We start from the raw sequence: 144,179 nt of genomic DNA, 5'->3' as shown, positions 1-144,179 counted from the left end.
CCAAGTCCATTTTATTCTCAGCCTTTTGGGTTTTCTCCCCATCTGAAAAAAAAAATCTGCACAATATTTCTACGATCAAAGTGCATGGCCATGCATTGCCCAACATTGTATATCATTTGCCACTTTCTTTCCCATTCTCCTAATTCAAGTCCTTGTCCAGCCTAACTGTTTCCTCAACACTACTGGCCACTAATCTTTGTATCATATGCAAACTTGGAAACAAAGCCATCTACTCTAGGACAAGAGGGTATAACTTCAGGATAGAAGGACTTCCTTTTAGAACTGAGATGCGGAGAAATTACTTTAGTCAGTGTGTGGAAAATCTGTTGAATTTGTTGCCACAAGTGGCTGTGGAGGCCAAGTCATATTTAAGGCAGAGATAGATAGGTTCTTCATTAGCCAGGACATCAAAGGGTATGGGGTGAAAGCAGGGGAGTGGGGATGACTGGAAAAATTGGATCTGCCCATGACTGAATGGTGGAGCAGACTCGATTGGCCGAATGGCCTACTTCTGCTCCAACATCTTATGGTCTGTTCCATCAGCTAAATCTTGATATACAGCATAAAATGAAGGTGTCCTAACACTGACCCCTGTGGAACACGAGTCACTGGCAGCTAATCAGAAAAGGATCCCTTTACTCTCATTCGCTGTTTCCTACCAATCAGCCAATGTTCTAACCATGCCTGTAACTTTTCTGTAATACCATGGCCTCTTAACCTGGTTACCACCTTCATGTGTGGCACCTGGACAAAGGCCTTCCGAGATTCCAAATATACTACATCCACTGCATCCCCTTTATCTATCCTGCTTGTAATCTCCTCAAAGAATCCCAACAGGTTTGTCAGGCAGGATATTCCCTTAACGAAGCCATGCTGACTTGCCCTGTCTTGTCTAGTGTCACCAAGTATTCCATAACCTCATACTTAACAATTGACTCCAATTTCTTCCCAAGCACAGAGGTGAGGCTAACTGGTCAATAATTTCCTTTCTGCTGTCTTCCTCCTTACTTAAAGGGCTAAGTGACATTTGCCATTTTCCAGCCCTCTGGCACCATGCCAGGGTCCAGTGATTTTTGAAAGATCATTTCAAATGCCTCCACAATGTCTACTGCAACCTCTTTCAGAACACTAGGGTGCAGTTCATCTGGTCCGGGTGACTTATGTACCTTTAGGTCTTTCAGCTTTTTGAGCAACTTCTCCCTTGTAACAGTAACTGGACTCACTTCTCTCCCTCGCAATCTTCACCACCGGGCCCAATGCTAGTGTCTTCCATGGTGAAGATTGGTGCAAAATATTTGGTTCATCTGCCATCTCTTTATCCTGTGTTATTATATATCCAGCCTCATTTTCTAGCGGTCCTATATCCAGTCTCATCTCTGTTTTTTTTTACAATACTTGAAAAACAATTTGATATTGTTTGCTAACTTGTTTTACAAAGACCGGTGTGTAAAAAGGGCCTGAAGGATCATTGGAGACCTGAGTCACCCCAACCACAAACTGTACCAGTTGCTACCATCCGGGATACGGTACCGCAGCATAAAAGCCAGGAGCAACAGGCTTGGGGACAGCTTCTTCAACCAGGCCATCAGACTGATTAACTCGTGCTGTATTTCTATGTTATATTGACCAGCATGTTATACATATAATTCATCATAAATTACTATAATTTGCGCATTGCACATTTAGATGGAGACGTAATGTAAAGATTTTTAATCCTCGTGTATATGAAGGATGTAAGTAATCAAGTCAATTAAATTCAAATCAATTTCTTGTTTATTTTTTCCCACCCAATCATCCTTTCAGTTCCTCTCTGTAGATATTTAAAAGCTTCCCAATCCACTGTCTTCCTACTAATTTTTGTTTTGTTGTATACCCTCTCTTTTGCCTTTACATTAACTTGTCTTCCCTTGTCAGCCACGGTTTTAAAATTTTGCCATTTGAGTATTTATTTATTTTTGGAATACATCTATCCTTCACCTTTCTCACTTTCCCAGAAACTGACACCATTTCTGCTCTGCTCTCATCCCTGCCAGCAACTCCTTCCAATTTGCTTTGGCCAACTCCTCTCTCAGACCACTGTAATTTCTTTTACTCCTCTGAAATACTACAATGTCAGGCTTTACTGTCTCCTTATCAAATTTCAAGTTGAACTCAGTCATGTTGTGAGCACTGCCTCCTAAGGTTTCTTTTAACTGCTGACCTCTGGTTCAATACATAACACCCAATCCAGTAGAGCTGTTCCCCGAGTAGGCTTAACAACAAACTGCTCTAGAAAGCCATCACATTGCATTCAACAAACTCCCTCTCTTGAGATCCTTTACCAACCTGATTTTCCCAATTGAACTGCATGTTGAAATCTCCCATGATTATCATAACATTGTCCTTTTCATCAGCCTTTTCTATTTCCAGTTGTAATCTGTGGGCCACAACCCACTGAGGCCTGTATATGACTGGTGTCAGTGTCATTTTTACTTTTGCAGTCCCTTACCTCAACCCACAAGGATTCAACATCTTCTAATCCTATGTCACATCCAGCTGCTGATTTACCAGCAGAGCCACACCACCCCATCAGCCTTCCTTCCTTCCTAAACCACCGATACATTGTGTAACCTTGAACATTCAGCTCCCAACTACAACCATCCCTCAGCCACGTTTCCGTGATGGCCACAACATCATACCTGACAATCTGTAATCGAGCAACAAGATCATCCACCTTATTTCTCATACTTCATGCATTGAGATATAACACTTTATGTACCGTATCTGCTACCCTTTTTAATTCTGCATCCGTAATGCACTGATACTCACCCTGCTGGCTGCAATTTTCTCCTCTCATCTGTCCGCCATATCTGACAGTCTGACTGTACGCTATCTTTGCATTTTACCATCAGTCCTCTCTCTTCACTCCAGTTCCCGACCTCCCCCCCCCCCACCAAATTAGTTCAGACCCTCCTCAACAGCTCTATCAAACCTCTCTGTGAGAATATTGTTCTCGCTCGTGTCGAGGTGCGACCCATCCCTTTTGAGCAGGTCATTCCTCCACCAGAACAGATCCCAATGATCCAAGAACCTGAATCCCTGTCCCCAGCACCATCTTCTCAGCCATGTTTATCTGCCAAATTATCCTGTTTCTACCCTCACCAGCACGTGGCACTGGCAGCAATCCAGAAATTACAACCCTGGGGGTGCTGCTTCTGAGGTTTCTACCAACCTCTCCAAATTCTATTTTCAGGACCTCTTTGCTTTTACTTCCTATGTCATTGTCACAAATTTACCAAGATATCTGGCTCTTTTCCCTGCCTCTCTAAAATACTGCGGACACAATTAGAGGCATCCCTGACCCTGGCACCCAGGACGCAACAAACCATTCGAGTGTCCCGTTCACATCAATAGATTCTCCTGTCTGTTCCCCTGATGATTCAGTCCCCGATCACGACCACTCCCCTCTTCTGCCTCTAACAACGGTGAGAGATGCTGATCCGGAAGGGGGAAGATCTGTGTCAGTTATTTTCCTGACAATCCCTGTCACCACACTGATACCTGCTTTTATTCCCTACAATATTATCATCAGTATTAAATTCCCAGTTCCTCTGGTAGATCCTAACTCATGTCCTGGTGTGTTAGTGCATTTGCCTGGGATTGGAACACAGTGGTTCATTTGACAGTCCCGTGTATTGGTTGTATTGTGACCCTGTGCTGATGTGTTCAGGGGTCTGACATCTCCAGCTGATCATTTGACAGTGATGCCTCCCAGTCGGTGGGGTTGATGTGGAATAAACTGCAGCTCCCCTTCAGCCCAGTATTACAGAAAATCTTTGCCTCAAATTGGAACTAAATTAACAAGGAGAAATTAATCTTTGTAAGTTTTACCTCGATTAATAGCATCAAGCGTTTCTCTCAGCACTGTTTTCAACAAGTAGAGGTGATCGAATTTTTCGACCGGTAGCGTCTCGTCTGTCACTGCCAATTCCTGGACATCGTCATTAATCCTGTAAATATTATACTGCCGGTTATAAATTGATATTCTGAACTATTTTACAAATCCATTCAGGGTTTCAGTAAAGAGCCTGTACTACCTTCTGTTCCGACAATCTTCCTCCTGAAATAAATAAAACACAAATCCGATTAGACTTGGACTTACTGTCCACATCCTGAATTTCATCCAAATCATTACAAGGTGTTGAAAATTCCCACTCCCGCAATCACTCACACACACGGACAATACAGAACCACGGGGTAACATACAACGAAAGTTTCTGAATGTCAGACCGTTACTGAGAGGATGAAACTTATAGGGAAGACAGGACAGGCTGTGCATTATCATCTGGATATGACGTCAGGCTGATAGGATGGAGGAATTTAAGATCAGTGATGTATGTGATGGTGTGCGGGTGGAGGAAGTACCTCTATTTATGGGGAGACTTGTGAGGGGATGTAATTCCAGATGGATTTTAACAAATTCCACAGGAAATTTAGTGAAGAGGATGTGGAACTCAGTGCCACAGGAGTGGATGAAATGGAACAGCAGAGACTGACTGTAATGGGGAGGCTGGATAAACACGTGAGGGACCAGAGATTTCGGGCACTGTTGCTGGTTGTGGTGAATAGGTGGCAGGAGGATTGTGAAGCAGGGAAATTGATAGAAGATGGACCTAATGGCCTGTTTATGATAGAGAATGGGATATAATCCCATGTGAAATATATCCAAAAATTAAAGAGACAGTGAAAGTTTCCGTAATCTGATGGAAAGCGGATATGGAGGATAAGTCTAATGTGTGGGTCACATTCTTTTTTCTCACTGACTGACAGAGAGACCCTCATACCCACCGCACCAGACACACTCACAGCCTGTGACTGGAACTGGGTGTTAATGGGAGTTTAAGAGGATATTTAAGGCGGTAATTAAGGAAACAGTCAGCAGCTCTGTGTTATGATTGGAGTAAATAATTTCAGAGAGATTTGCATTCTGTCCTGGGATGTATAGAAGTTGTGGAAGTCCAGTTTTGGGACAATAGACAATAGGTGCAGGAGTATGCCATTCGGCCCTCCTAGCCAGCACTGCCATTCACTGTGATCATGGCTGATCATACACAATCAGTACCCTGTACCTGCCCTCTCACCATATCCCTTGACCCCGCTATCTATAAGAGTTCGATATAACTCTTTCTTGAAAGCATCCAGAGGCTTGGTCTCCACTGCCTTCTGGGGCAGAGCATTCCACATATCCACCACTCTCTGGGTGAAAAGGTTTTTCTGCATCACTGTTCTAAATGGCCTACCCCTTATTCTTAAAAGATGTCATCTAGTTCTGGACTCACCCATCAGTAGGAACATGCTTCCTGCCTCCAGCGTGTCCAATTCCTTAATAATCTTATTATTATGGGACAACAACAACCCTGAATAGATGCATCAATTGTCTGGTGAGAAACAGTTTACTGCCATTTGTAAATGCTGTGTGTAGGAGCAATGCATCTGTTTTCTATCTGCATTGTATTCTGTGTTACGTGTTTATTATGTTAACTCGTCACGTGAGTGGGGACGTGGTAAAAGCGAAGGGAAAAGGTTACGTATCTGTACTTTGTTCTGGGCAGTTTTGAGCTGGAGACGGGCGGATGTCATTCTGTTCTTGACCGCTGTGTTGCAGCTTACTTTACAATGAATTACCCTGAAGTTTCATCGCTTCAAGATTGTATTTTGCTAATGAAGGACTGAAAGCGTATCATGGACATTTTGAAATGTCATCATTGGATTGATTGATCATGCAAATATAACAGCTTGTGTGAGGTCACCAGCAGCGACAATTGATTTGTTAGAATTGGCCGCTGTGCTGTGTTTATTTCAAATATACCACTGTTCATTTAGTGCCTTTTGACAGGAACAAATTGAAATATAATCCCTCACCTTGAGAAATATCACACTGTCTTTTTGATCCATCTGTTCCTTTAACTTAGTGATTTCCTCCTGAATAAACCTTATATTCTCTTGAAAAGCTAGAAGATTTTTCTCCATTGGGTTGAGAATCCTCTTCTCTTCTTCCCTGAGATCCCTGAGTAAGCTCTGCTCTTTCTCAGTGATAATCTGGCGCAGTTCAGCAAACTGGGATGTGATGTGGGTCTGAAGACTGTGTGACTGTTCCTGTCGAAGGAAAGGTGAAGATTAATACACTGCACTGCTGTGTTATGTTTCCTTTTGTCATTAAGTTCGGTCTATTAGAGTCCATGCTACTTCTGAGCGCATTCCTGTCAACACCATTCCCTCACGTTTTCCTGAAACCTATTCTCACTTATTGACCCATAAACTCCCATCTAATTCACGCACACCCTCCCGACCTTTACAGGGTTAACGGTAATTAGCCATTCATCTGGCAAGTCCTTGGGATGTGTCAGAGTCTCTCGTGGTCACAGGGAGAACATGCAAACTCCACACTGACAGCGGCAGAGGTCAGGATCGAACCCAGGTCACTGGAGCTGTGATACTCGGCTATTCTGCATTAAATGGAGCAAAGCTCGACAGTAATATCAGAAATTCCGCTCAGGAAGCCTCACCCGAACTCCGGAAATCTTCTCTTTCTGTTGCTGCTCCTTTTCCTGGAAGTCTGATTTCTTTTTTGTGAGAGAGTCTAAGGAAGATTTTAGCTGATCCTGGAAGTCAGACAGCGAAGGAAATAGAAACAAAGATGCATCAAAAGAAACAGGTGATCAAACCCGATTATCACACAAAATGCCGGAGGAACTCAGTGAGTCAGGCAGCATCTATTCAGGGGAAATAAACAGTCGGTGTTTCGGGATGAGACCCTTTATTAGGACTGGGAAGGAATTGGACAGAAGCCAGAATAAAAAGGTTGGGGATGAGAACCAGCTGACAGGTGAGACAACGTGAGAAGGAATGTGGGGGAGGGTGATGAAGTGAGAAGCTGAGAGGGGACAGGTGGAAGAGGTAAAGGGCTGGAGAAGAAGGAATCTAATTCGAGAGGGCAATCGACCATGGATGAAACGGGAGGAACTGGGCTGTTTGCGGCCCTGAATGGTGACGAGGGAGGAGGTTAGGTGTCAGGTGTAGCACTTGTCCCGCTTGCAGGTGTCGGCGCCAGGAGGGAGATCAGTGGGGAGGAGCGAGTGGATCAGGGCGATACAGTACGTGGAGCGCGATCCGTATAGAGAGCGGAGAGTTCGGGGTGCGGAGGTGGGGTGTGGGACGGAGAGATGCTAGAATCCCGTTGGAGATGGCGAAAGTTGCAGAGAATCATGTGTTGGTTACGGAGGCTCGTGTGATGCTATGTAGTACAAAGGAAATGTGTTAAGTGTTTAATTAACGTTAGTTTTTACCTTATAGTTTTTAACAGCTTCTTTAATCGGCCTGAGGCGGTGCTGTCTGTGTTCCTCCGCCACTGCACAGATCACACAGATCAGTGTCTTGTCCGTTTCACAAAACAGCTTCAGTTCTTCCTCATGTTCCTCGCAGTGACGTTTACTTTCCTTCCCTTTCGGATTCAGGTGTAGATTTCGAAATTTTTCAGCCAGATTTGCTAAGGCCCGACTGGCCCTGAGCGTGCGGTCAGCAAACTCCTCTCTACATTCCGGGCAGGAGTTTCTCTCCTCCCTTTCCCAACACCGTGTGATACAAGAGCGACAGAAGTTGTGTCCGCACTCCAGTATAACCGGATCGGTGAAGAAATCCAGGCAGACGGGACAAATTGCCTCCTCGCTCAAACTCTCGACCTGTCCTTTCGAAGCCATTTTAACTCCCAGCACTTCCTGATTCAGAATGCTTTCACTTTCGGGGAGCTGCTGATCCGCTGCAGTACCGCGATTGTCCACTACGCGCGCTGCAGACTCGGGGAATCAAACAACACACACACAATGCTGGTGGAACACAGCAGGCCAGACAGCATCTGTAAGGAGAAGCACTGTTAACGTTTCGGGCCGAGCCCATTCGTCAGGTCAGTTGGTGTGTTATACTGCGTCCGGTGCTCCCGTTGTGGCCTTTTATATATTGGTGAGACCCGACGCAGACTGAGAGACCGTTTCGCTGAACACCTACGCTCTGTACGCCAGAGAAAGCAGGATCTCCCAGTGGCCACACATTTTAATTCCACGTCCCATTCCCATTCTGATATGTCTATCCAAGGACCTTCTCCTGCGCCATGTGTTCCCACCACCCCCCCCCCCCCCCCCCGGGGTGGTTCACTACTACAATAACTGTGAGGCTTCCTCAGCCAACCCGGCCACTCCCTGTCCAGTGTAGAGGATGTGTCAGTATTCCTGTACGACTGGGCTTCGCAAGCTTTTTTTTTATGCCAAGGACCAATACCAGTAACCGTGGACCCAAGGTTGGGAACCGCTGCTCTCCGGACATCCGGATTTGATGGCAGGCCAACGAGTTTCGAGCGTCTTTCCCCGAGTTCCCCGGCAGCACTCGCTGTCCGTTTTCCTGCGCGTCCTGGGAACAGCCCGAGGATCAGTGAAACTTCTGTCACGCAGCTGCTGTGGCACAGGCCCTTGCATCTTTCTCCACAGATCTTCGCCAGCCCACAGTCCGCAAAGAGGTGAGTGACCGTCTCGTCGCCACAGCAGTAATCTCGGGGCAGCGCGCTGTGGGAGTGATCTCCGGGCATGCAGCAAGGATCAGACTGGGAGGGCCCCTCTCGTCTCCACTGCTGTAATCTCGGGGCAGCGCGCTGTGGGAGTGATCTCCGGGCATGCAGCAAGGATCAGACTGGGAGGGCCCCTCTCGTCTCCACTGCTGTAATCTCGGGGCAGCGCGCTGTGGGAGTGATCTCCGGGCATGCAGCAAGGATCAGACTGGGAGGGGCCCTCTCGCCTCCACTGCAGTAATCCCGGGACAGCGCGCTGTGGGAGTGATCTCCGGGCATGCAGCAAGGATCAGACTGGGCGGGCCCCTCTCGTCTCCACTGCAGTAATCTCGGGGCAGTGCGCTGTGGGAGTGATCTCCGGGCATGCAGCAACTATCAGACTGGGAGGGACCCTCTCGCCGCCAGACAGGTGAGGTCTTGCTGCCTGTTGGTGAGATCTGGTGATGAGGCATTCTGCCAGATGGTCTGGACTCTCTGCTCAGGGAACCACTCCACTGTGTCCATCCAGTCCTTCTCCTGCAGTGACTGCAGGACATTCCGTGCTGACCACTGTCTGGTGTTCCTGTGGTCAAAGCTGCTGGTCTGAAAGAACTGTCACCAATTTCATTAACACAAGGTTCACATGGAGAAGCTTCCTGACTGAGACAGACAGAGTCTCACAGGGTATTTACAGGGTAGGGGCAGGAATGATGTTTCCCCTGGCTGGGCAGTGGAACCAGGGGTCACTGACTCAAAATCCGAGATCACCTCAGCAGGACTGAGATGAGGAGAAATTTCCCCAACAAGGTGCGTGAATATCTGGAATTTTCTCCACAAGATTTCTAAATTAAACGGACATATTTAGGGGCTCGGCGATGTTGGGAACGTTGCAGGAAGGTGGCGCTGAGGTCAAAGATCAGCCATGTTCTGAGTGAGGAGCAGAACAGCGCAACGGGCCGAATGGCAACGCCTGCTCCTGTTCCTTATTTGCGCCTTGTTCTCCCTTGGCCTTCAGTCTGTCTGATTGCACAGGGGAGCGCTGAGAGCACCGGAGATCCATCAGCAGCCGCTGCGGTTATTTCATGCTCTTGTTATTTATCTCTGTTTCTCCATATTTGCATTTGCACAGTTTGTTACCTTCAGCACTCTGGCTGATCTTTCACTGCCTGCTTCTGTTATGGTTACTATTCTATACTTTTTCTATGTATGTCCGCAGGAAAATGCTTCTCGGGGTTGTATGTGGTGACTTATCTGTACTCTGATAATAAAAATTGGTAATGCTTGGAATAAATATAAAAAATTGGGTAATACTATCATATTGATAGTATTATTTCAACCCGCCATTGACAGAGATAATGGGGACCTCCTGGTAACAAGTTGCTTGATTTGTTCAATTAGAAGTAAAAAATTAACTTTAAATAAACTCTTATGTTTCTTGGTAATTTTTATACCCAAATAAGTAAAATGATCTGTGACAGCTTTAAATGGTAAGTGTTTATAAATTGGAACTTGCACATTTAATGGAAATAATTCACTGTTATTAAAATTCAGTTTGTAGCCCGAAAAGCTACTAAACTGAGCAAGCAAGGATGAAATAGCTGGAATAGATCTCTCAGGGTCAGATATGTATAGTAACAAATCATCAGCATATAATGATAACTTATAAGTCCCTTACCCACGGGTAATACCAAAAATATTAGGTGATTCACGAATGGCAACGGCTAAAGGTTCCAAGCAATGTCAAATAATAGAGGACTTAAAGGGCAGCCTTGCCTCGTACCACGATAGAACAGAAAAAAAGGAGATCTTTGATCATTGGTAAGAACCGAAGCCAAAGGTTTATAATACATTAATTTAATCCATGATATAAATTTCAAGCTGAAATTAAAATTCTGAAACGTATTAAATAAATATAGCCATTCAACTCTATTGAACAATTTTTCAGCATCTAAGGAAATGACATTCTGGTATTTCAGATGAAGTATAAATTACATTAATTAATTTTCTAATGTTAAAAGATGAATAACAGTTTTAAATACATCGTTCAGAGATAATTTGAGGTAATACATTTTCTAATCTAGTGGCCAAAATGTTGGTAAAAATCTTAGAATCCGTATTCAGCAAGGATATTGGCCGATAGGATGCACATTCAGTGGGGTCTTTATCTTTTTTAAGAATTGGAGAAATTGAGGCATCATAAAAAGTATGTGGTTATTTACCTACAGTTAACGCATTTTTAAAAATTTTACAAAGCCAAGGGGCGAGAATAGAAGAAAAGGGTTTAAAAAAATCAGCAGTATAACCGTCCGGACCAGGGGCTTAACCTGAATTCTTTGAAAAAGGGAGAGGGTTCTCCTTTCCAGACCCTGCCCGGGGACTTGTGCCACTCCTCAGGGTTATATATGGAACCTCTCAGACAGGGACAGGGAGTGGGTTCCCCTTTCCAGACTCTGCCCGGGGACTTGTGCCACTCCTCAGGGTTATATATGGGACCTCTCGGGCAGGGACAGGGAGTGGGTTCCCCTTTCCAGATCCTGCCCGGGGACTTGTGCCACTCCTCAGGGTTATATATGGAACCTCTCGGACAGGGACAGGGAGTGGGTTCCCCTTTCCAGACCCTGCCCGGGGACTTGTGCCACTCCTCAGGGTTATATATGGAACCTCTCGGGCAGGGACAGGGAGTGGGTTCCCCTTTCCAGACCCTGCCCGGGGACTTGTGCCACTCCTCAAGGTTATATATGGAACCTCTCGGACAGGGACAGGGAGTGGGTTCCCCTTTCCAGACCCTGCCCGAGAACTTGCCTGCACTCCTCAGGGTTATATATGGAACCTCTCGGACAGGGACAGTGAGTGGGTTCCCCTTTCCAGACCATGCCCGGGGCCTTGTGGCACTCCTCAGGGTTATATATGGAACCTCTCGGACAGGGACAGGGAGTGGGTTCCCCTTGCCAGACCCTGCCCGGGGACTTGTGCCACTCCTCAGGGTTATATATGGAACCTCTCGGGCAGGGACAGGGAGTGGGTTCCCCTTTCCAGACCCTGCCCGGGGACTTGTGCCACTCCTCAGGGCTATATATGGAACCTCTCGGACAGGGACAGGGAGTGGGTTCCCCTTTCCAGACCCTGCCCGGGGACTTGCCTGCACTCCTCAGGGTTATATATGGAACCTCTCGGGCCGGGACAGGGAGTGGGTTCCCCTTTCCAGACTCTGCCCGGGGACTTGTGCCACTCCTCAGGGTTATATATGGAACGTCTCGGACAGGGAGCGGAAGTGGGTTCCCCTTTCCAGACCCTGACCGGGGACTTGCCTGCACTCCTCAGGGTTATATACGGAACCTCTCGGGACGGGACAGGGAGTGGGTTCCCCTTTGCAGCCTCTGCCCGGGGACTTGTGGCACTCCTCTCGGTTATATATGGGACCTCTCGGGCAGGGACAGGGAGTGGGTTCCCCTTTCCAGATCCTGCCCGGGGACTTGTGCCACTCCTCAGGGTTATATATGGAACCTCTCGGACAGGGACAGGGAGTGGGTTCCCCTTTCCAGACCCTGCCCGGGGACTTGTGCCACTCCTCAGGGTTATATATGGAACCTCTCGGGCAGGGACAGGGAGTGGGTTCCCCTTTCCAGACCCTGCCCGGGGACTTGTGCCACTCCTCAGGGTTATATATGGAACCTCTCGGACAGGGACAGGGAGTGGGTTCCCCTTTCCAGACCCTGCCCGAGAACTTGCCTGCACTCCTCAGGGTTATATATGGAACCTCTCGGACAGGGACAGTGAGTGGGTTCCCCTTTCCAGACCATGCCCGGGGCCTTGTGGCACTCCTCAGGGTTATATATGGAACCTCTCGGACAGGGACAGGGAGTGGGTTCCCCTTGCCAGACCCTGCCCGGGGACTTGTGCCACTCCTCAGGGTTATATATCGAACCTCTCGGACAGGGACAGGGAGTGGGTTCCCCTTTCCAGACCCTGCCCGGGAACTTGTGCCACTCCTCAGGGTTATATATGGGACCTCTCGGACAGGGACAGGGAGTGGGTTCCCCTTTCCAGACTCTGCCCGGGGACTTGTGGCACTCCTCACGGTTATATATGGGACCTCTCGGAGAGGGATAGGGAGTGGGTTCCCCTTTCCAGACTCTGCCCGGGGACTTGTGGCACTCCTCACGGTTATAAATGGGACCTCTCGGACAGGGATAGGGAGTGGGTTCCCCTTTCCAGACCCTGCCCGTGGACTTGTGCCACTCCTCAGGGTTATATATGGAGCCTCTCGGGCAGGGGCAGGGAGTGGGTTCCCCTTTCCAGACCCTGCCCGGGGACTTGTGCCACTCCTCAGGGTTATATATGGAACCTCTCGGACAGGGACAGGGAGTGGGTTCCCCTTTCCAGACCCTGCCCGGGGACTTGCCTGCACTCCTCAGGGTTATATATGGAGCCTCTCGGGCAGGGACAGGGAGTGGGTTCCCCTTTCCAGACCCTGCCCCGGGACTTGTGCCACTCCTCAGGGTTATTTATGGAACTTCTCGGGGAGGGACAGAGTGTGGGTTCCCCTTTCCAGACCCTGCCCAGGGACTTGTGCCACTCCTCAGGGTTATATATGGAACCTCTCGGACAGGGACTGGGAGTGGGTTCCCCTTTGCAGACCCTGCCTGAGGACTTGTGCCACTCCTCAGGGTTATATATGGAACCTCTTGGGCAGGGACAGGGAGTGGGTTTCCCTTTCCAGACCCTGCCCGAGGACTTGCCTGCACTCCTCATGGTTATATATGGAACCTCTCGGACAGGGACAGGGAGTGGGGTCCCCTTTCCAGACCATGCCCGGGGACTTGTGCCACTCCTCAGGGTTATATATGGAACCTCTCGGACAGGGACAGGGAGTGGGTTCCCCTTTGCAGACCCTGCCCGGGGACTTGCCTGCACTCCTCAGGGTTATATATGGAACCTCTCGGATAGGGACAGTGAGTGGGTTCCCCTTTCCAGACCCTGCCCGGTGACTTGTGCCACTCCTCAGGGTTATATATGGAACTTCTCGGACAGGGACAGGGAGTGGGTTCCCCTTTCCTAGGCAGACGTCCGAAGGTGACCGGGAGCCACCAGAGGGGCTGATGTAATACAAGCCATGGCACGGTGGGTCACTGAGGTAAGGGAACCCATTTGAATGTCAGCCCGACTGCACGCGGATTTTGGTGAATTTACCCGATAACTACAGAAAAAACGAGAATCCCTTGCTTACTTTATAGCTCGTTTTAAGGATACGTGAGAGCCCAATGCCGGCAAACCCCTGGACAGATCAGTATGTCCAGCTCGCAGTGCAGACTTTTCTAAACTGTCTCAGAACCAAGCCTGCCCACTCCTTTAAGTTAACTAATCTCAATTCTCTGTGTCAGACCTGGCCCCAGGTTACACAAATTCTGATGAATAGGGAGTGCAATTGACTCTTTAAAGGGACTGGGGAAAAGCGAGAGTGTGTACAGAGAACCGGTAGTGAGGAGATGGAGTTCGGGTCCTGACGAAGAACCCAGAACGGGTGACAGGATCGTGCGGACGGTGCAGATGAAGAGGGACACTTGGCAAAGGACAGAAACGGGGTTTGTAGAAAGAGGGGACATTGGGCCAGAGATTGTCGCACTGCAATCACAGACAAGAATAATAAGGGGCAGGAAGAGAGCCAGGATCACAGTAATACTCGACAGAGTACCACATTTACTCTCCACAATCTCATTGGTCCCGGATAGTGCAGGCCAGAGGGGACGGATCACAGTGATACTCGGCAGAGTACCACATTTACTGTCCACTATCCCTTTGGTCCCGGATAGGGCAGGCCAGAGGGGACGGATTACAGTGATACTAGACAGAGTACCACAGTTACTCTCCACATTCCCTTTGGTCCCGGATAGGGCAGGCCAGAGGGGACGGATCACAGTGATACTCGACAGAGTACCACATTTACTCTCCACAATCCCTTTGGTCCAGGATAGGGCAGGCCAGAGGGGACGGATCACAGTGATACTCGACAGAGTACCACATTTACTCTCCACAATCCCTTTGGTCCCGGATAGGGCAGGCCAGAGGGGACGGATCACAGTGATACTCGACAGAGTCCCACATTTACACAATACCTTTGGTCCCGGATAGGGCAGGCCAGAGGGGACGGATCACAGTGATACTCGACAGAGTACCACATTTACACAATACCTTTGGTCCCGGATAGGGCAGGCAAGAGGGGACGGATCACAGTGATACTCGACAGAGTACCACAGTTACTCTCCACATTCCCTTTGGTCACGGATAGGGCAGGCCAGAGGGGACGGATCACAGTGATACCCGACAGAGTACCACATTGGCTCTCTACAATCCCTTTGGTCTCGGATAGGGCAGGCCAGAGGGGACGGATCACAGTGATACTCGACAGAGTACCACATTAGCTCTCCGCAATCACTTTGGTCCCGGATAGGGCAGGCAAGAGGGGACGGATCACAGTGATACTCGACAGAGTACCACATTTGCTCTCAACAATCCCTTTGGTCTCGGATAGGGCAGGCCAGAGGGGACGGATCACAGTGATACTCGACAGAGTACCACATTTGCTCTCCACAATCCCTTTGGTCCCGGATAGATCAGGCCAGAGGGGACGGTGATACAGGCGGCTGTGATCAGGCTCACCACGCAGGAAGTCTCTTTTCTCACTGCTGCAATCAGGTAGAAGGTACAAGAGCCTCAGGACTCGTCCCACCATGGTCAGGAACAGCGACTATCCCTCAACCATCAAGCTGTGGAACAACACAGGATAACTGCACTCACTTGCTGTCCATAGAGATGCTCCCACAACAAATCATCGTACTGGGACTGTCTCAAAATTAGTGAAATAAGAGGTGGTTTGACTGAGACAGATCGCATTCTTGTCTCAGAATTAGAGAAATACAATCTCACAGGATATTTACAGCGGAAGGTCTGGAATGAAGTTTCCCATAAGGTGTGGAACCAGCGCTCACAGACTCAAAATCCGAGGACAATTCAGCAGGACTGAGATGAGCAGAAATTTCCTCACCCAGAGTGCAGTGAATCATTGCAATTATCTCCACAAGGTTTCTAAATTGAATAGACATATCCTGGGGCACAGCGGTGATGGGAAGTTGCAGGAAAGTTGTGCTGAGGTCAAAAGTCAAGCATGTTCTGAGTGAAGGGCAGAAGAGGCGCAAGGGGCCTGTCAGATTGAACAGGGAGCGCTGAGTGCACCGGACATCTATCGACAGTCGCTGCGGTTATTTCATGTTCTCGTTATTTATTTGCAGTGGCGAATAATTACAAGATTATTTGCAATTGTCTTCTGCACTCTGGTTGATCTTTCAGTGATCCAGATATAGTTACCATTCTGTCGCTTTGCTCTGTATGTTTGTAGGAGTTGTATGTGGCGTCTTATATGTACTCTGTTCGTTTTTGGAATAGTCACTTGAGGAATCTGAGGTGGAGGAGTATTTGGGGCTTATTTAAAATTATACATAGATATTATCCAACCAATGTTTATTTGACAAGGGTTAATTCTGATATTGAAACTAACTGTTCTTTTTGTGGTTTATATCCAGAGGATTTATTTTATCTGTTTTGGGATTGTGAATATGTTAAAACATTTTGGGTTGATGTTTGTCAATTTATAGATCAATATATTAACGTGGATTTAACTTCTTGTTTTGAAATTGTCTTATTTGGTTTTACTAATAATACCAAATCTCATAGGGATCATTTCTTTATCGTAAATATTTTGTTAATTTACAGCAAATTTTATATCCATAAATGCAATCACAGTAATAAGAAACCTTCATTTATATTTTTACATCAGACTTCAAACTATACGTTTATACTCTGAAAACTTCCCATAATCAGAAAGCTGAAAAGACTGTACAAATCTGTCAAGGTTTTGGGTTATCTTTGTAAATGTTCCTGTTTTGTGACTCCCCTTAGATACAGTTCCTTCTGTCCAACAATATTTACAGTGGATTTCCTTGTTCATTTGTATATTTAAAGTTAATAGTTATATATCTGTTGCTGCTTTTGTGTGATTCCCTGGCTTTGTCAGCGTATGTTTGTGTTCAATAAAAATAAAAAAAATAAAAAAAATAATAAGTTTTACTTTGAACTTTGAGCGGGAACTTGCTTTGATTCTGAGAACAAAGTGTGACTGACATCTTCGGCTCCCGGCAGCAGTCCGCCCTCGGATACACTCACAGCCAATCAGAGAACACTACTGGGAGAAATTTACCTCCATTGGCTGAGGGGAATCAGTGGGCGGGTCGCAGAGCGGACTGAAGTTTGAAATCGGGAACGAGTGGACCCGGTGAGAGACCCGAGATTGGGAGCAGCTCCCCGGGTAAAGGCTGCAACAGCGGCCGGAGTTTTGAATCCTTCCGATGGCGGAGGTGAAGAGACGGGCGGAGATTCCGTGAGATGTTTCAGCCACACAGAGGGTGCCCGGTCTTTCCCCGCCGTGGATCGGGGCCTATTGTCCGGAATTTCCTCCCAGTCCTGTCTCCTGCTGCTGGGATACGGGAGCTGGCCCGCAGCGGCTGCCGATGGAACTCCGGTGCTGTGAGCGCTCCCCTGTGCAAAAGGACAGGCTGAAGGTCAAGGGAGAACCAGGCGCAAAGGTAAACTTGGACTTTAGAAAAAGGAAACAGGTGCAGGCCATTCGGCCCTTTGTGTCTGTTCTGCCTTTCACTCAGAACATGCCTGATCTTTGACCTCAGCGCAACTTTCCCGCAACGTTCCCAGCATCGCAGAGCCCCAAAATTTGTCTTTCGAATTTAGAAACCTTGTGGAGAAAATTCCAAAGATTCGCTGCTCTCTGGGTGAGGAAATTTCTCCTCATCTCAGTCGTGCTGAGGTGAACTCGGATTCTGTGACCCCGGTTCCTCACCACAGCCAAAGAAAACATCATTCCTGCCTCTACCCTGTCAATACCCTTTGACACTGTGACTGTTTCAGTAAGACGGCCTTTTATTTCTCTTATTTTGAGACAGGCCCGGTCAGTATAATCTCTCCGAGGACACTACCTCACCTCCTAAATCAATCTGGGAAATCTCTTCATTCCCTTCATCCCACAGGCTGACTCCGGGAGGGAGACCAGACCTGTGCACAGTGTTCCATGTACGCTCTCACCAGGTCCCCATATACCTTCAGAGGAGATCTTTATTCTTCTATTCAAACCTTCCTTCCCATTCAATGCTCTTCATTTAATATCGAACTCAAACAGTGAACAGACACAACACAGCCTCCACCATGAATTTAAAGGACAGGTGTTGCAACAGTTTGAGCTTCATACCGGTGCCACGGAGCAAGCAGGGTGTCACAAAGGGAGCAATGTGGGAGTGTTGTATGTCTGAGCCCAGCTGTGTGTGTTTCTGTGTCAGAATCAGGTTTAATATCACCCGCACATGTGGTGAAATTTGTTCCTTTGTGTCTGCATTACATTACAATATTTAGTAATAAAAACTACAGATTACAATTAGTATGTGTAATTATATTTAAAATGTAGTGCAAAAAGAGAAGGAAAATACTGAGGGGGTGTTCATGGGTTCATTGTCTATGCAGATATCTGATGGTGGGGAAGAAGCTGTTCCTGAACCAGTGAGTGTGTCTCCAGGGTCCTGTGCATCCTCCTTGATGGTAGCAATGAGAAGAGGTCATGTCCTGGGTGATGGAGATCCTTAATGAGTGATGCCACCTTTTTGTGGCATCATCTTTTGAATGTGTCCTGGAAGCTGTGGAGTCCAGTGCCCATGAAGGAGTTGGCTGAGTTTACAACTTTCTGCAGCATTTTCCGATCCTGTGCAGTGGCCTCTCCACACCAGGCAGTGATGCAACCAGTTAGAATGCTCTCCACAGAACATCTGTAGAGATTTGCAAGTGTCTTTAGTGACAGACCGATACCCCTCAATCTCCGAATGAAATATAGCCGATGTTGTGCCTTCATTGTAACTGCATCAATATGTTGGGCCCAGGATAGTTCCTCAGAGATGTTGACAGGCAGGGAATGGAAACTGCTCACCCTTTTCAGTTCTGATCCCACGATGAGGACTGGTGTGTGTTCCCTCGACTTCCCCTTCCTGAATCCGCAATCAATCCTTTGTCTTCATGATGTTGAGTGCAAGGTTGTTGCTGCGACACCACTCAACTTGCTGATCTATCTCACTCCTGTACTCCTCCTCGTCACCATCTGAAATTCCACCAACAATAGTTGTGTCATCAGCAAGTTTATAGATGAGCCTAGACACACAGACGTGGGTGTAGAGAGAGTAGAGCAGTGGGCTGAGCACGCATCGTTGAGGTGTGCTGGTGTTGATTGTCAGCAAGGAGGAGATGTTATTTCTGATCCACACAGACTGTGGTCTCCTGGTGAGGATCCAGTTGCAGAAGGAGGTACAGAGGCCCAGGTTTTGGAGCTTGTTGATTACAATTGAGGGTCTGATTGTATTGAACTCTGAGCTGTCATCAGCAGCCTGACTTGTGTATTGTTATTGTCCAGGTGATCTAAGGCTGAGTGGAGAGCCAGTGAGATTGCATCGGCTGTAGATATATTGTGGCGATCGGCAAATTGCAACGGGTCCAGGTCCATGCACAGACAGGAGTTGATTCTATTCATGACCAACCCCTCAAAGCACTTCATCACCATAGATGTGAGCGCCACTAGGACTGGCTCATGGACCTCCTGTTTCCTCCCTCTCGAGTTAATAATTAGCTCTTTTCTCTTGCTGACATTGAATGAGAATTTGTTTAAGACCACAAGTTACAGGGGCTTAATTCGGCCATTTGGCTCATGGAGTTCGCACCGAAATTTCATCATGGCTGATTCATTATCCCTCTCAGCCCCAATCTCCTGCCTTCTCCCCTTATCCCTTCATGCCCTGATCATCCAAGGATCTATCAACCTCTGCCTTAAATATTAATAATGACGGCCTCCACCACTGGCTGTGGCATGGAATTCCACAGATTCACTCATCCCTGGCTTAAGAAATTCTTCCTCATCGCCATTCCAAAAGGACAGTCCCACATCCTTTGCCTTGGCCTTCCAACATGCGATAATTTTCAAGTAGTTCACTCTCGTTCTTCTGAATCCCAGTGTATCCCGGCCCAGAGCCATCAGAAGCCCTTCAAATGACAAGCTCTCAAATCCTAGAATCATTTTCGTGAACTTCATTTGAACTTTCTTCAGTTTCAACACATCCTCTCTAAGATAAAGGACTCAAAATGCTCCCATTCCTCCAAGTGGGGCCTCGCTAGTGAGTTACAAAACCTCAGAATTATATCCTTGCTTTTATATTCTAGTTCTCCTGAAATTAAATGCTGACATCACATTTCCCTTCCCCACGATAGACACAGACTGCAAGTTGGCTTTGGGGAATCCTGCATAATTAATTCAAATCCCTTTAATCCTCAAATGGTTGTGTCTTCATTTGGGGAAAATTCCAACGCGTTCATGTCTTCTACCAAAGTCATGACCATACATTTCCTAACATTGTATTTCATCTGTCACTTCTTCGCCCATTCTCTTAATCTGTCTAAGTACTTCTGTGGCCTCTCTATTTGCTCAAAACTATCTGTCCCTCCACCTATTTTCGTATTGGCTGCAAACTTTGCTCAAAACAGTCAATTCATCAAAATTATTGACATAACACAAATCCCTGTGGATCATCACTAGTCACCGGCAACCAAGCAGTAAAGTTTCCCTTTATTCCCACTGTTTGTCTCTTGCCAATCAGCCACTGCTTTATCGATGCCAGCATATTCCCTGTAATACCATGGGCTAAGTAGCAGCTTCTGTGGCTCCTTGTCAAAGGTTTCCTGAAAATCCAGATACACAGTATCAACCGATTCTCCTTTGTCAATGCTGATTGTTATTTCTTCAAAGAATTCCAACAGATTTGCCAGATCTAAGATTGTCCCGTGAGACGAAACGAGCAGCTCACTTGTGCAGCGGACCAGCAGTCCTCGAAGTTCTTGTAGTCTTGTAATATAAAACACATTAAGCAGAGAGAGAAAAACAAAACACCTTTAGTTTGCCCCAAGAGGACGCAGCGTCCAAAAGCTTTGCAAACTTAATGATGGCTCCAAGGCCTGGACTTGCAGAGTTCAGAGGAATGAAACATATCAATCATTGAAAGCACAGAAAACACAGTGGAGAGCTGGAGAGGGAGATGTGAGAGTTGTTTGTGTGTGCATGTGTGTGTGGTGCATGCGGTTGTGTCTCCTTTTGTGTCTGTGCGTGTGTTTCTGTCTCTATGTGTCGTCTCTGCGTGCTAGTATGCGTTTGAGTGTCTGTGTGTGTATTTGTGTCAGTGTGCGAGTTTGTTTCTATTATTGTGTGTCAGTGTGCATGTGCTGTATATGTGTTTGTGCGTGCACGTGTGTGTATCTCCAGGTATGTGTGTCTGTGCTTCCAGTGAGTCTCAGGGCCTGTGTGCACATTTATGTCAATGTGAGCCTCACTGCGCGAGCATGTGTGGTTTGGTGTGTGAGTGTGTTTTTGTGAGAGAGTGTATGAGTGTGTGTCTGTGAATGTGTGTGTGTGTGTGTGTGTGTGTGAGTGTGTGTGTGTGTGTGTGTGTGTGTGTGTGTGTGTGTGTGTGTGTGTGTGAGTGCGTGTCTCACTCTTCCTCTGGATGGATGTCTGTGAGTTTTTGAGCCTTTGCTCACATTTGAAATTAAACTTATTCTGACAGTACAGATACGTAACCACATACAGACATGATATTCATTTTCTTGCTGGCATCCACAGTAGAACAGAGAAATACAATAGAATCGATAAAAAAAACTCCACACGAAGACTGACAAACTGATCATTTTGAGACGATGAGTTGCGGAGGACTAGAAAATGTGTCCACACATGTGGGACCTGCTTCCCCAGGGCAGCACCGAGAAGAGAGCGTGGTCTGAGTGGGTGGGGATGGTTATCATTGATGCTGCTTTCCTGTGGCCGCGCTCCTTGTAGATGTGCTGAATTTCTCTTTGCTGGGCTGGGAGTGTCCAACACTTTCTGTAGATCTTTCCGTTCTTGGCAACTGGTTTCTGTCGTGGGCTGTGATGCAACCAGTCAGGATATTGTCTATCATGCATTTACTGAAGTTTGACAAAGTTTTGGACAACAAGCTGAATTTGTGCAACTTCTCAAGCAGTGGAAGTGCTGTGCCTTCTTTGTGACAGCACTTATGTGTCAGCTCTCTGAACTGGTAGCACCAAGGCATTTAAAGTCACCGGCCCTGTGGAAGAACATTTGAAATATAAAGTCTGAAGAGCTGTGTGTTGTTAAAGTTTTGTGGCCTTGTGGATTGTTCCCAGATATAAACACAAGCTGGTTTCCCTGTAACTCAGAGGGTGGGGAGTGGAGAGAGGGGGAGGGGGCAGAGAGGGTTAAGAGTTGTGTGCTGTTAAAGCTTTGTGACATTGTCCATGGCCTGTATTTATCCAATTCAGTTGCAAGCCTGCAAAACTAAGATTATTGTGCCGGCCACATCCCCTCAGTAGAGTGATAATACAGCTGTACAGATGAGATAAGTGTAGACGGGTGGGAATGAACGTTTTGAACTGACTCCTCTGTTCTGACAAGGTCACACACACTTGTCCGCTGCTGGATTCAAACACGAGCTGATTTCCCTATAACTCAGAGGGTGGAGAGTGGGGGGAGAGTGGGGGGAGTGTGGGGGAGAGATGTAGAGAGAAGGTGAGGGTGGCAGAGAGAGAAGGGGATGGAGGGGGAAGGAAGGGTTAACAGTTGTGTGCTGTTAAAGCTTTGTGACTTGACAGCCTGTATTTATCCAGTTCAGTTGCAAGCCTGCAGAACTAAGATCACTGTGCTGACCACCACCCCTCAGTAGGGCGATAATACAGCTGTACAGATGAGATAAGTGCAGACGGTTGGGAAAGAACATTCTGAACTAACACCTCTGTTCTGCTAAGGACACACACACTTGTCTGCTGCTGGATCCAAACACAAGCTGATTTCCCTCTCACCCAGTTCCACAAATGTGGAATCTCAATGATCTTGTGGTAAAATAAATGGTTTTCCACAATGACTGTGTGTTTCCTTTTTTATTGCCGCATCGGATCCGGAGTAACAATTATTGTCTTTTCCTTTCCGGTTGTGTACGGAAAATGGCATCAAAGGCAGGTGCGCTGAGAAACAGACTTGCAGCAGCGTCACAGACACATGGCAAAGCCGCGGTCACAACAACATCAACACAAGTTATTCAAACATTTTACAGGAAGGAGCTCAAATAGAACAAAAATATTTAGAGCACAGTGGTCAGAGTGTTCACAGTACAACATCGCACTCATAGTGTTCAAAACTAAAGTGTCCAGTTCCAGATAAAATGGAAAACCAGCTTCCTGTCCGTAAAAATGAATGCAACTGATTGTCACAGACAGGAGAAAATCTGCAGATGCTGGAAATCCAAGCAACACGCACAGAATGCTGGAGGAACTCAGCAGACCAGGCAGTATCGATGGAAAAGAATGCAATCGACGTTTCGGGCCGAGGCCATTCACAAAACTTGACTTTAGACCATCCAATAGATTTAACACTTCTGATATCAGTCTCACCGGCCTATAATTGCCTGGCTGAGAACAGAAGGTGGTGAATGTGTTGAATTCGTTGCCACAAGTGGATGTGCTGACAGGTGAGGGAGTGTAAATATGGCGGAGGCTGATAGGTTCTCGATCACTTAGGGCGTGAATTGTTCCGGTAGGAGGCAGAAGAATGGATTCGGGAGGGAATTTGTCAGCCATGATGAAATGGCGGGGCATACTCGATGGAACGAATGGCCTGATTCTGTTCCTATGTCTTGTGGTTTAAACACTTATTTACCTCCCCCCACTTTCCGGTTTCTGCCGAGATCGCTCCCTTCATTTCTCCTTTTCCACTGTTGTCCCTCCTGGCACTGATCCCTGAAAGTGAGAGAAATACTACACCTGCCCATTCATCTCCTCCCTTACTCCATTCATCGCCCAAAGAGGTTCTTCCAGGTGAGACAACGCTTCCTCTATTGCATCCGCTGCTCCTGATGCAGCCTTCTGTATATTGGTGAGACCCGGTGTAAACTGGGGGGATCGTTTTGTCCAGCACTTCCTTTTCAGCTGCCAAAAGTGGAACCTCCCTGTGCCCAAACAATTTTATTCCTATCCTCATTCCCGTTCCAACATGTCGGTCCATGGCTTCCTCTTATGTCATGATGAAGCCCCCCCCCCCCCCCTCCGGCTGGAAAAACAACACCTTATATTTTCTTTATATAACCTCCAACCAGATGGCATGAGTAGCGATTTCTCCTTCCAGTCAACTTTATCCTTCCCCCTCCCTTCATCTTCTTTCCCCCAATCTGGCTCTTACCTCTTCTTCTCACCTGCATATCACTCCTCCTTCCCTTTCTCCCACGGTCTATCCTCTCCTCTCCAATCAGATCCCTTTCTTTCCAGCCCTTTACCGTTCCTACACAACAGACATCACGATTCACCTTACATCTATCCTCCTCCTTCTGCCCCGCCTTTTTATTCTGGCCTTTCCCCTTCCATTCCAGTCCTGAAGAAGTGTCTCAACTCGAAACGTCAGCTGCTGATTTATTTCATAGACGGCTGCCTAACCCGCTGAGTTCCTCCAGCAATTTCTGTGTGTAACTTTCCCTCCTGGTGGTATCTGCCGGAATGGCAGGTCCCTGATGGACAACACTTCTACCTGGTGAGTCCAGCAACAAAGACAGGTCTGCTGTAGACAACACTTAAACGTGGTGGTGTCCTGCCGCAATGACAGTTACGCTGTGAACAACACTCCCACCTGGTGGTGTCCCGCCGCAATGACAGTTCCGCTGTGAACAACGCTCCCACCTGCTGGTGTCCAGCCGCAATGATCTCTCCACGATGGATAACACCCAACAGTTGACAGACGACAGTCAACGTTTCGTAAAATGTCACTTCATCGGACCGGAAAGGACGGGGATAGATGCTAGAATGGTAAATTGAAGAAAGTGGCAGAAGTACAAACTGGCATTTGGTAGATGAGGGACAAGGTTGGTGGGAGGTGATGGAACTGAACTCAAGAGGCTGGGAGATGAGAGCTGGAAAAGTTAAAGAGCGGCAGAAGAACGAATCTAATGGAGGAGTAGAGTGGAACACTGACGAAAGGAAGGATGTGTGGAACCAGAGAAAGGTGATGGGTAGACGAGAAGAGACGGGGTGACAGGGTAACTAGTAGCACACACAAAATTGCTGAAGGAACTCAGCAGGCTGTGCAGCGTCTTTGGAAGGGAGCATAGTCGACGTTTCTGGCCGGGATCCTTCAGCAGGACTGAGGAATAAAATGAGGAGTCAGGCTTAGAGGTTGTGGGGATGAGAGGAAGAAACACAAGGTGATAAGTGCAACCGGAAGGAGTGTGTAGGGGTGAAGTAAAGAAAGCAATGGAAGAAGGAAAAAGAGGATGGAATACGAGAGGGAGACGATACCCATCTGTCCTCTATTAGATTCCCCTTTTCCAGTCCTGCACCTCTTTCACCAATCAACTTCCCGATAAATATTTAACTGCGATCTTTATTCCAGGCTAGCTGAACCTCATGGGAATAATCCTGGCTGCATAATGGTGTATACCTCTATGAAGACTCCCATCATCGTCCGATGTTCCAGGGAATAAAGTCATAACTTATTCAACCTTTCCCGGCAACTCAGGTCTGCACGTCCCAGGAATCATATTATAAATTTTCTCTGTACTCTTACAATTTTATTCATGCATTTCCTGTAGGCAGGTAACAGAAACTACCCATAATCCTCCAAATGAAGCGACAACAACCTCTTATACAACTGTAACCCCCTGGGTCGCCTCAGGCTCACTCTCGTTTAGGGGGAGCAGCCTTCGGTCCCGCCAAACTGGGTAATCACCTGGATGCTGTGTGATGTCCCATCCTCGCCCAAAAACAGACAGTACACGATATGCGATTAAATGAGTACAGTTTATAAAGGTTATAACTAAGTGATTAATAGCGATACAGTACATATGAAGGGAAAAAAAATAAAGAAAAGGCGCCAAACTTATCAAAGTCCAAACAACTTCGTTGGAGCTCAATTACCGAAGTCTTCTGGCCACCATTCGATCCCCTCCGAACTCCTCGACTCGCAGCTTAGGACCATCCGAAGTGGTCAACTCCTCTCCTCGGAGTACCTCCTGGCCTTGGACCCCAACTTGGGGTCCGTTCCTCGCCCAGCTTACAGCATCGCGTCCTCTCTCTCTCAACCCCTCGCGCCGATCTGCCCAAAAGCCCGCCAACAATAGCTTACAGACTCAGAAGAGAGAACAACATTAATCCCAATTGGTTAACAAATGAATATAATTCTCATTATCAGTAAATTTTAACCCAAACAAGCTTCCAGCACTCTCTCGTAACAAAGAAGCATTCCTACTTCTAACAAAACGAAGAAGTCATTTTGATTACATACACAGTAACCAAGAAAAAGAAGAAATCCCCTTTACACAACTTAATCATAGCCCCCATCTCCTGTACTCAGCACCTTGATTTATGGTCCAAAGTACCAAAAGCTTTCTACACCACCCAATCTACTTGTGAAACCACTTTCAGGTAATTATGAATCTGTGTTCCCAGATCCCTCTGTTCTACCGACTGCTCACCGTGTCTTCACGCACACCGAACCGCTGATACCTTCACTTACAGATTAGATTATCCAAGTGAGAATAATTTCAATCTCTTCACAAAATGGCGCCTGAACCATAAAAATGCAAGAACAGAGGTTAAAGTTCAAATTGTATGTACAAAGGAAACGACCTTGAGATCCGTCAGAGCTACAAAGTAGCAGACATGCACATTGGATTATCCCAGAGCAATAAGCCTTTTAAATAGACCACAAAGCGGCTGCCTCCACCTGAGAAAGTAACTGAACGTTCAAAGTGCATTATTATTACAGTATCTAAAAATGCAACAACTGAGAGTCGTCACACCTCCAAATCCCGAGAACTCGGAAATACGTGCGCACCCCCAAGCCCATGATCATGCTCCAAAACCACCGATTCCCCAAAATCCGTGTGCACACCTAACTCCGGCAACATTCCCAATTCCACACCCACACCCAGATACGTGAGCACTCCGAAATCCACATGCAAACCCATACTGGACAATAGACAATAGGTGCAGGAGTAGACCATTCGGCCATTCGAGCCTGCACCGCCATTTTGAGATCATGGCTGATCATCTACTATCAATACCCGGTTCCTGCCTTGTACCCATATCCCTTGATTCCCCTATCCATAAGATGCCTATCTAGCTCCTTCTTGAAAGCATCCAGAGAATTGGCCTCCACTGCCTACCGAGGCAGTGCATTTCAAACCCCCACAACTCTCTGAGAGAAGAAGATTTTCCTTAACTCTGTCCTAAATGACCTACCCCTTATTCTCAAACCATGCCCTCTGGTACTGGACTCACCCAGAATCTGGAACATATTTCCTGCCTCTATCTTGTCCAATCCCTTAATAATCTTATATGTTGCAATCAGATCCCCTCTCAATCTCCTTAATTCCAGCGTGTACAAGTCCAGTCTCTCTAACTTCTCTGCGTAAGACAGTCCTGACATCCCAGGAATTAACTCCCCCCTAGATCTGCGCACAGCCCCAAGTCCGTGTGCACCCCCGAGTCAGCATATGCCAGGGAATCCCCGTGCACCCCAATGTTTGCTGAAAGAACTGCAATTTCTACGCACATCCCCAAATCCCCGTGCACCCTCATATTCCACAAACCACTCCAAAATCAGCGCACGTCCTCAAATCTCTGTGTAACCCCAAAACCGTGCTCATTACCGAAACTGTCGACGCCCCTACGTCCACATTAGATATTCCCAGAGCAAGATTAATTTCAAGTAGATCAAAAACAGTTGATACCAACACAAAACCAAGAACAGAGTTCAAACATCAATATGCATTTATTATTAAAGTTTAAATGAAACAGCCTTGAGAGTCGACACACCGACGCCGCCGAATCAGTGTGCACCGGCAAAACAACCGACATTCCAAATTCCATGTGCATTCACACTGTAGCTGTAACTCAAACTACCTGCGTCTCAATGTCACCAAGACCAAGGAGATGGTGGTGGACTTTAGGAGACCTAGGACTCACATGGAGCCAGTGATCATTAATGGAGAGTGTGTGGAGCAGGTTAAGACCTACAAGTATCTGGGAGTACAGTTGGACGAGAAGCTAGACTGGACTGCCAACACAGATGCCTTGTGCAGGAAGGCACAGAGTCGACTGTACTTCCTTAGAAGGTTGGCGTCATTCAATGTCTGCAGTGAGATGCTGAAGATGTTCTATAGGTCAGTTGTTGAGAGCGCCCTCTTCTTTGTGGTGGCGTGTTGGGGAGGAAGCATTAAGAAGAAGGACGCCTCACGTCTTAATAAGCTGATAAGGAAGGCGGGCTCTGTCGTGGGCAAAGTACTGGAGAGTTTAACATCGGTAGCTGAGCGAAGGGCGCTGAGTAGGCTACGGTCAATTATGGAAAACCCTGAACATCCTCTACATAGCACCATCCAGAGACAGAGAAGCAGTTTCAGCGACAGGTTACTGTCGATGCAATGCTCCTCAGACAGGATGAAGAGGTCAATACTCCCCAATGCCATTAGGCTTTACAATTCAACTGCCAGGACTTAAGAACTTTTTAAAGCTATTATTAATGCTTTTTGAGCTAGTGATTTAGATGCATATCATATTATTACTGAGTTAAGTATTGTATTGTATGTAATGAGTTTTTGCTACAACAAGTGTACGGGACATTGGAAAAAAATGCTGAATTTCCCCATGGGGATGAATAAAGTATCTATCTATCTATCTATCTATCTATCTGACAAACCCCTAAATCTGTTCACATCCATGTGCACCACCAAATCCGTGTGCACCCCAAATCCGTGTGCACCCCAAATCCGTGTGCAACCCAAATCCGTGTGCACTGCATCCCAAATCCGTGTGCACCCCAAATCCGTGTGCAACCCAAATCCGTGGGCACCCCAAATCCGTGTGCACCCCAGTATCACCGAAAAAAAAACCGATATAGACACATATCCCAAATCGGTATGCACCCGCACATATGTGCGCACCCCGAATCTGTGCATAAGCCCACACAGGTGACTCTCCCAGAGCAGGAATCAGTATAAAAATCGCTGTCCCCTCCTTGAAAAATATAAATCTATGAGTGCACCTTCAACTGAACTTTGCTCTTGCTATTTCCTTAAGGTGGAGGCAGCAATTTTGTGAATTATTTGAAATGATTTTTTTCTGGGATAACGAAATGTGTATGTAGGGGTGTCAGCGCGATTGCGGGTGCACACAGATTTGTGGATGTATGCAGATTTACTGTTGTGCCATCGAATATGGGGATGATCACAAATATGGGTTTGCACACTGTTTTGTGGGAGTCGGTGGATCTGGGTTAGTGACGAATCACAAGATTGATTCTGAAACTTCCCGGGCGTCTCAGGGCTCATTATCCCTCACTGGCAGTCTCCCAACTCAGCGCCGAGTAACCCGCCTTTCTCCAGTCTCGTAAGACCAGGGTTTGCACACCCCGGTCCCGCCAAATCCGTGATATTCGGATGTTCGCTCTCCCAAACCCCGGTTTGTGTGAATGACGTCTGATTTGCTGCCCCTGTTTCAGCTCGTCGCAGGAAATAATAATATTTATAAATTGCAGCTTAACTATGCAATTAGTCGAGGAAATAAAAAATAAAATTAAAAGGAGCCCGTTATAATTAAACAGTCTATTCTTCCAAAAATCATATTCCCCGATGCCTGGTAGACGACAGAACTTTGTCTCCGATTGTCTGCAGCGTCTACTCTCTACATTATCTCCAACAATACCCCAAACACAGTTGGCAGTGAAACTTTTGCCAGAAAGTTATACTTTCCCACACCAGAAATTGTCGTGTCCTCATGACTTTGCTGGCCAATGTCGCGCCAGGGAAACAGAGAGTTGCGCCTATTCCCCTGTTGAAATAAGTCACTACCATCTACAAATGGATTGGAGGTTCTGACGTCACGAAATTCCTTTGAGCACTGTGTTATTAATGAGGGGATGATACATCATTTCAAAGTCATGAGGACATGACAATTTCTGGTGTGGGAAAGTATAACGTCCCGGCAAAAGTTTCACTGCCAACAGTGGGGTATTGTTGGAGATAACGGGAGCTGACGAATGTGACCATCCGGTGCAGGAGAAAAGGCTGGATGGGCGTTTATTTTGCCTGATAACTCGTCGACGATAAAAGCGATCTGCATGAACAACAAAGATCGGTGCTGATCCCTATTCCAGTCACTAACGTGACCGGTTTCACTGATTTAACCGTGACTGACCAGGCCCCTGGAAACTCAGCATCTGATGTGGCCGAGAAATGATACGGAGGGAAGCAACACACAAAAAGTACTGGAGGGACTCAGCAGCTCAGGCAGCATCCATGGAATTGAACAAACTTCGGTTTTGGGCCGAGACTTCTCTACAGGACGAAGCGGTGCAATTTACGACGCGTCTCAGAGGGAAAGCAGGAACAACTCAGTAACCTGACGCTGAGCGGCTCCGTTAATGGATTAATTCTGCAGCGCAGTTCAATTCGATAACTCTCGTCAGCAGATCCGCGGACACTGGTTCAGATGATCAGACCCAATTATTAACGCGTACAACAAGCTGGAGGAGCTCAGCAGGTCGGACAGCATCCGTGGAAACGCGTCTCGGCCTGAAACGTTGACTGCTCGTTTCCACGGATGCTGTCCGACCTGCTGAGTTCATCCAGCTTGCTGTACGTGTTGCTTTGACCCCAGCTGTGTACTTTGTGTTTACAGACCCAGTTATTGACCGACAGGCAGTGAGATCCGACAGTGAAAAACTCCACAGGGAGACATGAAACACAGGACCAGGGTTTATCTCTGGTCAATAACTCAGAAACAGTGAACTTTACAGTGTAAACCCATCCCAGTCACAGCTTGCGGGAGAGCTGCCTGTCCCCACACTGGGACAACTCCGGACAAGGTGTCATTGAAGGCAAGAACAACGTTCGAGTCGATCCCGTGAGTTAGATGAGAGACAGGAGTTTAGTTCCACTTGTTATTAAATATGAAATATCAGAATGTTGAACTGACAGGATCGATATCTCTGACGGATACTTGTACAACGATCATCAAGTTAGAAGCTTGTCAAATGATCATAAACAGATTCACATGGTTAACACACAGAAATGACAAACATGAATTGCTCTGCTCACTCACCAGGAACTCCAATGACGGCGATGAACACGTACAATATTTTCTCCACATTAATGTACCTATCCCACATAGCAGACATTTTCTCTGTCCAGTGACCTGTCCCCACTGTGCTACAGGCGATCTCTCGGAATGAAATGTTAAGGCAGCACATGCCTGCGGTTTTTAATACCATTTAGCGACTCCACAGGGACACATTTCAACAGATTTAAAAATAGCTGTTTTAAAATTATTTACAAACCAATTATGTCAGGCAGGTACAATCCCCGTGGTGACAGATTGCGATTAAATAATTAACTAGTGCAATGTTTGGAATGTTTGTGTGAATTAGTTTGTCCCAACAAAGGTGACTGAACCTTCAGTAGTTTCTTATCAATTCAATGTGCTCCCACTGTAAATATGTACTTCAATGGAGCCAATTGAGAGACTCAGAATATTGAAGTAAATTGTGTCATTGCAGCTTGTAAAATTGTATTGAATCAGCTACTGTTACCATTCTCCTCGAGAGTATAAACACTTGGATTAGTTTGTGTTTGGGGGACTCTAACGAGGGGGTCGCCAAGAAAGGATCTGCTTGTGATGGTGAATAAACACTTTCACATCCACAAAACCCGCCAACATCTTCACTGACTTAGTCACAGTCAGAACATTTCGGTGCTCGTCCAGGACCCACCCTTTACCCTAATACATGGCCATAAAGTCTAGTAGGGGGTTGAGTATGTTTCAATCATATCACCACGTATGTGTTAAAGAACACGGCGGAGCGCTGGACAGGCGGATAAGAAAGTGTGTAGCGTGTCTCTGTGTCTCTGTGCATCGACCCATTGTCTCTGCCTGACCCTGCCTGACTATACACGTATCCACAGACCTCAAGTTCAATTTATCCCCTCGATTCAGTCCCGTATCTTCTCTTTCCCAAAGTGTTGCATTGAACGTGGCCATGTTTAGGGTGGTTCAAGAGTCTCTGGCATTCCAAATAAAGTTTATGGGGCGGATTCCTACTTTAGTTTCTACAAGCGGTCCAGCTGCACCATCCAACCACGTGGTGAACACACATTCAACGTGGACTCCCCATAGGTAACTCTGGATACAAGTCGTGGCTTTTCATCAGCATCATAGGCTATGCATTATACGTAACACAGTTGTCCTTCCAGGGGCAATGGGCCATTGTTACATCCTGACAAATCCCAACCCACCTGGGCTGTGGGCAATCAACGGCAAAATAAACTTTGTCTCCAGAATTGCATCATTTCTTTGGGGATCCAGTACTCATAACAGTGGGAACGTAAGTGTTCCAACCACGTGTTTGCTAACCCAGCCATTAGGCGGCGCTGTTGAGCTCGGTGGCAGGTCATCCTGATCAGCACCCCGTCTCCCTTCATTCTACCACTGCAAACCTTGTTCTGTGATAGGGTCGTTTTACAACCCTGTTTCCCCTTACTCTCCTCTGTACATTTCTCCCTCACTCCCTTTTCCTTCGTTCACATCATCCTTCAGAGAGCCCATGCTTCAGAATGTGTGGGATTTGAATGGATCAATCATTTCACACACCCTTCTGCTCTCCTCGGTTCTGTGCGATACCAAGTTCCTCGGCCAGTTCCTACTCTGTCACGGAGTCAAATTCTGCGTATCCAAAGTAGGACCCAAAACACTCAATAAAACCGGCCACAACCTCGTCACAGATATAGAAGGTTCCTTCCTTTCCACTGTCTGCAGTTATTCAAAATCTCCACTGTCACCTGTATTAGTCCAGCAGCTTCTAATGGTGCCTTCTGTAAATCACCCCGTGACCCCTGGGCGGGTGCCTGTTCCTCCGGCAGGGCTGAAGGGAAAGCTGAAGTTAGACAGAGAAGGCACCGTTTCAGCTAAACCGTGCTGAATGCATCAGGAAAGTTTCCGAGAATCATCTCTCATTCGCAGCTCCAGCACTCAACTGGGCCACGTCAAAGGGACAGAATACCGTGTCACACACGCCCCACACCCTCGGCTCTGGTGTGTCCTGCAGTACCACCATTACTACAGGCGCCATTGGGGCACTGAGTGTTGAAGGTTCCACCCACTCTCGGAAAAACCTGCTGGGAGGCGGGCCACTTCCCCAATAATCCTGGCTTTTATACTGTTAGTCCCGGAGTGCAGGGACAAAGGATGGCAGACGTGGCTGTTCCTCATGGAGATCGACTGTAGTGGGTTCCCGGCACGGCCAGCATGGAGGTTACTGTCTGTGCTGGGCCTTGATGAAAAGAGCAAGAAGCAAGCAGCTGGCAGGATGGGGGAGGAAGCAGAAAGAGCCCCTGACTGGGTATGGAGCTGGAGAGAGGGGTTGAGCTGGACAGAGGGGTTGAGCTGGAGGTCAGGAACAGATGGGCAGTGACTTGGCCCTCACTTCAGATCCACCAGCTGGACAGTGTAGTGGTTAAGGGTTGAAACACTCTATGAAGGTTGGGCACTACCTGACCATATCTGCCCCTGGCCAAAGGCTACGATTACTTCATCAGGTGACTGAAGAGAGCAACCCGGTGTGTGATACAAGCGTCTCTTCATACGCTAAATCACCCCAATCTGCATCACCATCATAGTCAGTCCTCGCACATATCACTCCTCTCCGAGCTAAGAGTTCACTTTGCAGATTTTCCATCTGTTTTAAACACTTGCGATCAGCGCAGCCTTTCCTCTCAGCTGCCGATTTCTTCATGACATTCACAACAGCCGTAAATCCTGACCCTGACTTTTCATTTCTTTAATTCTGTATCCGTCTGTTTATATTCCTCTTCAGTTTTCTCATGTTAACGCTTCACACTGAGCCTGAAACTGACTCATGTGGATCAAAGTCACTTGATTCTGCTCCGTCAGAATTTCTAACTCTTCCCTACACTTACAAAATTGATCCGCCAGTTTCAGTTTTTTCTCACTTCACTTCAATTAGATCATCCAACAAACATTGCATTATAACATTTATAATCCCTTATAATTTCTTTAATTTAGTTTCACTGTTTTCCACAATTCTTCCTCCAGAGTCGCTGACCCTCGACTCACAAACTTTCCTAACCGCTCCTCATAATCTGACCATTTCCTTCATAATTAACCATGAAAGTAATCTCTGAAATCCTCTGAATCCCTGGGTTCTTCCTGTCCTTTCCCTTTCACATTTTAATATCCTAACCTACTGTGTGGTACAACTCGTCACCAGGGTCCCAGACCACTTTTCTTTCTTTTCGAGTGCACCCCAGGGCGCGAAAATACTTTCACCGTTCATCAACTGAGATCAGTTTGGAAACTCACCAGGCAACTCTTAATTAATCAAAACTCGCGCTTTATTTTACTTGCAGAAACAACAAAGTAACTATGTTGACCACAGGCTAACAACTTAAAACATGAATTCCACTGCTCCCTCTGTACTAATACACACCCTGACCACTTCTCAAATTCACAACACTGAAACAGGGGATCCCACTGTATCCAAATGATCGATCATTTCTTCTCCAGTCCCTTCCATGGGGGTTCTTCCTTGTGATAGTTAGTCTCAGGAGTTATCATACCTTTGCATTTGGAACTCTTAACTTGTTGAACACATCAGTTCAGAGGATGCATGTAATTCTTGTTGGCTGAAGTCCATCAGGCTGATGACTAACAGATTTCCATTCTTGCCAAAAGTGACTTCTTTTGTTCTCTTCAGCTCTGGTTCAGACACTCGGCAGAAATAACGAGATTCCTTCAGCAACCTTGCCACTGTACATAATACACACTTTATCTCAGAGTGACTTCAGGTTCAGAGATAACGAGATTCCTTCTGCAGCCCTGCCACTGTACATAATACACACCTTATCTCAGAGTGACTTCAGGTTCAGAGATAACGAGATTCCTTCTGCAGCCCTGCCACTGTACATAATACACACCTTATCTCAGAGTGACTTCAGGTTCAGAGATAACGAGATTCCTTCTACAGCCCTGCCACTGTACATCATACACACCTTATCTCAGAGTGACTTCAGGTTCAGAGATAAAGAGATTCCTTCTGCAAACCTGCCACTGTACATAATACACACCTTATCTCAGAGTGACTTCAGGTTCAGAGATAACGAGATTCCTTCTGCAGCCTTGCCACTGTACATAATACACACCTTATCTCAGAGTGACTTCAGGTTCAGAGATAACGAGATTAATTCGGCAAACCTGACATTGGACATCATACACAGTTTATCTGAGAGTGATTTCAGGCTTAGAATGGGAAACCGGAAACCTCTTGTTTGGTTGGTCTGATTAGGTTATCCCATAGCAATCAGTTCACAAAATGGTGGTTACAGAGCAGCTTCACAAAAGGCAGCCTCTATCCCTTTGACCTCATGGCAAGAACACAGATAATTGAACACTGTACTTCCACTGCCATTGACCCATTCACGTTTGATATTTTCTTGCATATGTTAATTCGTTCCTGACCCACAGTGGTGTATTTTGGTGCAGAACAGTCAGGATGGGATGCTCCTTCAGTCAGATGTGGGAATTCTGGATATCTGACAGTTTTCCAATGACTATTTGGAGGAAGTGCACCCAATCACAGTGCCTGACTGACTGGTTCAGGAAGTTGGATGTACTCAGGATCATTTGGGAGCCTGAAGATACAATCAATGAGACATCTGAAGAGATGGCCACATCCAGAGTACAAGCTTCGGATAGGAGATGCGTGACCACCAGCAGAGATAAGGGTCATTAGGACCATTAGGTCATTAGGATGACCAAATTACTGAATCCGAAATTCATAAATCTATTTTTTCAATGCAATCTGGTAAGGCTCCGAGACTTTATGGTTATCCTGTAGAATATTATAAAAAAACTTGGAAAATTGCTTTCTCCATATATATTGGAGATGCTTAAAGATTCTTTTGTGAAAAGTGATTTACCCTCTACTTTTTATGAGGCTTCTATTTCTTTAATCCTCAAAAAGGATAAAGATCCTACTGACTGTGCCTCATACAGACCTATTTCATTATTGAATGTTGATGCTAAGATTCTGTCAAAGATAATGGCAATCGGTTGGAGAGTCTTTGGGTAAAATCATTTTGAAAGATCAAACAGGCTTTATAAAGGGTCGTTAGTCTTTTTCAAATGTTCGGAGACTATCTAACATTATATATTCGCCCGCTTCTAAAACTCCACAATGCGTTGTATATTTGGATACTGAAAAAGAATTTGATCGAGTTGAATGGAAATATTTACTTAATGTCTTAGAAACATTTGGTACTGGTATTAATTTTAATAATTGGATTAAAATGATATATAAAGCTCCTATTGCCACTGTTGTCACTAATAACTGTAGGTCTCCCTCTTTTCAGCTATCATGGGATTTTGATGGGATTGGTTCTATTATTCTATCTTTTATTTGTGATAATAGAAGACCAGGAATTAGTATATGTCATTTACAAAACGACGGAGGTTTCGCTTTGCCTAATCTGAGAATTTACTATTGGGCTGTTAATTTGCGACATTTGTCCTTTTGCTTATATTAGGGTGATAGGAATGATCGGCCAATTTGGTTAAACCTGGAACTGAGAGTTGTGAAACAGTTTTATTTAACTCCGGTATTAGGAGTTGCTCTACCTATACAATTAGCTAAAGTTGCTAATAGATAGATAGATAGATAGATAGATAGATAGATAGATAGATAGATAGATAGATAGATAGATAGATAGATAGATAGATAGATAGATAGATAGATAGATACTTTATTCATCCCCATGGGGAAATTCAACTTTTTTTCCAATGTCCCATACACTTGCTGTAGCAAAACTAATTACATACAATACTTAACTCAGTAAAAAAAAATATGATATGCATCTAAATCACCGTCTCAAAAAGCATTAATAGCTTTAAAAAGTTCTTAAGTCCTGGAGGTAGAATTGTAAAGCCTAATGGCATTGGGGAGTATTGACCTCTTCATCCTGTCTGAGGAGCATTGCATCGATAGTAACCTGTCACTGAAACTGCTTCTCTGTCTCTGGATGGTGCTATGTAGAGGATGTTCAGAGTTATCCATAATTGACCGTAGCCTACTCAGCGCCCTTCGCTCAGCTACCGATGTTAAACTCTCCAGTACTTTGCCCACGACAGAGCCCGCCTTCCTTACCATCTTATCAAGACGTGAGGCGTCCCTCTTCTTAATGCTTCCTCCCCAACACGCCACCACAAAGAAGAGGGCGCTCTCCACAACTGACCTATAGAACATCTTCAGCATCTCACTGCAGACATTGAATGACGCCGACCTTCTTAGGAAGTACATTCGACTATGTGCCTTCCTGCACAAGGCATCTGTGTTGGCAGTCCAGTCAAGCTTCTCGTCTAACTGTACTCCCAGATACTTGTAGGTCTTAACCTGCTCCACACGTTCTCCATTAATGATCACTGGCTCCATATGGGGCCTAGATCTCCTAAAGTCCACCACCATCTCCTTGGTCTTGGTGATATTGAGACGCAGGTAGTTTGAGTTGCACCATATCACAAAGTCCTGTATCAGTTTCCTATATTCCTCCTCCTGTCCATTCCTGACACACCCCACTATGGCCGTGTCATCAGCGAACTTCTGCACATGGCAGGACTCTGAGTTATATTGGAAGTCTGATGTGTACAGGGTGAACAGGACCGGAGAGAGTACGGTTCCCTGCGGCGCCCCTGTGCTGCTGACCACCGTGTCAGACCTACAGTCTCCCAACCGCACATACTGAGGTCTATCTGTCAAGTAGTCCACTATCCAATCCACCATGTAAGAGTCTACTCCCATCTCCGTTAGTTTGTGCCTTAAGATCTTGGGCTGGATGGTGTTAAAGGCACTAGAGAAGTCAAGGAATGTAATCCTCACAGCACAACTGAACCCCTCTAGGTGAGAGAGTGATTTGTGCAGCAAATACGTGATGGCATCCTCCACTCCCACCTTCTCCTTATATGCAAACTGAAGAGGATCCTGGGCGTGCCTGGTTTGTGGCCTCAGATTCTGTATTATCAGCCGCTCCATGGTCTTCATCACGTGCGACGTCAAGGCAACAGGTCTGAAGTCATTCAACTCCTTTGGTTGTGGTTTCTTCGGTACCGGGACAATACAGGATGTCTTCCACTGTCTGGGTACTCTTCTCTGCTCCAGGCTCATGTTGAAGATACGCTGTAGTGGTTCTCCCAGCTCAGTCGCACAGGCCCTCAGTAATCGTGGGGAAACTCCATCCGGTCCAGCCGCCTTGCTGGTACAGATCTTCCTCAGTTTAAACCTATATCCTGTGGTTAAGCACTCTTTGCAAATTTGGCTCCAGTTCCACAATTTTTTATATCTTAAAAAATTTAAACTTTGTAGTATAATTTATCATAATCACTTTTTTAAACCTTCCTGGAGCGATCCAATTTTTGTTTTACTTTGAAAAAATAAAGGTATTACTACTTTTTTAGATTTATTTAAAGAAGGCAGAATGATGTCGTTTGAACAATTAGTCGATAAATATTCTCTCTCATATTCATACTTTTTACAATACCTTCAAGTTAGATATTGTTTCAAAAATATTTAAGTAATTTTCCTTACATATTGGAGGCTGACATTAGAGACTATTATGAATAAGAACCCTTCGATGAAAGGTTCCATTGGAAGAATTTATAATTTATTATTACAATGGGATAAGCGTCCTTTACTTAAGATTAAACAAGATTGGGAGAAGGAACTCAGTTTGACGTTGATATGGGAGGATTGGACACGGATTCTGAAGCTTCTTCGATCTGTGCTCGTCATTCACTGATTCAAATTAAAATTGTACATCGTTACCATTTGTCGAAGGAGAGACTTTCTATAATATTTCCCAATGCTGACAAGTATTGTGATAGGTGTAAAACTGAGATAGCTACACTGACACATATGTTCTGGTCATGTTCTATATTAAAATAGTTTTGGAAGTCAGTCTTTTCGACAATTTCAAAAGCACTCAGAATCAACTTACAACCTAATAAATTGACTGTGCTTTTTGGAATAATTCCTCCAAATATCCATGGTATTTCTATGTCTGACCAACATGTTATTGCGTTTGTTACATTGATAGCTAGGAGGGTCATCTTGTTGAAATGGAAGGACATATCAGCTCTTACTTTGTCACAATGGTTCACTCAAGTGATGCTGTGTCTTAGCTTGGAGAAAATTCGAAGTCGAACCTTTGAAATATATCTTTCTTGTAGGTGGTTTGATGTTTATTTTTAGAAGCTTTCTGTATGACGCCTGGCTCCGGGGTTGTACCCCCAATGGGTTTCTTTTTCTCGCACTTTTCTTGCTTAGTAGGGTTTTTTAATTCACAAAAATGTTCAATCTTTAAGATAATTTGTTGTGAGGGATTGTGAGAGTTGTTACTTCAATGTACCTGTGTTATTTTTTAATAATAATAATAATAATAATAATAATAATAATAATAATAATAATAATAATAATAATAATAATAATAATAATAATAATAATAATAATATTTGAAAAGAAACATCTGAAGATGTGGCCACACCCAGAGTACAAGCTTCGGATAGGAGATGCGTGATCACCAGCAGAGGTAAGGGTCATTAGGAAGACAGTGCAGGGCTGTCCTGTGGGCATTCTCCTTAGCAGAACACCTTGTTGGATACTGCTGGGTGGGTGGTGGTTGACCCATTGGGGCACGGCAGCAACAGAAAGGCCGGTAGCACTGTCGGCTCTGATGGTCAATAGGGAAGTGTAAATTCAGGCTTTGCAGTAGTTATAGGAGATGATAGTCAGGGGAGAGAAAGGAGATTCTGTCAATGTGGTCAGAATTTAAATGAGAACTGATTTCTGTGTCACAGATCCAAACCATTAAACTTCAGTCCCATTAAACGTGAACATTAGCTGAGGAATACCTCCCACGCCCAGTGACCAGAGTGCAGAACTGGGTTTGATAAACAGTAGCAGTAATTGCCGAGTTCAGCACCAACAGTCACTTTTGAACTTGATTCAGTAATTGTGATGGTGAAATATCCAGACTGTAGCCTGTCGCCTGTTTAAACAGTTTCCCCAGTGTGAACTCGGTAGTGCGTCACAAGGTGGGATGACTGAGAGAATCTTTTCCCACATTGGGAGCAGGAGAATGGCCTCTCCCCAGTGTGGACTCGTCGGTGTGTCTGTAAGTCGGATGACTGACTGAATCTCTTTCCACATTCAGAGCAGGTGTACGGCCTCTCCCCAGTGTGAATACGATGATGTGTCATCAGTTGAGCTGACTTAGTAAATCCCCTTCCACAGTCTGAGCAGGTGAACGGTCTCTCCCCAGTGTGAACTCGCTGATGCACCTTCAGTTGATATGACCGAATAAACCCTTTCCCACAGTCTGAGCAGGTGAATGGCCTCTCCCCAGTGTGAATTCGCTGATGTGTCTTCAGTTCAACTGATCGAATAAAGGACTTCCCACAGTCTGAGCAGGTGAATGACCTCTCCCCAGTGTGAACTCGCTGATGCACCTTCAGTTGATATGACCGAATAAACCCTTTCCCACAGTCTGAGCAGGTGAATGGCCTCTCCCCAGTGTGAATTCGCTGATGTGTCTTCAGTTCAACTGATCGAATAAAGGACTTCCCACAGTCTGAGCAGGTGAATGACCTCTCTCCAGTGTGGACTCGCTGGTGCACCTGTAGGTCAGATAAATGAGTGAATCTCTTCCCACATTCAGAGCAGGAAAATGGCCTCTCCCCAGTGTGAATTCGCTGATGTACCATCACTTGAGATGACCGAGTATATACCTTCCCACGTCTGAAAAGGTGAACGGCCTCTCTCCAGTATGAACTCGCCGATGGGCCTGTAGCCTGGATGAGTCAGTGAATTTCTTCCCACAGTCTGAGCACGTGAAAGGTCTCTCCCCAGTGTGAATTCGCTGATGTACCTTCAGTACAGATGAATGAGTGAATCCTTTCCCACAGACTGAGCAGGTAAACGGCCTCTCCCCAGTGTGAATTCGCTGATGTACCTTCAGTTGAGATGACCGAATAAACCATTTCCCACAGCCTGAACAGGTAAATGGCCTCTCCCCAGTGTGAGTTCGCTGATGTATCTTCAGTTCAGATGACCGATTGAATCCCTTCCCACAATCAGCGCAGGTGAACGACATCTTATCAGTGTGAACTCGCTGGTGTGCATGGAGGTCAGATGAGTGAGTGAAGAGTGAATCCCTTCCCACAGTTCTTTGTCAATTCATAAGTCAAATGTCAGATGTAGTAAACCCCTTGCACAATCAATGAGTTGAAGAACTGATCTCCGGTGAACAAATGCTGGTGTGTTCTCAGCTCCCCGGTTCCAGTGGATTTCAGTGAGTTACAACAGAAAACTTCATCTCAGACACAAAGCACCTTTCCAGCTGTGATGAAATAATTCTTCATCTCCAAGGATCAACAGTGATACATTGTTAAATATCTAGTAACTCCTTAAATATCTGGGCAGAGACAGCAAACTGACATGTTGTTCTGTTTAATATTCCCGTACACAATTTTTGCCATTTCTAACCTGTAAAAAAAATTTACAGAAGACATCAATGAGTGAAAGTCATCATTCAGAGAGGTGTATGGTCATCCACTTTGTTAGAAGCAATGAGAGTGCAGACTGTTTTCTCAATGGAGAGGAAATAATGCTGAAGAGTACGAGAATATAAAAACAAGGATGTGTTGTTGAGTATTTATAAAGTGTGGCCTCACTTGGACTGTTGAGAGCAGATTCAGGCCCCTTAAGTAGAACAGATGTGCTCACATTGCAGAGCGTTCAAAGGAAGTTTACAAAAATATTTCAGGATTTATAAGGTTTGTCAGATGAAGAACATTTGATGGCTCGGGGTCTCTACTCACTGGCGTTCAGAATAATGAAATCTATCGAACATTGGAAAGTCTCGATAGAGTGGATGTGGAGAGTATGCTTACCAGAGTGGGGAGTCTAAGACCAGAGGACACAGCTTCAAAATCGAGCTTTGTTCTTTCAGAATGGAGATGAGGAGGAATTTCTTTAACTGGAGGGTGGTGAATCTGTGGGATTTGCTGCTATAAGTTGCTCTGGAGGCCAAGTAATGGGGTATATTTTAGGGAAGAGGGTGATGGATTCTTGATTAGTCAGGGATGAAGGGATATGGGGAGAAGGCAGGAGAGTGGGTCTGAGAGGGAAATAGATCAGCTGTAATGAAATGGTGGAGCAGACTCGATGGGCCAAACAACCTCATTCTGCTCCTGTATCTGATTAATTTTCACAGCCGATATATTATGAGATAATTTTAGTTTCCTTTCTGAGCTCTGACATCACACTGTTACAGCGAGGATCAACCCAAGTTGGGGGAAAAACTCACCTTCTAACTGTTCACGGTACCGCAACTGGTCTGTCCATCGAATTCCCCGACAGTCTTCCTGTCTGTGTGAGAATGGGACATTCAATCTGTGACTTGGCCCAGTCTGATTCCTTCCATTAGTATTATTCTCTGTCCCATATTACTCAGAGCTGCGCAGTAACTGAAATGCTCCCACACAGAGAGCATTTGTTGCTGCACAGCTGGTATTTTGTTTGTGCCGTGCTGTTTTCAGGCTGTGTAAACATTTAACTTTCAGACAAATGGTCGGTCTATACGATGTGAGAAAAATAAATTAGAGAAAACATTGGTATTATTTCAAGTTCTGGTCATGTATGACAGCACTACAAAGAGCATGTGATGTTACACGGCAAACCCTGGAGAGTTTCAAATTACTCTGCCCCTCCGCACAGGTGATTGACGGTGGAGAGCCCATCAGAGGCAATGCCAATGAACATGATGGGGAGGGCAGTCCTCGTTCTCATTGGAGTGTGGCATATTTGTGATGAGAACGCTACAGGTCACTTGGTACCCAGGCCAAAGGTAATTGGTACCTTTGTACCCAAAGCGAATGGTATTAAACATGTTCTCACAGGTGGAAAGGTCCAGATTTAGATGGAACAAAGGTGATTTCCACAAGGACTAAAACTGATGTAAGGATTTTGTTTCCTTCTTTTCATACAGTAAAAATTGACATTTTCATTGACTGGAAGGTCAGCTCCTCAGTGCTTGGTGGTGCCCGAGTGATCCATCTACTCCCCTTCCCTCCCCTTGCGATTCTAAATACGGCCTACGGACTAACGGGGAAAACGATGGCCCTGTCATCCATAGCTGCCTCTTTACCCAGAAACCCCCACGAAGAAGAGACCCATCTATCCGCCACGGCTCCAGCGCCTTCGCTGCTCAGCAGAAAGTTCCCCGGAGCCCTCGTAGAGAGAGAGGGAAAGGACTTGGACTGTCCCGGGGTGCGGAGGAAAGGTGTGGACGGAGCTGACAGTAATTGGACTTCAGTCGCGGTTCGGACGCCGGTACCGATAATAATCCGCCCGGATTCTCGCTCCGACCTGCCGCCGAGTCTCCGAGCCTTTTGTCCACCGTGCGCACGCGCGAAACGCCCCACAGCCCTTACGCATGCGCATGTGATCGCCTGGTCACGGACGGCGATTTCTGGAACTGACAGGAGAAAGTCTGCAAATGCTGGAAATCCAAAGCGACTCACACAAAACGCTGCAGGAACTCCGCACCTCAGGCAGCATCTATAGAAAATTATAAACAGTCGGCGTTTTTTGGCCGAAAGCCTTCTGCAGGGCAGAGAAGCACGGGGGAAGATGCCAGAATAAAAATGTGGTGGGGGAGGGGAAGAGGCGAGCTGGAAGCTGATGCCGGGTGGGTGGGGAAGGTCAAGAAAGGGTGGGCTGGAGAATAAAGAATCTGATAGGAGAGGAGAGTGGACCAGAGAGAGGGCAGGAGGAGGGTCCCGGGAGGAGTGTAGGCAGGTGAGAAGAAGTACAAGGTCAGAGTGGGGCATAGAGGAGAGTGACGGTAATTTGTTCACTGGAGGGAAATCGATGTTCATGCCATCAGGTTGGAGGGAACCCAGACGGAATATAATGTGTTGCTCCTCCACCCTGTTGGGGGGGGGGGGGGGTATGTGCTCGTTTTGGCACAAGAGGAGTCCATGGATCGACACGGCGGAACAGGAATGCGAACGGGAATTAAAATGCTTGCCGACTGGGAAGCCGCACTGGTGTTGGATGGTGCGAAGGTGCTCGACGAATTGTGCCTCTAATAGTTGAGTCCACATTCAGGATGGAGGAGCAGCACCTTATATTCTGTCCCGGTACCCGCCAACCTGATGAGCTGAACCATGGTGCACCAGTCTTGTCTGTTTGAAACGAGAGCCCAAGGAAAGTTGTCTCTTCGTCTGAATTCCTCTGCCCACTTTCCCAACTGGTCTCCAGTCCATTGAAACGTTTGACAACCCTCACTTTCTCCAGACACCGGTTTTGGTGTTATCCACAAGCTGACAAATCGTTCGACCTACATTCTCCACCAAATAATTAACACACATCGTTGTCCAGTTGTAAGCGGGTGAATTTACTTCCTCTTTCATCTCCCCAGGGACGAGACTGCCTGGACCCGGGGGGGGGGGGCAGGTAAACACGGGCTTTTAGTGTCTGAGCCGGTGAGGAAGCCGTGAGTGGCCAGTCCACAAGACAAGACAGCAGATCCCCTCGGCAATCAAACCGACCCTCATCAGGTCTGTCCCTCCGTGTCCAATCCCCCTCTCAGTGCGAACTCAATCGCCACTGCCATTCCTTCAATGGGGCGACTGAGTCGTGCAGACGGTGTGAAACCACCTCCTTTGCCTCAGGACCATTTCCATTCCACCCATCCTCAGGCAAAGGAGCTGGTTTTAAATTTGCTTTTACATTGGTTTATTTCTGATTTTAAAAATTGTCATTTCTGTGTACTGATGTCTGTTTGTCATCCTGACCAGTTCTGCCTGAAGCTGTTTGGCCTGATTGTTTCTTGGTGAAATTTGACAATGGCGTCTCCCCGGGTTTGGACCTTCATGTCCGTATCTCAACAGGAACCGTCCCTGCTCCCACTCCAGGCTCAGCTGAGAGTGACTGTACTGGCACTGGAAACGGCCCAGTCCCTGACCTCCCAGACTGCACCATCGGGTAAACCCCGTTACAACTGGTACCATGACCTCCTAGAATAAAGGACGAACCCATGTCTGGCATCTCTACCCACCCGTACAAGTACAACACTGACCACCCCCCCCCCCACCAAGCGCCGACACCTACCGTCAGTGTATCCATCACCAGGGGCACACATCATGTTCTCTGGCGGCAACAAACCAGCCCGAAGACCCCGGTCTCCGGTTGGCAGCAGCTCATTTGAGGGACCCACCATTTGGGCTCCACCTCATTCGGGGGCAGACGTTTTGTGGGTGGGTGAAGCTCATTTCACACTCCTGTGACAGTCTGAGTGAAGAGGTATCCCCTCATGTGCCCCATAAACTCCCCACCTTTCACCCTTAACCCCTTGTCAAGTATCTCTCTGCTGAGACTCACAGAACACAATCCCAACATTGAGTGTTTCTTCATCAAGCAGCTTTATTCTTTATTACCTGCAGGGGGTAAGTTCACCTCCATTCTCACCAGGGATGGGAGGGGACTTCAAACACAGCGTTTACAAAATATTCCAAAAACGAGACGAGGTTACTCCGTGTTCCCAGCGAGCTCCGTGTTCCCGATACATTTGTTGTTGCTGCCATCTCCGGTTGAGTCGTCTCTGCTACATCCTCATTTCTGCACAACGTTCAGTGTTTGCAGTCACGAGTTCCTTTAGTAAGCACATTTCTTGTCGTTTCCTCCGGCTACTTTAGTCACCTACATATATTGCATTTACTAGCTCAGCACTCCGGGGTTTGTACAGCTCCATTTTGTCTCATCAGATACTCACAATAAAATGCAAAGTTCAGTACATATTTCCCCATTCCCTCCACTTTGTTGTCCCATGGCAACAGACATCCAATATTATCAGAACTTACGAAGTGAATGATGTCTTTAAGGCGAAAATACTTCAGATCTCAGGGCTTTCCTTTCACTTATATCACACCCATTACCTATGAGTACCCGGAACCCTGATGTCCCCTCGTTTCGGTCACATGGAAGAGTAAAAGAATCATAATCTGATTATTATTACTCTAATGGTTATTCCATAATGTAAAACGGTATTCTCTCATCCAGATTCCCAAAATGCCTTCCTGAGGGTTTGTAGTGATGGAACTGCACTATGTAAACCAGTATCCCACCATGCTCCCAGAGTCCCAAATGGCCACCGGCTTCCTGAGGGGTTATCATTGTGGAACTGTACAATGTAAACCAGTATCCGACCATCCTCCCAAAGCCCCAAATGGCCACCGGCTTCCTGAGGGGTTATCATTGTGGAACTGTACAATGTAAAACAGTATCCCACCATCCTCCCAGAGTCCCAAATGGCCACCGGCTTCGTGAGGGGTTATCATTGTGGAACTGTACAATGTAAACCAGTATCCCACCATCCTCCCAGAGTCCCAAATGGCCACCGGCTTCCTGAGGGTTTATCACTGTGGAACTGTACAATGTAAACCAGTATCCCACCATCCTCCCAGAGTCCCAAATGGCCAGCGGCTTCCTGACGAGTTATCATTGTGGAAATGTACAATGTAAACCAGTATCCCACCATCCTCCCAGAGTCCCAAATGGCCACCGGCTTCCTGAGGGGTTATCATTGTGGAACTGTACAATGTAAACCAATATCCCACCATCCTACCAGAGCCCCAAATGGCCACCGGCTTCCTGAGGGGTTATCATTGTGGAAATGTACAATGTAAACCAGTATCCCACCATCCTCACAGAGTCCCAAATGGCCACCGGCTTCCTGAGGGGTTATCATTGTGGAACTGCTCTCCCACTTATCTCATTCTATCTGCTGCCTCTCAAATATAATCCATCAGATGAGTTACATTTTCAGATTTGTCTGGTGTATTGGTGCAATGTCCAATTAAAGCACATGCACCCCACTTTTTATCTAATATAATGTCTCGGGTGGCTGGAAAACGATGCTGGAGAGGCAGTGACGGGAGACAAGGAAATGGCAGACAAACTGAATAAATATGTTGTGTCTGTCTTCACTAAGGAAGACACCAGAATAATGGTGGAACTTCCAGGTGTCAGGAGTCAGAAGTTTGCAAAGTTACCAGAACCAGAGTGAAGGTTCTTGAGAAACTGAAAGGCCAAGTTAGATAAGTCACGTGACCCAGATGGTGTACACCCCAGGGTTCTGAAAGAGGTGGCTAAAAAGATTGTGGACCCATTAGTAATGAACATTCAAGAATCACAAGGTTCTGGAATAGTTTGGCAAGAATGGAAAATTGTAAATGTCACTCCACTCTTCAAGAAGGGAGAGAGGCCGAAGAAAGGAAACTATAGGCCAGTTAGTCTCTCCTCAGTGATTGGGAAAATGCTGGAGTCGATTTTTAATGATGAGGTCTGAGAGTACCGTGTCACAAGATAAAATAGGCCATAGTCAGCATGGTTTCCTGAAGGGAAAATCTTGCCTGACAAACCTGTTGAAATTATTTTAAGAAATAACAAGCAGGATAGACAAAGTAGAATCGATTGATGTTGTTCACCTGGATTTTCATACGGCTTTTGACATGATGCCTCACATGAAGCTGCTTTAACAACCCACGAGCCCATGGTATTGCAGGAAAGATTCCAGCATGGACAGAGCCGTGGCTGATTGAGAGGAAGCAAAGAGTGGGTATAAAGGGAGCCTCTTGACGAGTGGGTTCCACAGTGGTCTGTGTTGGGACTGATACTCTTTATGTTAAGTGTCAGTGATGTGCATGATGAAACTGATGACCTTGCTGCAAAGTTTTCAGACGATATGAAGATGGTTGAGGGTCAGGTCATTTTAAGGAAATAGAGAGGCTATGGAAGGTCTTCAACAGATGAGGAGAATGGGCAAAGAAGTGTCAGATGGAATACAGTGTCAGCAAAGGGTATCAACATGCACTTTGGTAGCAGAAATGAAAGGGCTGACTATTTTCCAAATAGTCCCTAAAGGTGAATTTGCAGATTGAGTCTGTGGTGAAGAAGGCAAATGTAATGTCAGCATTCATTTCAATGGAATATAAACACAGGGATGTAATGCTGAAAAATTTGTAAGCACTGGTGAGGCTTCACTGGGAGTACTGTGAGCAGTTTTGGACACCTTATCTTAGAAAAGATGTGCTGAAACTGGAGAGTGTCCAAAGGAGATTCACGTAAATGATTCCCAAATTAAACGTGTTGTCATATGAAGAGTATTTGATGGCTCTGGGCCTGTGTTGATTGGAATTCAAAAGAATGAGAGGAGACCTAATTGAAATATATCAAATAGTGAAAGGATTAATAGAGTGGATATGGAGAGGATGTTTCCTATTTTGGGAGAGTCTAAGACCAAAGGACACAGCTTCAGAATAGAGAGGTGTCTTTAGAATGGAGATGAGGAGGAATTCCTTTAGCCAGAGAGTAATGAATCTATGGACTCTCTGGATCGTGAATCATTGGCAGCTGTAGAGGCCAAATCTTCATGTACATTTAAGGCAGAGGTTGATAGTTTCTTGATTGATCAGGGCATGATGGGCTACCAGGAGAAGGCAGGAGATTGGGGCCAAGAGGGAAATTGGATCAGCTAAAATGAAATGGCGGAACAGACTCGATGGGCCAGATGGCCTAGTTCTGCTCCTATATCGTATGGTCTTAAAGCAACCTCTCATTTAACGTCAGCAAGAGCCAGGAGCTGATTATTGACTTCAGGAGGCGGAAACAGGAGATCCGTGAGCCAGTCCTCATCAGAGATCAAAGGCGGAGAGGGTCAGCAACCTTAAATTCCTCAATGTCATCACTTTCCAGGATCTGTCTTGAGCCCAGCATGGAAGTGCAATTACGAAGAAAGCACAGCAACATCTCCATTTCCTTAGAAGCTTGCAAAGATTCAGCATGACATCTACAACCTTGAGAAACTTCTACAGATGTGTGTGGAGAATATGTTCAGTGGTTACATCATGGCCTGGTATGGAAACACCAAAGCCCTTGAAAGGAAAATCCTACAGAAAGTAGTGGATACGGCCCAGTACATCACGGGTAAAACCCTCCCCACCACTGCGCACATTCCTCTGGTGCGCTGTCATAGGAAAGCTACATCTATCATCAAGGAACCCACCAAGTGGCACATGATCTCTTCTCACTGATGCCATCAGGAAGAAAGTGCAGGAGGCTCAGGACCCACACCACCAGGTTCAGGAACTGTTATCGCCCTTCAAACATCAAGTTCTTCAAACAGAGGGGATAATCTTACTCAAATTCAATTGCCCCATCACTGAGCTGTTCCTATAACCAATGGACACATTCACAGATTCTTCATCTCCTGTTCATGATAATTATTTCTTACTTATTATTTTCTCTTTAATATTTGCACAGAATGTTGTCTTTGGCACATTGTATTTTATCCACGATGTTGGGTTCGGGCTTTAATTGATTCAATCATGATTCTTGGATTTACTGAGTTTGTCCGAAAAAACCAATCTCAGGATTGAACATGGTGACATGTGTGAACTTAGAGAATAAATTTACTTGGTAAATTTTGAATTCTACAATTAAATCTGTAAATACTCTCTCAAACACACATGTGATTTGTAATTTCTAAAGATTCAGCATTTACTGGCTAAGCTATTTGGCTCTGATCGGAATGATCATCCCATCACTATGACCCCTCTTCTGAGGTACCCCAGCTACAGGAAAGATTCCTGAATCAAACTGGGATCACTGTTTCAAGCGTGCACGCTCACACACAGACACACAGCATTGATGAAGTGCTTTGAAGGTTTGGTCATGTATAGAATCAACTGCCTGTGCATGGACCTGGACCCACTGCAATTTGCCGATTGCCACAATATGTCTACAGCAGATGCAATCTCACTGGCTCTCCACTCGGCCTTAGATTAGCTGCACAATAGCAATACACAAGTCAGGCTGCTGATTACAGCTCAGCGTCCAACACAATCAGATCCTCAATTGTAATCAACAAGCTCCAATACCTGGGTCTCTGTACCTCCTTCTGTAACAGGATCCTCACCAGGAGACCACAGTCTGTGTGGATCAGAAATAACATCTCCTCCTTGCTGACAATCAACACCGGCACACCTCAACGATGTGTGCTCAGCCCACTGCTCTACTCTCTCTACATCACGTCTGTGTGTCTGGGCTCATCTATAAACTTGCCGATGACACAACTATTGTTGCTGGAATTTCAGACGGTGACGAGGAGGAGTACAGGAGTGAGATAGATCAGCAAGTTGAGTGGTGTCACAACAACAACCTTGCACTCAACATCATGAAGACAAAGGAATTGATTGTGGATTCAGGAAGGGGAAGTCGAGGGAACACACACCAGTCCTCATCGTGGGATCAGAAGTGAAAAGGGTGAGCAGTTTCCATTTCCTGCCTGTCAACATCTCTGAGGAACTATCCTGGGCCCAACATATTGATGCAGTTACAATGAAGGCACAACATCGGCTGTATTTCATTCAGAGATTGAGGTGAATTGGTCTGTCACTAAAGACACTTGCAAATTTCTACAGATGTACTGTGGAGAGCATTCTAACTGGTTGCATCACTGCCTGGTGTGGAGAGGCTACTGCACAGGATCCGAAAATGCTGCAGAAAGTTGTAAACACAGCCTGCTCCTTCATGGGCACTGGACTCCACAGCATCCAGGACACATTCAAAAGATGATGCCACAAAAAGGTGGCATCCATCATTAAGGACCCCCATCACCCAGGACATGCCTTCTTCTCATTGCTACCATCAAGGAGGATGTACAGGACCCTGGAGACACACTCCCCGGTTCAGGAACAGCTTCTTCCCCACAGTTAGATTTCTGAATGGACAAAGAACCCATGAACACCCCCTCAGTATTTTCCCTCTCATTTTGCACTACATTTTAAATATAATTTTACACATTCCAATTGTAATCTGTAGTTTTTATTACTAAATATTGCAATGTACTGCAGCCACAAAGGAACAAATTTCACCACATATGCCAGTGATATTAAACCTGATTCTGATACACAAACACACACAGCTGGGCTCAGACAGACAACACTCCCACATTCCTCCCTTTGTGACACCCTGCTTGCTCCGTGGCCCCCGGTATGAAGCTCAAACTGTTGCAACACCTGCCCTTTAAATTCGTGGCTGAGGCTGTGTTGTGTCTGTTCACTGTTTGAGTTCGATATTAAATGAAGAGCATTGAATGGGAAGGAAGGTTTGAATAGAAGAATAAAGATCTCCTCTGAAGGTATATGGGGTCCTGGTGAGAGCGTACATGGAACACTGTGCACAGGTCTGGTCTCCCTCCCGGAGTCAGCCTGTGGGATGAAGGGAATGAAGAGATTTCCCAGATTGATTTAGGAGGTGTGGTAGTGTCCTCGGAGAGACTATACTGACCGGGCCTGTCTCAAAATTAGAGAAATAAAAGGCCGTCTGACTGAGACAGACACAGTCTCACAGGGTATTGACAGGGTAGAGGCAGGAATGATGTTTCCTTTGGCTGTGGTGAGGAATGGGGGTCACAGAATCCGAGTTCACCTCAGCACGACTGAGATGAGGAGAAATTTCCTCACCCAGAGGGCAGTGAGTCTTTGGAATTTTCTCCACAAGGTTTCTAAATTTGAAGGACAAATTTTGGGGCTCTGCGATACTGGGAACGTTGCGCGAAAGTGGCGTTGAGGTCAAATATCAGACATGCTCTGAGTGAAAGGCAGAACAGGCGCAGGAGGCCGAATGGCCTGCACCAGTTTCTTATTTTCTAAAGCACGAGTTTACCTTTGCGCCTGGTTCTCCCTTGACCTTCAGCCTGTCCTTTTGCACAGGGGAGCGCTCACAGCACCGGAGTTCCATCGGCAGCCGCTGCGGGCCAGCTCCCGTATCCCAGCAGCAGGAGACAGGTCTGGGAGGAAACTCCGGACAATAGGCCCCGATCCACGGCGGGGAAAGACCGGGCACCCCCTGTGTGGCTGAAACATCTCACGGAATCTCCGCCCGAATCTTCACCTCCGCCATCGGAAGGATTCAAAACTCCGGCCGCTGTTGCAGCCTTTAACCGGGGAGCTGCTCCCAATCTCGGGTCTCTCACCGGGTCCACTCGTTCCCGATTCCAAACTTCGGTCCGCTCAGCGTCCCGCCCACTGACACTCCTCAGCCAATGGAGGCAAGAGTCTCTCAGTGGTGTTCCCTGATTGGCTGTGAGTGTATCCGAGGGCGGACTGCTGCCGGGAGCCGGAGATGTCAGTCACAGTTTGTTCTCAGAATCAAAGCAAGTTCCCCGAGGCTCAAAGTTCAAAGTAAATTTTATTTTATTTTTTTAATATATTAAATTTTTATTGAACACAAACAAAAACAGAAACACTAAACATATGCTCACAAAGCCAGGGAATCACACAAAAGCAGCAACGAATATATAACTATTAACTTTAAATATACAAATAAACAAGGAAATCCGCTCTGAATACTGTTGGACAGAAGGAACTATATCTAAGAGGAGTCACAAAACAGAAACATTAACAGAGATAACCCAAAACGTTCACAGATGTGTACAGTCTTTACGGCTTTCTGGTTATGGGAAGTTTTCAGAGTATAAACGTATAGTTTGAAGTCTGACGTAAAAATCTAAATGAAGGTTTCTAATTGCTGTGATTGCATTTATGGATATAAAATTTGCTGCAAATTAAGAAAAGATTTATGATAAAGAAATGATCCCTATGAGATTTGGTGTTATTAGTAAACACAAATAAGACATTTTGAAAACAAAAAAGTAAAATCCACATTAATATATTGATCCATAAATTGACAAACAACAACCAAGCATGTTTTAACACATTCACAATCCCAAAATAGATTAAATAAATCCTCTGGATATAAACCACAAAAAGAACAGTTAGTTTCAATATCAGAATTAACCCTTGTCAAATAAACACTGTTTGGATAATATCTATGTATAATTTTAAATAAGCCCCAAATACTCCTCCACCTCAGATTCCCCAAGCGACTATTCCAAAAACTAACAGAGTACATATAAGTCGCCACGTAAACTCCTACAAACTACTTCCTGTAGAAGTAGTAAAGGCCAGTTCAGTTGTGTCATTTAAGGTAAAATTGGATAGGTATATGGACAGGAAAGGAGTGGAGGGTTATAGGCTGAGTGCGGGTAGGTGGGACTAGGTGAGATTAAGAGTTCGGCACGGACTAGGAGGGCCGGAATGGCCTGTTTCCTTGCAGTGATTGTTATATGGTTATATGGTTATACAGAGCAAAGCTACAGAACGGTAACTACACCTGGATCACTGAAAGATCAACCAGAATGCAGAAGACAACAAACTTCGCCAATGCAAATAAACAACGAGAACATGAAATAACCGCAGCGGCTGCCGATAGATGTCCGGTGCACTCAGCGCTCCCTGTTCAATCTGACGGGACAAGAAACAGTGAGGCGCAAAGGTAAACTCGTGTTTCAGAAAATCAGAAATAGAGAAGGCGTGGCCATTCGGCCCCTTACGCCTGTTCTGCCCTTCACTCAGAACATGCTTGACTTTTGACGTCAGCACCGCTTTCCTGCAAATTTCCATCACCGCTGAGCCCCAGGATATGTCCATTCAATTTAGAAACCTTGTGGAGATAATTGCAATGATTCACTGCACTTTGGGTGAGGAAATTTCTCCTCATCTCAGTCCTGCTGAGTTGTCCTCGGATTTTGAGACTGTGACTGCTGGTTCCGCACCTTATGGGAAACATCATTCCAGCCCTTCCGCTGTAAATATCCTGTGAGATTGTATTTCTCTCATTCTGAGACAGGAATGTGATCTGTCTCAGTCAAACCACCTCTTATTTCACTCATTTGGAGACAGTCCCAGTACGATGATTTGTTGTGGGAGCATGTCTATGGACAAGTGTGGGCAGTTATCCTGTATTGTTCCACAGCCTGATGGCTGAGGGGTAGTAACTGTTCCTGACCCTGGTGGGGCGAGTCCTGAGGCTCTTGTACCTTCTACCTGATTACAGCAGTGAGAAAAGAGCCTGCCTGTGTGGTGAGCCTGATCACAGCCGCCTGTATCACCGTCCCCTCTGGCCTACCCTATCCGGGACCAAACGGATTGTGGAGAGTAAATGTGGTACTCTTTCGAGTATCACTCTCATCCGTCCCCTCTGGCCTGCGCTATCCGGGACCAAAGGGACTGTGGAGAGTAAATGTGGTTCTCTGTCGAGTATCACTGTGATCCGTCCCCTCTGGCCTGCCCTATCTGGGACCAAAGGGATTGTGGAGAGTAAATATGGTACTCTGTCGAGTATCACTGTGATCCGTCCTCTCTGGCCTGCTCTCTTATTATTCTTGTCTGTGATTGCAGTGCGACAATCTCTGGCCCAATGTCCCCTCTTTCTACAAACCCCGTTTCTGTCCTTAGACAAGTGTCCTCTTCATCTGCACCGTCCGCACGATCCTGCCACCCGTTCTGGGTTCTTCGTCGGGACCCGAACTCGATCTGCTCACGACCGGTTCTCTGTGCACACTCTCGCTTTTCCCCAGTCCATTTAAAGAGCCAATTGCGCTCCCTATACATCAAAATTTATGTCACCCGGGGCCAGGTCTGACACAGCGAATTGAGATTAGTTAACTTAAAGGAGTGGGCAGGCTTGAGTCTGAGACAGTTTAGAAAAGTCTGCACTGCCAGCTGGACATACTGATCTGTCCAGGGGTTTGCCATCATTGGGCTCTCATGTATCCTTAAAACGAGCTATAAAGTACGCAAGGGATTCTCCTTTTTTCTGTAGTTATCGGGTAAATTCAACAAAATCTGCATGCAGTCGGGCTGTCATTCATATGGGTTCCCTTACCTCAATGACCCACCGTGCCATGGCTTGTATTACATCAGCCCCTCTGGTGGCTCCCGGTCACCTTCGGGCATCTGCCTGGGAAAGGGGAACCCACTCCCTGTCCCTGCCCGAGAGGTTCCATATATAACCCTGAGGAGTGGCACAAGCCCCCGGGCAGTGTCTGGAAAGGAGAACCCACTCCCTGTCCCTGTGCGAGAGGTTCCATATATAACCCTGAGGAGTGGCACAAGTCCCCGGGCAGGGTCTGGAAAGGGGAACCCACTCCCTGTCCTTGTCCGAGTGGTTCGATATATAACCCTGAGGAGTGGCACAAGTCCCCGGGCAGGGTCTGGAAAAGGGAATCCACTCCCTGTCCTTGTCCGAGAGGTTCCATATATAACCCTGAGGGTTGGCACAAGTCCCCGGGCAGGGTCTGGAAAGGGGAACCCACTCCTTGTCCCTGTCCGAGTGGTTCGATATATAACCCTGAGGAGTGGCACAAGTCCCCGGGCAGGGTATGGAAAAGGGAATCCACTCCCTGTCCTTGTCCGAGAGGTTCCATATATAACCCTGAGGGTTGGCACAAGTCCCCGGGCAGGGTCTGGAAAGGGGAACCCACTCCTTGTCCCTGTCCGAGTGGTTCGATATATAACCCTGAGGAGTGGGACAAGTCCCCGGGCAGGGTCTGGAAAGGGGAACCCACTCCCTGTCCCTGTACGAGAGGTTCCATATATAACCCTGAGGAGTGGCTTAAGTCCCCGGGTAGGGTCTGGAAAGGGGAACCCACTCCCTGCCCCTGTCCGAGAGGTTCCATATATAACCCTGAGGAGTGGCACAAGTCCCCGGGCAGGGTCTGGAAAGGGGAACCCACTCCCTGTCCCTGTCCTAGAAGTTCCAAATATAACCCTGAGGAGTGGCACAAGTCCCCGGGCAGGGTCTGGAGAGTTTGGCAAGTCTGTGTGAGCCAATTATGGAACACCATCGGTTTTTCTAGCGGGTCAGAAGCATCACTAATCATACTCCACACCTCACTGGGGTCCAGTGCTTAGGAATTCAGATTCCTCCCACCATTATTCGGGGAAACTGTCTGAAATTTCCCCGATAGATCTATCTGCTGGCTCAGATCTTATTCCCTTTGATTTTGTTATCTGCCGTGTCTGTCCCCGGCTAACAGGTGTTAATTCGGGGAGCCGTTCCGTCCCGGCCCCTCCGGGCGTGGAAACAACAACCGATGCAGAGGGAGCCTCGGCAGGTGGTTATCGAGGCCGCTGTTGGAAATCTGCAGCTACTTCAATGACCTCCGAGGGGTCTCCAATTGATCTCACAGGGGAGGGGAGCAGAAGGAGCCGGCAACTGTAGCCACCAGAAATATCGGTGCATATTGGACCAATAGCATAGGTAGGAAAGGTGCCGTCCTCAATAGATATACAAACGTATTAGGGAGTAACGTAGAACACTGAAAAGAGACCTTAAGCGTAGTGATTCTGCCTGAGCCACGTGCCAGTGAAGGTAAGAACAGGATGATTGACAGATGACAGTGTGACTGTGAAACTGGTGCGGAGGGGCAGGGTCCGGGATCATTAGTGAACATAGGACCTGTACAACAGGGACTGTTTACACCTGAACTCGGTGGGGTGGGGAGGGGAAGTCAGTGTCTGCTGATATCAATGCGGGTAGGATTGCCAGAGCTGTTCGCGAGGTTTTAAACTAATTTGGCAGCAGATCTGAACTGGAGTGATAGGGCTGAGGAGAATGTTGTTAGTTTTCAAACAGCGGCAGTGTGTAGTGAGACTGCCACCATTGAGAGGCTGACGACAGGGCAACATTTCAGTGGGCGGGATGAGTTGCAATACAAAAGGGTGAGAAAATGAAAAAGGTGATGAATACGGAACTGAAGGTTTTATATTTGAATGTGAGCAATACATGGAGTAAGGGAGATGAACTTGTGTCACAGTTACAGATTGGCATTGTGGGCATCACTGAATGGTGGCTGAAGGAAGATTATAGCTGGGAGCTTCATGTCCAACGATACAGATTGTATTGAATTATATTATTTTCTATTTTATATTTGTAATTAATTTTTTCACTATTTGATCATCTATTTTCACATTGACACAAGTGAGTTTTTATTTCTGTTGATCAGTGTGAATAAAACAAGCCTAAATCCACTCTGTCTCAATGTTGTAAAACAATAAAAGATGAAGACTTCCAAGGTGGCCGCATACTTTTTATAAGCGCTGCAAGTGCAATTACGAAGAAAGCACGGCAGTGCCTCTCCTTCCTTTGAAGTTTGCAAAGCTGCAGCATGACATCGAAAACTTTGACAAACAACTACAGATGTGCGGTGGAGAGTGGCTGCATCGTGGCCTGGTATGGAAACAGCAAAGCCCTTGAAAGGAAAATCCTACACAAAGTAGTGGATACGTCCCAGTACATCACGGGTAAAACCCTCCCCTCCACTGAGCACATCTCTATGGAGTGCTGTCACAGGAAAGCAGCATCCATTAGGAAGGACACACACCAACAAGGACATGCTCTCTTCTCACTGCTGCCATCTGGAAGAGGGTGCGGGATCCTCAGGCCCACACCTCCAGGTCAGAAACAGTGACTACCCCTGAACCATTAGGCTCTCGAACCAGAGGGCATAACTTCACCGAAATTCAGTAACCCCTTCAATGAACCGTTCCCACAACCTCTGGACTCACTTTCAAGGACTCTTCATCTCATGTTCTTGATCTTTATTTCTCATTTATTTATTATTATTATTTCCTTTACATTCACAGTTTATTGTCTTTTGCATTAAGTTTTTTGTCTCTCACACACACACACACACACACACACACACACACACACACACACACACACACACACACACACACACACACACACACACACACACACACACACACACACACACACACACACACACACACACACACACACACACACACACACCCTCCATGACTATCCCCCAGTGGTGCTCACATCTACTGTGATGAAGTGCTTTGAGGGGTTGGTCATGACTAGACTCAACTCCTGTCTGTGCATGGACCTGGACCCACTGCAATTTGCCGATCGCCACAATATATCTACAGCAGATGCAATCTCACTGATTCTCCACTCAGCCTTAGATCACCTGGACAATAGCAATACACAAGTCAGGATGCTGATTACAGATCAGCGTTCAACACAATCAGACCCTCAATTGTAATAAACAAGCTCCAAAACCTGGGCCTCTGTACCTCCTTCTGCAACTGGATTCTCACCAGGAGACCCCAGTCTGTGTGGATCAGAAATAACATCTCCTCCTTGCTGACAATCAACACTGGCACACCTCAACGATGCGTGCTCAGCCCACTGCTCTACTCTCTCTACACCCACGTCTATGTGTCTAGGCTCATCTATAAACTTGCCGATGACACAACTATTGTTGCTGGAATTTCAGACGGTGACGAGGAGGAGTACAGGGGTGAGATAGATCAGCAAGTTGAGTGGTGTCGCAGCAACAACCTTGCACTCAACATCATGAAGACAAAGGAATTGATTGTGGATTCAGGAAGGGGAAGTCGAGGGAACACACACCAGTCCTCATCGTGGGATCAGAAGTGAAAAGGGTGAGCAGTTTCCATTTCCTGCCTGTCAACATCTCTGAGGAACTATCCTGGGCCCAACATATTGATGCAGTTACAATGAAGGCACAACATCGGCTATATTTCATTCGGAGATTGAGGGGAATCGGTCTGTCACTGAAGACACTTGCAAATTTCTACAGATGTACTGTGGAGAGCATTCTAACTGGTTTCATCACTGCCTGGTGTGGAGAGGCCACTGCACAGGATCGGAAAATGCTGCAGAAAGTTGTAAACTCAGCCAGCTCCTTCATGGGCACTGGACACCACAGCATCCAGGACACATTCAAAAGATGATGCCACAAAAAGGTGGCATCCATCATTAAGGACCCCCATCACCCAGGACATGCCTTCGTCTCATTGCTACCATCAAGAAGAATGTACAGGACCCTGGAGACACATTCAGCGGTTCAGGAACAGCTTCTTCCCCACCATCAGATTTCCGAATAGACAAAGAACCCATGAACACCCCCTCAGGATTTTTCCTCTCGTTTTGCACTATATTTCAAATTTAATTTTATAAATACTTATTGTAATTTATACTTTTTATTACTATGCATTGCCGTCACAAAACAACAAATTTCACCACATACGCTGGTGATATTAAACCTGATTCTGATACACAAACACACACAGCAGGGCTCAGACATACAACACTCCCACATTCCTCCCTTTGTGACACCCTGCTTGCTCCGTGGCCCCCGGTATGAAGCTCAAACTGTTGCAACACCTGCCCTTTAAATTCATGGCTGAGGCTGTGTTGTGTCTGTTCACTGTTTGAGTTCGATATTAAATGAAGAGCATTGAATGGGAAGGAAGGTTTGAATAGAAGAATAAAGATCTCCTCTGAAGGTGTATGGGGCCCTGGTGAGAGCGTACATGGAACACTGTGCACAGGTCTGGTCTCCCTCCCGGAGTCAGCCTGTGGGATGAAGGGAATGAAGAGATTTCCCAGATTGATTTAGGAGGTGAGGTAGTGTCCTCGGAGAGATTATACTGACCGGGCCTGTCTCACAATTAGAGAAATAAAAGGCCGTCTGACTGAGACAGACACAGTCTCACAGGGTATTGACAGGGTAGAGGCAGGAATGATGTTTCCTTTGGCTGTGGTGAGGAATGGGGGTCACAGAATCCGAGTTCACCTCAGCAGGACTGAGATTAGGAGAAATTTCCTCACCCAGAGGGCAGTGAATCTTTGGAATTTTCTCCACAAGGTTTCTAAATTTGAAGGACAAGTTTTGGGGCTCTGCGATACTGGGAACGATGCGCAAAAGTGGCGCGGAGGTCAAGGATCAGGCATGTTCTGAGTGAAAGGCAGAACAGACACAAAGGGCCGAATGGCCTGCTCCTGTTTCCTTTTTCTAAAGTCCGAGTTTACCTTTGCGCCTGGTTCTCCCTTGACCTTCAGCCTGTCCTGTTGCACAGGGGAGCGCTCACAGCACCGGAGTTCCATCGGCAGCCGCTGCGGGGCAGCTCCCGTATCCCAGCAGCAGGAGACAGGACTGGGAGGAAACTCCGGACAATAGGCCCCGATCCACGGCGGGGAAAGACCGGGCACCCTCTGTGTGGCTGAAACATCTCACGGAATCTCTGCCCGAATCTTCACCTCCGCCATCGGAAGGATTCAAAACTCCGGCCGCTGTTGCAGCCTTTACCCGGGGAGCTGCTCCCAATCTCGGGTCTCTCACCGGGTCCACTCGTTCCCTGTTCCAAACTTCGGTCCGCCCAGCGTCCCGCCCACTGACACACCTCAGCCAATGGAGGCAAGAGTCTCTCAGTGGTGTTCTCTGATTGGCTGTGAGTGTGTCCGAGGGAGGGCTGCTACCGGAAGATGGAAATGTCAGTCACTGTTTGTTCTCAGAATCAAAGCAAGTTCCCTGAGGCTCAAAGTTCAAAGTAAATTTTATTATTATTTTTAAATTTTTTAAATTTTTATTAAACACAATCAAAAACAGAAACACTAAACATATGCTAACAAAGCCAGGGAGTCACACAAAAGCAGCAACAAATATATAACTATCAACTTTAAATATACAAATAAACAAGGATATCCACTCTAAATGCTGTTGGACAGAAGGAACTATATCTAAGAGGAGTCACAAAACAGGAACATTTACAGAGATAACCCAAAACGTTGACAGATTTGTACAGTCTTTACAGCCTTCTGGCTATGGGAAGTTTTCAGAGTATAAAAGTATAGTTTGAAGTCTGACATCAAAATATAAATGAAGGTTTCTTATTGCTGTGATTGTATTTATGGATATAAAATTTGCTGTAAATTAACAAAAGATTTATGATAAAGAAATGATCCCTATGAGATTTGGTGTTATTAGTAAACCCAAATAAGACATTTTGAAAACAAAAAGTAAAATCCACATTAATATATTGATCTATAAATTGACCAACATCAACCCAAAAAGTTTTAACTTATTCAAAATCCCAAAAGAGATGAAGTAAATTCTCTGGATATAAACCACAAAAAGAACAGTTAGTTTCAATATCAGAATTAACCCTTGTCAAATAAACATTGTATGGATAATATCTATGTATAATTTTAAATAAGCCCCAAATACTCCTCCACTTCAGATTCCCCAAGCGACTATTCCAAAAACTAACAGAGGACATATAAGTCGCCATGTACAACTCCTACAAACATACAGAGCAAAGCTACAGAACGGTAACTATACCTGGATCACTGAAAGATCAACCAGAATGCAGAAGACAACAAACTTTGCCAATGCAAATAAACAACGAGAACATGAAATAACAGCAGCGGCTGCCGATAGATGTCCGGTGCTCTCAGCGCTCCCTGTTCAATCTGACAGGACAAGAAACAGTGAGGCGCAAAGGTAGACTCGTGTTTCAGAAAATAAGAAATAGAGAAGGTGTGGCCATTCGGCCCATTCCGCCTCTTCTGCCCTTCACTCAGAACATGCTAGACTTTTGACGTCAGCACCGCTTTCCTGCAAATTTCCATCACCGCTGAGCCCCAGGATATGTCTATTAAATTTAGAAACCTTGTGGAGATAATTGCAATGATTCACTGCACTCTGGGCGAGGAAATTTCTCCTCATCTCAGACCTGCTGAGTTGTCCTCCGATTTTGAGTCTGTGACCGCTGGTTCCACACCTTATGGGAAACATCATTCCAGCCCTTCCGCTGTAAATATCCTGTGAGATTGTATTTCTCTAATTCTGAGACAGGAATGTGATCTGTCTCAGTCAAACCACCTCTTATTTCACTCATTTTGAGACAGTCCCAGTACGATGATTTGTTGTGGGGGCATGTCTATGGACAAGTGAGGGCAGTTGTCCTGTATTGTTCCACAGCCTGATGGCTGAGGTGTAGTAACTGTTCCTGACCCTGGTAGGGCGAGTCCTGAGGCTCTTGTACCTTCAACCTGATTACAGCAGTGAGAAAAGAGCCTGCCTGTGTGATGAGCCGGATCACAGCCGCCTGTATCACCGTGCCCTCTGGCCTGACCTATCCGGGACCAAAGGGATTGTGGAGAGAAAATGTGGTACTCTGTCGAGTATCACTGTGATCCGTCCCCTCTGGCCTACCCTATCCGGGACCAAAGGGATTGTGGAGAGGAAATGTGGTACTTGGTCGAGTATTACTGTGATCCGTCCCCTCTGCCCTGCCCTATCTGTGACCAAAGGGATTGTGCAGAGTAAATGTGGTACTCTGACGATTATTACTGTGATCCGTCCCCTCTGGCCTGCCCTATCCGGGACCAAAGGGATTGTGGAGAGTAAATGTGGTACTCTGTCGAGTATCACTGTGATCCGTCCCCTCTGGCCTACCCTATCCGGGACCAAAGGGATTGTGGAGAGAAAATGTGGTACTCTGTCGAGTATCACTGTGATCCGTCCCCTCTGGCCTGCGCTATCCGGGACCAAAGTGATTGTGGAGAGTAAATGTGGTACTCTGTCGAGTATCACTGTGATCCGTCCCCTCTGGCCTGCCCTATCCGGGACCAAAGGGATTGTGGAGAGTAAATGTGGTACTTGGTCGAGTATTACTGTGATCCGTCCCCTCTGCCCTGCCCTATCTGTGACCAAAGGGATTGTGCAGAGTAAATGTGGTACTCTGACGATTATTACTGTGATCCGTCCCCTCTGGCCTGCCCTATCCGGGATCAAAGGGATTGTGGAGAGTAAATGTGGTACTCTGTCGAGTATCACTGTGATCCGTCCCCTCTGGCCTACCCTATCCGGGACCAAAGGGATTGTGGAGAGAAAATGTGGTACTCTGTCGAGTATCGCAGTGATCCGTCCCCTCTGGCCTGCCCCATCTGTGACCAAAGGGATTGTGGAGAGTAAATGTGGTACTCTGACGATTATTACTGTGATCCGTCCCCTCTGGCCTGCCCTATTCGGGACCAAAGGGATTGTGGAGACTAAAAGTGGTACTCTGTGGAGTATCACTGTGATCCGTCCCCTCTGGCCTACCCTATCCGGGACCAAAGGGATTGTGGAGAGTAAATGTGGTACTCTGTCGAGTATCACTGTGATCCGTCCCCTCTGGCCTGCCCTATCTGTGAGCAAAGGGATTGTGGAGAGTAAATGTGGTACTCTGACGATTATTACTGTGATCCGTCCCCTCTGGCCTGCCCTATCCGGGACCAAAGGGATTGTGGAGAGTAAATGTGGTAATCTGTCGAGTATCACTGTGATCCGTCCCCTCTGGCCTACCCTATCCGGGACCAAAGGGATTGTGGAGAGGAAATGTGGTACTTGTTCGAGTATTACTGTGATCCGTCCCCTCTGCCCTGCCCTATCCGGGACCAAAGGGATTGTGCAGAGTAAATGTGGTACTCTTTCGAGTATCACTCTCATCCGTCCCCTCTGGCCTGCCGTACACGGGACCAAAGGGACTGTGGAGATTAAATGTGGTACTCTGTCGAGTATCGCAGTGATCCGTCCCCTCTGGCCTGCCCTATCTGTGACCAAAGGGATTGTGGAGAGTAAATGTGGTACTCTGACGATTATTACTGTGATCCGTCGCCTCTGGCCTGCCCTATCCGGGACCAAAGGGATTGTGGAAAGTAAATGTGGTACTCTGTCGAGTATGACTGTGATCCGTCCCCTCTGGCCTGCCCTTTCCGGGGCCAAAGGGATTGTGGAGAGTAAATGTGGTACGCTTTCGATTATTACTGTTATCCGTCGCCTCTGGCCTGCCCTATCCGGGACGAAAGGGATTGTGGAGAGTTAATGTGGTACTCTGTCGAGTATCACTGTGATCCGTCCCCTCTGGCCTGCCCTATCCGGGACCAAAGGGATTGTGGAGAGTAAATGTGGTACTCTGTCCAGTATCACTGTGATCCGTCCCCTCTGGCCTGCCCTATCCTGGACCAAAGGGATTGTGGAGAGTAAATGTGGTACTCTGTCGACTATCGCTGTGATCTGTCCCCTCTGGCCTGCCCTATCCGGGACCAAAGGGATTGTGGAGAGTAAATGTGGTACTCTGTCGAGTATTACTGTGTTTCGGGCTCTCTCCCTGCCCCTTATTATTCTTGTCTGTGATTGCAATGCGACAATCTCTGCCCCAATGTCACCTCTTCCTACAATCCCCGTTTCTGTCCTTAGCCAAGTGTCCTCTTCATCTGCACCGTCCGCACGATCCTGCCACACGTTCTGGGTTCTTCGTCAGGACCCAAACTCCATCTCCTCACTACCGATTCTCTGTGCACACTCTCGCTTTTCCCCAGTCCCTTTAAAGAGTCAATTGCGCTCCCTATTCATCAGAATTTATGTCACCCGGGGCCAGGTCTGACACAGCGAATTGAGATTAGTTAACTTAAAGGGGTGGGCAGGCTTGGGTCTGAGACAGTTTAGAAAAGTCTGCACTGCCAGTTGGACACACTGATCTGTCCAGGGGTTTGCCGGCATTGGACTCTCACGTATCCTTAAAACGAGCTATAAAGTACGCAAGGGATTCTCCTTTTTTCTGTTGTTATCGGGTAAATTCACCAAAATCCGCGTGCAGTCGGGCTGTCATTCAAATGGGTTCCCTTACCTCAGTGACCCACCGTGCCATGGCTTGTATTACATCAGCCCCTCTGGTGGCTCCCGGTCACCTTCGGGAGTCTGCCTGGGAAACGGGAACCCACTCCCTGTCCCTGCCCGAAAGGTTCCATATATAACCCTGAGGAGTGTCACAAGTCCCCGGGCAGGGTCTGGAAAGGGGAACCCACTCCCTATCCCTGTCCGAGAGGTTCCATATATAACCCTGAGGAGTGGCACGTCCCCGGGCAGGGTCTGGAAAGGGGAACCCACTCCCTGTCCCTGTCTGAGAGGTTCCATATATAACCCTGAGGAGTGGCACAAGTCCCCGAGCAGGGTCTGGAAAGGGGAACCCACTCCCTGTCCCTGTCTGAGAGGTTCCATATATAACCCTGAGGAGTGGCACAAGTCCCCGGGCAGGGTCTGGAATGTGGAACCCACTCCCTATCCCTGTCCGAGAGGTTCCATATATAACCCTGAGGTGTGCAGGCAAGTCATGGGTCAGGGTCTGGAAAGGGGAACCCACTCCCTATCCCTGTCCGAGAGGTTTCATATATAACCTTGAGGAGTGGCACAAGTCCCCGGGCAGGGTCTGGAAAGGGGAACCCACTCCCTGTCCCTGTCCGAGAGGTTCCATATATAACCCTGAAGTGTGCAGGCAAGTCACCGGTCAGGGTCTGGAAAGGGGAACCCACTCCCTATCCCTGTCCGAGAGGTTCCATATATAACCCTGAGGAGTGGCACGTCCCCGGGCAGGGTCTGGAGTGGGGAACCCACTCCATGTCCGTGCCCGAGAGGTTCCATATATAACCCTGAGGAGTGGCACAAGTCCCCGGGCAGGGTCTTGAAAGGGGAACTCACTCCCTGTCCCTGCCTGAGAGGTTCCATATATAACCCTGAGGAGTGCAGGAAAGTCCCCGGTCCAGGTCTGGAAAGGGGAACCCACTCCCTATCCCTGTCCGAGAGGTTCCATATATAACCCTGAGGAGTGGCACAAGTCCCCGGGCAGGGTCTGGAAAGGGGAACCCACTCCCTGTCCCTGTCCGAGAGGTTCCATATATAACCCTGAGGAGTGGCACAAGTCCCCGGGCAGGGTCTGGAAAGGGGAACCCACTCCCTGTCCGTGTCCGAGAGGTTCCATATATAACCCTGAGGAGGGGCACAAGTCCCCGGGCAGGGTCTGGAAAGGGGAACCCACTCCCTGTCCCTGTCCCTGTCCGAGAGGTTCCATATATAACCCTGAGGAGTGGCACAAGTCCCCGGGCAGGGTCTGGAAAGTGGAACCCACTCCCTGTCCCTGTCCGAGAGGTTCCATATATAACCCTGAGGTGTGCAGGCAAGTCACCGGTCAGGGTCTGGAAAGGGGAACCCACTCCCTATCCCTGTCCGAGAGGTTCCATATATAACCCTGAGGTGTGCAGGCAAGTCACCGGTCAGGGTCTGGAAAGGGGAAACCACTCCCTGTCCCTGTCCGTGAGGTTCCATAAATAACCCTGAGGAGTGGTACAAGTCACCGGTCAGGGTCTGGAAAGGGGAACCTACACCCTGTCCTTGCCCGAGAGGTTGCATATATAACCCTGAGGAGTGCAGGCAAGTCCCCGGTTAGGGTCTGGAAAGGGGAACCCACTCCCTGTCCCTGTCCGAGAGGTTCCATATATAACCCTGAGGAGTGGCCCAAGTCCCTGGGCAGGGTCTGGAAAGGGGAACCCACACCCAATTTCAATGAATTCAGGAAAAGTCCCTGGTCCAGACGGTTATACTTCTGAATGTTTAAAATCCTTTTCTTCTATACTCGCTCCTTGGATTTGTAAAATTTTTAAAGATGCATTAACTGTAGGTAAATAACCACAATCTTTTTATGATGCCTCCATTTCTCCAATTCTTAAAAAAGATAAAGACCCCACTGAATGTGCATCCTATCGGCCAATATCCTTGCTGAATACGGATTCTAAGATTTTTACCAAAATTTTGGCCAACAGATTAGAAAATGTATTACCTCAAATTATCTCTGAAGATCAGACCGGATTTATTAAAAACTGTTATTCATCTTTTAACATTAGAAAATTAATTAATATAATTTATACTTCTTCATCTAAAATACCAGAATGTCATTTCCTTAGATGCTGAAAAAGTGTTTGATTGAGTTGAATGGCTATATTTATTTAATACGTTGCAGAATTTATATATTAGGTGGGTAAGGGACTTATAAGTTATCATTATATGCTGATGATTTGTTACTATACATATCTGACCCTGAGAGATCTATTCCTGATATTTCATCCTTGCTTGCTCAGTTTAGTAGCTTTTCTGGCTACCAACTGAATTTTAATAAGAGTGAATTATTTCCAATAAGTATGCAAGTTCCAATTTATAAACACTTACCATTTAAGCTGTCACAGATCATTTCACTTATTTGGGTATTAAAATTACCAAGGAACATAAGGGTTTATTTAAAATTAATTTTTTACCTTTAATTGAACAAATCAAGCAACTTGTTACCAGGTGGTCCCCATTATCTCTGTCATTGGTTGGTCAAATTAATACTATCAAGATGATAGTGTTACCCAAATTTTTATATTTATTCCAAACATTACCAATTTTTATTCCTAAATCTTTTTTTGATATTATTGACTCCAAAATATCCTCGTATGTGTGGCAGAATAAAAATCCTAGATTAAGTAAAAAATATTTACAGAAGCCTAAGAAGGAAGGTGGTTTTGCTTTGCCAGACCTGAGATTTTACAGTTGGGCAGTTAATATTCAATATTTAATATTTTGGACACAAGAATCGGTCATAGTACCTTGCCCACAATGGGTAAATTTGGAGTGTAAATCTGTACAAGACTTCTTATTGTTTTCTATTTTAAGATCTTCGCTTCCTTTTGCTTTATCTAAACCGAATAAACAAATAACTAATCCTGTAGTTAAACATACATTAAGAATATGGTTTCAATTTCGTAAATTCTTTGGCTTGAATAATCAAGCCCTATTATATCTAACTTCTTTTTCCAGCCCTCTTTTATGGACTAAGCCTTTGTGTTATGGAAAACAAAAGGTATAACATGTTTTCGTCATCTATTTTTAGATAACAGTTTTATGCCATTTGAACAGCTATCCAGCCGAAAACTCAATTTTTTTTTAGATACTTGCAAGTTAGAAATTTCTTGAATGTTAGTATTTTCTGAAATTATGTCCAATGGACATTACAGAAAAAATTCTAGCTCTGAATCCTTGCCAGAAGGGTTAAGTAGCCATAATTTATCATATGATCATGAAAATACAGCCAGGAATATCAGAAATAATAAAGAAGGAATGGGAAAAAGAACTTCACTGTCTTATACCCACAGAGCAGTGGGAGAAAATTTTAAATAATAAAGAAGGAATGGGAAAAAGAACTTCACTGTCTTATACCCACAGAGCAGTGGGAGAAAATTTTACAATTAGTCAATTCTTCTTCTATTTGTGCTAAACATGCCTAATACAATTTAAGGTTGTTCATAGGGCTCACATGTCCAAGGATAAACTCGCTCGATTTTCTTCTTATGTTAATCCAACCAGTGACAGATGTCATTCTGAAGTCGTTTCATTGACCCACATGTTCTGGACTTGCCCCTGTTTGCAAAATTAATGGAAAGATGTTTTTGGTATTATTTCAACAGTTCTGAATATCAAATTGCTACCGCATCCTATTACTGCAATTTTCGGTTTACCAATGGTGGATAATAGTCGTTTATCCCCCCTCAGCCCGGCGGATGATTGCATTTGTTACATTAATGGCTAGAAGATCTATCCTATTGAACTGGAAAGAAATTAATCCTCCAACTATATTTCAGTGGTTTTCTCAAACTATTTCTTGTTCGAGTTTAGAAAAAATTACAAGTGTTGTCTTTGTCCCTTCAGTTAAATTTGAAGAAACTTGGAGACCATTTATTCAACATTTTCATATCAGCTAAACTGACTTTCCCTAAACCTTACTTTTATTGTCCTTAATTATTTGGATGGAGGTGCGGAGTTATTGACGCTACTGTGTATAATTGATATAATGCAATGGCCCATGTCGGTTAGGATTTTTTTCATTTTTTTGGGGGGAGGATTTCTTATTTTCTCCATTTTTTGTAACCACTATGAGTTTGGGAGGTTATTATCATCTATTTGTATTTATACCTTCACCTATTAATTATGTACTCTCAAGCTCTTTGTATTCATGTTTCATTTTTGTGTTTGTTTAAAATCAATAAAAAGATTTAAAAAGGACAATGCTGAGGAAAGGGTGGAACAGGTGCAACGGGCCGAGTGGCCAGGCCTGCTCATGTTACTTATTTTCTAAAGCACGAGTTTACCTTTGCGCCTTGTTCTCCCTTGGTTTTCAGCCGTTCGGATTGCACAGGGGAGCGGTGAGAGCTCTGGAGATCCACCGGCAGCCGCTGCGGGCCAGCTCCCGTCTCCCAGCAGGAAGGGACGGGTCTGGGAGACAACTCCAGACAACAGGCCCCGATCCTCGGCGGGGCTAGGCCGGGCGCCCTCCGTGTAGCTGAAACATCTCACGGAATTTCCGCCAGTCTCTACAGCTCTGCCTTCGAAAGGATTCAAGAAAACTTGTGGAGAAAACTCCAAATATTCACCGCACTGTGTTGAGGAAATTTCTCCTCATCTCAGTCCTGCTGAGGTGACTTCGGATTTTGAGTCAGTGATCCCTCGTTCCACTGCCCAGCCAGGGGAAACATCAGTCCTGCCCCTACCCTTTAAATACCCTGTGAGACTGTGTCTGTCTCAGTCAGGAAGCTTCTCCATGTGAACCTTGTGTTAATGAAACTGGTGACAGTTCTTTCAGACCAGCAGCTTTGACCACAAGAACACCAGACAGTGGTCAGCACGGAATGTCCTGCAGTTACTGCAGGAGAAGGACTGGATGGACACAGTGGAGTGGTTCCCTGAGCAGACAGTCCAGACCATCTGGCAGAATGCCTCCTCACCAGATCTCACCAACAGGCACCAAGACCTCACCTGTCTGGCGGCGAGAGGGGCCCTCCCAGTCTGATCCTTGCTGCATGCCCGGAGATCACTCCCACAGCGCGCTGCCCCGAGATTACTGCAGTGGAGACGAGAGGGCCCCTCCCAGTCTGATCCTTGCTGCATGCCCGGAGATCACCCCCACAGCGCGCTGCTCCGAGATTACTGCAGTGGAGACGGGACGGTCACTCACCTCTTTGCGGACTGTGGGCTGGCGAAGATCTATGGAGAAAGATGCAAGGGCCTGTGCCACAGCAGCTGCGTGACAGAAGGCTCACTGATCCTCGGGCTGTTCCTAGGACGCACAGGAAAACGGACAGCGAGTGCTGCTGGAAGATCATCAACTCGGGGAAAGACGCTCGAAACTTGTTGCCCTGCCATCACATCGAGATGTCCGGAGAGCAGGGGTTCCCAACCTGGGGTCCACGGTTATTGGTATTGGTCTTTGGCATAAAAAAAAAGTTTGCGAAGCCCAGTCGTACAGGAATGCTGCCGACTGGCACATTCCAGACTACAGGGTCACCATTGGGACTACAGGAATCCTCTACACTGGACAGGGAGTGGCTGGGTTGGCTGAGGATGCCTCACAGTTATTGTAGTAGTTAACCACCCCAGGGGGGACACATAGCTTCTCCTTTCAGCGCAGGACTTCAATCGTCTTCCAGGGGAAGGTCCTTCCGACCGCAGGGATGAGGCCTTTGGAGATTCAGCTGACGTTTTTGTCGCTCTAGGTTTTTAAGAGATGGGGTTGCTGGCCATACGGCCAACCCTCCTCCGCTCGTAGCCGGGCTTAGACAGTCCATGGCCGCGTTTTCTTATCTGTTGCCCGTTTAATGTGTTGTTGATCCCACACTAAACATAGAAAGGGCCAGAATTTCCACTGAACACATCCAGCAAAACCATGTTGATTCCCTGAGCAAACACGAGGAAATCTGCTGATGCTGGAAATTCAAACAACACACACAAAATGCTGGTGGAACACAGCAGGCCAGGCAGCATCTATAGGGAGAAGCACTGTCGATGTTTCGGGCCGAGCCCCTTCATCAGGACTAACTGAAAGGAGAGATAGTAAGAGATTTGAAAGTAGGAGGGGGAGGTGGAGGGGGAAATGCGAAATGATAGGAGAAGACCGGAGGGGGTGGGATGAAGCTAAGAGCTGGAAAGGTGATTGGCAATGGGATACAGAGCTGGAGAAGGGAAAGGATGATGGGACGGGAGGTCTAGGGAGAAAGAAAGGGGGAGGGGATCACCAGAGGGAGATGGAGAACAGGCAGAGTGATGGTCAGAGAGAGATAAAAAAAACAAACAATTAAATATGTCAGGGATGGGGTAAGAAGGAGAGGAGGGGCATTAACAGAAGTGAGAGAAGTCAATGTTCATGCCATCAGGTTCGCGGCTACCCAGGTGTTGTTCCTCCAACCTGAATGTGGCTTCATCTTGACAGCAGAAGAGTCCATGTATAGACATATCAGAATGGGAATGGGACGTGGAATTAAAATGTGTGGCCACTGGGAGATCCTGCTTTCTCTGGCGGACAGAGCGTAGGTGTTCAGCGAAACGGTCTCCCAGTCTGCGTCGGGTCTCACCAATATATAAAAGGCCACACCGGGAGGACCGGACGCAGTATACCACACCAGCTGTCCTGATGAAGGGGCTCGGCCCGAAACGTCGACAGTGCTTCTCCCTACAGATGCTGCCTGGCCTGCTGTGTTCCACCAGCATTGTGTGTGTGTTGTTTGATTCCCCGAGTCTGCAGCGCGCGTAGTGGACAATCGCGGTACTGCAGGGGATCAGCTGCTCCCGGAAAGTGAAAGCATTCTGAATCAGGAAGTGCTGGGAGTTGACATGGCTTCGAAAGGAGAAACCGCGAGTTTGAGCGAGGAGGTGATTTGTCCCGTCTGCCTGGATTTCTTCACCGATCCGGTATCACTGTAGTGTGGGCACAACTTCTGTCGCTCTTGTATCACACAGTGTTGGGAAAGGGAGGAGAGAAACTCCTGCCCGGAATGTAGAGAGGAGTTTGCTGACCGCACCCTCAGGGTGAATCGGGCCTTAGCAAATTTGGCTGAAAAACTTCGAAATCTAAACCTGAATCCGAAAGGGAAGGAAAGTAAACGTCACTGCGAGGAACATGAGGAAGAACTGAAGCTGTTTTGTGAAACGGACAAGACACTAATCTGTGTGATCTGTGCAGTGGCGGAGGAACACAGAGAGCACCGCTTCAGGCCGATTAAAGAAGCTGTTAAAATCTACAAGGTAAAAACGAACGTTAATTTAACACTTAACACATTTCCTTTGTCCTACATACCATCACACGAGCCTCTATAACTAACACATCACTCTCTGCAACTTCCGCCATCTCTAACGGGATTCTAGCATCTCTCCGTCCCACACCCCACCTCCTCACCCCGCAACTCTCCGCTCTCTACACGGATCGCGCTCTACGTCCTGTATCGCCCTGATCCACTCGCTCCTCCCCACTGATCTCCCTCCTGCAACCGACACCTGCAAGCGGGACAAGTGCTACACCTGACTCCTAACCTCCTCCCTCGTCACCTTTCAGGGCCGCAAACAGCCCAGTTCCTCCCGTTTCTTCCATGGTCGATTGTCCTTTCGAATTAGATTCCTTCTTCTCCAGCACTTTACCTCTTCCACCTGTCCCCTCTCAGCTTCTCACTTCATCACCTGATGCACCATCAATAACTCTCGGAGACAGGAGGCGAACGATAGGCTTCTATTAGCAGCAAAGACCACGACACGACATCCTGGAGACTGAGGGAGGAGCAGTGCCTCCAATCACCTTTATACAGGGGTCTGTGGGAGGAGCCACAGGAGCAGTCAGCCAGGTATACATAGTTTACCACATCACCCTCCCCCACGTTCCCCCTCACGTTGTCTCACCCGTCACCTGTCAGCTGGTTCTCATCCCCAAGCTTATTATTCTGGTTTCTGTGCCATTCCTTCCCGGTCTGATGAAGGGTCTCATCCCGAAACACCGACTGTTTATTTCCCTTGAATAGATGCTGCCTGACTCACTGAGTTCCTCCGGCATTTTGTGTGATAATCGGGTTTGATCACCTGTTTCTTTTGATGCATCTTTGTTTCTATTTCCTTCACTCTCTGACTTCCAGGATCAGCTAAAATCTTCCTTAGACTCTCTCACAAAAAAGAAATCAGACTTCCAGGAAAAGGAGCAGCAACAGAAAGAGAAGATTTCCGGAGTTCGGGTGAGGCTTCCTGAGCGGAATTTCTGATATTACTGTTGAGTTTTGCTCCATTTAATGCAGAATAGCCGAGTATCGCAGCTCCAGTGACCTGGGTTCGATCCTGACCCCTGGTGCTGTCTATGTGGAGTTTGCCTGCTCCCCCTGTGACCACGAGAGATTCCGACACATCCCAAGGACATGCCGGATGAATGGCTAATTACCGTTAACCCTGCAAAGGAGCGGAGGGTATGCGTGAATCAGATGGGAGTTTATGGGTCAATAAGTGAGAATAGGTTTCAGGAAAACGTGAATGAATGGTGTTGACGGGAAAGCACTCAGAAGTAGCATGGACTCTAATAGACCGAACTTAATGACAAAAGGAAACAAAACACAGCAATGCAGTATGTTAATCTTCACCTTTCATTCAACAGGAACAGTCACACAGCCTTCAGTCCCACATCACATCCCAGTTTGCTGAACTGCACCAGATTATCACTGAGAAAGAGCAGAGCTTACTCAGGGATCTCAGGGAAGAAGAGAAGAGGATTCTCAACCCAATGGAGAAAAATCTTCTAGCTTTTCAAGAGAATATAAGGATTATTCAGGAGGAAATCTCAAAGTTAAAGGAACAGATGGATCAAAAAGACAGTGTGATGTTTCTCAAGGTGAGGGATTATATTTCAATTTGTTTCTGTCAAAGGGCACTAAATGAACAGTGGTATATTCGAAATAAACACAGTACAGCGGCCAATTCTAACAAATCAATTGTCGCTGCTGGCGACCTCACACAAGTTGTTGTACTTGCATGATGCGCCCTCCCATCACTCCAATAATGACATTTCAAAATGTCCATGATACGCTTTCAGTCCTTCATTAGCAAAATACAATCTGGAAACGATGAAACTTCAGGGTAATTCATTGTAAAGTAAGCTGCAACACAGCGGTCAAGAACAGAATGACATCCGCCCGACCCCAGCTCAAAACTGCCCAGAACAAAGTAGATACGTAACTTTTTCCCTTCGCTTTTACCACGTCCCCAATCACGTGACGAGTTACCATAATAAACACATAGCACAGAATACAATGCGGACAGAAAACAGATGCATTGCTCCTACACACAGCATTTACAAATGGCAGTAAACTGTTTCTCACCAGACAATTGATACAACTATTCAGGGTTGTTGTTGTCCCATAATAATAAGATTATTAAGGGATTGGACACGCTGGAGGCAGGAAGCATGTTCCCGCTGATGGGTGAGTCCAGAACTAGAGGTCACAGTTTAAGAATAAGGGGTAGGCCATTTAGAACAGTGATGCAGAAAAACTTTTTCACCCAGAGAGTGGTGGAAATGTGGAATGCTCTGCCCCAGAAGGCAGTGGAGGCCAAGTCTCTGGATACTTTCAAGAGAGAGTTAGATAGAGCTCATAGATAGCGGGGTCAAGGGATATGGGGAGAGGGCAGGAACGGGGTACCGATTGCGTATGATCAGCCATGATCACAGTGAATGGTGGTACTGGCTAGAAGGGCCGAATGGCCTACCCCTGCACCTATTGTCTATTGTCCCAAAACTGGACTTCCACAACTTCTGTACATCCCAAGACAGAATGCAAATTTCTCTGAAATTATTTACTCTGATCATAACACAGAGCTGCTGACTGTGTCCTTAACTCTACATTAAATATCCTCTAAAACCCTCATTAACACCGATTTCCAGTCACAGGCTGTGAGTGTATCTGGTGCGGTGGGTGTGAGGGTCTCTTTGTCAATCAGTGAGAACAAAGAATTTGACCCACACATCAGACTTATCTTCTGTATCCGGTTTCCATCAGATTAGGGAAACTATTACTGTCTCTTTACTTTTACGGATAACATTCAAATGAATGTTCAATCGTTCAAAACATAACCAGGCCATTCGGCCCATTTTCTCCTCTCAATTTCCCTGCTTCACAATCCTCCACCCACCTACTCACCACAACCAGCAACAGTGCCCCGAAATCTCAGGTCCCTCATGTGTTTATCCAGCCTCCCCATTACATTCAATCTCTGCTTTTCCATTTCAATCACTCCTGTGGCACTGAGTTCCACATCCTCCTCACTAAATTTCTAGTGGAATTTGTTAAAATCCATCTGGAATTACATCTCCCCACGAGTCTCCCCATAAATAGAGGTACTTCCTCCACCCGCACACAATCACAGACATCACTGATCTTAAATTCCTCCATCCTATCAGCCTGACGTCATATCCAGATGATAACGCACAGCCTGTCCTGTCTTCCCTGTAAGTTTCATCCTCTCAGTAATGGTCTGATATTCAGAAACTTTCCTTGTAAGTTACCCCGTGGTTCTGTATTGTCCGTGTGTGTGAGTGACTGTGGGAGTGGGAATTTTCAACACCTTGTAATGATTTGGAAGAAATTCAGGATATGGACAGTAAGTCCAAGTCTAATCCGATTTGTGTTTTATTTATTTCAGGAGGAAGCTCGTGGGAACAAAAGGTAGGACAGGCTCTTTACTGAAACCCTGAATGGATTTGTAAAATAGTTCAGAATAGCAATTTATAACCAGCAGTTTAATATTTACAGGATTAATGACGATGTCCAGGAATTGTCAGTGACAGATGAGACCCTACCGGTTGAAAAATTTGATCACCTCTATTTGTTGAAAACAGGGCTGAGAGAAACGCTTGATGCTATTAATCGAGGTAAAACTTACAAAGATTCATTTCCCCTTGTTTATGAAGCTCAATTTAGTTCCAATTTGAGGCAAAGATTGTCTGTACTACTGGGCTGAAGGGGAACTGAAGTTTATTCCACATCAACCCCACCGACTGGGAGGCATCACTGTCACATTGTCAGCTGGAGATGTCAGACCCCTGAAAACACCAGCACAGGGTCACAATACAACCAATACACGGGACTGGCAAATGAACCACTGTGTTCCAATCCCAGGAACACTGCACTAACACACCAGGACATGAGTCTGGATCTACCAGAGGAGCTGGGAATCTAATACTGACGATAATATTGCAGGGAATAAAAGCAGGTGTCAGTGTGGTGCCAGGGATTGTCAGGAAAATACACAAGTCCTTCATGTGCCCTGTGAGTGCAGACTCTGATTGACGCAGGTCTTCCCCCTTCCGGATCAGCATCTCTCACTGTTGTTAGAGGCAGAAGAGGGGAGTGGTCGTGATCTGGGACTGAATCGTCAGGGGAACAGACAGGAGAATCTATTGATGTGAACGGGACACCCGAATGGTATGTTGCCTCCTGGGTGCCAGGGTCAGGGATGCCTCGAATCGTGTCCGCAGCATTTTAGAGAGGGAGGGAAAAGAGCCAGATATTTTGGTAAATTTGTGACAATGACATTGGAAGTAAAAGCAAAGAGGTCCTGAAAATAGGATTTGGAGAGCTTGGTAGAAAGTTTAGAAGCAGTACCTCCAGGGTTGTAATTTCTGGATTGCTGCCTGTGCCACGTGCTGGTGAGGGTAGAAACAGGATAATTTGACAGATAAACATGGCTGAGAAGATGGTGCTGGGGACAGGGATTCAGGTTCTTGGATCATCGGGATCTGTTCTGGTGGAGGAATGACCTGCTCAAAAGGGACGGGTCGCACCTCGACCCGAGGGAGAACAATATTCTCACAGAGAGGTTTGATAGAGCTGTTGGGGAGGGTCTGAACTAATTTGGTGGGGGGTGGGGTGCACGGGAACTGGAGTGAAGGGATAGGACTGATGGTAAAAATGCAAAGATAGCGTGCAGTCAGACTGTCAGATAGGGCGGACAGAAGCGAGGAGAAAATTGCAGCCAGCAGGGTGAGTATCAGTGCATTAGGGATGCTGAATTAAAAAGGGTAGCAGATACAGTACACAAAGTGTTATATCTCAATGCATGGAGTATGAGAAATAAGGTGGATGATCTTGTTGCACTATTACCGATTGTCAGGTATGATGTTGTGGCCATCACGGAATCGTGGCTGAAGGATGGTTGTAGTTGGGAGCTGAATGTCCAAGGTTACACAATGTATCAGTGGTATAGGAAGGTCGGGTGAGGGGGTGGTGTGGCTCTGTTGGTAAATCAGCAGCAAGATGTGACATAGGATTGGAAGATGTTGAATCCTTGTGGGTTGAGGTAAGGAACTGCAAAAGTAAAAATGACACTGACAGCAGTCATATACAGGCCTCCCAACAGTCAGTGGGTTGAGGCCCACAGATTACAACTGGAAATAGAAAAGGCTGATGAAAAGGACAATGTTATGATAATCATGGGAGATTTCAACATGTTGGTCAATTGGGAAAATCAGGTTGGTAAAGGATCTCAAGAGAGTGAGTTTGTCGAATGCAATGTGATGGCTTTCTAGAGCAGTTTGTCGTTGAGCCTACTCGGGGAACAGCTCTACTGGATTGGGTGTTATGTATTGAACCAGAGGTGAGCAGTTAAAAGAACCCTTAGGAGGCAGTGCTCACAACATGACTGAGTTCAACTTGAAATCTAATAAGGAGAAAGTAAAGTCTGATGTTGTAGTATTTCACTGGAGTAAAGGAAATTACAGTGGTCTGAAAGAGGAATTGGCCAAAGCAAACTGGAAGAAGATGCTGGCAATGATGACAGCAGAGCAGAAATGGTGTTAGCTTCTGGGAAAATGAGGAAGGTGAAGGATTCCAAAAATAAATAAATACTAAAATGGCAAAATAGTAAAACCGTGGCTGACAAGGGAAGACAAGTTAATGCAAAGGCAAAAGAGAGGGCATACAACTAAACAAAAATTAGTAGGAAGACAAAGGATTGGGAAGCTTTTAAATATCTACAGAGAGAAACTAAAAGGATGATTGGGTGGGAAAAAATAAACAAGAAATTGATTTGAATTGAATTGACTTTATTACTTACATCCTTCATATACATGAGGATTAAAAATCTTTACGTTACGTCTCCATGTAAATGTGCAATGTGCAATTTATAGTAATTTATGATGAATTATATGTATAACATGCTAGTCAATATAACATAGAAATACAGATGTGTCAGCATGAGTTAATCAGTCTGCTGGCATGGTTGAAGAAGCTGTCCCGGAGCCTGTTGCTCCTGGCTTTTATGCTGCGGTACCGTATCCCGGATGGTAGCAACTGGTACTGTTTGTGGTTGGGGTGACTCTGGTCTCCAAAGATCCTTCAGGCCCTTTTTACACACCTGTCTTTGTAAAACAAGTTAGCAAACAATATCAAATTGTTTTTCAAATATTGTAAAAAAATAAAACAGAGATGAGAGTGGATATAGGACCAGTAGAAAATGAGGCCGGATAAATAATAACGCGGGATAAAGAGATGGCAGATAAACCAAATATTTTGCACCAGTCTTCACCATGGAAGACACTCGCACTGTGCCCGGTGTTGAAGAGTGCGAGGAAAGAGAAGTGAGTGCAGTTACTGTTACAAAGGAGAAGGTGCTCAGTGGCTGGAGTTTATGCGAGAAGTGAGGAAGGTGCAAGACAGATATATTCCAAAAAAGAAGAAATTTTCAAATGGATAAAGGATGCGACCGTGGCTGACAAGAGAAGTCAAAGCCAAAGTAAAAGCAACGGAGAGGGCATTCAAGGAAGCAAAAATTAGTGGGAAGACAGAGGATTGGGAAGTTTTTAAAAGCTTACAAAAGGAAACGAAGAAGGCCATTAAGAGGGAAAAGATGAACTATAAAAGGAAGCTAGCAAATAACATCAAAGAAGATACTAAAAGCTTTTTCAAGTATATAAAGAGTAAAAAACAGGTGAGAGTGGAGAAAGGACCAATAGAAAATGATGCTGGAGAAATTGTAATGGGAGATAAGGAGATGGCTGAGGAACTGAACGAGTATTTTCATCAGCCCTCATGGAGGAAGATATCAGCAGTATTCCGGACACTCAAGGGTGTCAGGGAAGAGAAGTGTGCGCAGTCACAATTACGACAGAGAAAGTTCTCAGGAAGCTGAATAGTCTAAGGGTAGATAAATCTCCAGGTCCAGATGGAATGCACCCTTGTGTTTTGAAGGAAGTAGCTGTGGAGATCGCGGAGGCATTAGCAATGATCTTTCAAAAGTCAATAGATTCTGGCATGGTTCCGGAGGAGTGGAAGATTGCAAATGCCACTCTGGTATTTAAGAAGGGGGCAAGGAAGCAAAAAGTGCTTTATGGACCTGTTAGCTTGAGAAATGGTTGGGAAGTTTCTGGAGTCAATTGTCAAGGATGAGGTTACGGAGTATCTGGAGGCATATGACAAGATAGGACAAACTCAGAATGGTTTCCTTAAAGGAAAATCCTGCCTGACAAACCCATTGAAATTTCTTGAGGAGATTACAAGTAGGCTAGACAAGGGAGATGCAGTGGATGTTGTGTATTTGGATTTTCAGAAGGCCTTTGACAAGGTGCCCATGACAAGGCTGCTAAACAAGATAAGAGCCCATGGAATTATAGGAAATTTACATATGTGGATAGAGCGTTGGCTGATTGGCAGGAAACAGAGGGTGGGAATAAAGGATCCCATTCTGGTTGGCTGCCAGTTACCAGTGGTGTTCCACAGGGGTCCGTGTTGGGGCCACTTCTTTTTACGTTGTATATCAACGATTTGGATTAAGGAATAGATGGCTTTGTGGCTAAGTTTGCTGATGATACAAAGATAGGTGGAGGGGAGGGTAGTGCTGAGGAAACAGAGAGTCTGTAGAGAGACTTGGATTGATAGGAGAATGGTCAAAGAAGTGGCAAATGAAATACAATGTTGAAAAGTGTATGGTCATGCATGTTGGTAGAAGAAATAAATGGGCAGACTATTATTTAAATGGAGAGAGAATTCAAAGTTCTGAGATGCAATGGGACTTGGGAGTGCTCGTGCAGGTTGAGTCGGTGGCGAAGAAGGTGAATGCAATGTTGACATTCATTTCTAGAGGAATAGAGTATAGGAGCAGGGATGTGATGTTGAGGCTCTATAAGGAACTGGTAAGACCTCACTTGGAATACTGTGTGCAGTTTTGGGCTCCTTATTTAAGAAAGGATGTTCTGACATTGGAGAGGGTTCAGAGAAGATTCGCTAGAATGATTCCGGGAATGAGAGGGTTAACATATGAGGAACATTTGACCGCTCTTGGACTGTACTCCGTGGAGTTTAGAAGAATGAGGGTAACCTCACAGAAACATTTTGAATGTTAAAAGGCATGGACAGAGTGGTTTTGGCAAAGTTGTTTCCCATGGTGGGGGAGGTCTAGTACGAGAGAGCATGACTTAAGGATTGAAGGGCGCCCATTCAGAAGGAGATGCGAAGAAATTTTTTTAGCCAGAGGATGGTGAATCTGTGAGTTTCTTGCGGCAATGGAAGCCAGTCATTGGGTGTATTTAAGACAGAGATTGATAGGTATCTGAGTAGCCAGGGCATCAAAGGTCATGGTGAGAAGGTGGAGGAGTGGGACTAAATGTGAGAATGGATCAGCTCATGATAAAATGGTGAGCAGATTCGAAGGGCCGAATGGCCGGCTTCTGCTGCTTTGTCTTATGGTCTTATTTGAAAGCACCAGTATACGTAATCAGGATCTTGTAGCACAGGTAGAGTTTGGCAGGTACAAACTTAGGCAGTACGACTTTGGTCGAAGGAATAAAGACTAGACAATTCTGTAAACGAGGCGAAATTCAAAAATCAGAGGTGCAAAGGGACATGGGTGTCCTTGTGCAGGATTCCGTGAAGGTTAACTTGCAGTTTGTGTCAGTGGTAAGATTGGCAAACTCAATGTTTTGCTTTCACTTCGAGAGGATTAGAGTACAAGAGCAAGGATGTAATGCTGAGGTTTTAATAAGGCATTGGTCAGACCACACTTGGAGTATTGTGAGCAGTTTTTGGGTCCCTTCTATCGGAAAACATGTGCTGGCATTGGAGGGGGTCCAGAAGATTCACAAGAATAATTCCGGGAATGAAAGAGTTTAACATATGAGGAGTGTTTGTTGGTTCCGGCCTGTACTCACGCGAGTTTAGAAGAATGGCTGATTTATTATCCCTCTCAACCCTATTCTCCCTGCCTCCTCCCCGTAACTTTTGATACACTGACTAATCAAGAAGTTTACTTATTAACTTCTGCTTTAAAAAATCAAACAGGAGAAAATCTGCAGATGCTGGTAATCCAAGCTACACAGGTCCTGATGAAGGGTCTCGCCAGATCTCTCTGACACCTGTCTGGAGAGAGTTGATGTTGGGAGGATGTGGGTGGGTCGAGAACGGTAAGCACAGCCTCCGACTTACAGGGATGTCCACTTAGGGACAGAGCTGACGAGGAATTCCTTTATCCACAGGATAGTGAATCTGCCACAGGCAACTGTGGATGCCAAATAATTGAGTATATTTAAAGCAGAGTAACACACACAAATTGTTGGGGGAACAGCAGGCCGGGAAGTTTCTATGGAAAAGAGTAAACAGTCCACGTTCAGACTGAAACACTTCATCAGGACCTGTGTTGCTTAAGGTTCCTGCAAATTCATCCCCTGTACTAATGAGGGGCTGCGAGGGATGGGGTTCTGGGAAAGGGGACAAAGCCATCCTCATCTCCCATCTTTGCCCCCTCCAGCTTCACATTACGTCAACACACACAGTTCACCCACGGGGTTTCCACCCCTCCCCCTCCTGGTTCAATCTGCCTTTCATCTCTCCCCTACTGGTTCCCATTATCACCTCCTTTACTGTCACAAACCATCACACTCCCCCCACTTCACACTCACAAATGAATGTGAACATTGTATGACGGGCCTGTTCCTGTGCTGTACTGCTCTATGTTCTCTGTTCCCAGTTTCGAAGAATGAGAGGAGATCTCATGGAAACACAAAATTCTTTCAGGGGTCAACAGGCAGGAGTGAGGGAGGATGTTTCCCCTGTCCAGCGGAAAACCCTTGTGGAGACATCTGCTTTTGTCGAATCAAAGGTTCGTGTCGGCCACCTGTGGCCCAGCGGCCTCTCCCCCCCGATCCCCGGGGCCGCGCGGCCCGAGTCTCCCCCCCGATATCCGGGTCCCCGCTGCCCGAGTCTCCCCCCGCTCCCCGATCCCCGGGGCCGCGCTGCCCGAGTCTCCCCCCGATCCCCGGGACGGCGCCGCCCGAGTCTCCTCCCCCGATCCCCGGGGCCGCGCCGCCCGAGTCTCCCCCCCGATCCCCGGGGCCGCGCTGTCCGAGTCTCCCCCCCCGATCCCCGGGGCCGCGCTGTCCGAGTCTCCCCCCGATCCCCGGGGCCGCGCTGCCCGAGTCTCCCCCCGATCTCCGGGGCCGCGCTGCCCGAGTCTCCCCCCCGATCCCCGGGGCCGCGCGGCCCGAGTCCTCCCCCCCCGATCCCCGGGGCCGCGCTGCCCGAGTCTCCCCCCCGATCCCCGGGGCCCGCGCTGCCCGAGTCTCCCCCCCGATCCCCGGGGGCCCCGCTGTCCGAGTCTCCCCCCCGATCCCCGGGGCCGCGCGGCCCCGAGTCTCCCCCCCGATCCCCGGGGCCGCGCTGCCCGAGTCTCCCCCCGATCCCCGGGGCCGCGCGGCCCGAGTCTCCCCCCCCCCGATCCCCGGGGCCGCGCTGCCCGAGTCTCCCCCCGATCCCCGGGGCCCGCGCTGCCCGAGTCTCCCCCCGATCCCCCGGGGCCGCGCTGCCCGAGTCTCCCCCCGATCCCCGAGTCTCCCCCCCGATCCCCGGGGTGGCGCTGTCCGAGTCTCCCCCCGATCCCAGGGGCCGCGCTGTCCGAGTCTCCCCCCCGATCCCAGGAGCCGCGCTGTCCGAGTCTCCCCCGATCCCCGGGGGCCGCGCCGCCCGAGTCTCCCCCCGATCCCCGGGGCCGCGCTGCCCGAGTCTCCCCCCGATCCCCGGGGCCCGCGCCGCCCGAGTCTCCCCCCGATCCCCGGGGGCCGCGCCGCCCCGAGTCTCCCCCCGATCCCCGGGGCCGCGCCGCCCGAGTCTCCCCCCGATCCCCGGGGCCGCGCTGTCCGAGTCTGCTCCCCGATCCCCGGGGCCGCGCTGTCCGAGTCCTCCCCCCCGATCCCCGGGGCCGCGCTGCCCGAGTCTCCCCCCGATCCCCGGGGCCGCGCTGCCCGAGTCTCCCCCCGATCCCCGGGGCCGCGCTGCCCGAGTCTCCCCCCGATCCCCGGGGGCCCGCGCTGCCCGAGTCCTCCCCCCGATCCCCGGGGCCGCGCTGCCCGAGTCTCCCCCCCGATCCCCGGGGCCGCGCTGGTCCGAGTCTCCCCCCCCGATCCCCGGGACTCTCTAATTCTCTGCTTCTCCCCCCAGTCTCTGTCACCCTGGATGTGGAAACGGCGAGTCCGTGTCTCGAGGTGTCTGAGGATCGGAAGAGTGTGAGGATGGACCGGGACCTGGAGGAATCTCCCCTGACACCGGGAAGAGATTCACACACTGGTTTTTGTGTGCTGGGATCGGAGGGATTCACATCGGGGAGACATTACTGGGAGGTGGAGGTGACGGGGATTTCGGGTCTGGTGGCTGGGAGTCGCCGCAGAGTCTGTGGAGAGGAAGGGAGGCGTCAGTCCGAGTCCGGAGACCGGATTCTGGGTCATCGGGGCGGGATGGTGACGTGTTACATCGGGATTATGACGTGTCCGGTCTCCCCTCCCCCGAGTCCCGTCTCGCTGCCGGTCCCATCCCCGGGAGGGTGGGAGTTTATCTCAGTTACGAGTCCGGGACAGTTTCATTTTACAACGCGGAGACCAAGTCCCATCTCCACACCTTCACTGGGAATAAATTCACGGGGAAAACTTTATCCTTTCTTCGCGACCGGGGATGGAAACCATTGGCTGAGAATCTGCTCCGGTTCCGCTCCGGGTCTGTAAACGGGTCGGGTCCCGGGACCGGCGTCAGGAGTAAAGTCCCTGTAAATATAAATGTGCGGAGAGTGCAGCTAAATACGTGGCTAAGGAGATGGTGCAGGAGGGAGGGCTTCATGTTTCTGGACAATTGGGCTTTGTTCCCGGGAAGGTGGGACCTGTTCCGACGGGATGGTTTGCCCCTGAACTGGAGGGGGACTAACATTCTTGCGGGTAGATTTGCCAGTGCTGCTCGGGGGTGGGGGGTGGGGGGGGGGCGGGGGAGGGGGTTAAACTAGATTTGCAGAGGGAGGGGAACCAGAGTGTTAGAGCAGATAGTGAGGTGGAGGAGGATAAAGGTCATGCGAGGACTGCATTTATAGACAGAAATCAAAGGTTTGTACATTAGGTTGTAAATTAATTTTCAGAGCTTTAGAAATTGTAGAAAATAAAGATTTTCAAAAACATTTTGATGAAGAACATGACCAGAACATATGTGAAAAATTGGCTACTTCAGTTTTACACCTATCGCAATAATTGTCTATGTTAGGAAATATTTTGGATAGTCTCTCCTTTGTGAAATAGTAACAGTGAACAATTTTAAATTGAATTAAACACTGATTGGTTCATATTAAAGAAGAATTGACCATCTTCATTAACAAAGGTCATATTAAGTTCTCTCTCCCAAACTTATTTAATCTTTAGTGATTAAGGGGATCTGTTATTTTTTGCAGATTTATTTATTTTTATTATCATTTATTTTGTGATGGTCGATTGATGACATTTGAAGAGTTAATTAGTAAATATTCTCTCTCTCATACACACTTACTGCAATATCTTCAGGTTAGACATTTTTACAAAAATAATTATCTCAGTTTCCATATATGCAAGAATCTGATTTGTTGGATAATATTTTGAATATGAATCCTTCAGTAAGAGAATGTGTAATTCTCATTGGTAGAATTTATAATTTATTTTTAATACATTATTACAAAAAGATAACCTCCCACCTAAGGTTTATACATGATAGAAATATTCGTTGTTTCAGACGTGATAGAGGGGGAGGGATGAAAGGGGGAGGAGTGGCATTTCTAGTCAGGGAAAATATCACAACTGTGCGTAGACAGGACAGACCGGAGGGCTTGTCTACAGAGGTCATATGGGTGGAGCTGAGGAACGGGAAAGGTGTGACAACACTAATAGTGGTGTATTATAGACCGCCCAATAGTCAGAGAGAATTGGAGGAGCAAATCTGTATAAAGATAGTAGACCTACTTTCATACCCTTCCTCTTAACTAAGGTTTTTTTTTTTTTCGGTCCCTTGCTTTCAGCTCTTTTTTTTTTGGTAGTCCGCATTATTATTTTCTGTTTTTAAGTGTATTTACAGTTTTGGGGGTTTGAATGTCCTGATTTATGGACTGGAGTTGTGGTTGGACTGCAGTTTTTTTTTGTTACGGGGCTTGGGGAGGAAGTAATTTTACATGTCTTCAATTTGGCTGCTTTCTCAATTATCTTTTTTGTATTATATTATTATTGTATGTTTATTTTTGCACTGTATTTATTTTCTTCAGTTTGATTTGGGGTTTTTTTTCTATCTGTAGCGATATAGAAAATGCATAAAAAACTAATTTTAAAAAAATAGTAGACCGATGTAAGAAACAGGAAGTTGTAATAGTAGGGGATTTTAACTTTCCAATATTGACTGGGACTCCAAAAAACTGTAATAGGGCTCGATGGCTTGGAGTTTGTGAAATGTTTTCAGGAAAGTTTTCTAAATCAATATATAGAGGTACCTACGAGAGAGGATGCAATACTTGACCTCCTATTAGGAAACCAGACAGGTCAGGTGACAGGAGTATGTGTGGGCAAACATTTTGGGTCCAGTGACCATAATGTCATTAGTTTCAAGTTAATTACGGATAAGGATGGGTCTGGTCCTTGCGTTGAGGTTCTAAATAGCAGAAGGGCTAATTGTGTGGAAATGAAAAAAGACCTCGGAAGAGTGGATTGGGATAAGTTTTTTTTTTCCTGACAAGGATGTGTTCAGTAAGTGGAAGGCCTCCAAATGTGAAATTTTGAGGGTGCAGAGTTTGCATTTTCCTGCCAGGATTAAAGACAAAGTTAGCAGGCATAAGGAACCTTGGTTTTCAAGGGATACTGGCGATCTGGTTAAGAAAAAGAGAGAAGTGTATAGCAGGTAGAGGCAACAAAGAGCAAATGAGTTACTTAAAGAGTATAGAAAACATAAGAAAATACTAAAGAAGGAAATCAGGAAGGAAAAAAAAAGACATGAGGTGGCTTTGGCAGATAATGTGAAGGAAAACCTGAAGGGTTTCTACAAGTATATTAAGAGTAAAAGGATAGTAAGGGACAAAATTGGTCCCCTAGAAGATCAGAGTGGTCGTCTATGTGTGGAGCCTGACGAGATGGGGGAGATCTTAAACAGTTTTTTTGCATCAGTATTTACTCAGGAAACTGGCATAGTGTATATGGAAGGAAGGGAAACAAGCAGTAGTGTCATGGAACATTTGTAGATTAAAGAGGAGGAGGTGCTTGCTGCTTTACAGCGCATAAAGGTAGATAAATCCCCCGGGCCTGACTTGATATTTCCTCGGACCTTGAGAGAGACTAGAGTAGAAATTGCAGGGGCACTGACAGAAATATTTAAAATGTCCTTAGCCACGGGTGCAGTGCCTGAGGATTGGAGGGTAGCTCATGTTATTTCATTGTTTAAAAAAGGCTCCAATAGTAAACCAGGTAATTACAGGCCAGTGAGCCTGACATCAGTAGTATGTAAGTTATTGGAGGATGTTCTGAGAGATCGAATTTACAAGTATTTGGACAGCCAAGGGCTGATTAAGGATAGTCAGTACGGCTTTGTGCATGGTAGATCGTGTTTAATGAATCTCGAAGAGTTTCTCGAGGTGGTTACCAACTAAGTAGGTGAAGGAAAGGCTGTGGATGTTGTCCACATGAACTTTAGTAAGGCCTTTGCCAAGGTCCCACATGGGAGGTTAGTTCAGAAAGTTCAGACATGAGGTATCCATGGAGAGGTTGGAGAGATTGAAAGAGTGCAGAGATTTACTAGGATGTTGCCAGGTCTTCAGGAGTTGATGTACAGGGAAAGATTGAACAGGTTAGGACTTTATTCCTTGAAGCGTAGAAGAATGAGGGGAGATTTGATAGAGGTTTACAAAATTATGTGGGATATAGATAGTAAATGCGAGTAAGTTCTTTCCATTTAGATTAGGAAAGATAAATATGAGAGGACATGGTTTTAGGGTGAAAGGGGAAAGGTTTAGGGGGAACATTAGGAGGATCTTCACTCAGAGAGTGGTGGGAGTGTGGAACGAGCTGCCATCTGACATGGTAAATGCAGGCTCACTCTTAAGTTTTAAGAATAAATTGGATAGATACCTGGATGGGAGAGGTCTGGAGGGTTACGGACTGGGTGCAGGTCAATGGGACGAGCGGAATAAAGTTTCCGCACAGACTAGAAGCATCAAATGGCCTGTTTTCTGTGCTGTAGTGTTCTATGGTTCTATGGAGTGAAATAAACACGAAATAAGAATTGTCGATTGATTAATTTTAACTCGTTCACCGCATCCGTCAACCGAACAGAAACACCGGGGATTCAGCAGCAGTTGCGGGCGGCGGGTCCTGAGCTCCCCCGGGTCCTAAAGTCCACCCGTAATGAGAAAGGTTAAATGGGACAAGTGGGGGCGGTGCTGACTGGAAAAGACAGTGAAGATTGTTCATTAAGTTCATCTGCCATTTCTTTGTCCCCCATTACTACTTCACCAGCATCATTTTCCAGTGGTCCAGTATCAACTCTCATCTCCCTTTCACTCTTCATGTAACTGAAAACTAAACTTTTAGTATCCTGATTTATATTACTGGCCAGTTTGCCCTCATATTTCGTCTTGACCATTCTTATGGCTTTTTTCATTGCCTTTTGTTGGATTTTAAGAGCATCCCAATAATCCATCATCCCACTCACCTTTGCTACCCTGTATGTCATTTCCTTAGGTTTAACACAATTATTACATGCCTTTTCCAGCTCAAACTATGAATTGATTTAAAGTCAGTCCCATAATTTAATAGTTTTTATTTGAAAACTATCTACCCTCGCAAACATTGTACTGAAGACTGCATTTGATTTTTCTTCAGCCTTATACGCTTCACATTGAAATAGTTTCTGTTTCGACAGTTTCATAATGACAAACTGTACACGACACAGAATGAAGTTTTCCAATTAGTTACAAGGCATAATTAAGCATAGTGTGGACATTTCTATGTCATGTCAATATCATTCCTTCCCTTGTTTTTAGCCCTTCTTCTATAAACCCAACAGGTTTATGTATTCTGTAAAGGTGTCTGTCCTTATGTCCATTATCCTACGTCTTGTCATAAGCCCCCAATTCTTAACACTACCAGCCCTTTAGCTTCTAATTTGCTAAGTGGAAGGTCTATATCCACAGCTTAACATTTAACAGCTTTTGGTGCTAAACAGTCAATATCATCATTTCCCTCAACACTGTGATGTTCAGGGCCCATAATGTGCAGACATATAAATCAAACTTTATATATGAAATCCCGATTGACAAGTTTCCAACAGTCAATCTGACCTACTGCCAGAATGACCTGTTTAAGACTTATCAAAACTGAAATGTATTCTGAGCAAATTATAAGGGCCAATTTCCACCACCCACTGTAAGCCTAAACTGTTGGCAAATAATTCTGCTTCCTATGCTGATAAATGGCTATAAGTCATTTCTTTATCATTACCTGCAATTCAGGCACACAAAAATAGCCACACCAACATCCCCAGTTAACTTATCTTTGGATTCATCTGTAAAAATGGTTACTGTATGATAATAACTTTCATTAATATACTAACGAACCAACAGACTCTCAGGCAGAACCGAATCCGATCGTGTAACATAAAATCAACTGAAGTCATTGGAAAAAACAAGGTGGGGTTACAGAGAAAGCTACAGTGGGACATATTGTATCATCAAGTACACCTGTATTCCCAGCGTGATAAGAACCCAGCCACTCAGAACAAAAAACACTCTTCTTGTGATGTCCCCAACCGTCCTCCAGCACACCTTTAACAGGATGATCATTTCCTTGCCCCGCAAATTAATCCAGTATGTTGAGATCAACTTGAACCTCTGTTACTTTGAGGGCAATTGTCCCATTGCAATCAGTAAAGCCAAAACAGGAGACAACATTACTGCACCAGAACACAATCTTAAAGTCTGTAATTGTATCACATACAAACATTTTTAATTTGAAGATGAAGGTGATCCATAAGCCACACAGACATAATCAAGAACAGATCAAATTAAACAAATATAATTGGTCAACAAAGATTTTCATGTTGCACCCAGGAATACCCACATAGATGTCTGAGGAGATTTAAAGCTCCTTTACATACATCAATTATTTTACTGATAGGTGCTTCCACGTCAGCTTATTATCCATCCACATACTGAGAAATCTTACCACTGACACTTCCACAAGATATTAATGACATAATTTAAAATCAAATGCAAGTCTATTAATGCTGTTTGTAAACCACATAATGCGTTTTAACGACTAAAAGCTTAAAATCCTCATCAATCTGCCCACTGTTTGACCTATTAATTGTAAATTGCAATTAATACCTCTAATCCATAAAGCGACGTCATCTGTATATTGTGATTTACCCAGGGTATCCCATTTTCCCATCTCAGAGAAAATATCATTAATCATAATATTAAATAATGAACGGCTACAAATACTGCCTTATGGGATCCCATTCTCTATCTCATAGAAACACCAACATAACATGCAGACCGGTACATGCACAGTCTGTCCAAATAAAAAACTCAGAAAAATTATACAATGTCCCCCTCACTCCTAATTTAATCAAATGTCCTTTCTTCCATATCATTTCCCTTTTCAGTATCAAGAAATACTGATATTACAACATCTTTATTTAATTGTGTTTTCCGAATATCGTCTTCCAAATCTAAAACTGAATCTAATGTCATTTCACCCTTCCAAAATCCACTCTAATAAAACACTTTATCATCACTCTTTCCAAAATATAACTCAAGCGCTTGATTACCATACATTCCATAAGTTTACATACATGAGACATTCACAATATAGGCCCTTAACTAGAAGCATCAGATGGGGATCTGCCAGGTTTTAGAATTGGCACTACTATTTCCATTTTCCATGAGGAAAGTAGATGCACAATTCAAACATTTAATATTTTCACAAAAGCGAATTATATACAATTACCATTTCAAATATCACTCTTTCCTGGGGACACCTGACCTGCATTATTAATAGATTTCTTAAATTCATACAAAGAAATCTCTCCATCAGTGATACTATCATTGCTACAGCTGACTTCCAGCACATCAGGGTATTCACTGAAAAACATATCCCTATATTGTTTAACTTCTTCACTTAAATTATCCTGATTATGAAGCTCAGCAAATGACCCAGCCAGTAACACAACCTTCCGTGCTTCAGTAACAATCATTTTGCCCTCATTAATCAACACTGGAATATTATGATCCCCACAAATCCCCCCATTTTCTAAATCATATCCCAAGCAATTCCAAGTTTGATATCCCTTCCAATATTATCTCCATATAACCTCCAGTAAATCACCTACATCCTCACCACGGCCTTTGCCCTTATATTGTTAATAATGTAACTCGAAGACTGATGCACCATCACATAAAAACTCACTTTTCTCCCAATTTGCTTCCTGTCCCGTTATAAATCCAAATCCAAACTCTTAAAGACAGAAAACTGACTGACGTTCACATAAACTAATCACCCTCTGAGTTCCCATTTGAGCGACAGGCACTATAACCAATGACAGCAGGGGTCAGTGTTACGTCTGAGCTACGATAGGCTGGAGGAAATCTGCCCATGATCAGCCCCTCCTCTTCCGCTCCATCGCCATGGCGGAGTTCAGCGATTCGCTTCTGTCGGTGTCGCCGGCCTCGGCGCCCACAAGGACGGGTGTGATTCCCCTTCGCGCCTCGGTGGGTCTGTTTCGGTGACGTCTGTGGTGGCTGACGAAACATGCTTTCACAGGGAGCGAGCGAGGACAATGACTACAACTCCCAGAAGGCCCCACTGATGACGTTGTGGTGGTGTTGACGGGTAAGGTATAAAAGCAAAATGGAGGAAAATGTAATGCATTACGTTTTCTGTACTGTGTCGTGCCTTCAATAAAAAATTAAATTATAAGAGAGATTCCAGCGAGAAATAGATAGAACATAGAACAATACAGCACAGTACAGGCCCTTCGGCCCACAATGTTGTGCCGACCCTTAAACTCTGCCTCCCTAAGGTTAAATTCCATCATATACCTGTCTAACAGTCTCTTAAACTTCACTAGTGTATCTGCCTCCACCACTGACTCGGGCAGTGCATTCCACGCACCAACCACTCTCTTGAGTATAAAATCTTCCTCTAATATCCCCCTTGAACTTCCCTCCCCTTACCTTAAAACCATGTCCTCTTGTTTTGAGCAGTGGTGCCCTGGGGAAGAGGCGCTGGCTGTCCACTCTATCTATTCCCCTTAATATCAACTATACCGCTATAATTTCTCCTCTCATCCTCCTTCTCTCCAGAGAGTAAAGCCCCAGCTCCCTTAATCTCTGATCATAATCCATACTCTCTAAATAAGGCAGCATTCTGGTAAATCTCCTCTGTACCCTTTCCAATGCTTCCACATCCTTCCTATAGTGAGGTGACCAGAACTGGACAGAGTACTCCTTGTGTGGCCCAACCAGAGTTTTATAGAGCTGCATCATTACATCGCGACTCTTAAACTCTATCCCTCGACTTATGAAAGCTAACACCCCATAAGCTTTCTTAACTACTCTGCCTACCTGTGAGGTAACTTTCAGGTATCTGTGGACATGTAGCTCCAGATCCCTCTGCTCCTCCACGCTTCTAAGTATCCTGCCATTTACTTTGTACTCTGCCTTGGAGTTTGTCCTTCCAAAGTATACCACCTCACACTTCTCCAGGTTGAACTCTATCTGCCACTTCTCAGCCCACTCCTGCATCCTTTCAATGTCTCTCTGTAATCTTTGACAATCCTCTACACTATCCACCAACCTTTGTGTCTTCTGCAAACTTGCCAACCCATCCTTATAACCCCACATCCAGGTCGTTAATAAAAATCATGAAAAGTAGGTGTCCCAGAATTAATCCTTGTGGGACACCACTAGTCACAACCCTCCAATCCTAATGTACTCCCTCCACCACACTCTGCTTTCAGCTGCAAGCCAATTCTGAATCTACCTGGTCAAACATCCCTGGATCCCATGCCTTCTGACTTTCTGAATAAGCCTACCGTGTGGAACCTTATCAAATGCATTACTAAAGTACATGTAGATCACATCCACTGCACTACCCTCATCTATATGCCTGGTCACCTCCTAAAAGAACTCCATCAGGCTTGTTAGACACGATCTGTCCTTCAGAAAGCCATGCTGACTATCACTGATCAGACCATGATTCTCTAAATGCCAATAAATCCTATCTTTGTGAATCTTTTCCAACAGCTTTTCCACCACAGATGTTAGGCTCAATGGTCTATAATTATCCGGACTATCCCTACTACCCTTTTTGAACAAGGGGACAACATTCGCCTCCCTTCAATCCTCCGGGACCATTCCCGTGGACAATGACGACATAATGATCCTAGCCAGAGGCTCAGCAATCTATTTCCTCGCCTCGGATGCAGAACTGGGAAGTGACAGATGGAGTTCAACACAGATGAAGAGATTCATTTCTGCAGGTCAAATTTGAACACAGAATAAAATATTAATGGTAAGACTCTTGGCAGTGTGGAGGGTCAGAGAGATCTTGGGGTCCATGTCCATACGACACTCAAAGCTGCTGTGGAGGTTGACAGTGTTGTTAGGAAGACGTCTGGTGTGATGGCCTTCATCAACCGTGGGATTGAGTTCAAGAGCTGTGAGGTGATGTTGAAGCTATAATTCTCCTAATCTGTACATAAGTAGTTGTAATAGGATGATGAGAGGCTTTGACCATGTGGATAGCCAGAGGCATTTTCCCAGGCTTGAAGTGACTAACACGAGGGGACGTAGTTTTAAGCTGCTTGGAAGTCGGTACTGAGGGAATGTCAGGGGTTAGTTTCTTACACAGAGAGTGGTGGGGGCATGGAATGCACTGCCAGCAGCGATGGTGGAGGTGGAAAGAATAGGATATTTTAAGAGACTCTTAGATAGGTTCATGGAGCTTAGAAACATAGAGGGATATACGATCAGGAAATCCTAGGCAGTCTCTAGAGTAGGTTACATGGTCAGTACAACATTGTGGGCTGAAGAGCCTGTAATGTGCTGTAGATTTCTGTGTTCTGTGTCAAAGACAGGCAGAGGGATTAGTTTAAATGGACAGGAGGACAGCATGGAAAGGTTGGGCCGAAGGGCCTGTGTTAGTGCCGTAAGGGAGGGGTTCTGTCCCAAACATCGACTCTATTCCCCTCAACAGATGCTGCCTGACTTGACAACGTGCTTGAAAAGTTGCATTCAGTTCCACTTAGCATTCTGTACAAAGGATGTTTTGTGCTGGAAGAGTGCAGAGGAGATTCATCATGATTGAACGGGCTTGTGTTCATAAGTCCATAAGGCATAGGAACAGAATTAGGCCATTCAGCCCATTGAGTCAGCCACCTTTCCATCATGGCTGATCCCAGATCGCACTCAATTCCAGATATCTGACCTCCCGCCATATCCTTTGATGCCCTGACCGATCAGGAAACGGTCAACTGCCGCCTTGAATAGACCCAGACACTCGGCCTCCACCGCAGTCTGTGGCAGAGCATTCCACAGATCCAAATACACCTTGGCTAATAAAACTAATAAAAAAAATAAGCTGCTTACCTCTGTTTGAAGAGGTGGCTCCTCAACTTTGTGGCTGTGCCCCACCACAGGAAATACCTTCTCCACCTCCACCTTATCCAGTCCTTTCAACATTCGGTAGGTTTCAATGAGATGCCCCCGCATTTTTCTGAGTTCCAGTGAGCACAGGGTCAAAGCTGCCAAGTGCTCCTCATATTTTAACCCCTTCATTCCTGAAATAATCTTTCTGTACCTCCTCTGGATTCTCTCCAATGACAACACATCCTGTCTGAGATCTGGGCCCCAACACTGTTGACAATACTCCAAGTGTGGCCTGACTCGTGTCTTATAAAGCCTTAGCATTATCTCTTTGCTGTTATGTTCATGGGGCGAGATTGGACTGTGTTGATCTACAGGGGGATCTTGGAATCCGAGTTCATAACTCCCAGATAGTGGTTCCATTGTGAGGCAGTTATGTTGCAGATGTATAAATCTCTAGTTTAACCACATTTGGAGAATTGCATTCGAATACAGGAATAATACGGAGATTTTGGATGGTGAGTGGAAGAGACTTAACAGGATGCTGCCTGGATAAAGTGAGACCGGACAATCTCGGGGAATTTTCTCCTGAGTGGCAGAGGCTGAGGGAGGTCTGACAGACGTTTACAGGAATGTGAGAGGCACAGACAGAGTGGACAGCCGGGATTTTTTCTCTAAGGAGGAAATGTCCAATGCCAGTGAGCATGCACTTCAGTAGAAAGGGGGAACACATCCTCATTGGTCCTTTTTGCACTATTGAAGTATTTTGTAATTTAGTGCATTTTGTATCTTTTCTCTGCATAGCTGCTGTTAAAAAAAAACAATTAGAAAAACAATGATGTTAAAAACCTGACTCAGAATGTTTAAAGGAGATTTGCGTTTCAAGTTTTGTTTTTCATTCCCATAGTGGTGGGTGTCTGGTGTGTATATCGGGTGGTGGTGGAGGCAGATGTGATAGAGGCTATTAGATAGCATGTGAATGTGATCCCACTCAGAGAACAGACTGTGACGACAGTGGATAAATGCCGGCATCACAGTTCTCTCACCAAAGATACTTCACTGCTGGATAAAATGAAGTTTGTGATGTTTATATCCGATGTGGTGAATTGTACTGCTCAGACATCTCATCCTACTGAGGAAATTGAAATTATTGTGAAAGCTGCAGAAAGGTATCTTGGTGTAACTGGTGTTTTCTGGGAAGCTGTAAATGAAGCTCTGATTTGTGGGGGTTTCTGCATCCCAGTCTACTTGTGAAGATATGTAATGGGATTGAAATATTGAAGTGAAATGCAAGAAGCCTGATTTTACATGGGCAACATTTTTAGCAGTTTATTTCTGATTTGTCAGATTCTTCCGATGTTATATCTGTTCAGGAAACCTGCACATTTTAAGTTTTATTCCTGTGCAGGATTATATTGTTATTTGGGTTGACAGGTTAGTTGGTAGAGGGGTGGTGTTGTCAGTTTTATAAGGAAAGGAGCAGAGTATAGTGTTGTGAATGGGAATAAAATGTATCATGAACTTGGAGAAAATCTTGATTCAACAGGTATGTGTGTAATTTTCTTTTGTGAAAATATTAACTTTCTGAATTGTATTTGGTTTAGCCATCTACTTTTCTCATGGAAAATGGTTGTAGTAGTTCCCATTCTAAAACCTGGATCTCCCCGTCTGATCCTCCTTCTTGTAGGCCAATATCATTAAAGTCTCATTTATGTAAACTTGTGGAATGTATGGTAATCGAGTGTTTGAATTATATTTTCGATAAAAGAGGTAATGTCACGTTTTATCAGAGGGGAATTTGGAACGGTAGAATAAGACCATAAGACAAAGGAGCAGAAGTCGGTCATACGGCCCATCGAGTCTGCTCTGCCATTTTATCATGAGCTGATCCATTCTCACATTTAGTCCCACTTCCCCGCCTTCTCACCATAACCTTTGATACCCGGGCTACTCAGATACCTAGCAATCTCTGCCTTAAATAACATTGGAATCAGTTTGGGTTTGGAAGATCATATTAGGACAGTACAGTTAAATAAAGATGTTGTAATAGCAATATTTTTGATATTGAAAAGGCAAATAATATTTACTGAAGGATGGACTTTTGATTAATTTTTGGAAATGCAATTGAGAGGGCTATTGTACAATTTTTTCTGATTGTTTCTATTTGTACATCTTGTAAAGGTATGGATGGGCAAGTATGACATTGAATTCATTTTTATATTTGGAAGATGGTATTAGTAAAGCCAGTTAAATATAGATGTTGTAACAGCAGTACTTTTACTATTCAAAAGGCAGATGGTATTTATGAAGGAAAGAATTTTTATGAAATTGTGGAAATGAGGATGGAGGGGCTATTATCTATTTTAATTGAAGGTTTTGTGTCAGGTATGGGTGTGAAAGTTATATTCAGGTTGTTATGAGATAGAGACTGGGATCCCACAGACGGTATGTATTATTTTATATTATAATTAATAATATTTCTCTCTGAGACAGGTTTTGGAGTGTGTAAATCACTGTATGCAGATGATGGAGGTTTATGGATTAGAGGTAGACATTTCAATTTTACTGTATATAGGATGCATTCGCAATTAATAAGGTCGAAAAGTCGGCAAATAGATGGGACAAGTTATGTGTTTTACAGACAGGATTAATGAACCTGCACTTGATTGGAAATGATAGGAACTGATATTGTCAAACTCCTTAAAGGGTGTCAGTCGTAAGATTTCCAGGCATGTGGACGGATAATAAGCTGACATGGAAGCACCGGATAAGAAAATAATTGATAAATATAAAGAAACATTAAATATTCTCAGTTATCCCTGTGGGTATTCTAGGGTGTTACATGAAAGTATTTGTTGACCAATCTCGTTTGTTTAATTGGATCTGTTCTTGATTATAGTTGTGGTTTATAGATCAGCTTCAGCTTCAACTTTATTATGTTTGGGTTGGATACAAGCACAGGCTTTGAGATTGTGTTGTGGTGCAGTAAAGTTCTCCACTGTTTCGGCTTTACTGCATTGGTCAGGCCTAATCTGGAGTATTGTGTGTAGTTTTTGTTACTGGCCTGAAGGAAAGTTATCAACAACATTGAAAGAGTGCAGAGAAAATTTACAATATGTTTGCTGGGACTTGAGGACTCGAGCTTTAGGAAAAGCTGAGGACTTTATTCCCTTTAGTGTTGGAAAATGAAGGGGGATTTTGCAGATTTATACAAAATTATGAGTGTTGTTGACGGTAAATGCAGGCAGGATTTTTCCTCTGAGTTTGGAGGTCGCAGTTTAAGGGTGAAAGGTGAAATATTTAAGAGGCACCTGAGTGGGAATTCCTTCACTCAGAGGGTGGTGAGGGTGTGGGAAGAGCTGTCAGTGGAAGTTATGGATTTCACTGCAGAGAAGTTTGGATCGGTACATGGACGGGAGGGGTATTGAGGGCCATGCTCCAGCTGCGGTTATGGGACTCGGCAGAATAACAATTCGGTGCGGACTAAATGGGAAAAATGGTTTGTTTGTTTGCTAGTGCTCTCTGACTCCAAATAAAGTGCCGATGAAGGGGAATTGTTTGGGGCTGTTGTCGGGAAGCAAATGATGTGCTTTCATGATTTCCTGCTGGCGATAGAAGTGAATTGATACTGGATATCCATGGTCAAAGTGTGGCGATCAGAGCCAGGGATTGTAAAGTTGTTGAAAACAAACAGACACACACACACACACACACACACACACACACACACACACACACACACACACACACACACACACACACACACTCACTCCACATTGGCGTTCACCCCACTTCCCAAAAATATCTCTTTCCTCCTCTTTGGCTCAAACTCTCCCCACTCTCCTGCCCCCATCTTCACCCCTTCCCACATTTGCCATCTCTGCTTCCCCGTTCCCTCACTGTCTCTTTCTCTCCATCTCTTGTCTCCCACTCCCTCATTCTTTCTCTTCCTCCTCTCACCTCACCTATTTCCCTCTCTTCCACACACACTCTCTCTCTCCTCTCTTCATCCGTTCCCTTCCCCACTGACACACCCTTGTCCTCAGCAGATTCCTCCCTACCCTACCCACTCAGTCCCTCCTCCTTTACCTTGTTGTCTCTTTCTCCCTTTCTACCCAGCGCTTCCCCTGCCTCTCACACTCTCCCCAATTCCTCCTTTACTGCAGCTCGTTTTCCCGGCCACCCTCCCCCCCCCCCCCCCCGTCCCCACATCCCCCACCCCGCACTGTGATGACGGTTGACTCGCACAGTGAATTATAGATGTTGTGTAATTCTAAGTTGTTTGGAAAGCAGCAATGTTCTCGCAGAGATGAAGGCTTGTGGTTTCCGGGAGAGGCCAGTTTGTTCCCTTTCTGTGCGCTACAGAATAGTCGGGGGAGGGGATGTGGAGTAGACGGGATAGCCGTGTGTTCTCAGTAGCTTCGCCGTCACGACAAAGACCCAGCGCCGTCTGCGAGCTGGTCTCTGACACAAACACACACAGACACATGAAAAGACGGAAAGACACATACAGGGACACATATGAACACACAGACATGCAGACAGACAGAAATACTTTAAAAATAACTGCAGTTTGCATTTTCAACGTTTTAAGATGGAGGCAGCTATTTTGTGAACTGTTGGAAATGATTCTTTCTCTGGAATAATCTAGTGTGCTTGTGGGGATGTCAGCGGGTTTGGGGGTTCACATGGAAATGTGTCTACACATTGATTTGCGGATGTGCGAAGGTTTCAGGGTATGTTGGTGAATATGGATTTTGGAGTGTCGGTGAATTTGGGGGTCACACTGCTTTGGGCATTTGAGGGTGCACGGGGATTTGGGAGTATTTAGGGCTGCGCACAGATTTGGGTGTCTCAGCGGATTTGGGGTGACACACGGATTTGGGGAATCCGATTTCGGGGTGTAATGAATCGTAAGGCTGTTTCATTTATAGATGCTTCAAGAACAAATGCACTTTGAAATTTGAACTTTGTTCTTGCCATTAGGTTTGAGGTGGAGACAGCTGTTTTGTGAAGTGTTTGAAATAATTCTTGCTCCGTGATAATCTAATGTGCATGTGGGATGTCAGCGGGTTTGGGGTGCGCACAGATCTGGGTATGAGGGTGGATTTGGGAATGTCGGTAGGTTTGGGGTGCGCACAGATCTGGGTATGAGGGTGGATTTGGGAATGTCGGTAGGTTTGGGGTGCGCACAGATCTGGGTATGAGGGTGGATTTGGGAATGTCGGCAGGTTTGGGGTGCGCACAGATCTGGGTATGAGGGTGGATTTGGGAATGTCGGCAGGTTTGGGGTGCGCACGGATCTGGGTATGTAGGTGGATTTGGGAGTGTCGGCAGGTTTGGGGTGCGCACAGATCTGGGTATGTCGGTGGATTTGGGAATGTCGGTAGGTTTGGGGTGCGCACAGATATGGGTATGTGGGTGGATTTGGGAATGTCGGTAGGTTTGGGGTGCGCACAGATCTCGGTATGTGGGTGGATTTTGGGGTGTCGGTAGGATTGGGGTGAGCATGGATTTGTCGATGCACACTAATTTGGGGGTGAACACTGAGTTGGGGTTTGCGGACGTGCACAGATTTGGGAGTGCATAATAAATTCAACCTCTTCGACCTCTGTTCTTGCTTTTTTTTAAGTTGTAGGCAGATATTTTGAGAACCGGTTGAAATGAATGATTCTTGCTCTGGGATCATCTAATGTGCATGTGGGAAAGTCTGTTGATTTGGAGCTGTGACGAGTCTCAAGGCAGATTTACAGTGGCAGCATATTCAATTGATCAGTCACCTTTGTTGGGACAGACTAACTCCCACATATGGTCTAAATATTAACTCATTAATGTAATCACAATCTGTCTCCGTGGGGATTGCACCGGTCAGACGTTATCAGGTGATGAGCCGGTGAAATATCCGGTCACCTCGGGGCTTCAGTTCATTAATAAAGCCGCGTCCTGATCACACGGCAGAGGCGGCCGCAGTGTCTCCGGCCCGGGCTCCAGCTCCTCACATTCACCGCCTCATCTCCCAGGTGTTTCTAAGGTGAGGACATGTTCGGCACAGCAACCTCCTGTTTTGTGCCAGAGGTTTCTATGTTTATTCCCGGGCGGATTGTCCCATCGACCGGCAGCTCCGGTTACCAGAGTGTGTGTGTGGGACGGGGCAAAGCACCGGCCTGGAAATTCGGTTTCTCTTTGGATCGGTCAGATGGCAGTCAAAGAATTACTCCTGAATGCCGCTCGCACATTGGTCTGCAAATATGCCCATCAGTTTCAATTCCCGCCCACCGAACTCGTAGCCCGACGTTGCCAGAAAGTGGCGGAGATCTAGTCGACACGTACAAACAAGCTGGAGGAACTCAGCAAGTCGGGAAGCAACATTTCAGTCCGAGACCCTTGGTCAGGACCACTTTGATGGCGACGGTCTAGCCGGATGCTGGTTGGCTAATCCATTGTCAATCACCAGTCTCCGACTTCTCTTTGAATAATTGGCTGACGTGAGAACGAGGGCGGGGTTTGTATAAACAGCGGCGGGCACTCCAATTTAAAGCCGCATTCCGGACTCGAACTGGACTGGAGTGTGGTGTAGAGAATTGGGACATAAAACCCTCACTGCTTCCTTTTTCAAATGAAACCTAAATTACTCCCCAAAAGTCCTATAGTTTGTACGTAACAAAACACAACAGCGTGAGTTAAATTAAAATTATTGTCATTTTTTAAATGAAAACTACATACCCAGAATGATGCTTCCCAACACGAACAAAGGAATACAGTAATTAGGCATAGTGTGTCAAATTCCAAGTCGTGTCAATGTAATTCCTTACCTTCTTTTGTCATCCACAATCTTCCATAAACCCAACAAGTATGTATTCTGTACAGGTGTCTCCTTTGAAGCCCTTTATCCCACCAGTCTGGATATAATTATTAACCCACCAACCCCTTAGCTTCTGATGTGCTAGTTGAAATTTTAACAGCTTTTGTAACTGAACCGCTGTGTGCAGGGACCCAAAAGAAGTGGAAATATAACCCAATACACTGCGTATGAAATAATGTTTGATGAGTTTCCAACAGTAAATCTGTCCTACTGCGAGAATTACCTGTTTTAAGACTCATCAAAACCGAACAGGCATCTGAACAAATGACAACTTTACATGAACAAATTTCCACCACCCACTGTAAGCCTCAAATGATGGAAACAAATTCTACTATATATACTGATAAATTGTTTCTTTATCGTTACTTGTAATTCATGAACAAAAAACAGCCACACCCTCATCCCGGTTAAGTTATCTTTTGATTCTTCTGCAGCAATGTTTAACATATCATAATAATTTTCCACAATATACCACAAATCAAGATTGTCCAGCAGAACAGAATCCTGAGACCTCATTAAATCGTGTATCCTAAAATAAACTAAAGGCATTGAGAAAAACAATGTGGGGTTTCCAAGAACGCGACAGTGGGACATATTGCAGAATCCAACAAACCCATATTCCCAGCGTGATTAGAACCCAGTCTCTGGACAACAAGCTGTGTGAACTGACAGCCAGAATCTCTCACCAGCGGGAAACAAAAGAATATAACGTTTTGTGCTTTGTGGAGACCTGGTTGACGGAGGAGACACCGGACCACGCCATCGAACCCTCTGGGTTCTCCCTGTTCCCTGTAGACAGGTGGAAACCCCTAACTGGGACGAGTAAAGGAGGTGGGGTATGCTTCATTGTCAACAATGCTTGGTGCAACCCCCAGAATATACATGTGCTCCAATCCTTTGTTGCCCAGATCTGGAGCAGCTGTTTAGACCCTACTGGCTGCCCAGGGAGTTCACGGTGTTATCAGCACAGCGGTGTACATTCCGCCCCAGACTGATACTGACCTGGCTCTCAAGGAACTGTACGAAACCCTCAACACGCTGAAGACAGCCCACGGCTGCCTTCATTGTCGCCGTGACTTTAATCCAGCATCGCTGACTGAAGTCCCTCCGAAGTGTTGTCAGCACATCCAGGTGAGCGCTCAGGGAACTGGCACACTCGACCTTTCCATAACGCTTACAAAGTGCTCCTCCGACCACACTTCAACAATCAGATCACTCTCTGATCTGGCTTCTGCCGATGTACAGGCAAAGCTGAAACAAGAGGCGGCCATAGGTGATCCGTCCACTGTTGGTCCGACCAATCGGTCTTCATGCTACAGGACCGCTTGGATGACATCAATTGGATTGTCTTCCATGATGAGGATGTGACCAAGTTCACGATGGGGGTCACATGCTTCATCTGAAAGTGCATCGAGAATGTTGTTCTCTAGAAATCGGTCAATGACGTTTCTTTATCGTTACCTATAATCTGGGCACAGAAACAGCCACACCAACAATGCCAGTTAAATTATATTTTCATCCTTCTGTACAATGGTTAATATTTCACAATAAATTTCCTTAATATACCAATGAACTAACAGATTCTCAGGCATAACAAAATCCTGAGACTTTATTAAATCGTGTACCCCAAAATCAATAAAGGCATTTACAAAAACAAGTTGGGGTTACCGAGAATGCCACAGTGGAACATATTGCATAATTCAACGAATCCACATTCCCAGCGTTATAAGAACCCAAGCCCCCAAAACTATAACACTCTTCTTGTGATGTTCCCAACAGTCCTCCGACACACCTCTAACCGGATGATCATTTCTTTGCTCCTTCAAATTAATCCAGTACGTTAACATTAAATTCAATCTCCGCAAAATCAATCAGTAAACCTGAAACAGGAGACGACCTTACTGCACCACAACAGAATCTTAAAGCCTGTGCTTGTATCACAGCCAAACATTTGAAAGTTGGAGATGAAGCTGACCCATGAGCCACAGAATCAAGACAAGATCTAATGAAACAAATGTAAATGGTCAGCAGAGATTTTCATGTCGCTCCCGAAGAATATCCACAGAGACACCGAGAATATTTATTGCTCCTTTATATTTATCAATTATTTTACTGACACGGTGCTTCCATGTCAGCTCATTGTGCATCCACCTGCCTGGGAATCTCTCCACTGACACGTCTTCAAGAGTTTGATCAGAAGATTTCAAATCAAGCGCAGGTCGATTAATCCTGTTTATAAAACACTCGACTTGTGTGTTTTGCCACTGAAAGCTTAAGTCCCATCTATTTGCCAACTGATTAATTGCTAATGGCATCCCATATACAGTTAAATTGACATTTCTACCTCTAATCCATAAACCTCCATCATCTGCAAATAGTGATTTACCCACCCCTGTACCTATCTCAGAGAAAATATTATTAATTATAATAATAAATAATAAATACTGCCTTGTGTGATCCCAATCTCTATCTCAGAAACCTGTGTATAACTTGCCCACCGGCGCCTGCACAAAGCGTCTAAATTTAATAAAAGCCTCATAAAACTTTACAGTCGAACTTCCAAAAATTAATCAAAAGGCCTGTGTAAAAGTGAGGAAATGGCATATAAGTAGCAAAAGTGAGTGGGAATTTGGATCATCGGGATGCTTTTAAAGTTCAACAAAAGGCAACTAAGAAGCCATAAGAATGGTAAAGGTGAAACACGAGAGCAAACTCGCCAATAATATAAAACAGGATACTATTTTTTTCAGCTACATAAGGAGCGAAAGGGAGATGAGAGCTGATATTGGACCACTGGAAAATGATGCTGGTGAGGTAGTAATGGGGGACAAAAAACGTCAGATGAACTTAATGAATACTTTGCATCATTCTTCACTGTGGAAGACACAGAAGGAGTGAGTGCCTTCGCTATTACAAAGGAAAAAGCGTGTGACTAACTTAAAGGTCTGAAGGTGGACAAGTCACCTGGAACAGATGGACGACAACCCAGAGTCCTGAGAAAAGCTGTTGAAGAGATACAGATGCATTGGTCACGGTCTTTCAAGGATCACTTGATTCTAGCATGGTCCCGGAGGATCGGAAAGTAGAAAATTACACTCTTTACGAAGGGAGGAAGGCAAAAGAAAGGAATTTCTAGGCCAGTCAGCCTGAGTTCCGTGGTTGGGGAAGTATTGTAATCATTTAACGAGGATGAGTTTCCGAGGTACTTGGAGACTGATGATAAAACAAGTTAATGTCAGCATGGTTTCTGTAAAAGGAAATCGTGCCTGACAAACCTGTTAGAGGCCAGTGAGGAAGTGAAAAGGAGGATGGACAAATGAGAGGCAGTTGATATCATTTACTTCGATTTTCAGAAGGCCTTTGATAAGGTACCACACATGAGGTTGCTGAAAAAGATAAAATCCTATGTTGTTACAGGAAAGATACTGGCATGGACAGAGGAATGTCTGACAGGCGGGAGGCAGCGGGTGGGAATAAAAGGAGCCTTTTCAGGCTGGCTGCCAGTGACTAAGTGTTCCTCAGGGGTCAGTATTGGGACCGCTACTTTTCACATTGTGTATCAACGATTCAGATAATGGAATTGATGGCTTTGTGGCAAAGGTTGCGGATGATACAAAGATAGGTGCAGGGGAAGGGCGTGCTGAGGAAGCAATGCGATTGGAGCAGGACTTAGACAAATTTGAGGAATGGGCAAAAAAAAGTGGCAGATTGAATACGGTGTTGGGAAATGTATGATAATGCATTTTGGTCAAAGGAATAATAGTGCCGACTATTATTTAAATGGGGAAAAAATTCAAACATCAGAGGTGCGGAGGGTGGGGAGTTCTCGTGCAAGAGTCCGAGAGGGTTATTTAACAGGTTGAGTCTGTGGTAAAGAATCAAAATAAAATGTTGGCTTTTTTTTGAAAGGGAATAAAATATTTTAATTAGGAAAATAATCCTGAGCCTTTATAGGACACAAGTCAGGTTGCATTTGGAGTTTTGTCAACATTTTGGGTCCCATACCTCAGAAAAGAAGGGGCATCTCATTGAAACCTACCGAGGTTTGACGGGACGAGATAGGGTGAATGTGGAGAGGTTGTTTCTTACGGTGGGGCATCCAGACTAGAGGGAACAGCCTCAACATTGAGGGGAGATGTTTTGGAACAGAGGGAAGGAGGAATATTTTTAGCCAGAGAGTAGTGAACCGGTAGAATACCCCGCCACGGGCTGCGGTGGAAGCTGTCTGTGGGTATGTTTATGGCGGAAGCTGATCATTTCCTGATCGATAAGGCCATCAAAGGATATGGCGAGAAGGCAGGTGTATGTGGTTGAGTGGGATCCGGGATATAATAGAATAGCGGAGCAGAATCGATGGGCTGAACGGCCGCATTCTGCTCTTATGTCTTACGGTCTTTCCAAGATTCAACATGACCTCCCTTTTCCAGTCAGTACAGCCCCCATCTGTCCGATTTAAACTGTCACGGTGCGGGTGGACTTTAGGACCCGGGGCATCTCAGGACCGAATTTGCGATGTTTCTGTTCTGTTGAGGGAGTTAAAATTAATGGATCAATAATTCTCATCTCGGGTTTATTTCACTCTCCGCACATTTATATTTACAGGGACATTACTCCTGACACTGGTCCCGGGACCCAGCCTGTTAACAGAACTGGAGTGTAATTGGAGCAGATTCTCAGCCACTTGTTTTCATCTCAAGTCCAGAAGAAAGGATGAAGTTTCCCCGTGAATTTATTCCCAGTGAAGGTGCGGAGATGGGACTTGGTCACCGCGTTGTAAAATGAAACTGTCCCGTACTCATAACTGAGATAAACTCCCACCCTCCCGGGATTGGGACCGGCAGGGAGACGGGGGTCAGGGGAGGTGGCAACACTGAACAAATCATAATTCAAGTCATAACCCTGTCCGATGACCCAGATCAGCCAGATCTTGGCGTCTGTGTCCACAGGACACTCGAAGCTGCTGCGTAGGTTGGCAGTGTTGTTAAGAAGGCGTATGGCGTAATGGGCTTCATCAACTGTGGGATTGATTTCAAGAGCTGTGAGGTGATGTTACAGAGAAACAACGCCTTAGTTAGACCCCACCTGGAGTACTGTGTCCAATTCTGGTTACCTCACTACAGGATGGATGTGGATACTATAGAGTGAGTGCAGAGGAGATTTACAAGGGTGTTGCTTGGATTGGAGAGCATGCCTTATGATAATAGGTTGAGTGAACTTGGCCTTTACTCCCTGGTGCGCCGGAGGGTGAGAGGTGACCTGATACACGTGTATAAAATGATGAGAGGCACTGATAGTGTGGATTTCCAGCGGCTATTTCCCAGGGCTGAAATGGCTAACACGAGGGGGCACAGTTTTAAGGTGCTTGGAAGTAGGTCCAATGGGGGTGTCAGAGGTAAGTGTTTCACACAGAAAGTGGTGGGGCATGGGATGTATTGCGAAGATGGCAGACGTGGATAGAATCGGGTCTTTTAAGAGACTCTTAGTTAGGTACATGGAGCTTAGAAAATAGAGAGCTATACGGTAGGGAAGTTCTTGACAGTTTCTAGAGTATGTGACATAGTCGGCACATCATTGTGGGCCGAAAGGCCTGTAATGTGCTGTAGAAACTTTGTTCACTGCCAACGGCAAGATGCCGAACAGTGTTGCGGAGAGACAGTTCTTGGGATGCAAGTTCACAGCTCGTTGGATGTGGCTAAACGGTTCGATTAGGTGGTGAAGGAGGCTTATAGAATACCGGCTTTTATTCGTGAAGCACTGACTTCAAAAACCAGGAGGTTATGTTGTAATTTATAACACTCTGGTCAGACCATGTCCGGAGTATTTATCTGAGGCTTCTGTGGTGCATATCTGGACAGTTCGGACGCAACATCCATGGTCGACCCTCTCCGATGGAGGCCTCACACACTCACACTGACAAATATACAAATAACCAATGTCCCAGCACCCGACCCTGCGGTACACCACTTGTTCCAAACTTCCCTCAGAACAGAGATGAGGAGGAATTTATTCAGAGTGGGGTGGTGAATGTGAGGCATTAATTGCCCTAATTCCTGTTATCGGTGGTTGCCGGCCTCTGCGTCCATAACGACAGGCGTAGTTCTCCTCCGACGTCACGGTGAATCTGTTCCAACAGATGTTTGTGATGGCTGAGCAATAGTGTTGAAGCAGGGAGCGAGTGAGAAGCTGAGACATTTGGATTACAACTGCCAGATGGCCCCGCAGCCCCGCATATTCGGCAGCTGAAGCTGACTGAGCGCGGTGCCCGATGGGAGCTGTAGTTCAATTGAAAAACGGGTGTTTGTGACTTATTCTATCATTGAACAATTTGTGTCATTTGTCACTCTTTATGTAACCCGACAATTACAGCGTGACAGTGGGGCCTGTGTTGGGGGAAAGGAGAATCGGTGGTGCATCATGCTCAGTTTTGGGGTCAGTGCACAATCACAATCGAGCCTTCTTTTGACTCCCGTTCTCCCCCGCCGGTAACAAAATTCCTGAATCTTTACTGTGAATTCCAGGTTAATCACGTCCTTTCAGAGGTGGCCGGCCAGAGTTGCACAGTTCTCCAGCCGTGGTCTCACCGACATAGAACAATGACAGCAGGGGAACAGGCCCTTCTGCTCACTGTGTTGTTCTGAACCAATTGAACTGGTCACTTTATGTCTCACTAAACCAGTCCCCTCTGCCTACACAAGGTCCACATCCCTCCATTCTCCAACCATTCACGTGGTATCTAATAGCCTCTACCACATCTGCCTCCACCACCTCCCCTGGAATTCCTTCCAGGCACCATCACTATGAGTCCAAAAAAAACAAAAGTTGCAACACACATCTACTTTAAACATTCAGAGTCAAGTTGAACATTACAGTCTAATATAAGGTGTTTGTTTTACAGCAGCAGTGTCATGAAAAGAGAGAAAAAATGCACTAAATTACAAAATAAATAAACATCGCAAAAAGGACCAGTTCCCCGTTTCTGCTGAAGTGCGTGTCGACTGGTAGTAGACATTTCCTACTTAGAGACACAATACCGGCTGTCCACTCTGTCTGTGCTTCTCAGGTACCCATAAACTTCTGTAGGGCTTCCCACAGCCTCTCCCGTACAGAGCAAATTCCCCGAGACTGTCCAGTCTTATTTTATCCAGGCAGCATCTTGTTCAGCGTCTTCTAATTACCATCCAAAGCTTCTGCATTATTCCAACATTAGAATGCAATTCTCCAGATGTGGTTAAAATGGAGATTTATAGAGTTGTAACATAACTGCCTGACACTGGAACCACTATCTGGGAGTTATGAACCCGGATTCCCTCTGTAGATCAGCCCATGAATACAGAAGCAAAGGTATAGCGTTGAGCCTTTATCAGGCTCTAGTCATGCTGTACTTGGAGTGTCGTCAACATTTTTGTGCGCCGTATCTCAAAAAGGAAGTGTTGTCCTCGGAGAGAGTTCAGAGGAATTTCACCAGGATGATTCCAGGAATGAACAGGGTAACATACAAGAAGCATTTGGCAGCATTGCGCCTGTACTTACTGGAATTCAGAAGAATGCGGGGCGATCTCATTGAAACCTACCGACTGTTGAATGGACGAGATAGGGTTGATGTGGAGGGGATGTTTCCACTGGTGAGCGTATTCAGCACTAGAGGGCACAGTCTCAAAATTGAGGCGCAACCTTTCAGTACTTTTCTTGTTTTTACTGTCTCTGTCTCAGGAGACAGCTTATCCACTGATGTCTACTGCAAACCCACAGACTCTCAAAGCTGCCAGGGTTATAACTATTCCCATCCTGTTATCTGTAAAATCGCGATGCATTTCTCTCAGTTCCCCCGTCCCCAGCACATCTGATCTCAGGATGAGGCTTTTCATTCTAGAGCTAAGGAGATGTCCTCCTTTTTCAAGAAAGAGGTTTCCCTTCCTCCACCATCAACGCTGCCCTCAACCGCATCTCTTCCATACCGTGCACGTCTGCTCTGACCCCATCCTCCCGCCACCCTACCCGGGATAGGTTTCACCACCCCAACAGCCTCCCGCCACCCTACCCGGGATAGGTTTCACCACCCCAACAGCCTTCGCCACCAGCACAGAAATCAGACCCTCTCACTGATCTCCCTCCTGGGGCTTATCCTCGGAAGCAGAGCAAATGCTACACCCGCCCCTACATCTCCTCCCTCTTTACCATTCAGGACCACAAACAGTCCTTCCAGGTGAGGCGACGCTTCTCTGGTGAGGCTGTTGGGATGGTGTACTGTGTCCGGTGCTCCTGCTGTTCCTCCTGTTTAACGCTGAGACCCGACGGAGGTTGGGAGACCGCTTCGCCGAGCACCTGTGCTCCGTCCGCCAGAAGATCCTCTACTATCGCGATGAGGCCCCATTCAGGTTAGTGGAACAAGACATTATATTCCGTCTGGGTTGCCTCCAATCTGATGTCATAATCATCGATTTCTCGAATTTCTGGTAATGCCCCCCCCCCCCCCGCCCTTCACCAGACCTCATCCCATTTTCCCTCTCTTATCTTACTCCTTGCCTGCCCATCGCCTCCCATCTGGGTCAACTTGCCCATCTGGTCCATCTGGGTCATCTGGGTCATCTGGGTCACATCTGGCCCATCTGGCCCATCTGGGCCACCTGGGTCACATCTGACCCATTTGGGTCATCTGCTCCATCTTGGTCATCTGGGTCACATCTGGCCCATCTGGGTCACATCTGGCCCATTTGTGTCATCTGGGTCACATCTGACCCATTTGGGTCATCTGCTCCATCTTGGTCATCTGGGTCACATCTGGCCCATCTGGGTCACATCTGGCCCATTTGTGTCATCTGGGTCACATCTGGCCCATCTGGGTCATCTGGCCCATCTGGCTGATATGGGTCATCTGGGTCACATCTGGCCCATCTGGGTCATCTGGGTCATCTGGATCACATCTGGCCCATCTGGCTCATCTGGGCCATCTGTGTCACATCTGGCCCATCTGGGTCATCTGGGCCATCTGTGTCACATCTGGCCCATCTGGGTCATCTGGATCACATCTGGTCCATCTGGGTGATCTGGGTCATCTGGGTCACATCTGGCCCATCTGGCTCATCGGGGCCATCTGTGTCACATCTAGCCCATCTGGGTCATCTGGGTCATCTCGATCAAATCTGGTCCATCTGGGTCATCTGTGTCACATCTGGCCCATCTGGCTCATCTGGGTCACATCTCGTCCATCTGGGTCATCTGGGTCATCTGGATCAAATCTGGTCCATCTGGGTCATCTGTGTCACATCTGGCCCATCTGGCTCATCTGGGTCACATCTAGTCCATCTGGGTCATCTGGGTCACATCTGGCCCATTTGTGTCATCTGACCCATCTGGGTCATCTGGGTCACATCTGGCCCATCTGGGTCATGTGGGCCATCTGGGTCACATCTGGCCCATCTGGGTCATGTGGGCCATCTGGGTCACATCTGGCCCATCTGGGTCACGTGGGCCATCTGGGTCACATCTGAGTCTGTTGAGACTTCAGTTTTCTGCAAAGGAACAAAAAGTTCCTGAATTAAACTAAATGAAGCAGTCTGGATCCTGATTTGCGCCCTGTGACCGGCCTCTCAATGAGCTTGTGGGAGACGCTAATGGGATGAACAGTGACATCGGCGGGTTGCAACAGTCGTAGATCGGCCCCACACAGAAGAACAACCTGAACCAGGCCTGAAATTGTTCGGCGAGTGGGGGATGGTGGGAAATACAGAAAGGAACCGCAGAGGCTGCGTTCAGCTTCTGATGATTGAAAACATTTTCTGGACGGACTGCTGTGTATTCCGTGATATTTCATTACAACCCCCGGGGAGGTGTTCTTTGTGAAATAAATTCCAAGCTGTGAACTTGATCTCCACTTTGCTCTGCGAGCTCCGCCCCGATGCTGTCTGGCGTGGAATGAAATCAGCTTAAATATTTCTCAGAACAAAAGGACCCTATTCCTCTGAACTCGGCCCAAATCCTTTAATGGCTTTCTGAAATCACTTCTCTCAATATTTCTAGTCGCAGAGAACTTGGGTGAAATTTGAGTAAGCTTGGTGAAAGGAGAAAGTAAGGAGGCAGGAGAGACTGTGGTTGCTCGGCGGATAGGTCGCCTCGGGACTGACCCTGCGCCAATTTAACCCGTTCCATGCCGGATGTTCTCCATTTCTCCATCTGAATCCGGTCTCCTCCAGACATTGAACCCCGGGTCGCGTACAATAAATCTGTTCCAAGATTTTCTCAGGATTTCTCGATTCAGGGGAATTCACTAACATTCATTTATTAACTCTATCATTGAGAGATTATTGTATTTCCATCTTACATATATAGTTGTATGCGTTTGGTTTAATTGCAGCAGAAAGTACGCTCCCTGTACCTGAACAAGTGAGGGGAGTTTCAGCTGAAACTCTATCCGCTTCAGGCAGTCTTTCTTACACAGAAGGCGGATCTCAGATTCTCGCAGAACCCAGGCTGGATCAAATTCACAGCCTGGGACTCGCTGAGCCAAACAGAGAAACTCCACCCCACTGGTTGCGGTGAAAGAAAACGATTTCCATGGAAATCCGGACAGAAAGGTTAACGCAGCCTGTTTGTTTCCTCTTTAGGGTTGCTACATGATCCCACTCCCGCCTCCTCCCGCTGTCAGACCCGTCCTGAGCCAGTGAGAGTTAGTGTGACCCGGACCGCGGCCGTCCAGCTCTACCCCGGCTCACCCGGCCCTGTCAATCTGATGAGCGACGGACACATCACAGCCGAGTGGCCTCGGGAGCAGCAGCTCCGACTCAACTCTCCGTACAGGGTGAGAACACCGGTGCAGGAACATTGTCGGTCACCCGGGTAGTCAGACTGATTTCCCGGGACCACACTGAACACTGTCCGGTTACAACATCAGAGGTAAGTGTTCTCTATGATTCTGTACCATTATTCAGCATTTACAGCGAGGCTCCGCTTCGGTCGGGATCGGGAGTGAATTTAGTGGGAGGAGGGAGTCCTGACGTGTTCATGTTAACGAGTCAGTTATTGTCCAAATGGATTCAGACAAACGAGGTATTTGCCGTCAACCACAAATACTCTCCAGGGTTGTCTCTAACCAGTGCGAGCAGAAAGCATCTTTTACCCTGGTAGTGACATGCGAAATATCCCACCCGTCACCGATCTCTCTGAAACAAGAGAAGATCAGCAGATGCTGGAAATCCGAGAAGCAGACACAAAATGGCGGAGGAACTCTGCAAGCAGGGCAGCATCTATGGAAAAATAAAGTGCAGTCTCCTTGGAGTCTACAGGTAATGTTCTTTACATCGCGCCATGTAGCAGAAAGGTTTAAATAACATATTAAACTTCCTTCACATTTGAACACCAGTGTCTTGTCGAACCGGTCTGGATTTGATTTCAGCAGAACGGCCGCTCCCTGTTCAGAAGAATGTGCAAGGACAGTGCACGGACACAGAGACACTGAACACCGTTTCTCACAGAACAACGAGCCGTGCCTTCCAAATCAGTCAATCGTTTGGCTCCTTCCCCTTTCCATTCCAGTCCTGATGAAGGGACTCGGTCCACAACATTGACTGTCCATGGATGCTTCCTGACCTGCTGAGTTCCTCCAGCATTGTGTGTTGCCATGGTTATGAGAGATCCACGTAGGACAGTGAGAGGGGCAACTTGTAAGACACGGCACACAGTATCCACGTTGCCATAATATTCTTGGGGAATTAAGGTGAGAATAATTCAGCTTCCGATGTTTTTTCCTATACTCATTCTACATGAAATGTTCCTTTGATTTCTCTAATTTTCTTCAACAGATCTCTTGGTTTTTTTTCCAATTTTGTTGGTTTCTTCAGCTTCAATGCAACGCTTCGTTAAGAGAGTTTCCTTATATGTTCTTGCTATCTTCTTGAACTTTGTCTACAGTTGGAAGTATTTGTTCCAATCTCCATTTACTCCCTGGAATGTAGGAGAGTGAGCAATGACCTTACAAAAGTGTTTTAAATTATCAAGGGCAGAGTAAAGGTCGCACTCTGTTTTATTTGTGTAATTTCAGGTCATTGCCAGCAGGCGGGGCTTTCTTCCACCCGGACGGCAAACAAGAGGATGACACTCAACCAAAGTCAGAATGGACACAGGTATGTTCATTGGGCTCATTGTCATTAAAGCTCTGTCCTTCTGGTACACGTGAGGTCAAATCACCAATAGTTCAGAGGAATAAACTTCATCGATTAAGGGGCAGAGAGAAAGTACCATCAAGCGGGGTCATTGATCTGACTGATAAAGCGACCTTGGGCACTGGAACAATTCACTAGCTCCAGCGCAGGTATCTAACAAGGAGATGGTCGAATCACTCCGCTACCATGAGGGTGTGGGCGGAACTCAGACAGGAATACAGCAGCGAGCAAGGTAACAGTCCAGGGAACAGACAGAATTTCTGTCAGTATTTGGTACATCCTGATGTGAGATATGCCTTCAACAGCCAGTGGTTGAAACAAATGTTGCTTTCTCTTTTGGAAGGGCAATGGTGAGTTCTCCCCGGATTTTCGGGTTGTTGCACAATGGAGGTGAGGATAGTTTCCCGGTGTCTGTTTCTGTGACCGAAATTTTAAACAGGGAATCAGGGGTGGGTGGTGGTGGCTACTGAAATGACATTGGCGAACAGGATTAAAGAAAAACAAAATGATAAGCAGAGAGGGCAGCGTACAAAATCTGGAGGAACTCAGCAGGTCAGGTAGTATTGTAGAAAGAAATTAACTATCGACGTTTCGGTTAGAGGCATCTTAATCGGAGAATTTGTTCATTGATTTCAGAGATGTCTTGGGCACCTAAGAAAGAGTCAGGACTGGTGAAGCATTATTCTGGCTGAAGGTCTGTGACCAGTAGAGTCCGCAAGGTTCACTGTTTCACCATGCGCCGTGTGTGATGTAAATAACTCAATAATGAACTATGATGCAAAACTCCATGAGTGGAATGATTCGTCGATTTACAGAGTTGGCGGAGTTCACTAAATTTGGGACTGTTGTCAAAGTGTTGGTTCCAATTACAAACACTGTAGAAATATGAACAGAGAATCACCAGGTACAGGTAATTAGGGCAAATGTGAGAAGTTGCACTTTGGGAGGTCAAGTTCGCAACGATGTGCACGGTGAATGCGGGAAGCGTTAATAAGATTGATGTACGGATGGGTCTTGTGATGGATATGCGCAGCTCCCTGAAAGTGGCAACGCAGTTGGTAGTGTGCCAACGATAAGTTGAGGTATTTGTTAAAGATGGGCTATAACTGGATGAACTTTGGTTAAGAGACATTTTCAGTTTTGTGCACAAATCTGGTAACCACATCACGAGAATGATATGAGTGTGTGGACAGGGTGCAGACGAGTTTCACCACAAATCCCAGAGGGAATATGCTTATGGTTAGAGGGTAAAGTTTAAGGGGGCTTTAGGATGCATGTTCTCCACAGAGAGTAATCAATGTCTGGAATGTGCTGCCGAGGGAGGGACTGGAAACAGATACCCAGCAGCATCTGAGAGGGCGGGAACAGACGGACATTGGCCATGTTCCTGAAGATGGGATTGGTTTAAACGGCATCGTGTTGGCATACGCATGGTGCACTCTACTATTTTATGTTCTGTGACTGACTACAGATCTGACTCTGCAATCTCCGCCTTCCTGTCAAATTGTGAGGATCACCACCTGTTCCGGTTTGACGAGATTCTACACGGAGCGACTGGAGCAGGCGATTGAGGAGGGCGTGGAGGGAGTCGGCTTCATGTTAACACATGATCATCATTTCAATGAGCGGGAGTATCACGTAAGTGGAAGGAACATAGATTCAGTGTAGATTCTACTGAATCAATCACAGACCGACAGAACAGGCACAACGGCACCATTGGGCTATGACAATCCTGCAATGCTTGGGGTTAACATCAAGAAAAGAGTTTACATCTGCAGAAACACTGAACCTATATTCACCAATACAATCCTCTATCCAATTGTCGGAACACATTCATTTTTAGACGGGTTAGGATACAGACAATGATTGACAGGTGACTTTAGTAAAATGTCACTTGACGGATATTGCAAGTGGATACGGGACCACTTTACGCCACTGTTTTTGGTATCAGATCAGGTTCCCAGTGTTCAACCTTAATGCCTATTCACCAATCTGTGTTCTCCTGATGACCCACGGGATTCCCACAAATCAAATATATAGTGAGCTATTTCTCATCTCATTTCTCGAGTCTACTTTCACCTTGATTTGCAATTGACCAGGCCACACTGATTATCGTCTCTCATTTGAACTACTGACCCTTTTTTGATCAATATCCGAACATGCCTCATGTTTCTGTTACCTTCTGTTTCTTGTGACTATTCCAATCTGAGTTTGTAATTACTACAGCATATACTGTTAACACCTGGAAGTGCAGCATTAGAATAGCTAACACCGAATTACAAATGGTCCTTGTGCTACTGGAGTGCATTCACCTAATGCCACCCAGATTGAATTTTAGTGAAGAGCCACACACCATACTGAACACCACATTCCACGTGAGGCAGCTGACAATTTCAATCCAAACCTCTTAATCAACATTACCACCAGTTGGCTTTGGTCTGTCACACAGGCACAATAGTTCTGAATTTGCTGTCTGCTCCTCACTGCCAATTCCCAGCCGTAGGCTGACACTGTTCCCCATCTCCCTCTGATCCCGGCGGGGAAGTGTAAACCTGCTGGGGATCACCAGCAGTTACCCCAGGGAAAATCAACAGCGACCCTGCAATACTTTGACCTACCCATAGTCATCAAACTCTACAGTACAGCAACAGACTCTTCTGCTCATCTAGTCCACACCGACCTGACATTCATCTGAACACGTTCTGGAGACGCACATAACTCCCCCATTGAATGAACTTATCGAAAGTGATCGTAAATGTTCAAATCGAATGTACATCGACTAATTCCAATGGCAGCGCGTTCCACGCCCTCAGCAACCTCTGAGTGAACAAATTCCCCTTCATATTATGGAGAAGGATAGGACTGGACCCAGGGTTGAGATTTCTGATTGGAGAAAGGCTAACATTGAGGAGATGCTAAAGGATTTAGAAGGAGTGGATTGGGACAGTTTGTTTCATGGGAAGGATGCAATAAAGAAATGGAGATGGTTTAAAGATGAAATTTTGAGGGTACAGAATCATTATGTTCCTTTTAGGTTGAAAGGAAAGGTTCAACGTTTGAGCGTGACATGGGATGTTGGAAACTTGGTTAGGAAAAAGAGAGATATCTAGAATAAATATCGGCAGCATAGAGTAAATGAGGTTCTCGAGGAATATAAAGAATGTAAGAAGAATCTTAAGAAAGAAATTAGAAAAGCTAAAAGAAGATACGAGGGTGCTTTAGCAAGTAAGGTGAAAATAAATCTGAAGGGTTTCTAGAGTTATATTAATAGCAAAAGGAAAGTGAGGGATAAAATTGGTCCCTCAGAGAATCAGAGAGGACAGCTATGTGTGGAGCCAAAAGAGATGGGGGAGATTTTGAACAATTTCTTTACTTCGGTATTCACTAAGTAGATGGCTATTGAATTGTGCAAGGTAAGGGGAACAAGTAGGGAAGTTATGGAAACTATGATGATTAAAGAGGAGGAAGTACTGGCGCCTTTAAGGTATATAAAAGTGGATAAATCTCTGGGTCCTGGCAGGATATTCACTAGCAGGGGCTCTGACAGAAATATTTCAAATGTCATTAGAAACGGGGATGTTGCCGGTGGATTGGCGTATTGCTCATGTGGTTCCATTGTTTAAAAAAGGGTTCTAAGGGTAAACCTAGCAATTATAGGCCTGTCAGTTTGACGTCAGTGGTGGGTAAATTAATGTAAAGTATTCTTAGACAAGGCCTTTGACAAGGTTCCGCACGGAAGGATAGTTAGGAAGGTTCAATCGTTAGGTATTAATATTGAAGAGGTAAAATGGAAACAACAGTGGCTGGATGGGAGATGACACAAAGTAGTTCTGTCAGGTTGGAGGCGGGTGATTAGTGTTGTGCCTCAGGGATCTGTATTGGGTACAATGTTGTTTGTCATATACATTAATGATCTGAATGATGGGGTGGTAAATTGGATTAGTAAGTATGCAGATGATACTAAGGTAGATGGCGTTGTGGATAATGAAGTAGGTTTTCAAAGCTTGCAGAGAGATTTAGGCCAGTTAGAAGAGTGGGTTGAACGATGGCAGATGGAGTTTAATGCTGCTAAGTGTGAGGTGCTACATTTTGGTGGGAATAATCCAAATTGGACATATATGGTAAATGGTAGGTCATTGAAGAATGGAGTAGAACAGAGTGATCTAGGAATAATGGTGCATAATGAAGGGGGAAACTCACGTGGATAGGATGGTGAAAAAAGCTTTTGGTATGATGGCCTTTATAAATCAGAGCATTGAGTATAGGAGTTGGGATGTAATGTTAAAATCGTACAAGGCCAAATTTGGAGTATGGTGTACAGTTCTGGTCACCGAATAATAGGAAAGATGTCAACAAAATATGAGAGAGTACAGAGAATATTTACCAGAATGTTACCTAGGTTTCAGTACCTTAGTTACAGGGAAAGGCTGAACAAATTAGGTCTTTATTCTTTGGAGCGTACAAGGTTGTGGGGTGACTTGATAGAGGTATTTAAAATAATGAGGGGGTTAGATCGAGTTGACGTGGATAGGCTTTTTCCATTGAGAGTAGGGGTGATTTAAACAAGAGGACATGATTTGAGAGTTAAGGGGCCATAGTTTAAGGGTAACACGAGGGGGGAATTCTTGACTCAGCGAATGGTAGCGTGGAACGAGCTTCCAGTTGAAGTGGTAGAAGCAGGATCGGTATTGTCATTTAAAGTAAAATTGGATAGTTATATGGACAGACAAGGAATGGGGGGTTATGGGCTGAGTGCGGGACAGTGAGACTAGGTGAGAGTAAGCGTTCGGCACGGACTAGAAGGGTCGAGATGTCATGTTTCCGTGCTGCAATTGTTATATGGTTATTTTGCCTTTCTCCTGTCATCGTTACCCCAGGACCTCCAATTCCAGACCCACCCAACCTCAGTTGTAAATGCCTTTTGGCACTTGCTCTGTCTATACCTTTAATGAACTTGTATACCTCTATCACATCTCTCCTGGTTCTCCAACACTCCATGGAATAATTTCCTAACCTATTTACACTTTCCCTCGATCGCAGATGCTCATGTCCTGACAACAATCTTTAAATTTGTTCTGCACACGTTCAATTTTATTGATATCCTTTCGAGAGGGAGGTGCACAAATTGCTTCAAATTAGCCTGTGCTACATCAATTTCGACATGATATCCCAACTTCTGTATTCAATATTTTGATTTATGAAGACCTATGTCCTAAATGCTTTACAACGCCATCTAACTTCGACAACATTTTCAAGAGATTTTTCATCTGTATTCCCAGACACTTCAGTTTCACCGCACTGTTCAATGTCCTACCTCTCAATGTCTTAGTGTTATCGTGGTTTATCCTCAAAAAGTACATCACCTCACACGTGTCTTCATTAAATTCTGTCTCCCAATCTACATTCCACCATTTCTAAACTGTTCCACGTCCCACTGCAATCTCTGATAACCTTTCTCGCTCTTATAGCCTTGGTGTCAACCAGATTTGATGACCCAGTTTAGAACGTTATCATCCAGAGCGTTGATACATATGACAGACAACAACAAGATCCCTGCCGCACACCTCTAGTCATAGAGTCAGAGAAGCATGTCTCTGCTGCCACTCTTAGCTTCTCTCGTGAATCCATTATCTAAACTAGCATACTCTCATGTCATGAATGCCAAGCCACTTAAATCTTATTGACAAAGCTCCCATGATGGACTTCGTCAATGGCCTAGCTGAAATCCCTGTAGACAACTTCCACTAACTTGTTTTCATGATTTGCTTGGTAAATTCCTGGAGAAGCTATAAGATTGGTTAGATGGGATCTACTAGGCACAAATCCGTGTTGACTATCCCTAATCAATCCTTGCCCATCCAAATGCTCATATTCAGTCCCTTAGAGTACCTGCCGGTAACTTTCCCATCACTGGTGTCAGTCTCACCAGCCTGTAATTCCCTGGCTTATTCTTACAGACTTTCAAGCAGCAGAACAACATTACCTATCCTCCAATACTTCCGCATCAAACATTTAAAATATCTTTACTGAAGCACACGCAATCTCTGTTTAGCCTCAAACGAGGTACGAAGCAAAGCCCCAGGGATGTATCTACCCTAACCTGCTTCAAGACAGTAAATATCTCCTCTGTAATCTGTATAGAGTCCGCGATCTCACTGCTGATTTGCCTCACTCTAACTACTCTGTATGTCTCCTGACTAAGTATAAATTCAAAAAAATTGATTTAAAATCTCCCGCACTTTTTCTCAGCTTCATGCATAAAGGCCCACTCTGAACTTCAAGAGGACCAATTTTGTTCTGAATATATTTGATGAAGAGTTTGGTATTCTCCTTTCCCTTGTCTGCTAGCGCAAACTCATGCCGTACTTTAGCCCTCTTGTTTTCTGAATTAGTAACTCTTGCATTTCTTTTACTCATCAAGTGCCTCATCTGATCCCTCGAGCCTGTACTTATGATGCGCTCGGGGCCTCAATATCTCTCAAAAACCTAGGTTCCCTGAATATGATACCCTTGCCTTTTAATCTGTCAGTAAGATTCAATCTGTACTTGTGGTCATTCATGCATTCAAACTTTGTACTCTCAAAATATCAGTTTTGGAAGCCTCACACCTACCAAGCACATCTGTTACCAGAAAGCAACCAATCCCAATCCATTTCGTCAGATCCCTTCCGATGCTACTGAAGTTGGCCTTTCTCCAATTTAGATTCTTAACCCGAGGGCCAGCCCCATCCTTGCCCATAATGATCTTTAAACTAATGGCATTATGATCACCAGATCCCTGCACACATGCTTGTCACCTGCCGTATCTTGTACCCTGATAGAATTCCAGTATGTGCTGTTTACAGGCACGAGCGCAATGTATAGATTATGGAAACTTCCCTGGACATATTTGACAAACACAATCCCATCGAGCCCTTTAAAATGTGGATATCACAGCCAATAAATGGACAGTTAACATTACCTACCATCAGAAGCCGATGTTCCTTGCAACTGTCTGTGATCTCTCTGCAAATTTGATCCTCTAAGTCCCAGTAACTATTGGGTGACGAACAATGTCATCCCATTAACCTGGTCGTTCCTTTCTCATTGCTCAGTTTCACCAATGTAGGCTCAATAGATGAGCTCTCCAGTCTGTCCAGTCTGAGCAATGCAGTGATATTTTCCCTTAAGCGACCACTCCTTCTGTAATCCGACCAGGTCTGTTGAATCATGTCTAACGCTACAGAACCCTGGATTGCTGAAAAGCCAGTCTTCACCAATTCCAACCAAATCACATCAATAGTCGCCATCCTGTAATTCAATGTGTTGATCCATGCGTGAAGCTCATCTTCCTTTGCTACAACACTCTTTACATTGAAATAATACGGATTTCGGAAAAAAAATAGCTTCATGATGCTCATCCTTTAGCTTCCTGACTTTCCCACACAACCGCTCCATTATCCACTCCGGTTCTTCATTCCCCTGCTCATATTTAACACATCCCCACTCCCTATGCAGCGTTAACAAACCTTCCCCCATGGGTATCAGTCCCCCTCCAACTCGATTTCAAAACCAACACGTCTGTCCAAGTCCCAAATTCCTTGGAAGAGAGCCCGATCATCCCAACATCTGAAGCTCTCAGTCATGCACCATCTCATCAGCCACACGTTAGACTGTATTATCGTCCTACCTCAGGCCTCACTACTACCTGGTATGGATAGCGATCTTGAGAACACAACCCTGGGGGTCCTGCGCTTTGGCTTAGCATCCATGAACACACATTGCAGGAGCTCCTCACACTTCCTGCTCTTACGTCATCCGGCGAATCACCCTGACGTTAAGAAAGTTTCAGACTCGATGCGAGAGATCCCCGAGCTTAACAACACACCATCCAGAAATCTTGTTGTCGTCAACAGAATCCCCAGTCTGTTTTCCTAACCGCAGAATTCGCCCTGTTAATGCAGCTCACTCTTCTCAGTCCTTCTGAGTCACAAAACCAAACTCAGTGCCAGAGGTATAATCGACATGGCTTTTCTCTTCTAGGTCATACCCGGAAACAGAAAATTTGTTCTGTTATAGAGGGGCTCTCTGCAGTGACATATTCTGATTTCTCCCTCTTGACAGTCACCCACTTACCTGAGTCCTGCCCCTTGTGTATAGCTCCATCCTTGTACATCCTGTCAGTCAACCTCTCAGCCTCCTGAATGATCTCGGTTTCATCCAGCTCCAGCTCCAGTTCCTTAGCACAGTCTGTAATAAGCAGCAGTTGGATGCACTTCTTCCAGTTCTACTTGTCAGGGACACTGGATTTCTCCTTGTCTTGCCACACCCTGTAGGAAGAACATTCCACTATCCTGCCTGGCATTCCCACTGTTCTAACCGTAAAAACGGGAGTTAAAATATTGCCCAAATTCTAGCTAAAGCATCACTGGACCGTCTCTGACACTAAGCCTCAATTCTCCACACTATCTCTGGCTCACTCACCCTATGTCTGCTCCACTTAAACATTGCTAAGTGATAATTACTGCGCAATCTGTGACACAGAATGTCCGGACTGACACCTCTCGCTTTTTAAAATTCTTTCTCCCGCTATGAACACTTCAATGGCTGTTAGCGATCTGTGTCGAGCAGAAAGTGCTGGGACTGTCCATGCTCAGGGTAGATTTGTACCCATCTCTCCGCTCCTCAATATATTCCCCATTCTTCATTACAGAGCGTGACTGAGTTCGCGGAGAAGGGAAACCGAGCGGCTGCTTCCAAACTCCTCCTGGATCTGGTGATGGAGAAGGGCACCGGAGCCCGGAGGGTGATGTGGGAATCCTTTGTGAAACTACACCATCATTTACCGAAGCTGAGCAGAATATTGAATGAAATACGGGAACGTGGTACGGTGAACAATACACTATGTGTTACAGATGTAAATGCTAATGAATTTACAGTATTACAAAGAACAGACTTCATGCAGGTTAATCTGTTTGAACAGGTGACGGCCAGTTCGCCTACATGGACACTTAGCGGGGTTTATCTGAAGTGCCCGTGCGTCTGAAAGGTAAGCGATGGAACGGAAATCTCAAAGTCTTTCTTTTACTCTGAGAGTCTGAATACCTGTCTTTCGTGATATGATTAGAGACTGTCTAAACATGGGAGACATTTTTTGTTGCTGTGGCTGGAGGACATGTAACCATCTGTAATTTCCAGAACACCTTTTACCGTCCGGGTCTTCGGCTGTGCACCTGGAGACATCTATGAAATTTAACCCCTTACTCAACCCTATACACCTGCCTTCTCACCATATCTTTTGATGCCCTGGCCAATCAAGACCTTCTGCCATAAATATACCCATGGACACGGCCTCCACTGCAGTCTGTGGCACAGCATTCCAGCATTCACTGCTCATTGGTAACAATAGTCCTCCTTACCTGTCGTAAATGTTTACCTCTCAATTTTGATGTTGTGCCTTTCAGTTCTGGATACGCCCACCACAGAAAACATCCTGTACATATCCACGCTATCTGGTTTTTTCAACATTCAGTAGGTTTCAAAGAGATTACCACCCCCCACCCCCTGCATTCCTGCAAATTCCAGTGATTACAGGCCCAAAGTTGCCAAGACGCTTCTCCTATGTTAACCCCCTCCCCCATTCCCAGAATCATCATCGTGAATCTCCTCTGGACTCTCTCCAATGACAACACATCCAGTCTGAGATATGGGTTCCAACATTGTTGACAATACTCCAAGCGTGGCCTGACTACAGTCTTATAAAGGCTCAGCATTATCTCCTTGTTTTTATATTCGATTCCCTTTGAAATAAATGCCAAAATTGCATTTGCTTACTTTGCTACAGACTCAACCTGTAAATGAACCTTCTGTGAATCTTGCTGGAGGACTCCTAAGTCCCTCTGCACCTCAGGTGTTTGGCCCTTCCTCCCATTGAGATAATGGTCCGCACTATTGTTCCTTTAACCAAAATGCATTTTCATACATTTCCCAACACTCTATTTCATCTGCTACTTTTTTTGCCCATTCTTCCAATTTGTCTTCTTTCTGGTACAATCGCATTGCTTCCTCAGCACTACCTATCCGTCCACCTATCTTTTTATCATCCGCAAACTTTGCCACAAAGGCATCAATTCCATTATCTAAATCATTGATCAAACAATGTAAAAAACTGCGGTCCCAATACTGACCCAGAAGAACACCACTGGTCACAGGCAACAAACCAGAAAAGGCCCCTTTTATTCCCACTCGCAGTCTCCTGTCTGTCAGCCATTCCTCTATCCATGCCAGTATCTTTCCTGTAACGCAATAGGACTTTATCCTGTTCAGCAGTCTCATATGTGGCACCTTATCAAATGCCTTCTAAAAATCCAAGTAAATGGCACCCACTGACTCTCCTTTGTTCACCATTCCTGTTATTTCCTCGAAGAACAGATTTACCAGGCATGATTTCCCTTTACAGATACCGCCCTGACTTTGACTTATTTTGTCATTAGTCTCTTGGTACCTCGAAACCTCAACCTTAATAAGAGATTACAACATTTTCCCAACCATCGAGGTTTGGTTAACTGGCCTATAATTTCCCTCCTTTTGCCTTCCACTCTTGTTAAAGAGTGGAGTGATATTTGCAATCCTCCAGTCCTCCGGGACCATGTCAGAATTAAGTGAATTTTGAAAGATCATGACCAATGCATCGGTTATCTCTCCAGAAACCTCTCTCAGGTCTCTGGCACGTAATCCATCATGCCCTGGTGACTTATCCAACTTAAGACCTTTTCGTATGCCGAGTACTTTTTATTTTGTCATAGCAATGACACTCAATGCTACTGCCTGCTACTTAAGGACCACTGCACACTGCTGACGTCTTCCATAGTGAACACATATACAAAGTACCCATTAGGTTTATCTGAAATTTCTTTGTCCCCAATTACTATCTCACCAACATCATTTTCCAGTGGTTCAATTTGAACTCTCAACTCACTTTTACTCTTTATATTACTGAGAAAATGTTTATTATCCTGCTTTATATCATTGGATTGCTTGCCCTCATATATCATCGTTTTCCTTCCTATAGCTTGTTAAGTTGCCTTGTGTTAGATTTTAAAACGTTTCCTTTCATCCAAATTTCCTTCACTTTTGAAACATTATATATGCCCTTTCCTTGGCTTTTATGCAGTCCTTAACTTCCTTTGTCAATCACCGTTTCCTGCCCCTGCCGCTTAAGAACTTCTTCGTCTGTGGACCGTATCTATGCTGCGCCTTGTGAACTATTCCCAGAATCTTCAGCCATCTATGTTCTGCCGCTATTCCAGCTAGTATCCTTTCTAATCCACCTGGCAGAGCTCCTCTCTCATGTCTCTGTAATTCGCTTTATACCATTGCGCTACTGATATATGTAAGCTATGCTTCTCACTCTCAAATTGCTGTTTGAATTCCATCATGTTCTGATCACTGCCTCCTAAGGTTCCTTTGCATTAAGCTACCTATTAATATAGATTAACACCCAATCTAAGATAGCCTTTTCCTGAGTAGTCGCAAGCACAAGATACTCTGCAAAGCTATCACGTTGGTATTCAATAAATTCCCTCTCTTGCGAGCCAACACTTTAAATATGCTTGATTTTCCTATTCCCCTTGCATATTGAAGTCCCCCATTACAATAGTGTCATTACCATTATTACATGCCTCTTCCAGTTCCTTTTTCAATCTCAACCCCTCCTCTTGGCTACTATTCTGAGGCCCTAATATAATTTTCATCATGTTTATTTTCACCTTTGCAATTTCGGATCTTGACCCACAAAGATTAAACAAGGATTGAACCCCATATCATGTCTTTCTAAATATATAATTCCATCACGAATCAACAGAGCCACACTACCGCCTGAGTCGTCCTGCCTGTCCTTCGATACAAAGTATGTCCTGTGATCTTGAGGTCCCAACTATGGCCACGACTCAGTGACGCCCACAAAATCAAAGCGACCGATGTATAATTGCACCAAGTGTTCGTCCACCTTGGTCCGAATGCTACGCGCATTAAATACAACGCATTCTGTTCTGCATCTGCGCCCTTTTGAATTACATAAGAACATAAGAGATAGCAGCAGGAGTAGGCCAATCGGCCCCTCAAGCCTGCTCCGCCATTCAACAAGATCATGGCTGATCCAATCTTAACTCTAGTTTTCACCGAATCCCACAAGGCAACAATGCCAAACAACGGGGCACCATGCCGCCCATTTTATTTTATTATTCATCCCGCCCAAACCCATGTGATCACCCGGGGAAAAAAAACCGAGTTGCCAGTTGAGGAGAAAAAATCTGGAAAATTCCTCTCCGACCCATCCAGGCTATCGAAAACTGGTCCAGGAGATCACATGGCTGATCTAAACCTAGCCTCATGTCCACTCATGTTCACCGTATCCCCTAATGCCACTTTTATCCAGAAAAATGTCTATCTCAGTTTTGAATTTATTGAGTGTATTAGCTTCCACAGCTCTCTGGGGCAATAAATTCCACAGCCCCACTACCCTCTGAGAGAAGAAATTTCTCCGCATCTCAGTCCTGGAACGGCATCCCCTTATTTTAAGATTATACCCCCTAGTCCTCGTTTCACCCATCATTGAGAACATTCTCCCCGCACCCACCCGATCAAGCCCCTTCACAATCTTATATGTTTCAATGAGTTCGCCTCTCATTCTTCGGAACTCCAAAGAGTAGAGTCCCAATCTACTCAACCTCTCATCATACATCAACCCACCCATCTCCGGAATTAACCTAGTGAACCTTCTCTGCACTGCCTCGAGAGCCAGTATGTCCTTTCTTAAATATAGACACCAGAACTGCACGCAGTACTCCAGGTGTGGTCTCCCCAATACCCGGTACAACTCCAGTAAGACCTCCCTGTTCTTATACTCTATTCCCCTAGCAATAAACGCCATCATTCCATTGGCCTTCTTGACCACCTGCTGCACTTGCATACTAACTTTTTGTGTTTCCTGCACCAGGACCCCCAGATCCCTTTGCACAGAAGCACTTTCCAGTTTCTCTCCATTTAGATAATAACTTGCTCTATTATTTTTCCTGCCAAAGTGCAAGATCTCACACTTGTCAGTATTATATTTCATCTGCCAAATGTCTGCCCAATCACTCAGCCTATCTATGTCCCCCTGCAGGGTTTCAATGTCCTCCGCACTCATTACACTCCCTCCCATCTTTGTGTCATCAGCAAACTTCGATACGTTGCACTTAGTCCCTTTCTCCAAATTATTAATATAGATTGTAAAGCGTTGGGGTCCCAACACCGACCACTGCGGAACACCACTAGTCACCAACTGCCAGTCTGAGAATAAACCATTTATCCCAACTCTCTGTTTTCTGTTAGAAAGCCAGTCCTCCACCCATGCCAGAATATTATCCCCAATCCCATGATTTTTTACTTTAAGTAATAATCTTTGGTGTGGCACCTTGTCAAATGCCTTTTGGAAGTCCAAATACACCACATCCACTGGTTCCCCTTTATCTACCTTATACGTTATGTCCTCAAAGAACTCCAACAAATTTGTCAAACATGACTTCCCTTTTGTAAAGCCAAGCTGACTTTGTCCTATTAAGCTATGTTTATCCAAATGCCCTGTTACTGTTTCCTTAATTATCGATTCCAACATTTTGCCAACCACAGATGTTAGGCTAACGGGCCTATAATTCCCAGCCTTCTGTCTATTGCCCTTTTTAAATAAAGGAGTTACATTAGCATTTTTCCAATCTGCCGGGACCATTGCCGAGTCCAGCGAGTTTTGAAAAATTATCACTAATGCATCCACAATCCCGACCGCCACTTCCCTTAAGACCCTTGAATGCAAGCCATCCGGTCCAGGGGATTTATCCACCTTCAGTCCCATTAATTTATCAAGTACCATTTCCTTGGTGATTTGAATCTTAGTTAGCTTCTCTCCCCCTAGAGCCCCCTGTTTATCCAGTGTTGGGATATTTTGAGTGCCCTGTACTGTAAAAACTGATACAAAATATTTGTTCAGCGTTTCCGCCATCGCCATGTCCCCTACCATTAATTTCCCGGTCTCATCTTCTAGGGGACCAACATTTACTTTAGCCACCCTCTTTCTTTTTATGTAACTATAAAAACTCTTACTTTTATGTTTTTCGCCAATTTACTTTCATAATCTATCTTCCCCTTCTTAATCAATCTTTTTGTTATTTGCTGCTGATCTTTAAAAGCTTCTCGATCTTCAATCTTCCCACTAGATTTAGCTACCTTATATAACTTTCTTTTTAGTCGTATACTTCGCTTTATTTCTTTACTTAGCCACGGATAACTATTTTTTCTTTTACACCCTTTTTTCTTCAGTGGAATATATTTTTCTTGATAGTTGTAAAATAACTCCTTAAATATACACCACTGATCAAGTACCGATCTACCCTTTAATCTATTTTCCCAATCCACTTTAAGCAATTCCGCTCTCATACCATCATAGTCTCCTTTATTTAAGCTCAGTACGCTTGTTTGAGAACCAACCCTCTCATCCTCTAATTGAATATGGAATTCGACCATGTTATGGTCACTTATTCCAAGGGAATCCTTTACTAGGACATTTTTTTATTAGTCCTGTCTCATTACACAGGACCAGATCTAAGACTGCTTGCCCCCTTGTCGGCTCAGTAACGTATTGTTCAAGGAACCCATCCCGAATACACTCAATAAACTTTTCTTCAAGGCTGCCGTGTCCGACTTGATTGGTCCAGTCAATATGAAAGTTAAAATCCCCCATAATTATAGCTGTTCCCTTATTACAAGCCCCAACTATTTCCTGATTTATGCTCCGACCAACTGAGTTACAGCTGTTTGGAGGCCTATAGACTACTCCCACCACTGCTTTTTTCCCTTTACTATTTCTTATTTCTACCCAAATTGTTTCATTATCCTGATCCTTTGAGCCAATATCATTTCGCTTTATTGCAGTGATTTCTTGCTTTATTAACATAGCCACCCCACCTCCTTTTCCTTCTTGCCTGTCTCTCCTAATTGTCGAATACCCTTGTATGTTTAATTCCCAGTCCTGGTCACCCTGCAGCCATGTTTCCGTAATTGCCACAATATCATAACCATACGTAATTATTTGGACCGTCAACTCATCAATTTTATTCCTAATACTACGTGCATTCAAATAAAGGACTTTCAAATATGTTGGACACATTTCCTACCTTTTCCTTTTGTACAACTTTACGCTTATCTCCGTACATTCTTTCCCCTCCTGACACATTCTGTCTTTTTATTCCTCCACTTTTACCTACATCCATTACCTTCTCCATTGTCTTTTTAATTATTTGCTCTCTAGAATCCTCCCCCCCACTAGTTAGTTTAAAGACCTCTGTGCAGCCCTAGTTATATGATTCGCCAGGACACTAACCCCAGCCCGGTTCAGGTGAAGCCCGTCCCTCCGGAACAGTTCTCTCCTGTCCCAGTACTGGTGCCAGTGTCCCAAGAAACAAAACCCACTTCTCCCACACCAGTCTTTGAGCCACGCGTTTATCTCCCTAATTTTATTTCACCTAGCAAAATTTGCTCGTGGCTCAGGTAATAATCCAGAGATTATTACCCTTGAGGTTCTGTTTTTTTAATTTGACCCCTAGCTGCTCATATTCCTGTAACAGAACCTTCTTCCTTGTCCTATCTATGTCATTAGTACCGACGTGTACTAAGACAACTGGATCCTCCCCCTCCCACTGCAAGTTTCTCTCCAGCCCAGAAGAGATGTCCTTAACCCTGGCACCAGGCAGGCAACATAGCCTTCGGGACTCTCGCTCTCGGTTGCAGAGAACCCTATCTATCCCCCTGACGATACTGTCCCCTATTACTACAACATTTCTATTGACTCCCCCCTCTGGAATGGTCCCCCACTCCACGGTGCTATGGGCAAGTTGCTCATCCTCCCCACAGTCCCCGCTCCTCCGCTCACAGGGAGTTAAAGCCTCGAATCTGTTGGACAAGAGCAAGGCCTGCATCTCCTCCAGCCCTACCTCCTGGATTCCCCTACTTGCCTCACTCATAGCCACACCATCCTGTGCTTGACTGCAATCTACATTAGTTAATCTATTAGGTGTGGCTATCTCCTGGTACACAGAGTCCAGGTAACTCTCCCCCTCTCTGATGTGTCGCAGTGTATGAAGCTCGGACTGCAGCTCATCAATATGAAGCTGGAGTTCCTCGAGCAACAAACGCTTGCTGCAAATGTAGTTGCCGTGTCCCTCAATGGGGTCTACCTGTGTGAATTTTGCCTGTGTGGTGCATTTCAACACTTCGATCTGTCTGCATTTCAACCTAATCATGAGCTTCTCCTTCCTTACATTCATGTTACACCTATCATCTACTCTTGAGCTTGTTGGCGCATCCTCAGCTCTATCATCCTGGTTCCCATACCGCTGCCATGTTAAAACACTCCCAACAGTTCCAGTAAATCTGTCCGCCGTAATATTGGTCCCCCTCGTATTCGTGCAACCCATCCATTTTGGACAGGGCACGCCTGTCCCAGAGGTTTTCCTAATTATCCAAAAACCTGAATCACTGCCCCCCGCTGCAATTCTTCAGCCGCGCATTTATCTGCCGCCTCATTCTATTCCTACGTTCACTATCGTGTGAAACACACAACAATCCCGAGATTACCATGAGTTCCAGCTTCTCAGCTTCCTTCAAGACCACCTCCTGTTTTTCTTCCAGTGTCATTGATACCAATATGCGCCATGACCGCTGGCTGCGCACCCTCTCTTTTCAGCATATTGTGGACGTGCCCAGAAACATTTCGGATCCTGGCACCTGGGAGACAAAGTACCATCTGTGTCCCTTTTAATGTCCACAGAATCGCCTACCTGTCCCTCTGACTATAGAGTCCCCTATTACTGCTGCCATCCTTTTCAGTTCCTACTGTACTGGGCAACATCAGGGAATTGCCTGAATTCATGTACAAGCTCCCTGGAGCAGAGGAGACTGTAGAGGTGTGGTAGGTGTGTATAGCCTGAGTTCATGTACCAGCTCCTCGGAGAATAAGAGACTGTAGAGTAGAGCGGGGTGTGTTACATCGCGACTGGTTCAGCCTGGAAAATGAAACAAAAATAATCTTCCTTTTCTGTGGGTCAGTACTGACTGTTTAAACTTAAATGATTGTCAAAAGTATCGGGTCCATTATGAAACATAGAAACATTGAAAACCTGCAGAACAATACAGGCCTTTCGGCCCACAGATCTATGTCGAAAATGTCCCCACCTGAGAAAGTACCTAGGGTTACCCATAGTTCTCTATTTCTCTGAGCTCTATTTACCTGTCCAGGTTCTCTTAACAGACCTTATCATATCCACCTCCACCACCATCGCCGACAGCCTATTCCACGCACTCACCACTCTCCGTGTAATAAAGTTAACCCTGACATCTCCTCTGTACCTACATCCAATCACCGTAAAACTGTGCCCTCTCATGCTAGCAATTTCAGCCCCGGGAAAAAAGCCTCTGACTCTCTACGTGATCAGTGCCTCTCATCACCTTATACACCTCTATCAGATCACCTCACATCCTCTGTCACTCCAAGCAGAAAAGGCCGAGTTCACACAACCTATTCTCATAAGGCATGCTCCCCGGTCCAGGCAACATCCTCGTAAATCTCCCCTGCACCCTTTCTATGTGTTCAACACCCTTCCTGTAGTGACGCGACCAGAATTGAGCAAGGCATTGCAAATGAAGTCTGACTATGTTCCTGTCTATCTGCAGCATTACCTCTCAGCTCCTAAACTCAGTTCCACGATGTTCGAAAGCCAATGCACCGCATGCTTTCTTAAACACAGAGTCAACCTGCGCAGCAGCTTTGAGTGTCTTAAGAATTTAGTCGCCACACTGCCAAGAGTCTTTCCATTAATGCTATATTCTGCCATCATATTTGACCTACCAAAATGAACCTCTTCACACTTATCTGGATTGACCTCCATCTGCCACTTCTCAGCCCAGTTTTGCATCCTATCAATGTCCTGCTGTACCCTTTGACATCACTCCACAACATTGACAACACCTCCAACCTTTGTGTCATCAGCAAATCTACTAACACATAATGCACGGTGTGTTACACCGTGACTGGCTCGGCTGCGAAATGAAAACTCTGTGGCTCAGTCCTGACAGATTAAACCGAAAGGAATATCAGCAACATCAGATCCGTTATGAGAAAAAAATGAACTAAATTGCCCACTACCCCCCGCCACTGTTACCCTCTGCAGTGTTGCTCAGTTCAACAGAAGCTGAGCAGTGAAACCACCCGCTCCACACAACACTCTCCTCTCCAGAATCACGTGTGCACTTGGTGCTCGCTGGAACACCGGGGAATCAGGAGACTACAAACGGAGGGGCGAGTGGACGCTTTAACAGCGAAACTAAATCAGATCAGAAATGTTTCTGTGCCATCAGTCATTTTCAGACACTCTGTCTCTGAGCTCCAAACAATCTCTTCAATAAGTTTTCTTTTTGAGGAAATACGCGATTGTTCCATGTTCATCAGATCAGGCATTGACAACCTATTTCCTCAGATGTTCGACAGAAACACATGGAGACTCTGCGGGAACAAACTGAAAAACTAAGAGTGAACACGATCCTGATGAGGGAGAAGGTGCAGGTTTTCAAGCTGGTTGATCGATACGCTGAGCTCACGGTCATTTCTACTATTCGAGATCGGACACTGGTGGAACATGAGCTGCTGGCAAGAGGCAGAGACCACGAGCAGTGGGGACAGAAACATCTCTGCAAAGACTTGGAGAAAATCCACATTGCTCATCTGTTTCAGAATCGTTATTCACATAGTTTTCGGGAAAAAATGAAAAGAACTTCAGGATGTTCGGCAGCAGTGGCCGGAGTCCCGGGGATCGGGAAAACAACAATGGTACAAAAGATTGTTTATGACTGGTCCACAGGGAAAATATACGAACAATTCCATTTTGTATTCTTTTTCAAATTCCGAGATTTAAACTCCATTAACTGTAGAATAAATCTGAGGGAATTGATTCTGGATCAATATCCTTACTTTGGGAATGTACTGAGAGAGGTGTGGAAGAACCCAGAGGGTTTACAGTTTATTTTTGATGATTTAGATGAATTCAAACACAGAATCGATTTTGCTGACAGTCGGAGAGACACAGAACCCAAGCACCAGTGCCCAGATCCCGAGTGGTGGTGTGAAGTGTCGGACATTGTGTACAGTTTACTCCAACACAAGCTGCTCCCAGGGTGTTCAGTTCTGGTGACCACCCGCCCTACTGCGTTACATTTATTGGAAAAGTCAGAGATCAGCATCTGGGCTGAAATCCTGGGATTTGTTGGTGAGGAACGGAAGGAATATTTCATCAGATATTTTGATGATCAGACGGTGGCAGAAGCTGTTTTCAAATTCGTGAAGGAGAACGAGATCCTGTACACCATGAGCTGCAACCCCTCCTACTGTTGGATCCTCGCTCTGGCACTGGGCCCCTTCTTCACACAAAGAGTCAGGGACCCGCAGCGAGTTCCCAAGACCATCACCCAACTCTATTCCTACTATATCTACAACATCCTGAAAAACCACGGCCGTGAAATTGAGAACCCCCGTGAAGTGTTACTCAGGGTTGGTCAGATGGCCTTCAGAGGAGTGTCCGAGAAGAAGATTGTGTTTACGGGTGAAGATTTGATCAACTACAATCTGCAGCCTTCCCAATTCCTGTCCGGGTTCCTGATGGAGCTTTTGGAGAGAGAGGATTCTGCCCGGAGCGTGGTGTACACATTCCCACACCTCACCATCCAAGAGTTTGTAGCTGCAGTCGCACAATTCCTGACTCTACATCCCGGCGATATCCTGAAATTCCTCACTGAAGCCCACAACACGACAGATGGGCGATTTCAGGTATTTCTGCGTTTTGTTGCTGGGCTCTCCTCCCAAATGACAGCTCGGGGCCTGGAGGAGTTTCTGGGTCAATTTCTTCATCAAACAACCTGCCGGGTGATTGACTGGGTGAAGGAGCAGGCTAAACACCAGATTGGAAACGCGAAGAGCGAAGCTGGTAAAAGGAGCCTCCTGAACACCTTGCACTTCCTGTTTGAGTCTCAGAATCGTGGACTGGCTCAGGCTACACTGGGATCTGTGGAAAAACTTTCATTCAGTGAAATATCACTGACCCCGATTGACTGCGCGGTCCTGTCCCATGTCATCGGGTTCTGTGATACAAAAATAAACCTCGATCTGGCTGGCAGCCACATTCAGTGTGAAGGAATCCAGCGGCTGGGACCCGGGCTGCACAAGTGCCAGGATTTGAGGTAACTTGATTTATCGCTCCCTCTGAACTGTGAAACTTCCATTGTGATTTTGGCAAAGTTGTAGTAAATCCGATTGTGAAGAATTGTGTAAAATGACCAGGGGATCGGTACGTATTTCCTCAAGGATGAGAGGTTTCTGTGTTTCGTTGTTAAGGGGTGTGGGAGACTTTAGATTAGTAAACAATGGCCATTTGTTCAATGGTAGTAAATCACGGGAATGGCCGTGACTGCAGTAGATTGGTCAGAGTTACACACACCCTTCCCGGTGAAGGACAAGTGATCGTCAGCGGACTGTCCCTATGAGAAGGAAATAATTATCATTATGAAATTGTCCTCCACTGCCCTTCCCCGCGTGTGACTGTCACCATCAGTCCACCTGTGTGACTGTGTTCACTACCGGATACCCAGACCGCATGGGTGCGTCTGCTCTACCGCTTGTGGGCCTCATTTCAGATCCACCCCTCCCGTGCAATCCCTCGTCTTGTTGGAATTTCTTTTCCCATCAGTATCCTCCTATGGGATCTCTCTTTCCCATCCCTCATCCTCTTGTGGGATCTCTTCTCCTTCCTCATGTGGGACCACTCCTCTTTCCTCTTCTGGGATCTCTCTTCTTTCCTCATGTGGGATCTCTCCTCTTTCCTCTGTGGGACATCTCCTCCAGCCTCCTCTTCCTCAATCCCCATCCTCTTGCAGGTTCTCTCTTCCTATCCCTTTTCCTCAGGTGGGTTCACTTCCACCATCTCCCATCGACACTTTCCCATTAACAAATCTTCCTCACTGTGGGACTTTCCCCCATCCATCAACCCCATCCCTCCCGACCCTCCCACGTCTGGAGCACGTTTCTAACTATTGGTGAATGACACAGAATATGTGGAGTTTACAGGGTCACGCTGACAGACAAACTTACTGATATTCGGTAAATACCCTGGAGCTGGGCAGTGAGGAACATTGACAGTGATGGAACTCCGACCGGTGATTTACTGACGGGTTTAATTTTTCCTGAAATATCTGAGTGAGAGAAATTCCCTCAGACACACGGGTTGAATCACTTTGTTCATCAATTTGTTTAGACTTGGGCATAATGAACTGGGGGATTCTGGAATGAAACCGGTGTCGGCGGCACTAAACAACCTGGAGTGTAAAATAGAGAAACTGCGGTAAGTACGGGACTGTGGGAGATTGTGTTTACAGTCACTGGGTGTCTGACACTGAACACTAACGAGATATGTAGTTGTGTTATTGATAAACACTGGGGATTTGTACCGTCTCCTGTCTCGCTGTGTCCTTCACCCCGCTCTCTCTCATCTCCAGGCTGAGCCATGTCGGTGTCACAGATTCCGGGGCCAAGGAACTCGCTTCAGCACTCAATACAAACCGATCACTTACGGAGCTGCTCCTGAGTGAAAATGACCTGTGAGATTCAGGAGTGAGACTGGTGTCTGCAGCTCTGAGGAATCCGGAGTGTAAAATATGGAAACTGGTGTAAGTACCAGAATGTGGGAGATTGTGTTTACAGTCACTGGGTGTCTGACACTGAACATTAATGTGATCATTTACTGTGTTACTGATAAACACTGGAGATTTGTACCGTCTCCTGTCTCTCTGTGTCCTTCTGCCTCACTGTCTCTCATCTCCAGGCTGGAGAGAGTCGGTCTCACAGAATCTGGTGCCGAGGATCTCGCCTCCGCACTCAGAACAAACCCATCACTGATTGAGCTATACCTGGGTGATAATAAGCTTGGAGATACCGGAGTTAAACTGATGTCTGTGGGTTTGAGGAACCCGGAGTGTAAAATACAGAAACTGCGGTAAGTACCAGACTGTGGGTGATTGTGTTTTCAGTCACTGGGTGTCTGACACTGAACATTAATGTGATCAGTAATTGTGTTACTAATAAACACTAGGGATCTGCAGCGTCTCCTTTGTCTCTGTGTCCGTCATCCTCACTCTCTCTCTCTCATCTCCAGGCTGGAGAGAGTCGGTCTCACAGAATCTGGTGCCGAGGATCTCGCCTCCGCTCTCAATACAAACCCATCACTGACGGAGCTGCAACTGAGTGATAATGAACTGGGAGATTCAGGAGTGAAAATGGTGTCCACGGCTCTGAGGAACCCGGAGTGTAAAATACAGAAACTGGTGTAAGTACCAGACAGTGGGAGATTGTGTTTGCTGTCACTGAGTGTCTGACACTGAACATTAATGTGATCAGTAATTGTGTTACTGATAAACACCGAGGGTTTGCACCGTCTCCTGTCTCTCTGCGTCCTTCACCCTCGCTCCTTCTCATCTCCAGGCTGGACAATGTCGGTCTCACAGATTCTGGTATTGAGGATCTCGGCTCCGCTCTCAGTACTAATTTATCACTGACGGAGCTGGACCTAGGATGGAACTCTCTCACAGATCGATCTGTCCCCGGTCTCCGCCGACTCATACTGACCCTCCCCAGTCTAGTGTGGATCCGGTGAGTGTTTGTGTTAATGTTCAATGTGATAAAATAACAGCGGATCCGCGGGTTTTCTGGTGATATTTGGCTGTGAGTGTTGCTGAAACATTAACCTCAGTCTCCTGTAACTGATACTGTTGTGTAATCTGTTTATTTCATCTATATTCCTCCATCTGTTTCAGGCTGGGTGGGAATCAGTTCAGTGAGACCGGGAGGAAGGAACTGAGATCTCTGCAGGAACCCAGACCCGGACTAAGAGTGTGGACCGCGTGAACCTCTGAATGTGTGAACATCCCCGCCCACGAGATGAGGACACTTTGGCAGATTCCCCCCTCGCATTTAACTCCCCTTCCCCTTTAACTCCCCCCTCCCCTTTAAGTCCCGCCCTTACCTTTCATGGCCGCGCGCCAGTTTTAAATCCCAAAGGTTTTGACGGAACTGGCTCCCGGATCGCTTATCTTATCGCGGAGCGCGAGACTGGAGACAGTCGCGTAATTCCGCCTCCTGTCCAGCAGCGGCGCTGCTTTCACCGGATATCTGCGTTCAAGACTCCCCACGTGAGATGGGGAATTAGGCGAGGATGGCGGGTTTCAGTCTGGGACGCCATTGATGACATTAAGAAATCCCTCGACTTTATCTTTGAAGAGGTGAACACCCTGAAGTCTGATGTCGTGCAGATCAAAGGTCCTTGTACGGACCACGAAAAGGTAATTCAGACTTTGGAGCTGAGGCCGAGCGTTATCGGAGAAGGTGGAATTTGAAATCCACGACATTCCAGAGCAAACAGATGAAAATATTAAAAATAAAGTAACTCAGATATGCGAAGCAGTAACTCCGGAGTCCAACGAGGAGATTCGACGACGCGTGGATGCTGTCCATCGTCTCGGTCGGATAAGAGGGAATAAGAATTCAAGGATAAGAATGGAGGAATTCAAGGGGGCAGGCGGTATATATTTGAGGCAGGGTTTAAGGGTCGGCCCAACATAAGATGCCTCGGTTGACCATTATTGGATTTTCAAACAGAACCGCGAGCGATCTGGAATGGAAACAATCCAGAAAAGATGAATACTTGCTCTCGCAGAGGCTGAGGTTCGCCGAGGACCTGACTGCAGCTGATAAGTTGGCCCGACAGAAGCTGTGGCCACTGGTGGAGGCTACTAGAAAAGATGGGAAGCGTGCTTTGTTTGCTGGTACTCGAGCTTTCATTGATGGAAAAGAGATCCGAGCAGAACGGTAACATGTTGGTGTGGCAACTGGTCTGCTATCTCTGCTAATATTCCAGTCCGGCCTTTGTTTATGTAGGACTGGGATAGTTATTTTTTATATTTTTATTATTAGAAATGAAGATATTTTTTCTGTGTATATATAGTCTCTCATGAGACTGTCTTTCTCACTTTTTTCTCTTTAATGCCAGGGGACTTAGTCACACTGTTAAGCGTAAGGCTTTATTCTTGTTCTTACAGCAGCATAAACATGTGGATTTCTTTTTAATCCACGAGTCACACTCTGTGACTGAAGACATTAAACTACTGAAATCCCTGTGGGGGAACGATGTTTGGTTTTCACATGGTTCTAGACATTCTGCAGGGGTTCCTATTCTGATGTTTAACTTTAAAGGAGATGTTTTGCAGTCTGAGGCGGACACGAATGGACAGTTTTTGGTTCTAATTGTTCAATATTGTGGTAACACTTTTCTTATTTCTAATATTTATGGATATAATATTATAAATGAGAACGAAAGATTACTTGAGATTTTTCGAAAAAAAAGTTTTGATTATTGGCTCTCTAAATTTCCTAACTTTTCTTTGTTCTGGAAGAAAATTTTAATATGGTTTTAGATGAAAAAAATTGACCGATGTTCCCCAAGGTAACACTCCACTTATAATAACTTTACTAGCTTTATTCAGAAGTTTAATATTATAGATATTTGGAGAGAGCACTTACTTGGAGTTAGAAATTAAGCTTGGACTAATAAGTATTATATGCATGTCTAGATTAGATTACCTTAGATTAGATATGCTATCCATACCTTAAGAAATAATAATGTCTCTTTTATTTTTCCCCTCACCTTTAACAGTTCATAAAGCTACCTCCATACAAATTGCATTATCTTCACCTGAATCCAACTTTAAATCTGATTGGGAACTAAATAATTCCATTTTGGGGAATGTCTCTTTGCACATTAAAAAGTTGGCAACCTCCTTCTTACGTAAAGCGATGGCAAGGAATAATTTCTCTACAAATTGGGAACATTTAAATTCGAATCTGCCAAATTTTAAAGGAAACGCAGCAGTGATTTAGTAAAGAAAAGAGAATTGGAAGAACACCTATCGATCTCAGAGACTGCAAATTTATGTGAATTGATTCCAGATAACCTTTCAGGGAGAGATAAGAGGAACCGGCTTTATTAAAGGATGAGTTACACCATTTCTATCTTATAAATGCAAAATGTGCATATGTGAGATCTAGAAAGCAATGGCTGGAAGAGGGTGAACAACGTACAGCTTATTGCTTTCCTTTAGAAAAGCAACGTGCCCAATTCAATTCCATTCATCAGCTTAATATTGATGGTTTGACCACAGAGTAATCTAATAAAAATAGTAAAATATTGTTCTGCTTGATCTGCTCAAACTATTGTGAAGCATCTACACTACATTTCATGAATGATATTAATATTCTTAGGAAGCTGTCCAATGATTAGAAAGTCTTGTGTGATGCTCTTATTACCGTGGGAGAGGTGAAGGCTGCCATTTCAAATTTAAAAATCAATAAGTCGCCGGGTGTGGACGGTTTGACTGCAGAATTTTGTAAGATGTTTTCTGACACCTTAGCTCACTTTTAACTAAAATTGTTATTTCAGAATACATTGATAAAGAATTTCTTCCCACTTCTTTAACACAGGGCCTTATTACTTTAATTCCCAAACCAAGAAAAGATAAATTCTTTATCAATAATTGGCGTCCTATTTGCCTTCTCAATAGCGATTATAAAATTCTGGCCCAAATCATTGCTCACAGAATGAACATAGTTTTACAATTTATTATTGACGAAACACAGTCAGGTTTCATAAAGCGTCATCATATCTCTAACAATGTCAGATTGATTATTCTCATCTTGTTCAAAATGCTAGTTTTATACTGTTTTAGATTTTTGCAAAGCTTTTGATACTATTGAGCATCAGTTTATCTTCACTGTTCTTGGTAAATTTGGATTTGGTCCATTAGTTTGTAAGGCGGGGTGGAATTATCCCGGGAGGGAATCTTTTTTTCTCCCCTTGCTGAGGACGGTGCATTCAGCAGTCTGGCCGATATAATGATGTTACATTGACAAATCCCTCGGCAGTGAGCCTGGATCTACAGCGCTCTCGGACGCGGGCGTGAAGTCTGATTTTATAACCATCGGTTCCGCGATGCAGAGTGATGGTGAGAAACGGGAATGATTATTCAGACTGGCACTCGTTGTCGCCGGTCAGCTGATTGTGTGTGAATGTGAGTGAGTCGAGAGCAGCTTATTTATTCCCGCACGTCAGCAGCTCACACGTTGTTTAACTTACACTTGTCATGATGAATTCAATAAACCGCTGTAGCTTCCTGTCTTGGTGTCGGACTTTATTCTCATCAGAGCAGAAACGATGACCTGGGGTTACTGCTGCCCTCCGCCCCCGGAGAACTACAATAATGGGTCTGAGCTCCTCACACTGACACAGTAGCGTCTCAGCCCCAGGCAGAGTGATGTCGGACTTGCAGAGTCTGGGTGCTCAGGATCTCATTTCCACTCTACCCCCATCGTGGCTAACTGCCCCTGCAGACTGTTAAAATCGACTGTTATGTCAGACGTGATTTCACTTATGTCCCAAGTACGATAGTGATGGGGGATGGAATACCGGCGTTAGGCACAGGGTGAAGCTCCCTCTACATCATCCCATCACACACACTCCCGGGGTCAGACACAGAGTGAAGCTCCCTCCACACCGACCCATCACACATTCCCGGGGTTAGACACGGAGTAAAATTCTCTCCTCGCCTTCCGATCTCGCCCTCTCATACCCAGCCACGGAGAAGCGGTCTCTGTGGCGTGAGATGGATCAGCTAAGTTCAGATTGAAACTGCAGCACAGGAACATCCTCCATCCCACACACGAGTTGAATCTACGTAGGGGTGGTCAGAGATATGGGGAGTGATACTGGGTGCTGGGAGGTGGAGCGAGTGGGAGGGGGCACAAATGGGAAGGGAAATGGTGGTGGATATTAGTACGCTAGCGGTTGACAATCGAATTTGACGTCTATCGTGGAGAAGTCGCCCAGGATGAAATCGAAGATGAGGATAATTTTGCAAAGTAAGACCCCACCCTAGGCGTCCTATCTCACCGACCGCACTCCTAACGGGACGCTATCCATTCCCATCCACTCACACTGGCCTCGCACTCAATCGAAGGCCATCTTTTCCCATTCATTCCTACCATCCGCACTCCCAATAGACGTCACCCCTTCCCATTCACTCCACCCATTCGCATTCCTAACGGGACGCACCACGGCCCATTCGCTCCCATCATCCGAAAATTCCAACGGGACCCCACAGCTTCCCATTCACTCCCACCATCCACACTCTCAATAGACCCCAAGAGAGTGACGCTGTGACATGAAATAGTCACAGATTCGCTTAAAATGTCTGACGGGACAGTTTAGGGCTGGTTTAAAGTGGGCTTCGGGAATGGAGGGGCTGAGAGGCCGATTGAAAGCGGCCTTCACCATCGTTAATTTTGTTGAGAAAAAAGGAGAGATGTGGTGACTGAAAGAGACCCCGTTCGGCCGGGTTGAACCGGGACCAAGGAGGGAGCGCCGCCTTGGTTAAAGTGAGCGGCATAGAAGGAGTGAAGCACACGTTGACTGCAAATGGCCGACGCTCCTCTGAAATGCCTGCTGGGGAGGGAGTGACGGATTTGGTAGAAGTGAGCATAAGAGAGGGAGGGACGCGCTGACTTAAAATGGGGGAATCCTGGGTTAATGTTGCACAGACTGACAGATACAGAATGAGACAGATTCTCACACTGTAACAGAGACTGACAGATACAGAATGAGACACACTCTCACACTGTAACAGAGACTGACAGATACAGAATGAGACACATTCTCACACTGTAACAGAGACTGACAGATACAGAATGAGACACACTCTCACACTGTAACAGAGACTGACAGATACAGAATGAAACCCACACTCTCGCACTGTTTCAGAGACTGTTATAAAATAAAATTTTATTTTTTAAAATAAAATAAAATGTTATGAGAATAAAATTCTTACATTCACACTAAACCAGAGAGTGACACCACCCGAACCCCACAGTCTCGGGGTGTACCAGGGACTAATATCCACAGAATGATCTCCATTCACTCACATTGCTCCGAAGGCTGGTGTGTACAGAATGAACCACCCCTCTACACACTATACTGGTGACAAGCAGGTAAGGATAATCTCATTTCCACCGTCCGCATGTCTCCGCCTCCTCAGAGACTCCCGTTTATCAGCCCTACCCCGCACAGGGACCCCGCTTGGGTCGCGGCTTTTCAATTCTGCAACTGCCCTTTTTCGGGGTTTTTCACACTACGTCAAGGTATCCATTCAGAAAATTCCAGTTTCATTTTTTTATGGATTCTGCCTGACACGCTGATTATTTTAAATATTTTGTTCATTAGTGGACACATCATCAAACAACAATATCGGCTTCAAATCATCCACCTCTTTCGGGGCTGCTCCAAATTACTGCAGCATACTACCGTTTGTAAATACTTGGATGCATATTGGCTCCACATCTCCCTGACTCCACAGAAATGAATCGCTCTGCACCATTCTACAGGGATCAGCTGCCGGCTGATGTCGTCACAATGTCTGCGCCGCACTCGCTGATACATCGGCAGCACAACGTTGTCGGTAACTGATCGGGTCCGCAGACTTCACACACAAAACTGCAAATGTTGCTTCGCCGATGCTGTTACGGGGAACGCGGATAACGGCAATGATCAATCAGCATGTCTTTCTCACACGGTAAAATTTTTCAAGCATGCTGTGTGAGATTCAGCCTGTCTTCCAGCTGCCCGCCATCCCTCTGAAGAATCTCTGAGCGACGTGGTCTTCTATCTCCTGTACGCGGTGCCCTGAGTGATGAAAGCTGGCATGCCAAAATCCGCTTTTACCTCCCCGTCTACGTGGAACCACATACCAAAATTTAGTGCGTTCCGTTAATCGAAAACTAGACAGAGTGAACACAGATTTCTCTCCACCCCGCCACCTCTAAACACATTTCCCTCTCTTACACTCCCCCCTCTCTCTTCCCAATGCTTTCCTTTCGCCGCCACCGCTCTACCCATACCTTTCAACCCCATACCCCAAACACTCCCCCTCCTCTTTCTTAACGGCCATCTGACTATTGAGTCAGTGACTTCGCCACCTCTCCGGCTCATCAGTTCGCTCCTCATCCTATCACTCCTCTTCCTCCCAAAGCCCTCACCCCTCCTCCCCAAAACCCACATGTATATGGGTGTGCGTGTGTGAATATCTGAGATATGTACATTTCTTTATTCAATGACAAAATTATTAGAAGTAACGCAGAAATACGAAACGTAAGACTATGTAAAGCACAAATTAAAATAGTGTTATTGCAATGAATAACACGCTCGATCCCCGGATTGCATCCATGGGTACCGCATGCTCCTTCGCCATCGATTCTGTGTGAGACAGTGGCCATTGTAAGTCAGTGACTCACTCCATCCCTGGCGGCAACATTAACCCAGGATTCCCCCATCTTAAGTCAGCGCGTCCCTTCCTCTCTTATGCTCACTTCTACCAAATCCGTCACTCCCTCCCCAGCAGCCATTTCAGAGGAGCGTCGGCCATTTGCAGTCAACGTGTCCTTCACTCCTTCTCTGCTGCTCACTTTGACCAAGGCGGCGCTCCCTCCGTGGTCCCGTTTCAACCCGGCCGAACGGGGTCTCCTTCAGTCACCACATCTCTCCCTCCTTGGTCCCGTTTCAACCCGGCCGAGCGGGGTCTCCTTCAGTCACCACATCTCCCCCTCCTTGGTCCCGTTTCAACCCGGCCGAGCGGGGTCTCCTTCAGTCACCACATCTCTCCCTCCTTGGTCCCGTTTCAACCCGGCCGAGCGGAGTCTCCTACAGTCACCACATCTCTCCCTCCTTGGTCCCGTTTCAACCCGGCCGAACGGGGTCTCCTTCAGTCACCACATCTCTCCCTCCTTGGTCCCGTTTCAACCCGGCCGAACGGAGTCTCCTTCAGTCACCTCATCTCTCCCTTTTTCTCAACAAAATTAACGATGGTGAAGGCCGCTTTCAATCGGCCTCTCACCCCCTCCATTCCCGAAGCCCACTTTAAACAAGGTTTCACCAGCCCTAAGCTGTCCCGTCAGACATTTTAAGTGAATCTGTGACTATTCCATGTCACAGCGTCACTCTCTTGGGGTCTATTGAGAGTGTGGATGGTGGAAGTGAATGGGTCGTGGTACGTCCCGTTAGGAATGCGAATGGGTGGAGTGAATGGGAAGGGGTGACGTCTATTGGGAGTGCGGATAGTAGGAATGAATGGGAAAAGTTGGCCTTGGATTGAGAGCGAGGCCAGTGTGAGTGAACGGGAAGGGACAGCGTCCCGTTAGGAGTGCGGTCGGTGAGAGAGGACAGCAAGGGGTGTGGTCTCATTTTTGCAAAATTATCCTCAACTTCGATTTCATCCTGGGCGACTTCTCCACGATAGACGTCAAATTCGATTGTCAACCGCTAGCGTTCTAATATCCACTTTCATTCCCCTTCCCATTTGTGCCCCTCCCACCCGCTCCACCACCGTGCACCCTGTATCACTCCCCATCTCTCTGACCACCCCTACGTAGATTCAACTCGTGGGATGGAGGATGTTCCTGTGCTACGGTTTCAATCTGAACTTAGCTGATACATCTCACGCCACAGAGACCGCTTCTCCGTGGCTGGGTATGAGAGGGCGAGATCGGAAGGCGAGGAGAGAATTTTACTCCGTGTCTGACCCCGGGAGTGTGTGATGGGTCGGTGTGGAGGGAGCTTCACTCTGTGTCTGACCCCGGGAGTGTATGTGATGGGATGATGTAGAGGGAGCTTCACCCTGTGCCCAATGCCGGTATTCCATCCCCCAACCCTATCGTACTTGGGACATAAGTGAAATCACGTCTGACATAACAGTCTATTTTAACAGTCTGCAGGGGCAGTTAGCCACGATGGGGGTAGAGTGGAGATGAAATCCTGAGAACCCAGACTCCGCAAGTCCGACATCCCTCTGCCTGGGGCTGAGACGCTACTGTGCCAGTGTGAAGATCTCAGACCCATTATTGTAGTTCTCCGGGGGCGGAGGGCAGCAGTAACCCCAGGTCATCGCTTCTGCTCTGATGAGAATAAAGTCCGACACCAAGACAGGAAGCTACAGCGGTTTATTGAATTCATCATGACAAGTGTAAGTTAAACAACGTATGAGCTGCTGACGTGCGGGAATAAATAAGCTGCTCTCGACTCACTCACATTCACACACAATCAGCTGACCGGCGACAACGAGTGCCAGTCTGAATAATCATTCCCGTTTCTCACCATCACTCTGCATCGCGGAACCGATGGTTATAAAATCACACTTCAGGCCCGCGTCCGAGAGCGCTGTAGATCCAGGCTCACTGACGAGGGATTTGTCAATTTAACATCATTATATCGGCCAGACTGCTGAATGCACCGTCCTCAGCAAGGGGAGCAAAAAGATTATCTCCCAGGATAATTCCACCCCGCCTTACAAAATAATGGACCAAATCCAAATTTACCAAGAGCAGTGAAGATAAACTGATGCTCAATAGTATCAAAAGCTTTGCAAAAATCTAAAACAGTTTAAAACTATCATTTTGAACAAGATGAGAATAATCAATCTGACATTATTAGAGATATGATGACCCTTTATGAAACCTGACAGTGTTTCATCAATAAGAAATGTTAAAACTATGTTCATTCTGTGAGCAATGATTTGGGCCAGAATTTTATAATCACTGTTGAGAAGGCAAATAGGACGCTAATTATTGATAAATAATTTATCTTTTCTTGGTTTGGGAATTAAAGTAATAAGGCCCTCTGTTAAAGAAGTGGGAAGAAATCCTTTACCAATGTATTCTAAAATAACAACTTTAGTACAAAGTGAGCTAAGGT

At 45.9% G+C, this 144,179-nt stretch overlaps 2 protein-coding genes, 1 long non-coding RNA gene and 1 pseudogene across 3 annotated transcripts; 3 read left to right on the top strand and 1 right to left on the bottom strand.

The window, feature by feature from the left end:
- Nucleotides 1–3,850: 3,850 nt before the first annotated feature.
- Nucleotides 3,851–43,301, bottom strand: LOC140723671 (uncharacterized). Its single transcript, XM_073038237.1, has 7 exons — nt 43,201–43,301; nt 24,381–24,548; nt 20,486–20,564; nt 6,546–6,641; nt 5,902–6,135; nt 4,077–4,099; nt 3,851–3,989 (listed from the first exon to the last, which is right to left on the bottom strand). Exons 1-7 carry the CDS (start codon nt 43,299–43,301, stop codon nt 3,851–3,853), a joined length of 840 nt encoding a protein of 279 aa, XP_072894338.1.
- A 27,829-nt stretch (nt 43,302–71,130) lies between these two features.
- LOC140723670 (E3 ubiquitin-protein ligase TRIM62-like) lies at nt 71,131–86,214 on the top strand. Its single transcript, XM_073038236.1, has 7 exons — nt 71,131–71,169; nt 72,417–72,512; nt 72,923–73,156; nt 74,965–74,987; nt 75,075–75,193; nt 81,280–81,411; nt 86,189–86,214. Exons 1-7 carry the CDS (start codon nt 71,131–71,133, stop codon nt 86,212–86,214), a joined length of 669 nt encoding a protein of 222 aa, XP_072894337.1.
- Nucleotides 86,215–90,253: 4,039 nt separating this feature from the next.
- On the top strand, nt 90,254–105,408 carry LOC140723667 (uncharacterized). The gene is made up of 3 exons (XR_012097944.1): nt 90,254–90,454; nt 91,870–92,137; nt 104,675–105,408. It is a non-coding gene; the product is annotated as an uncharacterized lncRNA (long non-coding RNA).
- Nucleotides 105,409–108,327: 2,919 nt separating this feature from the next.
- Nucleotides 108,328–135,729, top strand: LOC140723669 (uncharacterized; annotated as a pseudogene).
- Nucleotides 135,730–144,179: the final 8,450 nt, after the last annotated feature.

This window comes from Hemitrygon akajei, unplaced genomic scaffold (assembly GCF_048418815.1).
Source record: "Hemitrygon akajei unplaced genomic scaffold, sHemAka1.3 Scf000124, whole genome shotgun sequence".
Taxonomy (NCBI): domain Eukaryota; kingdom Metazoa; phylum Chordata; class Chondrichthyes; order Myliobatiformes; family Dasyatidae; genus Hemitrygon; species Hemitrygon akajei.
Note: the sequence above shows the minus strand (reverse complement) of the source record. Positions and strands in the feature narration are given on the sequence as shown.

Bases quoted from the DNA above. Each gene is read 5' to 3' on its own strand.
- LOC140723670 (XM_073038236.1), top strand. From the start codon at position 71,131: ATGGCTTCGAAAGGAGAAACCGCGAGTTTGAGCGAGGAG. The intron at 74,988-75,074 runs GTAGGACAGGCT...TAATATTTACAG, and splicing joins GAAGCTCGTGGGAACAAAAG to GATTAATGACGATGTCCAGG. The intron at 81,412-86,188 runs GTTCGTGTCGGC...TGAATCTCGAAG, and splicing joins CTGCTTTTGTCGAATCAAAG to AGTTTCTCGAGGTGGTTACC.
- LOC140723671 (XM_073038237.1), bottom strand. From the start codon at position 43,301: ATGCGTAAGGGCTGTGGGGCGTTTCGCGCGTGCGCACGGTGGACAAAA. The intron at 6,642-20,485 runs GCAAATCTGTTG...TCTGACTTCCAG, and splicing joins ACGGGACAATCTTAGATCTG to GATCAGCTAAAATCTTCCTT. The intron at 6,136-6,545 runs GTGAGGCTTCCT...TTCCTTCGACAG, and splicing joins AGAAGATTTCCGGAGTTCGG to GAACAGTCACACAGTCTTCA.